General features: G+C 31.5%; 16 protein-coding genes and 1 long non-coding RNA gene across 41 annotated transcripts in view; 8 read left to right on the forward strand and 9 right to left on the reverse strand.

Moving 5' to 3' along the window:
• The first annotated feature begins 13,888 nt into the window (after positions 1-13,888).
• Positions 13,889-34,131, forward strand: LOC122529529 (putative mediator of RNA polymerase II transcription subunit 12). 5 transcript variants are annotated; one of them, XM_043655749.1, is made up of 3 exons: positions 23,636-24,357; positions 28,401-28,771; positions 28,832-34,131. In XM_043655749.1, the coding sequence occupies exons 1-3, from the start codon at positions 24,273-24,275 to the stop codon at positions 29,774-29,776; spliced, it is 1,401 nt and encodes a 466-aa protein (XP_043511684.1). In that variant the 5' UTR covers positions 23,636-24,272; the 3' UTR covers positions 29,777-34,131. The 5 variants fall into 5 exon arrangements, with proteins under 5 accessions (XP_043511685.1, XP_043511686.1, XP_043511687.1 ...); XM_043655750.1 differs by lacking the exon at positions 23,636-24,357 and adding an exon at positions 13,889-14,780 and having other exon boundaries at positions 28,401-34,131; XM_043655751.1 differs by lacking the exon at positions 23,636-24,357 and adding an exon at positions 17,005-17,328 and having other exon boundaries at positions 28,401-34,131.
• LOC122529527 (ubiquitin carboxyl-terminal hydrolase calypso) lies at positions 33,261-39,155 on the reverse strand. 5 transcript variants are annotated; one of them, XM_043655744.1, is made up of 8 exons: positions 38,978-39,155; positions 38,397-38,611; positions 37,538-38,298; positions 37,313-37,446; positions 35,543-35,647; positions 35,126-35,442; positions 34,898-35,046; positions 33,261-34,833 (listed from the first exon to the last, which is right to left on the reverse strand). In XM_043655744.1, the coding sequence occupies exons 1-8, from the start codon at positions 39,033-39,035 to the stop codon at positions 34,755-34,757; spliced, it is 1,818 nt and encodes a 605-aa protein (XP_043511679.1). In that variant the 5' UTR covers positions 39,036-39,155; the 3' UTR covers positions 33,261-34,754. The 5 variants fall into 5 exon arrangements, with proteins under 5 accessions (XP_043511679.1, XP_043511678.1, XP_043511682.1 ...); XM_043655743.1 differs by having other exon boundaries at positions 35,126-35,445; XM_043655747.1 differs by having other exon boundaries at positions 35,126-35,445; positions 38,956-39,072.
• Positions 39,156-39,535: 380 nt separating this feature from the next.
• LOC122529531 (chitinase domain-containing protein 1) lies at positions 39,536-41,549 on the forward strand. The gene is made up of 7 exons (XM_043655753.1): positions 39,536-39,749; positions 39,835-39,981; positions 40,181-40,361; positions 40,438-40,547; positions 40,631-40,785; positions 40,922-41,251; positions 41,333-41,549. The coding sequence occupies exons 1-7, from the start codon at positions 39,633-39,635 to the stop codon at positions 41,472-41,474; spliced, it is 1,182 nt and encodes a 393-aa protein (XP_043511688.1). The 5' UTR covers positions 39,536-39,632; the 3' UTR covers positions 41,475-41,549.
• Positions 41,550-41,604: 55 nt separating this feature from the next.
• On the reverse strand, positions 41,605-46,860 carry LOC122529533 (estradiol 17-beta-dehydrogenase 11). 5 transcript variants are annotated; one of them, XM_043655762.1, is made up of 8 exons: positions 46,842-46,860; positions 43,043-43,287; positions 42,813-42,937; positions 42,438-42,548; positions 42,214-42,375; positions 42,046-42,128; positions 41,856-41,972; positions 41,605-41,782 (listed from the first exon to the last, which is right to left on the reverse strand). In XM_043655762.1, the coding sequence occupies exons 2-8, from the start codon at positions 43,278-43,280 to the stop codon at positions 41,635-41,637; spliced, it is 984 nt and encodes a 327-aa protein (XP_043511697.1). In that variant the 5' UTR covers positions 43,281-43,287; positions 46,842-46,860; the 3' UTR covers positions 41,605-41,634. The 5 variants fall into 5 exon arrangements, with proteins under 5 accessions (XP_043511697.1, XP_043511694.1, XP_043511696.1 ...); XM_043655759.1 differs by lacking the exon at positions 46,842-46,860 and adding an exon at positions 46,703-46,835; XM_043655761.1 differs by lacking the exon at positions 46,842-46,860 and adding an exon at positions 44,623-44,847.
• Positions 46,861-52,608: 5,748 nt separating this feature from the next.
• On the forward strand, positions 52,609-68,493 carry LOC122529532 (estradiol 17-beta-dehydrogenase 11-like). 3 transcript variants are annotated; one of them, XM_043655757.1, is made up of 8 exons: positions 52,609-52,736; positions 56,393-56,802; positions 63,152-63,276; positions 64,052-64,162; positions 66,512-66,673; positions 66,738-66,820; positions 66,937-67,053; positions 67,415-68,493. In XM_043655757.1, exons 2-8 carry the CDS (start codon positions 56,574-56,576, stop codon positions 67,626-67,628), a joined length of 1,041 nt encoding a protein of 346 aa, XP_043511692.1. In that variant the 5' UTR covers positions 52,609-52,736; positions 56,393-56,573; the 3' UTR covers positions 67,629-68,493. The 3 variants fall into 3 exon arrangements, with proteins under 3 accessions (XP_043511692.1, XP_043511689.1, XP_043511691.1); XM_043655754.1 differs by having other exon boundaries at positions 52,634-52,856; XM_043655756.1 differs by having other exon boundaries at positions 52,634-52,846.
• A 92-nt stretch (positions 68,494-68,585) lies between these two features.
• LOC122529526 (integrin beta-nu) lies at positions 68,586-75,850 on the forward strand. Of its 3 annotated transcripts, none has more exons than XM_043655739.1 (12): positions 68,586-70,053; positions 70,149-70,390; positions 71,126-71,411; positions 71,472-71,636; positions 72,017-72,475; positions 73,298-73,460; positions 73,519-73,685; positions 74,030-74,202; positions 74,432-74,631; positions 74,695-74,807; positions 75,294-75,385; positions 75,474-75,850. In XM_043655739.1, exons 1-12 carry the CDS (start codon positions 69,895-69,897, stop codon positions 75,616-75,618), a joined length of 2,364 nt encoding a protein of 787 aa, XP_043511674.1. In that variant the 5' UTR covers positions 68,586-69,894; the 3' UTR covers positions 75,619-75,850. The 3 variants fall into 3 exon arrangements, with proteins under 3 accessions (XP_043511674.1, XP_043511675.1, XP_043511677.1); XM_043655740.1 differs by having other exon boundaries at positions 75,319-75,385; positions 75,474-75,616; XM_043655742.1 differs by lacking the exons at positions 74,695-74,807; positions 75,294-75,385; positions 75,474-75,850 and having other exon boundaries at positions 74,030-74,206.
• LOC122529534 (phosphatidylinositol 4-phosphate 5-kinase 6-like) lies at positions 75,407-76,898 on the reverse strand. Its single transcript, XM_043655763.1, has 4 exons — positions 76,479-76,898; positions 76,326-76,413; positions 76,081-76,267; positions 75,407-75,746 (listed from the first exon to the last, which is right to left on the reverse strand). Exons 1-4 carry the CDS (start codon positions 76,642-76,644, stop codon positions 75,654-75,656), a joined length of 534 nt encoding a protein of 177 aa, XP_043511698.1. The 5' UTR covers positions 76,645-76,898; the 3' UTR covers positions 75,407-75,653.
• Positions 76,899-77,013: 115 nt separating this feature from the next.
• LOC122529535 lies at positions 77,014-78,027 on the reverse strand. Its single transcript, XR_006306820.1, has 2 exons — positions 77,570-78,027; positions 77,014-77,284 (listed from the first exon to the last, which is right to left on the reverse strand). It is a non-coding gene; the product is annotated as an uncharacterized LOC122529535 (long non-coding RNA).
• A 279-nt stretch (positions 78,028-78,306) lies between these two features.
• On the forward strand, positions 78,307-84,543 carry LOC122529523 (transducin beta-like protein 3). Of its 3 annotated transcripts, none has more exons than XM_043655733.1 (16): positions 78,307-78,481; positions 78,784-78,911; positions 79,034-79,085; positions 79,201-79,408; positions 79,483-79,657; positions 80,149-80,319; positions 80,400-80,578; positions 80,758-80,957; positions 81,039-81,242; positions 81,650-81,839; positions 81,915-82,033; positions 82,457-82,612; positions 82,710-82,875; positions 82,988-83,212; positions 83,807-83,931; positions 84,039-84,543. In XM_043655733.1, exons 2-16 carry the CDS (start codon positions 78,889-78,891, stop codon positions 84,231-84,233), a joined length of 2,388 nt encoding a protein of 795 aa, XP_043511668.1. In that variant the 5' UTR covers positions 78,307-78,481; positions 78,784-78,888; the 3' UTR covers positions 84,234-84,543. The 3 variants fall into 3 exon arrangements, with proteins under 3 accessions (XP_043511668.1, XP_043511670.1, XP_043511669.1); XM_043655735.1 differs by having other exon boundaries at positions 78,307-78,450; XM_043655734.1 differs by lacking the exon at positions 78,307-78,481 and having other exon boundaries at positions 78,719-78,911.
• A 167-nt stretch (positions 84,544-84,710) lies between these two features.
• On the forward strand, positions 84,711-90,115 carry LOC122529522 (pH-sensitive chloride channel 2-like). Of its 2 annotated transcripts, none has more exons than XM_043655731.1 (9): positions 84,711-84,990; positions 87,028-87,220; positions 87,369-87,598; positions 88,563-88,645; positions 88,733-88,888; positions 88,964-89,119; positions 89,203-89,368; positions 89,440-89,626; positions 89,690-90,115. In XM_043655731.1, the coding sequence occupies exons 1-9, from the start codon at positions 84,914-84,916 to the stop codon at positions 89,948-89,950; spliced, it is 1,509 nt and encodes a 502-aa protein (XP_043511666.1). In that variant the 5' UTR covers positions 84,711-84,913; the 3' UTR covers positions 89,951-90,115. The 2 variants fall into 2 exon arrangements, with proteins under 2 accessions (XP_043511666.1, XP_043511667.1); XM_043655732.1 differs by having other exon boundaries at positions 87,028-87,217; positions 89,690-90,113.
• A 1,289-nt stretch (positions 90,116-91,404) lies between these two features.
• LOC122529537 (mitochondrial dicarboxylate carrier) lies at positions 91,405-97,663 on the reverse strand. Of its 3 annotated transcripts, XM_043655767.1 has the most exons (9): positions 97,597-97,663; positions 97,409-97,482; positions 95,573-95,745; positions 93,977-94,132; positions 93,657-93,823; positions 93,382-93,589; positions 92,926-93,006; positions 92,798-92,854; positions 91,405-91,896 (listed from the first exon to the last, which is right to left on the reverse strand). In XM_043655767.1, exons 2-9 carry the CDS (start codon positions 97,410-97,412, stop codon positions 91,783-91,785), a joined length of 960 nt encoding a protein of 319 aa, XP_043511702.1. In that variant the 5' UTR covers positions 97,413-97,482; positions 97,597-97,663; the 3' UTR covers positions 91,405-91,782. The 3 variants fall into 3 exon arrangements, with proteins under 3 accessions (XP_043511702.1, XP_043511703.1, XP_043511704.1); XM_043655768.1 differs by lacking the exons at positions 97,409-97,482; positions 97,597-97,663 and adding an exon at positions 94,346-94,458 and having other exon boundaries at positions 91,411-91,896; positions 95,573-95,698; XM_043655769.1 differs by lacking the exons at positions 97,409-97,482; positions 97,597-97,663 and adding an exon at positions 94,346-94,446 and having other exon boundaries at positions 91,411-91,896; positions 95,573-95,660.
• On the forward strand, positions 96,446-97,699 carry LOC122529539. Its single transcript, XM_043655772.1, has one exon. The coding sequence runs from the start codon at positions 96,861-96,863 to the stop codon at positions 97,620-97,622; it is 762 nt and encodes a 253-aa protein (XP_043511707.1). The 5' UTR covers positions 96,446-96,860; the 3' UTR covers positions 97,623-97,699.
• A 4,327-nt stretch (positions 97,700-102,026) lies between these two features.
• On the reverse strand, positions 102,027-119,990 carry LOC122529540 (dnaJ homolog subfamily C member 5). Of its 2 annotated transcripts, XM_043655774.1 has the most exons (7): positions 119,797-119,989; positions 118,805-118,943; positions 117,103-117,255; positions 116,873-117,004; positions 112,321-112,377; positions 107,453-107,627; positions 102,027-102,800 (listed from the first exon to the last, which is right to left on the reverse strand). In XM_043655774.1, exons 1-7 carry the CDS (start codon positions 119,814-119,816, stop codon positions 102,733-102,735), a joined length of 744 nt encoding a protein of 247 aa, XP_043511709.1. In that variant the 5' UTR covers positions 119,817-119,989; the 3' UTR covers positions 102,027-102,732. The 2 variants fall into 2 exon arrangements, with proteins under 2 accessions (XP_043511709.1, XP_043511710.1); XM_043655775.1 differs by lacking the exon at positions 112,321-112,377 and having other exon boundaries at positions 119,797-119,990.
• A 1,367-nt stretch (positions 119,991-121,357) lies between these two features.
• Positions 121,358-131,179, reverse strand: LOC122529536. Of its 2 annotated transcripts, none has more exons than XM_043655765.1 (10): positions 131,062-131,179; positions 128,503-128,608; positions 127,626-127,972; positions 127,068-127,272; positions 126,090-126,238; positions 125,205-125,558; positions 124,342-124,496; positions 123,713-123,996; positions 122,542-122,795; positions 121,358-121,603 (listed from the first exon to the last, which is right to left on the reverse strand). In XM_043655765.1, the coding sequence occupies exons 2-10, from the start codon at positions 128,576-128,578 to the stop codon at positions 121,442-121,444; spliced, it is 1,986 nt and encodes a 661-aa protein (XP_043511700.1). In that variant the 5' UTR covers positions 128,579-128,608; positions 131,062-131,179; the 3' UTR covers positions 121,358-121,441. The 2 variants fall into 2 exon arrangements, with proteins under 2 accessions (XP_043511700.1, XP_043511701.1); XM_043655766.1 differs by lacking the exon at positions 131,062-131,179 and adding an exon at positions 129,409-129,429.
• An 85-nt stretch (positions 131,180-131,264) lies between these two features.
• LOC122529538 lies at positions 131,265-136,465 on the reverse strand. 2 transcript variants are annotated; one of them, XM_043655770.1, is made up of 5 exons: positions 135,845-136,465; positions 135,162-135,744; positions 135,001-135,089; positions 134,339-134,893; positions 131,265-131,282 (listed from the first exon to the last, which is right to left on the reverse strand). In XM_043655770.1, exons 2-4 carry the CDS (start codon positions 135,397-135,399, stop codon positions 134,354-134,356), a joined length of 867 nt encoding a protein of 288 aa, XP_043511705.1. In that variant the 5' UTR covers positions 135,400-135,744; positions 135,845-136,465; the 3' UTR covers positions 131,265-131,282; positions 134,339-134,353. The 2 variants fall into 2 exon arrangements, with proteins under 2 accessions (XP_043511705.1, XP_043511706.1); XM_043655771.1 differs by lacking the exon at positions 131,265-131,282 and having other exon boundaries at positions 134,270-134,893; positions 136,002-136,464.
• Positions 136,466-136,731: 266 nt separating this feature from the next.
• On the reverse strand, positions 136,732-141,893 carry LOC122529515 (signal recognition particle 54 kDa protein). The gene is made up of 9 exons (XM_043655720.1): positions 141,513-141,893; positions 140,534-140,710; positions 139,848-140,077; positions 139,365-139,515; positions 139,014-139,162; positions 138,317-138,578; positions 138,010-138,118; positions 137,499-137,765; positions 136,732-137,282 (listed from the first exon to the last, which is right to left on the reverse strand). Exons 1-9 carry the CDS (start codon positions 141,588-141,590, stop codon positions 137,185-137,187), a joined length of 1,521 nt encoding a protein of 506 aa, XP_043511655.1. The 5' UTR covers positions 141,591-141,893; the 3' UTR covers positions 136,732-137,184.
• A 728-nt stretch (positions 141,894-142,621) lies between these two features.
• LOC122529514 (eIF-2-alpha kinase GCN2) overlaps positions 142,622-143,379 on the forward strand; it is a 12,342-nt gene continuing 11,584 nt past the window's right edge. The window contains exon 1 of the mRNA XM_043655717.1: positions 142,622-142,929. Within this exon, the coding sequence (XP_043511652.1) occupies positions 142,876-142,929 (54 nt within the window). The 5' untranslated portion in view covers positions 142,622-142,875. The remainder of the gene's footprint in view (positions 142,930-143,379) is intronic.

Genomic DNA, 143,379 nt, shown 5'->3' on the forward strand with positions numbered 1-143,379 from the left:
CTGGAAATGGTCTCGATTCAGAATCCTTAAATTTAACGAGTTAGATAATTGAAGAAGAAAAAAAAAATAATGAAAAAATAGCAGAGATAGCGATGCCGCTGCATTCTAGAATAAATATTGAAAAAGAACGTCGAAGAAAGTTGAAGAAAAAGAGAATCGAGTAAGGCGAGAGGGTTAAACGTCCTTCCTTTCTTGTTCATGACCGCGTGGTGCCGGGAGGCATTATCTAGACGAAACTGCAAGAGTTATCGCCGTACTGACCCATGCCAAATGAAATAACTCTCCTCCCTGGTTACGATAATTCGGTATCCAAGCCCGATAGCCGCTTATCGCCAGGCTCGCTCCAATGTTACAACAATTTAGTAATTACAAACCGACAGTATGGAGATATAACATCCCCTCGGAGTTCGCTGCTGCTAATCTGTTGCGTTTCAAAATGTTTACAGTGCCACGGCGGCGAAACGTGTTCGTGCACCGAACGTTCGTGCATCCTATCGCGAACATCTCAAAAGAGGATCCCTGTAGACCAGTGACGGCGAACCTTTTTGAGAAGTAGGTCAAATTTTGTTCATTATTGTTTTTAATACTAGCTCGTGGATCGCTAAGTCAGTGGCGTCACTTGGAAAGGGGGAGGGGAGGATGGTTAAAAATTACTTTTCTTTGGTTCTCACTTTTATAATCCTCTAAAAAGTTTACGTTTCCATTTTTGTTTGACAACTTTTACTTTTGCAAGTGACAGAGCAAAGAATAAATGTCTGCGTCGAAAAATTGATATAAAAGGGGTGACGTCATGCCCAGTCACCCCTGCACTATACATTAGATATATGTATACTTTATTTCTTAATATTTTCTATTGTCTGTTCTCTCTTTTATTATAGAAAAAGCTAGCAAAGCTACCCATTCTGAGAATGGGTTTTTTTAGTGTTTATTACATTTGTTTAATCGTAAGCGCTATATAAAATTTTTTGGACACAAGTAAGACTTAAAATACCTATGTGTATACATAACCAAGTCATAAATCCTCCATAAAACACAATTATGCATTTATTTCTCACTTTTAAGCTCTAGCCGAACACTTGTAATTTTCTTAACATTTTTTTGAAAAGAGGGGTTCGAAAAATAATTAAAATTTTTTTATATATGTGATGATAAGTTTATAAAAATCAACGCGTGGGTCATTTAAAAAGCCTGCGCGGGTCATAGGTTCACCATCATTGCTGTAGACTATAGACTGTAGAAGATTCGAAGATACCTCTGATCCTTAGTTCCAACTTTAACCAAAATGAGGCGAAAAGCGTCGAACTTGATTTTTCTACCTTTTTTTTAGTTATGCATTAACTCTTGATAAAGAAAAAAAAAAAAAAACACTGAGAAGTGTCGGATAAGAAGTTAATAACATTCAAAATAAACGAACTTCTGTTTAACTTTGTGAGTTATCGGATTTCTTCTTTTCTTTGTTGAAACGAACGTAAACAAATGATGTATTGAAATATTTAATCTTCTGTAACGTTGTGCAACTTGAAAGTTACACACGTCGTAAATTTCATATGTTTTGAAAATAATTATCACTTTGTTACTGCATCTCGTCGATATGATTATTAATTAAAATACAGAGTAATTTATTTATGACAATTATCAATCTCCAGAAATTTGAATTGAAAGAAGTTCGTGTATTAATATTTAATTATTAATAACAGACTTCATATATTTTTTAGAAAAGACTGAACGCGAACTTTCGTTTAATACTAGAAGTTGTTAGGTATCTTTTGTTCCTTGCTTATTTTAATCGAATTTGTTACCGAAACAAACGAAAATTATTAGTCAATCGCGCCTTCATTTCACACAATCAACCTTTCATTTTAAAAGTCTGACATATTAATAAAAATACAATAATAACAAAGCAATGCGTATTTCCAAAAAAATGTGGACACGCGAATACGTAACTTTCGAGTTATGCCAAATGTTGGTTGGGAATCGTCGAAAGAAGAAAACCAATGCGAGATGTCAGAACAAAAATAAATAAGAATGGCAAAAACAATATAGAATCCTTCTTAAAAGTCAATTTGCTGTGGCTAACTTCGTCCTTTCGAATGAAAGTCCGTCACGATTATTCATTTCCCGTTGGAAACGAGACAAAGCAAGCGAGGACAAAGTAAGATTGCAACGAAGGAAAGTTCGTTTTCTAAAAGTGTGACGAGGCGAGTGGAGGGGAGTTAACGAGTCGTTAAAGAGAAATGGCAAGATCGGAAACGAACAGCACACGAGGACGAAAGCGAGGAATTACGTGTCGTGAGTTATGTAAGGAAAGTTCACGAGGACTGGTTACACTACGAAAAAAAAAAAAAGAAGAAAAAGAAAAGAATGGCCGAGCACCGTTGACCTTAGTCACTAAAATCAAGGGCCGTGCACTGTGAGTACGTTCGTTCCTCTTTCTTCTGGCATAATCGGCCCCATCCTTCCCTCTCTCTCTCTCTCCACCCTCACTCTCTGCTCTCCTTCCCTCTCTTTCTCCTTTCTTTCTTTCCCTTCTTTCTTGCTTTTACACGCAACGTTCTTCAAATGGGTCGGCCAGCACACATGCACGTAACGGCTTCGTCTTTTTATCGTACATTTCACCTTTCTACTTTGCAATCAAGCACTTTCATATTGCTTTCACTTGGTCGATGAAAGTACCGTCCGCGAGCCAAGTAGGCCCCCGTCCTTTATACAGGGTGACCAGGGAAAAAGCATAGGGAAATTACCGATCGTTTCAACGATCTGAACCGTCGAGATTTAATGGCCAAAGTGAGAAGCTCGTAATTTTTATATCACTTTGCGAAATTTTTATGGGTTTGCAAATGGTGGACTTTTGGGTACTCGAAGTTGTTTGGGAATCGTCGGCTCGAGAGACTTTCATAAGTTTACAGTGTCATAAATTTACAATTTTGTATACTTTATACAAATTTGTATACTTATTGTAGACCTGTTCCTCGTACCTTAGCTTCCTCCGAAACTAAGTTTCATGCTCAGGTATATGCTTTCATGCTTTATTGCACTGTATCACAAACTTTATCCCATTCGCTTGGTTTTTTAGAAAGTTTATATACTTTTCTAGAAATTTTGTAACTTAAAAGTGACTAAATGTTTCATAAGTAATTTCTCATAGAAATTTCATGGATTTGCAATCTGCGACAGCGGGTTATTTTTGATACTTATCGTAAAATATATAAATTAAAGCTTGCGCGCTTCATTATGTTATAAACTTTATCCTATTACATTGCACGTTGCAATCTCTCTGGGACAAATCTTATCTGTCTGCACAAAATTCTAAGAGAATTTATCTAATAAAACACTATCTGAAATCCGGCTGTAATACTATCTCAAATCCGGTGGTATATTTTAAATTGAGAGGCTCAATGAAATCGTTCTTACACTCCGATAATGTTACGCTTCACGATTATTTTATTCCCGTGTTATCTTCGTGCGTCATTTCATTAGACGCAGTGAAGAAAAAAAAAAATCGCGCAAGCTTGTAACTTACATATATCTACATACGTATACATACGAAATGCGCATTAGAGACACGTAATATGAAAAACGTGATAAATAAACGGAGCCGTTCATGATCATAGAACGTAACAAGCGATTAACGGTTGCAATTATATCCATTATGATGTCAACTCGTTTGAATAAATGCAATGATATAGACGCGCATGATTTTCTTTCATACCCATCAAAATATATTTCATTGCGACAGTTTCAACGATTAGGGAACACATTTTGTTAATACGTTGACTACCATCGGATAATTGGCACTTTTATTTCTATAAATATTTTAGAATCATTAAAATAACGCGAATCATCACTGACGAGGAATTTACTTTTTAAGTGTTCAATATGTTTAATATTTATATATTAAATATATTATTTCATCAATTTCCCTACTTTTTTTACTTCGTGGAGTCAATCAATTTGGCTCACACAATAATGATACTATTTCATTTAATTATAATACACGAATAACATAAATAAAATGATATACCTTCTTCTATGTCCTCCAAATGTACTTCTATCGTAACATAGTATTTCACAAAAATTAAATATTCCCGAAAAATACATACAACTCCACGTACGAGCTAAAAGTTCTCTTACTTTTACATAGGAGTATCATATACGAATTCTTATTTTCAATGTACCCGGTACAAATGAAAACCACGTGCGCCGTGAATGGAACCGTGAGATGAACCGTTTCTCGTCTTTGAAATTTGGAATTCAGGGTCGATGAACTCGCTGGAGGATCTGACTATGTACGTATGTGCCTCTAGCGTGATTCCTCTAACGTTCATTAGATCGTGTAACAGTTCGTGTCCTCTGTTCGATGGTGAAACTCCGTGTTAGTAATAAACAGCAGATAAGAGGAAATTAGGAGGTGTATCACGGTCGACATGTTTGGTTTATCGATCCAATGTACTGGCAATTAGATTACTAATCCCGGTGCAACGATGTTTCTCGATGAACATACACTTCTTTGTATTAATAACGTGGCAGTTTATTTAAAAAGAGTCGTAGATAGTGCCGATAATATTCTTAAGTTCCCGGTTTTTTTTGTTTTTTTTTTTTTTTTTTGATAAAAATAAAGATGAAGGAACGAAGAAAGAGGATGATCACATTTGATAATTTTCTTCGTAATTCTTTTCTTATCTTTTTAACGATAGATAAATTGAGGATTTTTAAGCATTTGTGGAAAATTCGAAGACACTTCGAAGAAGAAGTATGAACTTGTTACATTTATTAAACGTACAAACATTATTCCGATTTTTATTTTCGAAAATCTTCTAAAACAGATATCCCTCTGGAATTATTACACGCTGGTGTTTTTTCACTTATGTTTATATTTAACTAAAGTGAAAGGAATACTTTAAGATTTTATTAAGATAGTTGCAGTTTCACCTAATTTTAAATTAATATCCTTATGATTATATCCTCTATCGTTTCATTCATGTTTCTCATTCTACAAAAAGGAAATTTATCTTTATTTACGAATTAAACACATTCTCCAACTATTAAACTAAAGTTTGACTGAAAGCCGACGGCTTAAGTGTTCGTCAAAAATCGAAAAGCAATACTGCGAGAGCCAAATACGAAGAAAATATTTAAAAAAATCGTTGTCGATACGTCCGATAAATTGCAATGATCTTTTCAAAACATTGTAAAAGTTTCTCTTTTTTCCCCGATCGAATTAATCATTCGAGAACAGTAGCAGGATGATTAATTACAATGCTATTCGATTTCCATTAAAACGACGGTATCCGTATTATATGCGTTTCGGTTACGCGCAGCGTCGACAGCGTTGCACATTTAATTTAATAACAATGACACCACGTAGAGCCAGTTAATCAACGGAACGTCGTTAATGAAAGAATACCGTTGAAATTGGCTCGATGGTCGAGTTAAACGTCCTCGTGATTGACTTCTTCGTTCGTACTTTCACGAAAGCTCTCGTTAAAATGGTCTCGACGAGCAGATTCTAAATCACAACTATTACCCGATTCAGGGTAAACGCGTGGCAACACGTGCACGTTTCCGTACGGTGGAAAACACGTATCTCGTCAACGTGTTACGAGTGGCGCGACGTTATCAACGACGTTATAACGCGTCAAATATTCTCACCGATGCAAATACCGCGTTATCTGCAATTCGGAACAGCACGTTAGCACGAATAGCGTTAGAGCTACTTTGCTATTAATAATCCGTCGTGGCTGATTCACGTAGTGACGCAAATGTCACTAATCGCTGGTCGCTCGCCTATTAGTTACGGCTCGCTCGCAAAGAACTATCGCCGACACTGTCCGTCGTTATCCTTTTTCTTTACCACGGATCTTTAATTCACAATTAAAAAGAAAAGATCACCTTCGCGGATAACAAATGTTATATTTTCTTTGCAGATCTTACTGATAAAAATGAGTGCGACCTCGTCCTGCTTGAATTAACAATAAATGCCAAATGCAGAAGTTTAATGAGAGATTGAATTTCTTTCGTGTGGAATTTTCGAATCTCGTGTGATTCGAGTTCAAGTCGGATCGATTTCTATCTGTAAAATAAAATTAAATCATTTGAACGAAAGGGTTCTAATCCATCGGAGTCAAATTGGTTTCTATCAATAATAACACATATGATTTATTTGGAATATTATCTACACGACAATTGGAACAATTAACCTCCTTTCTGTCTTTCTTCATCTTTCTAGCCTCGTTATCTCGGAGGAAAGTGTCTACGAGTCGACGTGTCTACCTTTATCTCTGAATGTCGAAATAAAAAGAGAAGAAGAAAAGAAAGAATCGCGGTGAAAAATTTCTCTCCCCGGTATCTGTCATCTGCGAAGAAAGTACGCTCGCGCGTCCATGCATATTCATGCACCTGAAAAATTTCTATTCGGGATGATTTAATTAACGTGGCACATACTGGCGGCCACGTGCATGTGTGTGTGTGTGTGTGCGTGTGTGTCCCGGCATCGGAGTTTAGAAGGAATCGAAACGCAGACACGCTATCTGAAACGTTCGCACGCGCAATCCGGATTACACCTGCATCGTCACTATTACTTGAACAGTTACACTTTCTCCTTAACTAACCTCTCTCCACTCCAACCGGAGAAAGAGGGAAACAACAGGAGGCGAGAGCCATCGGTCCACGTGTAGGGGGGGGGGGGGGGGGGAATTGTTATAGTCAGACGAATCGTTCTTACCATAGTTCGTTCGAAATTTAAATTTCTCTCTCCCTCTTTCTTTCGTCGAACGACGACGCAATATTCTTTGATAATACGGCACCGTTCTTTCCAAAGCGCGAACGACGGGAAAGCACATTACGAAAGCAGCCGAGTGCAGAAATGATCGGTTCAATTATCATTTATTAATCATTCCACGACTGAACCGAAGCGAATCGAGACCGACGCCGCGAACCGATTTCCCACGTTCGACTTCGTCCACATGGAAACCATCGGGTTGGCCAAAAGATAATTGCACTTGTTTCTTTCCGACAGAAATCTTTCCCTGCTCAAAATTCTTAGAACAAACATTGTACTTGTATAATAAAAGATGAAAGAAACAGAATATTTGCAATATAAACTACACAATACAAAAGTATCAATTGTATGCGCAATATACAGTATAAATTGTATGTATTTGTAAATACAATACAATAGAGTCAAATGTTTTGTACAATATAGACAATGTGTCAAATGCGTTAATGTATTATATTGTAAAATACGTATAATCCACGATAAATATTGAATAACGAAAATAAAAGTGTCCTAAGACTTTTGAGCGGGAGTGCATCTTGAAATAACCGGCTTTATATTTAATCCTAAATTCACATCGATTTTTCAAACTTGTTTCAAGCTAGTTTTAGATTACAAAATGGAAAGTCGAACAGTAACATTTTCGTCTTATTTTGCTGTAATCGCCGAGAAAGGGAGGGGATCGCTCGTAAATTACCTGACATACATGGTGAAGAACTCAAACTACGGCAGAACTGATTTGCCAAATTTCACTGCTTACGAGTTCTTACATGAATCAGTTCTTGGAACTGTTTTTGGAGAAGATGAGAACTTCTTTTAATCATGGAGGATTCGCGAGGTTGTTTAAAAAAAACGACTGAATTATCGAAGTTATCTAAAAATGGTCTGGAAATGCAAAGCTTTTGTTTCGCGTGAAAAGTATCACCTTTCATTTGCAAACGAAAGAACTTTCGACGGTTGTTATTAAGCAAGGATCGAAGGGGGTACGAAGAGGATTGGAAACGAGTGGTGCGCAAGGTGCGCTGTTAAAGTATGTTGCCTAATCCGATAGCTATCATCGAGGAAACAAGGTATATATCGGCTATTCCGCAATTGATCGACGGCTGTTGCTCCTATCTGAGGAGATAAAATGGCGAAATTGCTGGTGCAATGACGCGCGCGAATACGATGCATAATGCATCGGGCCGCTTTCTTTAATTCGCTGCAGCTCGTGAGGTAAGATAACCGACGCACGTACGTATTACATCCAATTATGAATCACTCTGTGTTTGTTTCGCGTGCCACGCGCACTTTCGTTACACCAATCTTTGTTTCCATATAAACGTAGAGAATTCAACGAACAATATACTATTTATTTAACTTTCTATCTTTCTCATTTCTGTTTCTATCCATTCAACATTATTCAAATCGTGTAGGAAATCTTCTAATGCGTAGAAAATATCGACAGAGTATGGCGAAAATCAAAGGCGGAAGCGTGGATCGCCTGCTTTCGGCGATCTATAGAAAACTTTTCGATCTCTCAACCTTCGAGCGCGAAACTGCACTTTCAACGACAATTTACCGTGATTATTGTAATCACGTTATCCGTGAAACTTTATCAATACAATTACTTTAACACGAGACGATCGTTTGGACCTCTTTCTTTTTTCATCATTTTCCGTTTCCCTTCGCCGTTTTCTCTTCCACTATGTACGACATCTTTCTTTTCTGTTTTCTCTTCTATTACAGACGACTTTCAACGATAACTCACTGCAATCATTGTAACAGTGTTGTTCACTTGCCTTTGGTAACTAGTGGCTGTTCTGTTTTCTTTTTCGTCGTTGTTACTTCTTTTCCTTACCCTTTTTCCTGTATAAAATATTTCACTCCTGTTTATATTCTCCTACCATACTGATTTATAAATTAGCTTTTACAGCCTTACTCGTAATTTTGTAAATTTCACCATTTCTATCGTAATTTGTTTAAATTTGTTCCTTTCTTTTTTTTTCTTTGTTTTCTGTACAGATTGAATATCTGTACATGATTAAATTAATTATTAAATTCTATTTAGACTTGTTATCATCAGATTAGATTAAATTTATTATTGATTCATTGTTATTAAATTAAATTAAGTTAAATTTGAAATTATTATTAAATTGACAACCAACACCTCATTTCATTTTTTTCTCCTTCTTTCACGTTATTTAATTTTATACAATGCCAAATAGTTTAACATATTTAATCAAATCATCTAGTAAATCAGTCTAATGATTAATTTGTAAAAAAAAAAAACTTGAATTATATCGACTTTCTCTTTCTCTCTGAATGTGTTACGAGTACCATACAATTTATTTGTAACAGAAATAAAATGAAAAAGATGGGAGACCCATAAGTAAATCAACGATCGTGTCCAAGAAATTGGGAACCTGTCTGACGAGTTAATCCATCCCCCTCAATTAGCAGGTTAATAAAACAGATAAACAAACAAACAGATAAATAACTTGACAAATGATTCACGATTGTCTCGATTGGACTCGAATCGACGATTTTCACAGTGATTCCCGTTAATTGGAAGCCGATCTGATCTGGTATCTGACCATAACGACGACGCAAGAGACTGCGTAGGAAACCGGTGCGCCACGATTTCGAAACGTCGAAGAAATCTCGGCTTAATCGAGATATCGAGGTCCGTCCGTGGCCTTGCACGTTGCACGGTGTGATAAACAAGGTGATTGGCCGAGGAGATCGCGACTCTTGGACTTTCTTTTTAAACCCTTTATGAAACAGTACTGCGGGGCAATCGGAAGAAAATTGAAATACGAAATATGAAAACCTCCACTCCTCTCGAGTTTCAATATGATGACTTTTCAAACATTTTGTAACATTCTTTTAATATTACGTGTCTGTTAGTAAGTATGCTTGTTAGAAATCGTTTGCTGAACTTCAATGCCTACAATGATCTCTGGTGAAATGTGAAAGTACACGCTACATTTTGTATACAGACAAAAATAATAGGAACAATTATAAAGTTTGTATTTCAGTGAAAAAATATTTATATATATTTTTAATTTTAAAATATATATATATATATATTTTTATATTTTAAAATATGTATATATATATTTTTAATGACAGTAATTTTCATTTATCTATCATTTTCTTCAATATCTTCGAGCAAACGAAAACCGATTTCGCGAACACGTGCGAAAAATAAAGCGGAAATTTTCTCCAACACTTCTTCGAACACGGATCGCCATTGTTTCGCCTAGGCGATTGTCCCCTTTGAGCACATGATACTGAAAGATGGGAGAGTAGAGAAAGGAGCAGGATTAATTATAACGAGCTTTTTTTCCACGCGTAAGATCGCCTCGACGGCCGATGCAATATAAACGTCGCGGATTATGCCGTTGATAAAAGTCGAGAGAAACGTGCCCGATACGCAACGCTAGGAGACTATCTCGCTTATATTGCTTAATTAATCGCTTTTGGCGCTGTTGGCGTAGAAATATATCAATGTATCATGGAACTGGCAGTGTATCTGGCCATTTCTGTGAAAGATTCAAAGAATCGATGATGTTAGAGGGTTCCTCAACAAGAGACATCATTCAATTCAATTGATGATGGAATTACATAAAAGTTTCAATGTGAAGAGCACAGGGGTAGAACGTGATAAGTTACATTTTTCAATACAACTGTTAATTAATATCAATGCCAGTGATTAGACTAATTTTCGAATAAGTTCAAAATCTGCCTATTACAAAATACAAATCAATTTTTCCAATAAAGTTTAACGTAAATTCGCCTGACTTTTCACTATGTGTAATAGCTAATATCAATGGCATGCAAAAAGATTTTCATTCAATGTTCCATTCAAAAACGTACGTCAATCTGAATTAATGCAAATCAAATATCGTCGTTCGTTGTATGGTTATTTTAACTGCTTTAATCGAATAATGGCGATGCGCCACTGATCTTTTTTTATCACTCAGCTCAATTACTTAAACACTTGCAAACTGGTATCTCGCTTCAGATCTTTGTCTGGCTGCACTTCATTGTTTTATTTGCAAATTACTGTTACTCATACACGTGCTCGCACATCTTGCTTCTACTAAATGGATCTTTTCCCGTGTAATAACTAAATAAATTATACCTATATATAAACAAAAATGTATTCTTAAGATTGAGTAACTGAAAAATTTAATTTTAATTTGGAATTAAATGGTCATAACGTTAATTTTGTATATTTGTATACCTAATACGTTATATATGTATTTTTATACCTAACAGATTGTTAGCTTTTCCTAACAGATTGTGTCATATAAATTTCCTTTTCATTGTCAAGTAACAAAGAAATTAAAAAATCAAAACAAACTTAACATATCATTCTCATATAATCTTTATATGAGTCAGAGGAATATATTACAAAGTTCATAACAATGTCTATTATAGATTTGCCGCGTCCTTCTTCGTAACAAATCAGAAAACACTTACGTAGACAAGAACATATCACGTAGCGTGACTGCATGTCGACATTTCGCGATTCAAAATACTTTTTAACGAAGATAAGCTTGTTGTATTGTAATTATAAAAATATTTTAGCAGATAAAGTCACCTGAGACTTGCTAATTGGCTCTCACAAGAGCATAACTCTTTTATACTACCATTTCGAATCATATTAAAAGTCCATCCGCAATTCAAATCGTCAATTCTATTGAATAGTCACCTCCCTTGTGTAAACTATCTTTCAAGTTTCATTTTCCGACCCTGGATTTCAACCCAGAATTTTCAACCCGAGTACGGTTACTCCGTACTCGATGCCAACGATATATTTAGATCATAACCCTCTGATGTTACCTATTTCCGGAAGGGCTTGCAGAAGATTACCCTGAATAATGCAAAGAGGCATAAACGTAGCGTGAATGCGTGGCTGAGAATAACTGAAAGTTATCTCGCCCACTTGAATGATTTAGAAATTCCCACGACTCCAATCGGACTCCGAAAGGACGAACGAAATTCAGCGAGTGGGTACGAACGTTGCATAATCCGACGAAACGACGCCTCTATATCCGTTATTCGAACGGAATCTTTTGCGAGGTCTTGCATATTCAACAGGCACGTACACGCGGTACGTCGCGTTGCAATTGTCCCATAAGACGAACTGAAATAAACATCATTCACCCTGAACTTTATCCACTCTCTATAACTTCACGGGGGAGGGGGGAGCGGCGCACGTGTGTCCAAGACGACCGAGAAGACGGAGAAGATCTCCCGTTTAGAAATAGTTACTGCGCAGAGTAACAGCGTGAAACGCTGTACGCAATCATAAATTTGTGACGCGGTCGCGCAATAGAAACAAACGGTTGTATTTAGGGAGTAGACTGATGCATTGGGAAACGCGTGAACGATGGACATTCGGCGGAGGGCGAAAGCCGCGAAACGCTGTGTTCTCTTCTTTGTCGTCTAACAAAGAATTCCCGGTGGAATCGTCGACGGCCCATTACTTTCGCGACTGGCATCGACCCAATCGATCGCCGGTGGCGAGCACAGTTTTTATTTTTATCGGCGCCACCGCGCCGACTCGCGCGATGAGAAAAACCCGCGAGAAGCACGAGGGAACTGCAGCACGGAGACGCTGCGGAGAGCAACACGCGCCAGATACCGAGGCAGCGCACGTACCGACGCGTCCTTGAAATTCCAAATTCGCCCGCCATAAGCACGCGCGCTCGCGCGATATCGTTATGCGTGCAAGCGATCTATGCAAATCGGACTGTCGAATTCGCGGCGGGAAAGCGGCGAACGCGACCGACGAACATCAAGGGTGATTTATAGCACGTGTTTTCGCACGCTCTTGCAACAACAACGATGCGTTCTGTGCATCATTCGCGTTACAGCGAAAATGTATAATAATAGAACGATTGGCGCTAGTCTGTATTCGTGCCGGTCGTTCTAGTTTCACTCATCAATTTCGGGTTGCTAACAATAATGATGCACGTGACGTTCGTGGCGGATCTCACCATAAGAAATAACCTCGACGTTTAGGACATCGGGAAGATCTAAGACGAGCCTAAATGACAACTTTCGAAAATTCACTTCAATCATTCTCCGCAACTGGTCCACTTGAATTTTGAGTTTCTTTTTTTTTTTTTATATATATATATATATATAAACGTGATTCCATAAGGCAACTACTTGAAAATAAATATTGAAAATACGAGGAAAGATTTCTTCGTTCAAAGTCGTATCGTCTCGGTTAATTCCCAGACAAACGAGACTGGAGAGGTGATTACGTTGCAACGCAAATTTCCGTATCGATCCTGAGTCAGGAGGCACGAGGATTCGTTCAACCGGCGAGGCCGGGTGAGAACGAACTTACATAAAAAGTGAAGGTGACCGGGCGGTGATTCATGGGGGCTGATGCCCTCGTTGTCTGGCATTCGGTTTATAGAGGACGAAGGTGAAGCAAGAGGCGGAGGGTCCTTGCAACAGACTCGGCCAAGTGGCGCTCGCTCGACTCGACAACCCGTTCAGCTCTTTGTTTTTCGTGGGGCGAAATCACGGCCTCCGCCACGGTATTCGCGTCTCGCAATCCTATGGAAATCAAACTTTTCTCCTCCGCAGGACGTCGCAAAGTTTCGAAGACTACCAGCCCCTCCCCACCAAACGAGATCGAAAAATAGAAAACCAATTACTTTTTTTACGACCAAGAGGGCCACAAAATCGAGATCGTAGATTCTTTGAATTCTCGAAAACGAAGGGAGAACGAAAGAAAGAGGGGAAAAAAAAAAGGAGAGGCGCGTTACGACGTCCGAGACGAAACATCAGACGCGAGGCGCTCAGCATCGCTGCGCGATGCAATCTAATCGCGCGTACGGCGAAATCGGTGCGTGGTCTCGGTACGGCCGACACGGCCGAAAGATCTGACGTAGTGCACCTAACCAGCGTGGCCGGCGAGTGGGGGCGAGCACAACACGGCGCGGAGGGGAACGATCGCGGCACTCTGACGCAGAACCGCCTGGCACTGTGTGTGCGGCACACAGCCGATGGTGGGGAGTGCACATAAACCGAGCATAACCCAGGCATAAACTTCCCCCGGCGGGTGGACTTGCGTTTCCCCCCCCACCAAAAAGCTCGTCACTACTACGATCGAAGCTCAACGCCAGCAGACACGATCACGTATACACCGACACACGTGACCGCGTCAGCCTTCTCGCATCAAACTCGAAGCCAGACGACATTGGGGCCAAGACAGCAGTCGCAAGTCTCACGCAGCGTGCAGCCAGTTTGCAGACCGACACCGTAGCGAACGGACGTGTGTTTCTCTCTTACGCGGAATCACACATCGGCTCTATCTCGACTCGAGTTAATAACTCGGACGATCGGCGAAAAACGGAGCTGACACGAGCCCGCCCTGTCACCTGCTCGCCGACTGTTCAAGTTCATCGTGTTCACTGCTGAGGAAGATCGCGTTGGATCTCGCGTCTTTGGATACCGAGTCCGCGCTTTCACACGCGAACAAAACACTCAGCTCAGTGCTTCTCGTTGGTTTCTCGACGTGTGCCTCCGTTCTATTCTCTCCATCGGCGAGAAAGAAGGAAACTGTACGATTTGAGGAGAGATATACGTATCGGAGTTTACCGCATCGTGGACACGATTCTTCTTTTTTTTTTTTTTTTTTTTGTTTGTTTTTTTCAATTCTTTCGAACACTCCGCATCTCCGTTTTGTGTGACACGACACTCTCGAGGGACTCGCTTGGATTTACCCGTGGAAGAGGGGAAACGTCGAAGGATTTTGATCGCCGGCCGCGACAACAGGCGTTATTATGACGGTGGCTCTCGTTACGTTGGTTCGACGAACGGGATACCTCACGCTCGGCCAGTGACTGCCTCCGTGTCTCGCGGACAAACTGTACACAACCGTTTCAAATCGACGAGTGCGCCGCACCGTCTCTGTTTTCATCAATTGAGAGACGAGGCAAAGTGGATCGCTGTTCCGTCGTTCGATCGTGCTCGACAGAATCTTTCAAAATTGGTGAGTACTCGCAAATGCAACGTTTACGAGACCTTGGTCGCGAGTTTCGATCGAGAACGATTCCTCGAGGAATCGCCGCCGTTTGTTCTTGTCCCCTCGAAAAAACCGGAAACAAATACTCGCGACTATGCGCGGAGTGGCCTTGTAATAATTTGTAGAGCGTTATCTGCTGGTAACTTGTCACGCGGCAAGGACTTTGAACTAAAGCCCCCAAGTCGAAAGCAACTATCGCGGGTACGTGCTCGGATCGAGCTACGACCGGCCGATTTCCCGCCGGACTTTGAGAACACGAAGCTTCGCCCTTCGAATTACGCGCATACCACCGAGCGATAAAAATCCTGCCGAGTCGAAAGTGAACTTTCGACGGGTTACGTCAGACGGACATGTACTTGTGCACGCTCGGCGAATCGATCGGAGATCGCGATCGTCGATATTCGTGAAACGACCCTGAACGCCCCGGGGACTCTGACCTTCGATCGACGCAACGTCGTACGTTGCAGTTCGCGGGCGCGTTAAACTCGCGCGCGCGCTCATTGTTTTCGTTCCAATCGATTCGGCGTATCTTATCGCGTTATCAGCCGAGCCTGAATCACCGAATCGTCGTTTCTCGAACATCGGTCACATTTTATTCAACGAGAGCAACAGAGACAGAGAAAGAAAGAGAGAGAGAGAGAGAGAGAGAGAAAGAATCACGCGTTTGGTCTGCTCCAAAATCAGAGGACGAGAGAATATGAAAAATATCGTCTTGTTGTGACGGGTTGGGGAACGTTTCGATCGGCGAGGCAACGAACGGCGAGCGGAGTGAGGAAACGCCGCGCTTACGAAAGTCTCGTGCAACGCGTGAGCAACGCGGCAGTTGCGTCATTCGTGACGAAGCGAAGAAGACTCTGATCCTTATCTGTGGGGGAACACGGTAACCTACGGGGACGGTATCACGTCGTTTTCCAAATCGAATCACTGACAGGATCACGCGTCCTGAAAGGACACTCCAGTTTAAAACGCGCGACACGTTTCCCGACAGCCAAATCGAAATGGAAGGAATTTAAGGCGAGACGAAGTTGCCGTTTCTCGTGAGTTTTTCTATTTTTCTTTTTTCGTTCGTTGCTTCGAAGACTGCTCGATCGATCGCGATCCTCGCTCGAAACGGGAACTGTTCGGCCGAGCCCCCCTTCTTGTTCGTGTTTCGCGCTCTGTATATCCCACCATCCTCTCGATCGATCCCACTACTACTCTCCTCTTGTTGCCACTGCCACCGCCGCCGCCGCCACCTTCTCTCTATCGCGGCCGAAGTGGGCCACGGCCTAATTTGCAGAACTCTCAACCTCGTCGTAGCGTAAAGCGTGTGTGCAATAAGCTTCACGGACTTGAAGCGAAGGGCACGCACGTGTACCAAGATACACGTTGGCTGGCTTCTGCGAATACGAAAACGAGCGACAAAAGGGCGACAATCGACAACGAAATGTTCGCTCGTTTGTCGAAAATTCTCCGCGTTCACGTAGGTTCTCTGAAATCTAGGACCGGAATAATTACGCCGCGAAATCCGAAAATTACAGTCGCGAACGATTTGTAATTTTCGGTGCTGCGCGCGGTTGTCGGTGAGCATCGGTAATGCAGGTTAGCAATGTTATCGCGGTGACAAACAGTGATAAAACGGGGATTACCTCAAAATAGAAATTGCAAAATACGATCGACTAGGTAAACGTGCGTTTGGACACGTAAACGGAGGTAAAATCGAGTCGATTGCGACCTTTGTTGCAACCGATCGCGCGATTATCGATTGCAAATCAAAAGCGTGCCCGTTGCATCCTGTTTTTACACATACACGGCGTTATCGATGTTGGCAAACGTCACCGGCGATATTAGCAACGTCGAATTATCTACCAATGATTTATCTGTCCGCCATTGTCATCGGCACTTCGTGTTCGTTTATCGCGTATCAGCTCGCAAGGTGACGCAATCGGACAGAATCCAGAGGTCATTACCATCTATAGGTATATATACGGGCGATTCGGTTCTTCGTCCTTCCAACCTCTTTTTACCGCGTGAAATTTCCAAAGTTGCGCAACATGACGCGACGATATCGAGTGATATCGAAACTCGAAGTCCAAGTTCGTGGCGGGAGGGGGTGGGGAGTAAAGAACCTGATGGATTCGCATTGTACGCGGCTCGTTATCTCGAGCGGCCGATCTAGATTGTTTGGTGTCACATCAATCCGGATTAGCGGTATCTACGGTTCGCGGAAATGCATGACGCGAGGGTATTATATTCGCGTACAAAGAGGCGCGCGAACGCAGTACCACGGTATGCATAGCCGGCGACGAATCGTCAAATACTATCCTCCCGTCGATACGGTTTCTTCGGTGTACGTGTAGAACACGATACATCGACTTTCGCGTGTGTCGAGTACTCGCCGTCTCAGATATTGTGCATTGCGTCATCGTTCATCGATCACATCGAGTTTGAAAAGAAGACAAGAAAAAAACATTTTATCATATCACGTGCACCGTGATAACCGCTTCTGAGTTTTTGTATCCGATTTAACAGGCAGGTAATGGCACTTCATATTCACCTGTGGAACACGTCGTGAAAACCGCGAATCAAGGATCGATCGACGCGCAAAATATGAAACGTTCTCGCGTGTTAATCTTGGCGTTTGTCTAGAATCGGTACATACCACGTAATATTATACTCTTACGGTTTTCAACCTTAATCACTGATTAATTTCACACGATCTCGGCACAGTTCGCGCAACGTTACGAAAAAATCGAAAAACGCGTTCACCGATGCCCGTACAAGGGGAAAAATCGCAGCAAGAGATGGTTGGAACGGCCGCGATCGAGCCGTGGTTGACCGATCGGCGTGATCGAGCCCGCGATTTATCAATCATATTAAGAAATATCAAGCTCCGTTGTTCCCGATGACCTTTTCGCGTTTCTATTATGCAACGAAGGTGAACGGTCTAGCATAACACGGCGTGCACGTGTAGGAGTCACGTGGCGGGAGAGCACAGCAGCGGCAATAGATAGAAAAGGCACGCGCGCGCGCGCGATCTTGCACGCGAATTGCTCGAGCATTTCTATGCTTGCTGCAGTGCAGTTGCATCACGCACCGCGTGTTATTTCTTAAGCCGGTCTCGCATTGTTTATCAGACGAAACGCCCACTCGACCCATTCTCCTATCGCCTCGACCAGTTCCCCAGTCGAGATCGATCTCTCGGCAAGAGATGGGGCACCCCCATGGTGGTGTTTTATCGTCGACGATCCGCGGAAAATTTACGACGTGCACGGAAATCTCTACCAACGAGTATAGTCGTCTCGTTCGTCGTTGGTATCCGTTCCACGTGTTCCGTTACGTAACAACGCGCTGGCTGCGTTCGGTAGGGAAAACGTATATTCGCGGACGAGGCAACACGTTACCTCAGGTCACGTGTCGACGGCCGAGAAACGCGACCGACAGATCGCCGATGGCTCACGTGGAACGCGCGCGAATTCAGATAAGCCTGGCAATTACGACAGATGACAAGAACTAATTGCGCATTGCGCTTTGTCGTTTCTTTTTTTTTCCTTTTTTTTTTTTTGCGCGCTGTCTATTTTTATCGTTATCGCCAATTCCCTGGACGAGATAACGAGGAGAACCGTCGTGGTTTTGCACGTGTGTCACGAAACTAATCGGGATAGTTGGGCAGATCCAAGATTGGAACGTGTCGTCGAAAGCGAAGTGGAAACAACAATCGGCGAAGTAAGACCGTACTAGGCGGTCCAATTAAGTGATTTCATCCTATAAGTCGAGATGATTTCACGAGAAGGAGAAATGCCCAATTCCTCCCTGTCGCGCGCTGGGATACGCGTTACGTAAGTTCGAAGCGGAGTCTGGTTCAGGAACAAAACGAGTCGACTCATTGAATCGATCAATCGTCTAACGACAACTCCAACTTTCAGTTCGTTGCACGTTTATCTGACTATTGTACAATTTCTCAGACTTGTGTTACGTCACGTTGCATACGCTAACGTCCTGAGATTTCAAGATCACCGTACGGTAGTACCTACACTTCGCCCTCCCCACCCTCCACCCGCCCACCCACCCACCCACCTTCTCCCCGTGTCACGTACGTGAAACGCTGCTGCGTAACCGTTTCGTTTAACTGTACTCGACTACAAAAATCGAACAGGATACGCAAAATAACGTATCGAGGCGTGAACAACGAGTGAAACGACAAAGATAGATGAAGAAAGAAAGAAAGAGAGAGAAAGCGAGAGAGAAGACAGGGTGTCGATGCGTGTCGCGCGCGTTCCCCCGTATTTCTTTGTTTTTCAGTTGGCGGTCGCGTTATCGCGGACCAATTGCATAATGAGCGGGAAACGAAATCGGAGACCGGTTCGAAATGCCTGTGTCGGTCCGATAACGGTATCAACGGTCGGCTGTTACGTGAGCGGCTGACCGCAATCGTAACACGCATGGCCGAGCCGTATCGAGTGGCTGGCATTGTGCACGTGCCTTTATGTACTGTACTTAAAGTTCGACGTACTCCGAGAACTATTTCAGGCCCGCGCGCGTTTCTATCCTCGCATTTTTGGAACGCTCGCTCTCCTCCTCCGTATCGTGCCTCCCCCTCTGTGTGCCTCTCTGTGTGTGTGTTTCTTGTTTAAATACCACCCAGCCCCTCTCCTAGCCCCGTTAAAAATGCCTCGCGAAAAAGAAATTCTCGCGAAACCATCCTTCTCAAACGAGCAACAACAACAAGCCGCGTAACACCTCGCGCGTGCGTGCCAATTGCTCGCGTAAATATCTCAAACACGGATTCCAGCAGAATCGTCCGAAATTGAGACTTTCTTCAGTACGTTGTCGTGTGTAACAGTACGAGCAGATTCTCGCCGGTCGATGGACTGGCGCTACGACTGAATGAACCGACATCAAACACGCCTCTGGCTCGTGCGTTACGTAACTGTCCTGTACATGGGGCGAACCGTGTCCGCGGCTGTAAATCGGCTGGTAAATCTGTCACGATCAAGAAAAAAACGCTTTTGATGGCAGGCGGAGGAATGACGTTCACGAGAAACGTGGCAGTCGACACACATCGCTGTCGTTGAACGCGAAGAATTTGATAACTCGCGTGTCCAGTTTCAGGGTAATGGGACGGATAACGGTCGTGTCCTTAAGACACGTTGATAAGAGAGGTGGGCAACGGATCGTGGCGGGGGAGGGAGAGGGGGAGGGGACTTGAAAATCCAAGAACGAACGAGAAAGAAAGGTGAGGACGGTGCGAGGAGTAGGAAGGACGAAGTTATAGCTTCAGCATATGATACATTACGCGTCGTCACTGCGATACTAGGAACAGCGTGCCTCGTTCGTTACATAACTGTGCGTCATACGGCCGAGTTGAGACAATTTGGAACAAGCAGAAGAAAAGGCCGCGGTCACGCGGGAATAATACACGTACATCGCCGAAGATTTTACACATCACCCTTTGTAAACCTTTTGCACGCTGCTCGAGTGTATCTCTCAACGGTTCGTTGATTATGCAATACAGAGAACGATCTTGTAAGCATCAACGCGCTAATGTTAATGACAGTAAAGTGACGGCCAAAGTAATGACGAATAAACGTCGTCGTTAACACCGTGTCTATTATTTCAAGTCTTTCATTAAACGTATGTTTTTGCTGATTCACGTGGGCCAGGCCGTGTTCGTTTTTGGCGAAAAAGTAATCCGCATAAGAAAGGGAGGGGGAGAGAGAAATATGGCACGAATAAATTTCTACGAAGAGCCAAGGGGCGATCGTTCGTATCCGTTCATTGCAGTGCTCTCCTCGGTGTTCCTCGAAAAGCTGGCGTCGAAAGAAAAACAAATGCCTGGTTAACGTCGTGTCAACGGATTCGTCCTCGTCACCGCGGAATTTACTGTTCGATCGTGCGTGATTATTAACGTGATCGAGCACGCCAACGCCGTATAAGCATCCCAGGGGAGTCGCGCGATCCAATTGGATCGATTTAAATTTTCTCCTTCCCCGTTCCTCTCTACGAAAGATATTCCACGCGGTGTAAAAATCAATGTATCAACGATCGAGGATATCGGTTTGTGCAATCGTCGAATACGAGCGAGTTCAATGAACGGAGCGTGTGAAAACCGAGGGGGGGGAGGGGGGAAGAACAACGAGAATAATAATTGGAATAATAGGAAAAAAATTCAGAGAAGTGGAATCGACATTTCCTCGCGTTTGATACGAATCCCGAGAGAAACAGCAAACGTCAACAGCGTGTGCACTTGCTCGGAAAAACCGAGACCGATGTTCGACAGCCACGTGCGCCGTCCGCCATCATTGCGTAACTATTGTGACGATTCTACACGTGCACGCGTGACAACGAAACTCGTGTCTCCCAACGCGCATGATCTTTCCTCCACTTCGGTGGAATTAGTCAGATAGTCTTGCGATTGTCGCGTAACCAGCTTTCCTGGCCAGAACCGCAAGTTCGATAATTTTGCAAACTCGCCTGACGAGATCGTTCTCGTGTTTTCCTCGTGTAGAGGATCTATAAACAGCTAATTGATAAACGACTTGATCATGTTAGTTGCCCGACGTCGATTTCTTTTTTCTTCTCTATTTATAACGTTATCAGTGGTTAGTTAGTGCACAGTTAGTGTATCTGGTGGAACTGGACTTAATCTTCAGTGACTAATAAAAACACGACGCGCTGCCTTCGCGATATTTCGCCCATGCTCATCGATTAAACATAAGATGTTTGCAAATCAGGGGGAAATAAGCAGGGAATTATGTAACCGTGTCGTTGTATCACTCATCGCGGCTGTTCGACCGAGTCATCGTGCGTTATTAATAGCGCTATAAATAGCGCATACTGCGTGTTCAGAAATTTTTCCGATAATCTTGAGATCTCGCTTAAATCGAATTCACAGTGAATTCTTTTTTCCTGGTTTCGTAAATATTTCCTCGTAAAGAGACTGGCGTTTATGCACACATATCATTGTACCAGTATTTCTATGTACGTATGCTCGCGTTTATATATATTGTTGTCATTTAAATTGCGTCACTACTTACTGGCCTGAGCGTCACGTTGCGCAACCAAACTACAGTCAGTTGATGTCTCGATTTGTACGCGAAATGTACGCAGATCGATCGTTAAATTGCGATTCGTTCAATTTAGAAAACGTGCTGCAAATTTCGACGTGTCATTTTCACGTCGTGCGACACACGACTGGTTAACGCGTGTTCGACGATGCTTCGAAACTTGGCGCGACGCGCGCAACACGTGCGCATCGTTCCAGTCACGTGGTACGTTCGTCGCGTCTGCGTATCGATTCTCGATTCGCCGGTTCCGATCTTTTAGGAGGCTATATCGTGACATTTAGCACATGTGAAAAGCGCACGCCAATTATATAGCGTCGCCAACAGGAATCTCTGCGGATGGTGGTAGAACTAACGTCGTATAGGTCAACGTTGCTTCGTCGCTTTGTGAGCGTCCCAATAACAATGTTATTGTTCCGTGGAAAACGTGATTGCCGGGAAAAACGTGAGCTCGAAGAGAGGGGGAGTAACAGTTCAACGCAACTCAGCCAGATCAATTTCAACGCTTGCTCAATGCTACGTAATTATTTCGCGTGTGCGTGACGCGCGCCAAGGGTTTCGCTATTATTATCTCCATGGAGAAATATTGACCCCGAGGACAGAACGGAAAGCTGCTCGCACGATCCTAAGTCTATCGATACGATCGCCGCGGCTCTAAGACGCGTTTGCGCAACTGCGAATGCTAATTTCGCTAATATCATCTTTATCGATCGTTCGAAAAGAGAATTATCCGGATCGCGGCTCGTTCGATTATTTTACGTTCGTTTACGGAATAGAGGCCCCGTGCGTCTATTACGGCTCTAACGAATCGTTCATCAGCGTTTACGAGGGAGTCGTAAAAGTTTTAGGGCAGCCAGCACGCCGCGCGTGTCCGTTACTCCCGATAAATTTTCCAACTTTCACGGGAAAGGGGCGACAACCTCGGCTCTCGGAGCTACGTTCCTGGTATATGCGCGCACGTGCGCTCTCTCGTCTGTATCTCCATGTACACGACCGCGTCGCGCGTGTGTACACGGACGCTTTTCGGGCTCCCGTTAGTGCATGCTAATATATACATAAAGAAACATGTAATGGCTAAATATGACTCACCGAGAACGTATAGCCGCGAGTCGTCGATCCGAGCCGAATGATTCGGTTCCTCGAACCACTTCCACAGCCAAACTGTATGGTCGATCTGAAAAGGAAAAGTAATTGAAAAATCAGACACATTTTCATTGGAAAGTTACATAATGGAAACATTCGATCGCGGAATTGAACGATATGAAAAAGACACGTCAAGCGGAAGCGCGCGCGGGCTCGGTTTCAAAACAACGCGGCAACGCGCTCCGTGCGCTCGTGTTTTACGTAGACGGGAAATTCGGTGATTCGATTCGGTGAGAGCTATTTGTAATCGCTTCGAGAAATTGCACGTACAACGAGAGGGAACGGGGCACGTAGGTTGACACGCGTCGTGCCTATACGCGTTTCGTCACAGGAAATTTCGCGTGGGCGGTGTTTTCTACTCTAGCGAAAATCATCGAATCGATAGGGCTAAGTACGACGACGTGAGTCACGCGAGCACCCGTCTATACGTGTAAGTTCGCGAGCGAAATTCCAGGTGATTGCTCAATTTCGTGCGGGCTTCGTGTCACGGTTAGTACACCTCTTGGCGTTGCAACGAAAATTAAGAACCTATTCACCGGGTCTCGACACACTTCCCTCGTCGTTTTACAGGAGCAGCGCCAAGATTTCAATTATTATACTTTATCACGCGCCGAGTGCCGTATTTTATTTTATTTTTCTTTTTTCATTTCGTTTCAAATCACGTACCGACTCGCGTTAATCGCGAATGGAAAAATCAAACGATACGTTTCTTTATCGCGAATTCAACAAGGATATATTGTATTCTTCGATAACGCTATTCTTATTAAAGAACGGGGGACTTGAATGCAAAGTTACGCATCACTATGCTATTCTAGGCTGAGTCACTCATCAGGATTCGTGGAAGGAATCGTCGCGAGTATACTTCGCGGTTCGCGATTGAATCAGCGATTATTAATTTTTGGCAGAATCATTTCCTGTTTTTTCCTGTTACGTCTGTGAATAGTACCCGGTTACTGTTAACATCTCGATAGTGGGAAATAACATCACGTCGCACCGCGTTCTATTACGAACGCTGGGAACGGAGGTAGCTGAGATTTCGAGAAATATTCGCATTCGGATTTTCAAGGAATTCCGCCACGAATGAGCGGAACAGGAATTTAATGGCACGAGCTCCGACAATAATAAGAAAATCATTACGAAGATATAAATAAGAATCCCGCTAACGGGGATGTTTAAGTAAAACGAAGTTGAACTGCAAAGTTGTCGATGCGAAAATGTAACGCGATACGCGCGAACCATAGACGACCGACTTACGCGTGACCGCTATAATTGCATGGAAGTCTGCAACGCGTTTTCCAGTAGAAACCGCGTTTGTCACCGCCCTCTGGCGGGGAGCGTGAAAAGATTGTCCACAAATGGTAAGCGCGAAACTTCCAATTACCTTACCCCCTGCCGTTACTAGCCAGTGCGTTTCCCAGAAGCATCGAGCGAGTCAGTTTCTAACTAATCGTAAACGCGATGTGCTCGACGAAGAGATAATTTAAGGTGTAAGTATGTACGCGTACTCGTAATCGATAAATTGAAGGATACGCGGCAGCCCCGACTGACTGTAAAACAGTTACCGTGCGAGGTCATGGAGGCACGTTTCTCATGGAGGCCAGAAGTATGTGATTAGAAGAGATTCATGTACATATTTATCGGGGATAGTAAAGGGGCTTCCGCGATATAAGCGGCTGACATTCACTTCTAACAAGCGTGCATAGCACGTGGATGAAGGAAACGCACGCGTACACGATGCAACGAGACCCTTACGTAACTTTCTGCCCGCGTGCTTCGACGGTTAATTCACAAGCTTGCCGTTTCGGTTTCTCTCTTACTCTTTTCCGAGCTCGCGGTCGCGCCATTTCCCCCCCCCCCCCCCCTCTACCGTCTCGTTTCAAGTTCGATACCCTAGCCTACTCGAGACGCGTATTTCGCTTCCTATTGAGGTTAAACCAATATAACGTATTAATAAAAACCCTTTAAGAGATTAATCATACAGAGGGAGAGATATGTACGTCTATATTGATGCATCTGCGAAGCTAAGACTTTGTATACCTTATATGCTTTCGACATGAGTTGTGAAGCTCATTATACCTTACATGTCATTATTTCTTTATGAGATGCCAATCGTCCTTAACTGATCATAAAAGAGTTTAGAAAAACAAAGAAAGCGTGATAATTGAAAAATGACACGTACCTATTCGCTTGCACCTAGTCATGGTTGACAGAGGAAATGTATGCTTGTTCTATGTTTCTATATTCCACGCAATAAACACGCACACGGTAAATTGAACTTCACTCGCGGTACTTCCCGTACGCGAAATATAAATATCTCGAACGATTGGGTACATCTTTTCCGACTCTTTTTCTCGGAGAATCACCGTACCACGACCACCGTTAGAAATTGCCCGAAAAGAACTGACGCTTCTTCGATTATCGAAATTTTTCCTGCGTGATGCGTTCAAATTTCGACTATCGAAGCTGCGCGCGCAGATTGCAGGTACGCGTACACCGGACGCCATGACCGCGAAATTTCAAACCCTTTCTTTTGAAAACAAACTAATTCGTCAATACCGAACATAAATATTTAAACTCAACGAACATTTATATTCGCTAATATATGCAAATATTCGAAATTTATATTATATGTAAGTATTCGTAATAAATTCGTAGAAATAGAATCTAACCCTACTTCACGTCGAATGACATCCGATGCGCGTTCTCGAGAGGCATAATAATTCGAGGAAGGGAATTTATGTTGTATTTCCGTTTAACTAGCACGTTGTCTAATCCAAACATAGTTTTCGTATACAGATGCTGAAGGTTGAGTAAATAAGTGTTTCCACGATTCAATCCGTAAACGGCCGATAGCATTGCAGCACGTGGCACGGTTTCGCACGGGTACACGTGCTTCCTTACATAACTACAACTTGAATTAAATAGTCACGCGTTTTTCAGCGACAAACAGGCGCGACACGATAACGACATGAGCGTTTTAACGAGCGCATATAAAAACATATTAATTTCAATTACCCCGAAGCATATGCCGAATTGTGTTTAAACATGTGTAATTGTGTGAATTGTTTGTTAATGTGCAAAGATTGCAAATGATCAACGATTGGATAGATTCGATTGCTGTTTGTAGGTCGTGGATTATCACGGAAGCCACAGTTTTATTTTCCTCCGAACGAAGATTACGACAAAGTTACTAAATCAAATGTTATCGGTCTCCGGACGTTTATCACGCCCAATTAACACATTACGCGAGAATCGCGTAATACTCGAGCACATGATGATCTGCGGAAATGATCACATGCATGCTTACATAATCGAGCCCAGGGCGAAGCTCAAGTACATACATGTCATCATTACATCATGAACGTTCCAGTATCATAAATTGTTGCAAGAATTTCGTCACTTATTACGACAGTATCATCATATTCAACAGTATCATCTGCAAATTTAGAAAAAAAAAAGAAATCATATACGTACGTAAATCGTAAATATGAAATCGACATACAGATACACGATTGCGATGTTAAATAAAAGTTAAATCAAAGTATATTCGCGCGAGCGCCGAAATTTTGGAAATTAGTTTCAAATTATTGAAACTTGAGATTGTACTTTCAATAATTTGAAGCTAATTTCCCAAAAGGGAGGGACAAGTTTGTGTGGAATCACTGGCAACGTCGTCGAGTTCACTGACATCTTCGACCTTGGGTAACAGCCCGACCTTACCCAAGGCTATTTTGCGACTTGCGCACGGCATTGCGGCCGGACCGGTATTGTTGGCAGTACGAGCACGTCCTTCGATCTTTCGGAATTCTTCACCTTTGGCCGGTCCGTGCTACTCTTTCGTATAACGGTCATGAAACTCTACGGAGACGGATTTACTCTCCCTGTTGTTGAGCATGATCTCCTGTCGCCACGCCCACGCCTGCTCGATAAAACGATCGTCCTCGAGGGCCCGAAATACACAGGGCGTATCTGCTGCACACCGCTGGCAATCGTTGTATAAACGATTTAACACGCTCACCAGGCGTTAAGGCAATGATCTTCGACACACGCTCACCGAATACAAATGGATTCTTGATGTACACAGAGTGTACACCTTGAACGTACACTTAATGGCGCGTGACTATGCTACTTGGCAACCGTTCTCTAACCTTCAGAATTTTTTTTTTTTTTTCATGCTATTTGCTTCTGTAGATAAGAAGCAGTAGAGATCAGAACTGCAACACTCTAGATCTACTTTGTAATAGATTGAGATCGTTCGAGTTGGTCAGTAATCGAGCTAACTATATTTTTATTTAAATTAACTGATACAACGCTAATTAGCCCGAGCGAGAACAAGTCACGTTGGCTATACGTTCAGACCCAGCCGCGTGATATAGGTGATTAGCTAAATGAATGAACAATCGTTCCAGGAAATTATTATCGAAGCACTTTGTTTCTAGTTGTATCAACTGTGACGATCGATTTTCATAAGTGTGCGTCATCGAATTAGCCAGGATGGTTTGATTACAGTTCTAACGTGGATTCTGTTATAGTTATTACTCGCTGTGTCACGAGAAAGGAATGATTACATTGAGTCACGTCGCGGATCGCGGTCGATCGAATCGAAGAAGTTCCTCCGGAAAGGTAGGCGGCGATCGGTATGGGTCGTAATCTGAAACACCGTGTGTAATCAACGATCAACGGCAGAGAAAGAAAAAAAAGAACGACGGCATAGGAGGTCAACTATCGATAGAAATCTCTCGAGATTGTTTTCCTTCTTCCTGATTCCGTATCGCGCGACCTTCTTTCGTAATGTTCCGTCACTCGACTGTTGCGTGACAGTACCGCACAAGGACTACATTTCGTACGTGGTTAGGATTGCAAATGCGTTACCCAGGCCACTTTGCGCTTTGCGTCACTCTGGATTGATAAACGTTCCAGTGGAAAACTGGAAGGACCTTGTGTCCAAAAGAGTAGAACGCGTTCGCGGCTGCAACTTATTTACCATTTTCGGAACATTTCCGTTCCACGAGTGATGAAAAAAAAAAAGTCAAATATGAGAAGCGCTGAATCACGAAACAATCATTAAATACACTCGCATTCTGATCTATCCACATTTTACGTGTCTAGGCTGTCATGCCACTAAGCTACCGTTCTTCGTCATCGCGATCGTTTGGCACGTAGCGCTACTTTCATCACCGCCGTTAATAAACTCGTTCCGTGTGTTGACTCGAGAATCGTTCTCCTTGCTATTTGACACTTTAACCACCGACGTAATATATGATCTTATTAATTCCGCGAGATTAGCTCGCGCGCGTTCCACATCAAATTGCATTCACATTGTTGCAAACACGCAACGGTAGTCCTGCACCGGTTTTTGCCAGTCTACTCGGCTAATTTCCATTTGTTTTTCCATTTGCAGATGTACTAAGAAGACAAATTATGGTGGCAGAAATTGTCGCCCGTCAGAGTGGATCGCCTATCAATGGTGAGACCGCGTGTTTGAACAGCAACATGCCGGCCACCCACACAATGGCGCACGCCGGTCACGGTGCTCACGGTGGCCACGACGCCCATGGACCGTTGCCACCATTGACCCATCCGGCGCACCACGGTGCCCCGCTGACTTTGCAGCAGCAACAGCAACACCAGCATCAGCCTCAACATCAGCCGCCGCCGCCGCAGCAGCAACCGCCGCAACATCACCACCACCATCAGCCGCAGCAGCAACAGACGCAGCAGCAGCAACAGCAGCAGCAGCAGCAACAGCATCACCATCACGACGCTCAACAGGTGACACACCCAGAAAATTTCCCCCCGAACTTCGACATCAGAAAAGAGCTATTTTCTCAGCGCAAGCAACGGGAGTTCATTCCGGACAACAAGAAGGACGACAGCTACTGGGACCGCAGGAGACGCAACAACGAGGCAGCCAAACGGTCGCGAGAGAAAAGGCGTTTCAACGACATGGTGCTCGAGCAACGAGTCATGGAGTTGAGCAAGGAGAACCACATCCTGAAGGCGCAACTCGAGGCGATTAGGGATAAGTTCGGTATATGCGGCGAGTCCGTAATCAGCACGGAACACGTGCTTGCGGCCCTACCCGCTGACCCGCCTATCGTGAAAAGGGCGAAACTCCCACCCTCGGCGGCTCTCCTCTACGCAAGAACACCGAGTCCTGTGCACACCTCGGTGATCCACCAGCCAGTCAGTGGTGCACGATCGCCCAGGTCGCCGGCGCAGCTGTACGTCGCCGAAACGACCTCGTATCCTGAGGCGGAAAGCTTCCAGTATCCTTATCCTCATCCGGCGATGCATCTCGACACGACGAGCGCCCTGAACTTATCTCGTGGTCGACGCGCTCAGTCACCGTTTGAACTGTCATCCGGAAGCGGTGACGAAGGGCCGCAGTTGGTGGTCAGCTCGCAAAATCCAGCGGCTAACAACAGTCTTCCTCACAAGCTGAGGCACAAGTCGCGCATCGGCGACAAAGACGCGGCCAGCGCGCTACTCGCGCTTCAGGGTATCAAGCAAGAGCCTGGACCAAGGGCGTCACCGCCGTGGGACAACGAAGGTTCCAGCGACGAGCGTGACTCGGGCATTTCCCTGGGTGCCGAATGGACAGGCCCGAGCGTGTCCACCGTTCCTGAGAGCGAGAGGGAAGTGAAATCCAGGTTGGATCGTCTCGCATCGGAAGTTGCCTCCCTGCAGTCGATACTACGCATCGGCAAGCCGACGGAGACCAATCTGGTTACGGGACACTCGTTGTCAACGAACGCCAGTATCAACGGCCCGTGAAAAGAGACCATCCACCCCTTGTCTTGGCTTTTTCGGAACTTCTACTCTTCAACACTTTACTCCTCGAGCTGTATCAGGTTAAACGCGACGGTGATCAACGCGACGATTTCTCACCGTGGCGCATCGTGTACGGGGCAGGCAAGAAATAGAAAGACCCCTCGATGGCTGATCACGCGCGCGAACGTTCCAACGATTGTGACGATGGTTGTTAGTTGGTAGAAGGAAATAGCTGTCGGGTGATCGTCGCTTGATTTCGTTCTTTCGTAATAAATTGGCAAAGAGTGAGAGCGAAGGCTGGTTACGAACAGAGGGACGTGTACGTTTGAGTAGAAACGGGACTACGACCGACTTTGCAGTATTGGATCCGCGCATATTGTACTCTGGTATCGACCAACGAAACGCGCGAAACAAATCACACACGGTTTTTTCAGACAACGGCTAGAGAGATCGACTAGATGAAACGTGTAGAAAGATGAACTGCTTTGATTCGGGAGACGAAGGTTATTTGATTTTAGTCGATCGAGTGCGAGAATCGGTCGAATCGGGTGCGTCTTTTTCTGTTTCTTTTCTTTTCTTTTCTTCTTTTGTTCTTGGGGTGCCCCGTTTGCCAAAATGGGACTCCTTTCAAATGTCCCGCGGTCATCGTAACGATGAGTTAGACGATAAGAAAGATGCGACATCATCTCTAGGTTGTAAGTAATTTATACTGTAAGACTTTCTTAGGCTACTTTCGTTTAATTATTATTATCATTGTTGTCGCTAGTGAACTCATTTGCTGATTCGAAAGGTCATGCAGCGGCTAATCCGGCCGAGCGTTTGTTTGCTGCTGAACTCGAGCAACGATTCGAATAACTTGGAGACTCGATATTCGATTCGTATCGTCCTTAACGGGCGAAAGAAACGATCTCGTTAATTCGAAGACCTTCAGACTCGTTTATTTATTCTCGTCGAATGAAAATTCAAATTACATTATATACATATATACATGTACATAAAGTGAAGAGTGGTAAAATGAAAAAGAAATCACAATAACAAATGACTTTGAAGATCTTCCGATTGGGCGAGAGTCGCGTCAATTTTTCTCTTGATAAAAACGAAACAACAAATTTATTTTCCGATTGATAATTGGTCGCGCAACCGGCTATCTCACTACCGCCACAGTCATCCTTAACGATTTAACTCTCCTTATGTCGTTATCGAGCGAAAGCAATAACACCCATGTATTATCGATTCGCGATCTCTTCTCTCTTTCCCAAGAATCGTTCATCACGTTCGTGCCGATCCATGTTTGCGCGGCGCAACATTGGCACGAATCCGCGGCAGATTCCTAGGAGCGAGGCAAAGTGTTTATTAGTGTTCGAACGCGTGGCTTCGATTCCAGGTTTATTTGCCTATCCGACGATTCTTCTGTCGTCCTCGTCCAACGTCTCGCAACGAACGCGTTACTTAATGCCCTCTCCTTGAGACTCAACCTTGCCACTCGATCCGCAAATAACGCCAGTTCCCAATTCGTGCAAGTCAATTGCGCCTCGGAAACATTGATCGTTTTTCTTTTTTCTTTTTTTTCCGAAACATTACAGACAGCCTTTTTCATTTATCGATCACGTTCACCTCATTGTCAATGTTCTTCTCGCGTCTCCTCTAAAATCATTTCACATTTTCTTCTTTCTTTAGCCTTTTTTTTTTTTTTTTATATACGTTTGTTATTAGCGATTAACGTGACCAGACGTGTATATATGTACGTATAAACGTGAAAGAGAGTGCGTGTGTGTACGTTTCGGATGTTTGCTGTTCGCTGGTGCTTCGTGCAATCGTTAGGAGCAACCGGCACGAGAAACGAGAAGTCGAGCAGGAAACGGGAGGGGCCGACTAGCCTTTCTTTCTTATATTTTTTCTTCTCTCTAATCATCGGGAGCGAATGATGGAGCATACCGGGATTCGTCGGGTACCGGGAACTGCGCGGTATCCAAAGTATTAAGCGAGCCTATAAGTGTTACATAATGTATACATAGTGCACATACCTAAGGAATATACATATATACATATACGTATATACATATATATATATATTTTTTTTCAAATTAACGTATTTTTCGATATCGTGAGAGTATAAGACGAACGATCTGTGTGTGTGTGTGTGTGTGTGTGTCTGTTTATTCGCGCGCATGCACGCGTGCGCAACGCTTTTGGCGTCGTAGACGATGAAAGGGCAGGAACACGATTCTTTATTTGATCGATTACCGCACCGAGGAAATCGAATTTCGCCAGAAAGGAGAGAAAGCTGTTGAGAGCGCGCGCTAATTGAAGGGATTTCTCTTTTCGAAATTTCTGGTAAACTGGCCGGAAGCGTCGACCGAACGCGCGCCTTCGATCGCTCTGCGATTCGACGACAAAGACGATAACGATCGAAAACCAAAGCGACGGATTGCCTCGATTGATCGCGGCCGATTCTTTGTCACGAATGTTTTTTTTTATTAATATTTATTGAAGTGGGGAAGGTTAATCTCGAATCGTTCGAAATGCGCGTTCGTTCGACGCCTCCCGCGCCACAGTACGACGATAAGTCACGGCAACATTAATCTGAAGCTATTATATATTTGTAAAACATTATTTATTATTAATCGTTCGTACGCGAAACCACGTAAGAATCAGTGTTTCGACTAGAAAAAGGCAAACCTTAGTATTAACGGATCACGATACGTAATTTTTACTTAAATACTGGTTCTTTTTTCTTTTACGTGGTTTCGTATATATATCGCGGGAAACAACTGCGCCAACGATAAATCAATCGAGACGAATGAACGATATAGCGTGTTATTTAAATATTGGACGCGGCGATCGCACTACTTTCTGTGGCGTTCACAATGTCGGAGAAATTATCATGGATTGGAGGCTCAGAATGACAATAGCTCCGATTATAATTCGAACACATCTCTGAGCAGATCGAAATCAATGTTTACGGATCTGCGGCATACGCGTGTTTCTTAAGATTTTTAAGACACATCACAAGACTGTATTAATCGTGATCGGCGTTATTCGTGGAAGGATCTCGTATCTATTTCCCTTCATCCTCCCCACGTTTCTATACGCCTTCCCTTTTTCCCTTACTTTTCCCTTTTTCACTTGTTTGTATTTTTTACGTTATTTTCCTCGCGTGAATTTTCTATATTTTATACGGCATGTTTGTACGATTATTGTTGATAATTTTCTGCGAAAAATCGCCGACAACGATGTTCAATGAATATTAGTTTTTCTTTTCTTCCTTTTTTTTGTTTTTTTTTTTTTTTTTTTACTGCCGCCATTCAAACGTTTCGCAGTTTTGCTCAGAGTGAAAGAGAGTCATTATGAAAATCACACGTCGAGTAGTGAGACCGAAGTGTGTACGATTTTAATATATCTCTTTTATTACTTGTCGGGCGAGCGTGCTCATTTATATCGTATCAATGTAAATATAATTTCTTTTTCTCTTCTTCTCTTTTTTTTCTGTTTCTTCTTAATTCACTACTACGCAAACTTGGAACACACAAGTACCAACGGCTCGATAGTCACACACGATGTATACCGTTCTGCAGTTGATCTACTGTAACATACCACGAGTGCCTATAATAACGAAGCTGTACGTTCTATCCCGCAGCCCTCTGTGAAATTGCAAATTTTTCAACAGCTCGACGTGGAAAGCACGTTTATTGAGAGAAAGAAAAAGAGACGAAACAATATTTCAAGAAAGAGAGGAACCCGTGTACTTTGTAAATATCGAATGTGTTAATTCGCGATCGGTCACGTTAGTGATTGCAGAGAGGATGCCACGCGAATCATGCGTTCACAAATGTGGTGATCGTCGCAAGGTCGTTCTTACTCGCAAATTCCAAATAATCTTTTATCTCACGATTACTTGCCCACGAGAATGTTACCTTCGAATACGGCGACCATGAATCGATATATTTGTACATAATTGCACCTTTCTTATCTTTTTTTTTTTTCTTCTTTTGCCAAAAAGCACGCTACTCGTGCCGATGAAACTATGGCGCAAATATCGAAGGCGTTAACGAGCATCGGCCGGAGAAGGAACTAATAACAATTTTATTAAACTACCGTTATCTCCTCTTGTACACTTGCACCCTTGAAATAGCTTCTTTGAGGACGTTTCGAATACAGTTCCTATACAGTATGGTAAAGCGACTTAGAGACACGGTCGGCCGTTGTCCACGATTAAACATGATTCCAAGACGAGTTTTGATCCTTCTTTCTCCGGCTGTACGGAGATATAAGTATTTAGATCTAAGGGACATATCCACAGCGTGTAGTGTACTTGTATATGAATACCGAAATAAATATTTTCAATGTTTTTGACAATACTCGTGACTTTTCTCTTCGTCATCGTTCCTAATCCTCTCACTAAAACAGCAATTTAAGACGAGTATAATTCATGGCGCGAAATAAAGAACAGTGTATCTATGAAACCATATATTTCATATATGAAACAATAAATGTAGAGATAAAATATACTCAAAATATACTCAAAAAAGTACATGATAGATTCATAGTATCTATGAATATAACATAACGATAAAAACCACACATTAATATGAAAAAAATACATCATAAAGTTAATTTGTACAATTGTAAAGCATAACTTCTAAATCATGCAGAGATAAATTTTAAATAACAAAAGGATAAAAATTGTAGCCAGCACTGCTGACTGCTACAAATTTACGATTGTCTACAAGACATTTACGTAAGAAAGTAAAAGAAGTACCACAAAGTACGAATAGTTCGGCGCTGTCGATTCTGCGTAGATAAATGTTGTAAAGAGTGATACAACCCACGCTGCATTTTGTTTCAACAATCGTATAATTACATTACACGCTTGTTGTCGTCCTGAAATTGGGCGCCCCCGACGATTCCAAAACTTTTTAATTAGCATTTCAATAGATCCGGCAACAGCTTCATTATTATCATTTCAATTCAATTATGAAGATTATTTTCGTTTTTTACACTTGGTTCTACCGCGACGTCTGCGCGATGAGTTTGGACGAGTGTCAGTCTTCTTTGACGATCTATAAATAATTCCTTAATCAAACGATCCATCACATTAATTGAAATTGTAATAAAATTCCTTACCTATGAACTCTGTTCACTGACACGGAAGTGTGTTTCTTTAAGGTCAAGTGTTGTTGGACCAATTCCGCTAATTTGCCTTGTTGAGCAAGCATCGAAAGGAAAGTACAGATAAACTCGTCGTAGTTATGCGTTCTACGACAATCGTCAATCTGAAACGAAGAACAAAATGGTCTTATACTATCTCTGTGTTCAACTTTAATATAAATAAGTATTCCGAAGTATATTTACCTTGTACTTGTTTCTTTTGTCGTTTTCATCTTTCAAGCTAGTCTCGCAGATACTAATTTCGTGTTCTAAATTCTTCAACAATGCTAGAAGATCTTTGGGTGCAAACGTATGAGGTTCGAATAATTCCGGATATTTCGAACATAATTTTGGATCGATTTTTTCGACTTTCTTCTCTTCGGTAACGGTGTCCCCGTTACTAGTCTTTACTCTGGCGTGAGGTATTCTAACTTCTCCCGACAAACAAACTTTCTTATGTAAGTGTCCGCTGTCGGACACTAATCTTTTCCCATTTATATTAATGTTCCCAAGAGAACGACCTACTTATGGACATAGATTTTATGTATTGCTATCATTCGGTATAAGAAGTTCTCTTTCTACACTAAGAAAACATAAAGAAACAATAGGCTATACACGTACTTAAACCAGCTTCGTTCTTTTCATCCCCGGACACTCTAATTACGACGAACTTTTTGAAATCTTTCGTCGATGTTGGACTGCTTTGCCCAGAATTCCATCCCCATGCTACAAACCAAGAAATTTATTTGTTACAAAAGAACCGTATTCCATCACTGATCGCGATCGTAAAACAGGAAACATTGCGAAAATGTTCAGGAAGGATAGGTCAAATAACTGTACCTCAAAGGTGTCAAAGCAGACGAAATACGGGGGAATGTGCGAAAGTCACATAATACCAGCAACCGAACTACAAGAATTTTAGTCTGCCATATAACAGCACGCGCGACGCTACAACGAAATGAAACAGCTAATTTTTGTTTTCTGTTCCATTCTGATTACGATCGAATCATCCAAGTGTCCGGAATCAAGGAAACCTCATTCTACTAGTTGCACTATATTTTATAATTGCGTGAATTTGCCCGGTGGCGGTTACGTTTGGGTACCCAGTAAATGTACCGAAGGCCTGGTAAGATCATTATTGTGCTAACATAGTTAGCAGACACGTGGCTATGATTTTCAGAAATTTAGAACATATTTCTATTGTTAGATATTCCAACCGTACTTAAGAATATGTGTTCTTCCTGGTGATTCTTGGGAATGCGACACGCTATCGACAGAATCGTCTATTATAACGAACAAATACGATGTTCCTGAATTGATCAATCCAAATGAAACTAGTTACATGGGATTAACGGAAGATCCATGGAATCTTTCCGAATTTGTTGATTCATCATATACTACTGACAACATTCCTGATTATCAGGAAACGGCGACACCATATCCTTTGATTGAAATTGCAGAAACAATGGAACATAAGTATAATTTAAACGCTTCTGAAATTATTAAAGATAATGATTATCTGCAAACGCAAAGTGATAATAAAAAATACTATTCAATGTTGAATCAATTAATACACCATCTATTGCTTTACAAAAAAATTACTATTCCATTGGAATTTTTAGCATCATCATCATTATCCACATCTCCTGGCCTTGTTACAAATTTACCATTAGCCAATTATCTTGTACAGAACTACATTCAACAAAACAATAATTTACAAAATACCATTATAACCGATGTGAAATTACAAAATACCTCTGAAAATAATGTAAAAGATGATATTATTGAACCAGTATCAAATAAAAATTCAAAAAACTCCTCGGTATTTGATAACATGGGAGATAAAAACAATATAATTCTAATTACCGATCATGTTGGAAACAGACAGTACTTGACTATTGAAAGGTATAAATCATTGGGTTATCGACTGGATTCACAATATATTCAACTTATTCCATGTATAAAAAGTACTCGGATGCCAAATATTACTGATTGTACTAGGTATTATATATGCGAACCTGTAATAGCTTCTGTAATAGAATATTCATGTCCATTGTTCACAGCATTTAACAGATTTGCAAGAACATGTGATGCAGAAAGTTATAATAAGTGTATAGAAAACAAAAATAATGCAAACGCAAATTCACTCGGAAGTATAGACAATATATTTGAAACAAATGTGTCAAATGAAAATATATGTATGGAACATGGAAAAACGAAAGATCCTACATCTGAATCGCGTTACTATATTTGTCATTCTTCTCCAGATAATTCACAAATCAAATCCATAAGAATGACATGTCCAAATGGTTTAATATTTTGTCAAGTTAAGAAAGTTTGTACAACAAAACGTCTTTGCAACAAACTAATATAAAATCGCCTTTTACTTACCTTGTGTTGGAGAATTAAATGCAGATCCAATTTCGGAAGATGTGTCAGTACTAGACGAGCTATGTGCTGGTGAAGTTTGAATTCTAAGAGGAGTAGCATAATCTAGTGCACACATTACTACTTTCTCCATACCACTGAAACATTTATATACAATATTATATCATTTCGCTTGAAAAATAAAATGAAGTTAAATACGAATGTTATCTAATTACTAACTTTACCTACTTTGATTCCGTCTTTCCAGAAGTTATACTCGAAGCTGGTTCCTCGGTATCTGTGGTAGAATCACTGTTTCTTTCAACTGTAATAGCTGGTACTGATGAAGATTCATCAATTTCTGATTTGCTAGACAAGACATTTTCCTCCTCAGTTTTGGTTTTCTTTTCAGAGGACTTATCTGATTTCTCCGAATCATTTGAATTTTTCTCTGTTCCATCTTGATGACTTAGTTTAACAAGTTGTTGCAATGCCTCTAACACTATTTGTCTATTAGTTTTTAACATAGTTAATTTATGTGATATAGCAAGTCTTCGATCAGGAACAACAGCCATTAAATTAAATCTTATATCTTGCAATTGCTCTCCTGTTGCCATCCCTAAACGATCTGTTATTACTCTTCTAAATTGTTCAGTCCACTCTTCGTGTTCTTTCCACGGACCATGATCCATAGGGTATGGTTTCAAACCATCCAATTCAAATAGTCTGCCATTAATTGGTACATAACTAACAAAATGAAAGGCTTCTCCAGTAAACCTACCAGTTGAAACTCCAGTATTTTTATCTTGTCGTCTTTTGGCTTGAGGCATTGCATGAGAATTATGAGCGCAAGCCAGTTCAGGTGTATTACCAATTGCCCATCCTTTATTTTCTGGACACATACCAGATGTATGCATTTTCAATCTGGATAAAGTTGTTCCCAGATGAATATTTGGACAATTAAGTAATACAGAGAGCAGCGCATGTGTTGCGCAACTGTTGGGCACAACCTACAAAATAATAGGTTAGTCAGAAACAAATTCTCGAATGTGAATATTGTATGTGTATGCAAAATATGTGCAAAGTATATGTATGAAAGTTATTGTACCTGTTGTGCAAAAAATATATTGTTAACAATTTCCTCATCTTTCACAAAACTTTCATCTTGTTCGACAACTTTACGTCTAGATCTCCTTTCCTCTATCCAACGGAACAGGAATATAAAACCATACACTGGACCCTCCAATGATTTTTGCAAATCGTATATTTCTTCTACTTGTACGCCTTTTACTCCAAAATCCTCCAGTAGCAACGTAAATAGACCTAACAATATAAAATACTTATCAATATAAATATGTTTTCTAACAATATAAATATGTTATTACCTAACAATATAAATAGGTTTTCTAACCTAAATGTCTAACGAAATAGCAAAAATATGTTTTCATTAATTGTGATAAAGTTAAAATACATTATACATATATTGACTGTATACAAATATAACAAAATGATGAAATGATATTTCAACCAAAATTATATTGTACATACAATTTTATATTTATATCATGAATTACAGTACCACGTCAAAACAAACTACTGTAATCTGATAATGCATACACGCAAATAATATAATGTTAATAGTTATTAAAACTAACATACTGACATACTGTTGTGGCTATTATTTTATACCTGGGTCACTTTCCAATTCTAGCCAACCTTCCGTTAATCGATTTATATCTACTGGCATTCTGTGTTGAGTTTCAAGTTCTACATTTAAAATAAAGGTAACATCCTTCTAGAAATTTTATTGCGCTGTGATAGTTAAAGGCGCCATATTACATCAAAACATATATCATGTGACCTAATCACGTGGTAAAATACAGCTTAAAAAAAATAATTAAAAAAGTATCAAAGCAATTTCCAATTATTTTTATTTTTATTTCTTTCTATTTGTTATACATTGAACAATCATTCCATGGAAACCTATTCTTATTTAATAAAAAAAAGTAACTGTTACTATCTTAGTTTAAAAAAGTCTTATATCAAAACTCATAAAATAAATATAAAGTTTAACAATTGATAAAAATTTGATATCAATACATGAATCTATCTATTTATCAAAGGATTCTCTATCATATATACGTGTAATATTTATTATATAATTTTATTCAAATTATTTCACAAGCCGTGTATGTGCATATATACATGTGATATGTGCGGTAGATCGACAGCAGCGCATTCTATTAACGACATCAATAAAATCCTTTAAATGATACCATACGTATCATTCATATTTGATTGATTTGTGCATTCGATAAGTTCGTACTAAAAATAGTTAATTATTATGAATATTTGTATATTAATAATTAGTGCATTGTTATTCATTCAGCTATCAGAATGTACCCTGTCACCACCCAAAGACAGAAACAATAAGAAAACTAAAGGAAAGATTGAAATCAAGGTAGAAACAATTGTATCATAAATTTGTTTACGATTACATAGTATATGTATTTAAGTTTATTTTCATACATGTTGCGATTATGTAGAAAGGTCCCGTAGAACAAGATGTTTTTAGCAGAATGTTGGTGGTAAAAAATCCTAAGACACATGATATTATTCGAGAATCAAGATTTTATTTCTTTAATACAACTCGTAAACGGTTTACAGGAGACGTGCTAGGATATATCACACCGGTAAATTTGTTACTTTTTATGATACATGTATGTTTACTACTTATGTTTGTACTTATTACTATGATATGGTATACTTTATGGCACTTTATATAGTATGTTTATTTTAATAAATACAGTATACTTTACATATATGCATAAATCTTGGAATAAGACAGAATGACAAAGTGATACAGAAATAATGATAAAATACTTCTTTCAGTGGAATAGCAATGGACTTGAAATTTCTAAAATATTTCATGGAAAATTTACAATGGTATCGCCAGTATGGTTGGCATTTCCAGAAAGCAATGCATCAACATACAAACTGTCAACTCATGATGTTCAGAAAAAATGGTTAAAGGAAATGAGAACAGCAAATAATGAGAACCATAGTGTAAAAAGTATGTTAATTTTCCAATGTAATATTGATTGTTTCTTGTGAGTAAATTTATATAAATATGTATTTATCACTTGTAGTTTTACCAAGAGTGTTATTTGAACATTGGTCAATCAATGATATTGTTGGATTATATGATGATACAGATAAACAAATTGCGCTGATTTCAGCACTTGTAGATACTGCAAAGGTACTCATAAATATGTAATAGGTACTCAAATATATGTAATACATTAAACAATATTGTGTAACAATTGTGGTACAATGTTTCAGAATTTTCATTTTGATGGATATGTATTGGAAATATGGAATCAGTTTGTATTAACAGGTGTGGATACACAAATTGTTGTGTCATTGATTCAACTTATTGCTCAGCAATTGAAGAACAACAACTTGGATATAATTTTAGCAGTGCCACCTTCAAGAGGGTAAGTCCTGTCTTATTATCTTTAACTAGATTGGAAGATATTTAAGTCCCAAAGACACAAGGAATCATAAGAAGGAATATGAAGAAAGTTATTTATTTAGTAAATAACATATGTTATTTCTTCTTCAACTTTTCAGCCCAAATGTTCAATTATTTAACAGAGATCAATTTGATCAATTATCGTCATATATAAAAGCATTTTCTTTAATGACTTATGACTATTCGAGCATTCAAAGACCTGGTCCTAATAGTCCACTTGATTGGGCAAAAGAATGTGTAGAATTATTAGTACCTGAGAAAAGTCCTAAAAGGGCTCAAATATTGTTAGGTCTTAATTTTTATGGGTATAATTACACACCTGAAGGTGGTGGAGCCATCTTAGGTTCAGATTATTTGAAAATTCTTGAATCCTTCAAAGGAAAAATTCAGTGGGATGATAATAGCAAAGAACATTTTTTTGAATCAAAGTAAGATACAGGATGATAAGAGAATTTATAGTTTAAGTGAAACTGTTTTAGTCTAGAATGAAATTTGAGGATGTATTTCAGGTCATCAGGGGGCAGTGGAATTGTCTTTTATCCCACGTTATATTCTATTTTACATAGATTAGATCTTGCAGCAGAGTTGGGTACAGGTATATCTATTTGGGAACTTGGTCAGGGATTACATTACTTTTACGATTTATTGTGAAATTTTTCACATATATTATCATATATGTGATGTTAAAAGAATAAAAGAAGTTACCAAAAATAATTTACAAATAAATACATTCATACTTAATATGAATTTATGAATAATGTTAATATCGCACCTATCTTTACTTAATCAAACATTATCGAATTACTACATATTAATGTACAGTTCCTTTGGGTGTTATTGTTACGTTATTGTTATTCTTTAGTGCTTGTTCTTCCCCTCTTCCTTTAAACATCATCATAGATTGAGGTCCTTGTATGATATGATACATCAATGCCCAGCATAATTTTGCTGGTAACAAGCTGTTAAAAATAAAACATTATAGATTATTTGTTTCACAAATTTAAGTATATAAAAAAAAATCATATAATTTACCATTTCAATGGTAGAAGATATCTAACTGATCCAGGCAGTACAACAATTACTTGATTTACTAATATACCAGATACAATTTCTTGTGCAACATACTCAGGTTCTAACATTGGCATTAATCTATAAATCATACATTTGTTATACATTTCTAAATCACTCTGAAGATTAAGATTTTATAGAGGCTATTACGTACCTTGGTTTTACTCCATGAAACATACCGGTATTGATAAAATAGGGGCAAACTAAAGTGGCGTGAATTCCATTGTAATTGTGAGCCTAGGAATATTGCAAAAGTTTCATATATTTCTATATCGTTGTAAAAACACAATTAATAAAAAAATTGTAAGATAATTTTTCCTACTTTAAGTTCGGTGAATAGACTTTCGTGGTAACCGATAGCCGCAAATTTAGTCGCCGAATAATCAGTACAATTGTAAGTGCCTAGCAATCCAGCCACACTTGCCACAGTTACAATATGACCGTGATTATTTTTCATCATATCCCTCATAAATGCTTTGGTAATCTATTAAATGTAAAATACTGGTTAAATTAATATTATTTTCTCATTCAGCATTATTCACTTACCCAATAGTGGGATAAAATGTTCACTCTATAAGTACGCACGATCTCGTCATCCGGTAATTCCCAAAGCGTTTTTCCATACACATAACCAGCATTATTTACCAACAGCGTTACCTAAATCATAGTAGATCAGTTGTAGTTTATTGTTTATTATCTATTATTAGTAGAACTATCGACAATTGATATATTGTACAAAACTTTTATTAGAAAAATTAAACTGCATGGAATAGAAAAAAATCTTTGAGAACACAAAGATTTCTCTTTCTTTAAAAATTCATCATTGTAAATCTATAAAATTTCTATACAAAAATTACGATTCTAATTGGTTATTCTCTCCTTGGTTAGTTCTAGTGTTATTTATTTAAAAATTTTGCTTACCGATCCAACTTCAATCTGAACTATCTTTGCTATTTTGTAAATTTCTTCCCTGTTGGTGATGTCGCAATAGTAACCCCAACATTTTCCTCCATTGCGTCTAATCTCTTGCACTGTGTCATTTAACCCTGAAAGTTCACGAAGACGTGAATAATTAATCTTTTCTTTTTTTGTTTTAATATTACAGTATTTCACATATTTAACATTACAGTATATTACAATATTTTACTTGCCAATCTTATTAATATCCCAGATAACAACGTGTGCTCCAAGATTCGCCAATTTAATCGCAATCAATCGTCCAATTCCTCCCGCACCTCCCGTTATTAAGGCAATTTCACCTTTTATAGACTTCGAGCGATAACGTCGCGGAATAAATGTCAAAATAATAGCTTCGCTTATGTAAATAAGCGTCATCCCCGTAAAAATTAGAAGATCGTATATTATGGTGACCCATTCTGGTAAATGCATTTATATCCTTGAAAGACAAAAGATTGTTTTTAATTTAAAACTCCTGCAATTTCTGAATTTTTATTTTCATGTTTATATCATAGTCTTGTTTTAGCGAAAAGACATGTAATATCTCGGAAAATGTCTAAAAGAAAATTAACAACAATTGATTATTTTGAAGTTATTTTACGAAAGTAGTTGCAGTTATTTTACAAAAATCAATCAAAATCAAGCGATTTTTTTCAAACGTGCTATAAGTTTATAATTAATTACTATTCATAGTAAAACTTTTGCACTTTTCAGTTTGGAACCTTACATTCTCTTCCAATAAATAAATACAATTTAACACAATTTAAATTGTCTCTTTGCTTTTCATTTATTAACGACAGCAAAATATAGACTAAGATACAAATTAAAATCATTTAAGAATCTGTTTGTCTAAATATTTAGTCCAAACTGTTGCAAAAAATAATGATAGCACACAAACATTCACGAAAAAGTTACGAAAAGTTATGGCTGGCTTGAAAAACACAACAGAATAAAGTCTATTATAAGAAACGAATTAAAATTATTGAAGGACCTGTCTTTCCGAATATGTAGACCACACTGTTGTAAAAAATAATAACATTATAGAAACTAAACGTTCATCAAAAGAGTCATGACATGGAATATACAATATTTTTTTATTCTACTGGTTTAATTAGTTTTTCTAACATTTAACATTAAATGCACTTTACGCAACATATTCAAAAATATTGTAAAATCATAATGACTGACTAAAAAAAAAATACTAAAATTAAATCCATCTAAGAAAAAAATGATAATTATTTGAAAAACTGTTCTTGTCAATAATTTCCAAACAACGTAAAAAATAATGATACGACACAAACTGGACAATTACAAAAGAACTACGACAGGAAGTATGTAACATTTCTTCATTTCTCGAATTTAATCCTTTCAACATTAATTGCACTTTATGCTATAATTATGTCGAAAAGTCACGACTATAATTTAAAGCTAAAATCCACTCTAAGAGACAAAAGTTACTTAAGAATCTTTCCCACCAAGTTAAAATTTTTTGAGAATCTGTTCTTCCAAATATTTAACCCGCAAACGTGAATAACATTATGCAAACTGGACATTCATCGACGGAGTTATGACACGATGTGTGCAATATTCCTTCATTCGCCAGATTTAATTGGCAGTGTGCAATAATTTCTTCACTTCCCGGATTTATTTGATTCTTTTGATACCAACTGCACTTTACAGTTACATATTGCAAACTACAATTAGATCGGAAAGATCACACGCCAGAATTGAACTCACCGTTGAGTTGAAAAACAAATTAAAATTGTTTAAAAACCTGTTCCTCCAATCAGCCCAAAATGTTGCAAACGATGATGACACTACACACAATCTTCATCACCGGTGTTACGAGACAGAGTGTACAATGTTTCTTCATTCGCCAGATTTAATTGGGTCTTTCAACACTAACTGCACTTTGCGCTACATATTCAAACACATTCCCCATTTCCTAAACACTCGTACACGTTCCGTTGTAATCATTGCTGCACGCACTGGACCGGTTCTTTTGCTCTCTCTTTCTTTTTTTCCTTTTTTTTTTTCCACTAATCATGTGAGAAATAGAAATCGGTGGCCTAGCGAGATCCAACTAGCGATGGACAGAAATTACGCGTATTACGGTATTCGTACGTGAGTAGTGGAGCCACCGGTCTACAGGCCGATTTGCGGTTGTTGCTGGTGTTGTTAACTCCGGTCAATGCACCAAGCGTTCGCGCGCAAGCAGTTCCTTAATGGGGACCAAGCAAGGATGTATCATTTATACGATTTATTCTATGATCGTCGGACACTTCTGGTTGAATATTTATCGGATTGATTATTCGCGGGCAAGGGAAGGCATCGCATGAACGTCGCGAACGTAAAAGGATCCAACAGGGACACTGGGATTCCTTCATTTCCTCTTAATTTCTTTCTTCCTCTAATGAATTCTAATCTGAACTTAAATTGAAATTGAAATGCGGGTATTTTTTATATATAGTAAATAATCTCTGTTTGTGCGAATTTTTTTACACGCGTGGTCAAAAAAGTCAAAATATTTTTCTCTCTGTAATCTTCATTGAATTTATTACATATTAGGTAAGATGCAAATTCTTACTCAACTGTATATACGAATCGCGTCATTCTGTTTTTTTTTTTTTTTTTTTTGGTTTGTAATGAACGTATTTAAACTTGATTAAGCAATAGTAAATACTGCAAATTATTAGATATCGTTATTAGTTACCTCTTTGCGAAGTAAATACTTTTACAACCGATTTTTATCTTTTACAACCGTTTATTTCGATTTACAGTATTTTATTCTATATATTATATATCATGTACATACAGAAATAGAAACACATCTTTCCACAATTATGAAAAATACACCAAGTATTTTTTAATCGTTTAATATCATATATTATATATCATATTTATTAAGATATATAAAAAGCATTCATTAGTAATGAGTATTTTGTTCAAATAGAAATGTTCGAATTAGAGTGTTTAAATAATGGGATATGAAGAGTTCTACTTATACTGCTGTATAAGTTTGGATAATTTCAATGAAAGAAAGCACAGTTTCGACTGTTATCGTTAGTTTAGATAAAGGTAAGAACATTTCGTGAAGCGGAGTTTGAAAGCGTTTCTACTTGATAAAATCTACGGTTGACTGGTTAGGAAAAAGCTAGCTTGACCAATATGGAAAGTTACGTGTAACAAATGTTAGGCAACATTAAAAAAAAAAGGAGAACATGCAACTTTGGGGTTTCGGGATTTTGGTCCAAATTGTAGCGAGCGTAAAATTCTTACAAATCATTCTAAAGCAATTTGATTTTACATCATAAAATAAGAAAAAATTTAAATTATACTAGAGATATTATAAATTGCCATGCATTAAAAATAATGTATTAGAAATTGTTAGTCTGTGTACACATGTATTATTTAGTCACGTGAAAGTTTTCAATTTTATATTTTTCTTTCCCAATACTTTTGACTGAAATTTTATTACAGAAACAGTTTTTCTATCTATTTTACTATAAATTGCTAAGCTAATTAAAAGTTATTGTTAAATTTCAATCTATTACTTTTTAATTTTTTACTTTTCCATTACTTTATATTCGTTATATTCGCGATTCGTTTAATCCTGTTACGTTTCTTCGATTATTTTCGACCCAACTGCTACTGTTTCAACGATAATAAATATCTTTTGTTGGAACAAAATACGAAAGAAATGTTATTGATATGCACGACTTATGTTTCAAGTTTTCCAAAAACTTGCTTCTTGTTTACTAAGATCTGAACAAGATTGAAATATGAAAATTGAAGGATCGTAACAGGGTTAATTGGAAATAACGCGCGAAACTGACTTTTGAAACGGATGTTACCTCTTTGCTTTTTGATTAAGCTTCCTGAGGTTGCTGCTCGTCGCAAGTTCGAGGAACGATCGAGATTTAAAAAATGATATTTTGCTCTATGTATCCTTCTTTGTGTCAATTGATCGGCTAGTGTTGAGTGACTACGTACCTCTCAGTGCGCCCGAATTGCAAGACCCGCGATGGTTCGCGTGACTTTAAACTCAGTGCACAGTCGCGTAGTCAGAAACCCTCTTGGAAGGTATTGTAAGAGTGTTTCTTTATTCCCCACCTACATTGCACTGTCCTCGTATCGTACCATTGTATCTAAATTACTGATTTCATTACTGATTCATAGTTTTATATTAAAAAAAAAAAAAAAACACTTTTTGAATTTTTTCTTTTTCTTATGCATTTCTTAATCGATTACGAATCAAGCAATAATTTATCACAATATCATAAATACTTCAATTTCTTTAAATTTCATAGAATTATAGAATCTAAGTGACGCAATGATGAAAATATATTAACCAAATTCTTGGAATTTTTTTAACCACAATGTTAAAAATAGAATTTGATAATATAAATTAGTCGTGAAGAATCGCAAATAAATTACCACAATATTGGTCTTTAAAATAGTAAAGTTAATAAACTATAATAAAATAATAGTTGGAAAATATGTGTGAAATGTGATGATAGTAAAGGAAACAATAAATAATTGAACTAAACATTGAAATTAAAGTTGAAGATGAAGATGATAGCGCCAGAAGAACCCACTTCCCATACACTACTGGATTTACTATAGTATGATATCCCACAGCATGAATATAGATTCCTAATACCGTAGAAAAAAACCTGCACTCGTTTTATGGTGAAAGTTTCTCTCCCTTCCTTGAAGTCTTTTTGCCTGTTCTATCATTTTATGCCCTGCTAAAACACGATTGACATAAGTGGATTGGCTGTATATGAAGCGCGAAGAGCATGGGAAGAGGATCGATGAACATAAGGCAAGGAATTTGCTGACTGTCGCATAGTTTTAATTCAATTGTAATACTATGTTTCTTGCTAGTGTTGCAATTGATTTTAAGATTTAAAATGTAGTGATTCTACTGGAAATAAGAAGATCCAAAGACATTAAAGGATTAAGTCTAAATCGAAACTTTAGTAATTCTATTAGAAAAAAGAAGATCCAAGGAAAATAGTTATATATGGGTAAAAAAACGTGAAGAATTCCAAACATCTCATATTCTAGAAATTGAAAAAAATGGTAGACAGATCATTTTAACTCTTCTTTAATGTTTTCCATGCTTTTTTCTCGTGCTGAAGTAGCAGAAAGATAATGTTCATGGTCATTTATTTGCAATCCATCGGATTGTGTTATTTCTCTTCGGATAGGAAACTTACAAGATCTAAGCGAATCTTCGAATTACGTGCTTGCAATACAGATAATATTTCAGCTTGCACAATCTATTGTTGAAAATGGAAATTTATTTCGTTCTTCGACCACACACGTATGCGTGTTCTCGAGGATAATTTGAGTATATGTACACGTGATTGTAATTCGAATTACAAGGAGAATTCAATTTGCGCGAATGAATTTCGCAGCCATAACCGTACGAAGATGGTAGAACTTATCGAATACCAGGTGAAAGGATGACATTCAAGATTTAGGTCAGTAGTACTCCTTTCCTACAAAAGGCGAGAAAAGTAGAGAGAAATGGAAACGTTGTCATTACACCAATAACTATTGTTTAGTGTGTATCTATAGAGCAAAAAAAAAAAGAGACAAAATTATATTTGGCGGAGCTTCCGACATCTGGAATATTTTTATATCTTCTGATGTCTGGAATATTTTAATAGCTGAGCATTCTATCATTCGAATATCATTCAATCATAATAAATGTCTTTTTCTGAATTGCTTTTGACGTGTGTTTTTCTTATGATATGCAAAAACACTGCAAGTTGACAACAAGATTTTATAGAATATATTAAGAGATTAAAAAGATATTGACACATGAGGGATTTTCCTTGCAACCATATCATGCATTTGAACAGAATATGAAATACATATTTTTAATGGTTTAAAGACGAGCGTCCTTTCCTAATGAAGGCGAGATCATTGCGATAACATTCCAGTGATAACACTACAAAAGGATATTTTGTATTTTCTCTAATATTAATCTCTTTCTCTAATATTAATCCCTCCATCAAATGCAGATTAGATTGATTGTATGTAGCGAACCATTTATGGATCCACTTGTTTCCATAAAGATATCAGAAGTATCCAAAAAGCAAGGTGTGCCAATACTTTCCTGGCCAATTGTAAATGGAATTGTTAATTGATCGGTCACGTTGCATCGTGGTTTCGTGTAGGACATATTCAAATTTTATATTATCAATTTGCATAAAACCCGCAGTCTAGTTATCATTTTTAACGCGCGTCACGTTCATCGCTATTGTCATTTCGTTCGGTTGTTAAAATTTTGTTCTTTGAATAGAAATTTTTATCAGAAGACCTTCGCCTCGTTCGATCGTAATAAGGGGTGAATCATGTATTACAGACAAGTAAGCGTGAAACAATGACAAGTCGACGCTTCATTATCCATGCAACCTGTTGATCTTCGTTATGAACCGTACATGGATTAATGAATAAATAACACAGTACTATGAGCTATTATACATTTTTATTGCGTCCTTTGAAGCAGGCACAGGACATACTAACTTTTCTTTTATCGTTTACTCCGTTCAGGGATCGACGCACGTACGATGAAATCATGAATGCCTCCTGATCTTGTCGGCTGCGTTTCACAGCACGAAATATGACATTGAGACAACTTGTAAAAAAAAAAAAGAAAGAGAAATAATATTTTTAATATTTTTTGGAAAGATATTTTGGTAATTAATTATAGTTGTAATTCGTAAAATTTAAACTTCATTGCAAATTAAATCTATCGATTATTTCAACACAGAAATGCCATCTATTGGTGAGGTATCTCTATCTCAAATGTACCGACACAGACTAGGTAATAAAATATACAAATAATTAATTTCGTCTTCTACACCGTTTATTTTTTAAACTTACGCACACAATAAAAATTTCGTAATCGCCGAGCTAGGAAAAAAATTAACTTCTTTTGGGGTCATTTCAATTTTTGAATTGAAAATACATGTGATGTTTATGTAAATGGAAGAATCTGTTTTTATAATCTGTAAAATTGAACGTATATAAAACTGTACATAGATAAAAGTGATTCTAAAATAATATTTGTATGTCCTTGCGTTTGCATATTTAATAATTACCTAAAACAGCTTAAACGATGGTTATCAGCATACTTAAATATTATGTACCTTGAACTCTGACTGACGATTTCACTACCCACCATTCTCTTTTTGTAGAAAATTACAGCACAAAGTGCCTTTTTCTTTACTTAAAGTGTGAAAACTTAAAGAATAGAGCTTATAAAATAAGGACAAAAAAAAACATATTGAAAATTAAATTGTGACGCTTTAATTCAACTATTTATTTATTTGTACAAAAGTACAGAATAAATTGAATGATAAATTTTTTATCATATCCTTATTTTCTATAATCGTTTCTTTACTTGACAAAATTACAAAGTAAAATTCATTATCAGAATTGTAAAATGAAATATTCCCTTGATAGAGGAAATTGTTTTATGTACCAAGTATTGTAAAAGATACATGTTTATTCATTACATGCATCGTCTGAAATTTTTCATTTTAAAATTTCCTACTAATGCATAAAGGTCCACAGTTTATTTATTATTTTTGTTTTCTATAACGAACGTTTCTTTGCTTAAAGAAACAACAAAATACGCATAATTTATCATGCATAGAATTTAAAAAAAACAATTATAAGACAATTTGATTGAAAAATAGATTTGTGGTTTGCTTTGACTGATTCGTATCATTCAGTCAAATGTTTCAAGGAGTTCAAACAGACGAGATAACAATCAGGAAGCTAATTGGCTGATTTTCAAATTAACGTGTTCAAAATAATGTCAGATAATGAAAATGGGAATAACATGGCAGGATCATTAACATGACGGTGTTCGTTTTTCTTGGAATGATTGTTACGAGAACTCGGCACTAACGATTTTTTTACTTAAACGTCACGAAAATTCATCATACGATCAACATCGTTAGCAACTAATTAAGATTTAATACGGAATGCTCAGTCGGGAACTGTTGAATTACCAGAAACCGGTCACTTTCACTTGTTGCTGCTGCTCTGGAAAGCCGCGACTGAGTTTCCTGAAGCAGCCTGTAGCTTTGCTAAGTCACCAGGAGAAAGATTTCTCGTGTTTCAAGTTCAACGGTTATACGATGGAATGTAACTTTCCATTTCGTCGATATTTTAATACAAAATAACTAGGCAGCTGTCTATTTGAGCTTTTCAACTTCAAGTTGCCCGCAATGTCTTGCAATTTTTGACGAAATTTTTAAACAAGTCGGTTTTATCGTACGAAATAAAAATTGAAAACAAACCTGTTTATTCGGCCACGGTGATTAATCTCTTTTGTTAAAACGCGTATTACATTTTATATCATATGTTTACACGAAATGAAACATCAATGGTCAACTGATAAGTTGAAATTCTATTCGATATCAAGGAGAATGAAATAAAAATATTGCCGGCAAACAAAAAATAATTCTCGTAAGAGAATAATATTTTTACTACTAACACTACATAGCCATATAAATAAAATCCTTCACTATTGTTAGCATACGCACTGTTCAATTACACTCGGCACTTTTTCTCGATTGGTTTCGTTTCTTGGATACAAACTGAATATTCTTGAAACAACAAATTGTTACTTTGATATTTTTACAAACTAGCAATAACGAAATCGAACAACAAATGTTATGGACTTCGCAAAAGTTATTTTTAATTTTTTTCAAATGTCATTTGTCACACATGTGGCCTACATTTTATGTAAATTATTTATTATCAATAATTATATATATTATCCGTATCTGAACAGTAAGTAGTAGTTCAATGGTTGTAACTTTTATGAATTATTTTCTTTTAGATATATGGCAATGGCAGTAATATCTATAAATTGTTTTATATTTTAATAAAATAATTTATATTCCGTTATGAACATAAGTTTCTCAAACGAAAATTTTATGCCTGTTGCGTGATAGCTTACGTACTTTTAGCTTTTAGCGTTTCTTTTAGTTTCTATGGTAAAGAGAGTAATTCGAGCAAGGCTAACGAGTTTTCACGATAGAAGGACAGCAAAAAGTGGAGTAACAAGTTATGCACCTTTATGTATCTTATTTATCAATTAATAACAACGTGCAATATGAAAAGTACATTCATATAAAAAGGTTTTAAAGTAACCAATACAAGTAGTTTCATTTACAACTAAGATCGACTCTACTTAATTTTTCCTTCTACTACATTTTATGTTCGTGCCTAGTAATTTATATATACATATGTATATATAATTTAACTAGTTTTTGAACGAAGAAATAGACTACTTTCAACAATAAAATATAAAATAGAATATTTTAAATAAAGTATTCTAGTAACCTATATATCTAATTAAATGAAATACTTTCAATAAAGCAATAGAATGCTCCTTTCTTAATATTTTATCTCTCTCCTGAATATTCATGCGCGTTCCTAACAATACACCATACATACTGTCTATGTAATAAACTGAGCACTCTATCAGTTCACTCGATACGACAACAAACGACAGTTTAATCATCCCAAAATTATGTCACAATTCTATAAAGAAGAAAAGAAACATCAGTTGTGTTAAAAAAAAATCTTTTTAAAATCGGCGATGTTTAATCCAACTTACGATCAAAGGGAAGAAGAATAATACACAAGGGATAATTGATTGATGTACGTGCAATTACCTCGCTCATATTAATGCTTGTTGCTTATGTGCCTCGGCTGATGCGCGTAGTCCGTTGTTGGAGATCGTCGAGAGGGTAAAGGCGTACCGGAGCCGCCGTTTTATTCAGTACAGCGACGACCGTAGTGCCGGTGAGACGAGTGTCTTTCGTTCCGTGGGTGACTTTCGCATAAGTACGCAGTTTCGTGCACCTCGCTGGCTCCTTCCATCCGTATCCCGCCTATTTTCGTTTAGGAACGCGAGTCATTCTGCAACGGGAACGCCGGAACAGGCTCGCACGAGTGTAAGATAGTGTAAGATCGTTTTTTTTTTTTTTTTTTTTTTTTCATTCCGATCTCACCGATCGTGTCTACTTTGTAAATTGTACATACAAGAGGATTCTCGTCTGGGATACTCCGTTTTTCATTCTGTGTCCTTCGTTAAGATTGTACAGTGACAAAAGAAAGTTTGAAATTGGCATTTGTCCACGTTACGTTGCATTATATATCGTATTGTTAGACTCTTACCACTAAACCATTAGCAACAGTCATCTGTTCTACAGGGTGTGTCGATTTTTTAATCTACAGATGCGAGTTGGCGGTAAACCAGCCGTTTTATGAAGAAATGGTTTAGATAGGAAGCGATTTTAAAGGAGTCTGGTGTAAATTAGTTTTTCTAAGAAGTGAACGCGTAGAGATTGTATGAGTTATGTACGATTTTCGAAATAGAATCATGTGATCTCTAACGCGCTGATCGATTCGTTTCCTAATCGATTTGCATTAACTTATTCATGTCGAAAAATCGCTAAACAGTAAGAAAAAGAATGAAGACTATGAACGCAAGAATATTACCCCTTGTCTTTCTTTGTTTTCAGTATCAGAGCATAATAAATGCCCAAGTACAATGGAATACTTATCTTAAATCAGATTATAGTTATGAGTAAATTTTACAAAAATTGACTTACTAAGCAAATTAATTACACTTAGTTCGTGTTAAAATATTGTACAGATACTCTTATAATCAAAAATGAAATAATTGGTTTGCCTATTGGACGCCAACATATGATTGAAGATATTGAATACATTATCAAAAGCTATAAATTTCACGACAGTGCATTCCTAATATGCTCTTCAATCAATATAAAACTTTTAGAGACTTTTAATAATTTTAAACATCTAAAAAATAAAATTAACAATTTCATGTATATATAAATCCAAAAAATTATACAATTCTACTTTATATAATTTTTACGTGTCCGTCGATGAAAAAATAAATTACACCAGATTATGACCCCCTCAAACTCATTCACTTTCTATCTGAACCACTTTTTTTCACAACCGCGATAGTTTACCGCCAATTCACATTTATAGATTGAAACCCCCGGACACCCTCATATCTCAAATATATTTATAATAACAATTTCATTTTATACAGTCAAAGAATATTTGTACAAAACATTGTAAAATTGGGGAATTTCATTTTTCTTTTTCTTTTTTTTTTTTTCAAAAACGTTCTATGTGCCAGGAATAGTGTATGAATATTGTAAGTGGAATTTTTCTTTGTAAGTAGTTATCGATATGTGCTAAATATGACGTAAATATGACTTTTATTTTTAGACTAATATTTTTCTACTTCCTGGAAAGCTTGATTTGACATCTACAGTAATCTGTTTTTATAAATAGTTTTCAACTGGATTATCTGCTGCTATTTGCCTTTTAAACTCTTTCGTCTATATGTGTTGCAAGGAATTTCTTGGTATTGAATGAATTTTATATAACTATTCAAACGATAACGAAGACCTACAACATCCGCAAATCGAATTCATGCACCAAATGCTCGATGCTCGATAATTTCACGCGAAGCGAACGAACAGTTCTGAAAGTGTGTCCCTTCGATTTTTTGGAGTCGAGTTTCGATCATCACGGTCGTATCGTGCATTGCTTGTTTACGCTCATTTTCGATCGAGTGAAAGTAAATTTTGTTGTTACCTCTTTATTATTTTTATCTGAAGAGAACGTACGTACATACGTACATCCACAATGAACATATTTGTTTAGTATAAATTCATTAAAAGTTCAATTAATTAAAGAATTTTAATGAGTCGTTAATTGCATCGAAAATTAGATCGAATAAATTATTGAAGCAAATAAGATCGACGTAAAGAAACGAACTTCATGCTCACGATTATTATTATACGTATCTCGTTAACAGCCTGTTCTGATATAGAAATTCGCTAGTAATTTAAATCACGGTTTTTTATTAATTAGAACATTGTCAGCTTCGTTTAATATAAGTCAAGCGGTTATTATCTAATTTCATGTAATTCACATAAACTTCACATAAAATGGAGGGATTCAAAGTTATTTCAAGATCACCTTCACTTTCTTAGATGGAATAATATAATTTTTGCCCCATTAATCGATGCAGTTCGACATCTTTTATGAAAATTTTATCAATGAAAATTTATACATCTCGAGAAACTATTAGTTCAAAAATTGAAATATCTCTCGTCCTATCAATTATTGACAGAAATAGCTCAGTATCCTTTTATAGAGGATAAAAAAACTGTACCGATTGGTCTATAAAAAGATGTAGGATTCCATTTAGGAAAGTAAGAGTGACCTTGAGATCTCCGAGATTCCTCCAGCTATAAAAAACATTATTACTGCCGTATTATGATCTTCTCTGTACTGAACAATTTTTGTTAACAAAGTTTCTTCATATCTTCAAAAACAACGGAGATATTCAGTCACGTGGTTCACCCTGTAAATTTTTGAAGATTATAGAAAAATATGATAAATTGACCAATAACTAATAAATATTAATTAATTGATGATAAACGTTAATAATAAATAGTAATTAATAAATTAACAATATATTAATAATAACACGTTTACAATTTATAATTTAAAAATATTATTCTGCACGATAAATTATATTTATCAAAGATCAATTCTTATTTTACATTTTTCTAGCACTTTATCACGTACGAAGTGTATAAAGTTTGTAATTTCAAAGATTGCATAAAAATGATGTCTACTAAGAATTAATAAATATTAATTAATCAAATGTTGTATTAACGATACAACGTATCGATTCATAGTTTAAAAAAAAAATTATATCGTGCACATTGTATTCAGTTCATCACGTACAGATGTATGTTATATTATTTTTCTCTTATCAATTCTAAGAAGTGACTTAAACTTACTGTCGCTAGTCCGCTCGTTTCTCATTGATTTAAAATACAATACCGTTTGTGATCTTCGTTTTCACTCGTTGTGCACGCGAAAATTCATTTTATTCACGTTGGTTTCGGTAACTGAAAGTAACCGAAAAAATTACGAGCTTTCCGTGAGTGGAATACACGGCTGAAAAAATCGAAAGTGAATTTCGCGTCTCATTAGAAAGCGATATTCGTGATTCGTCGTAACATCAACTACCGGAAAAATCGTGAATTGCGTAGGTAGAAGTTGTAATAGAAGTTGTAAGAGGAAAGTGAACAGGGTTCGAATAGCGGTTCCAAATCTTCGCGCGGTTCTTCTCGCCTCTTTGGACGTTCTCTTCCCTACCGGGAGAGCAAAAAGAAAGTAATACGAAATTTCGGTGAAAGCGTAAACTAGTTTTTGTACCACTGAAGTACTTACATAGTCAACTATGAGCCAGACAAGATGAATTTGCAAACATCCTGATATTTGTCTTTCGTTTCTCCGTTAATCAGAGCCTATCTTATCAATATAATATAATACAACATGTAATAAAATCGTTGTGTCTTATCAATCTACCTATTTCATAATATTGATGTATTTATTTTATGTTATGTTCATTAATAATGTATACTTGTCTTTTTCAGATCCAAAGCACCAGACGTCGATTCACACCGACATCGTTCAGTTTTTCGTCGTAGTCACAGCAACGCTCTTTCACCGGGAAGCCCTAATAAATAACACTCTTCGTGCCGCTTCGAGCTCTTCGAATCGCAGAGGAGTCGAGCAACGATTTAAAGATTCGACGAAGAAAGACGCGACTTAATTATGTCTTTCCTCGAAGATACCATAAACGTGATCGGTTTCCTAATCCTCACGGTTGGATTCATCATCAAGAATACCATCAGAGCACTGATCCCGGAAAAGTACAAGGCGAAGAATATCGCTGGGAACATTGCCTTGGTCACTGGAGGTGGTGGCGTGTTGGGAAGGCTCATCGCCCTCAGGCTAGCCAAGCTAGGCGTAATCGTTGTCGTCTGGGACGTTAATAAGGCCGGTAAGCACCTGTCTCTATCCCGAGATTAATAAATTTAATTAGTAGATCAATACCTCAGATGAAGCTTAAGTTATAGCACTAAGGGTTTATAACATTGAATGAAACTTAATTAAAGTTTTTAATAATCAAAGAACCAAAAAGAAGAAATATTCTCTGGTAGATCATGTTTCTTCGAGCATAATTGTTCGAAATAAAAAAAGACTTATATAAATTTGATGTCATTAAAAGTAACGTGATAAATCCTTCTTTTAATAATGAATTGAAAGACGTCGCTTTTTCTTAAAAGACGTCTGTGAATTTTTCTAACATACTGATGATATTCGTTATCAATTGAGTATACACAGGCATTTTTAACGCGGTCGCGTATATGGCTTTAGCCGAGCTCGCCCTATTTTCGTTCATATACATTCTAAACAAAAATAATTCTATCGTGTGATAGACAAGAACGATACTATTGTTGAAAGTTAAAGGTTGAAAAAGTTATGAAGTTAAAGTGCCTCCTAAATCGTTAATTTTTTTATATTAATTAAAAATGTCGATTAATACATTAAAAAAGTGTGTCGATTCATTGACACCTAAGAATTACGCAGAAAAAATAAAACTAAAAGCGACAATATAAAAATACAAAAACAACTGCCGAGTTGAAACTAGTTGAAACATTCTCATTCAGGTTTTAGTGAGTTTCAAGGTTGATTTAATTAAGAATAGTTATCAAGAAAACAGAATTTACTGTTGAAATTTCAAATTGAAGAGATACATATATACATATGGTTCTCAGCTAGTGATGAGACAAATTGTGCAACACTCCTAAAAATAGACAGAGGCATAAGAGAACTATCTAACTACACTAATGCGTTTAAGACACAGTTCTCAACTAGCTATCGCCTTCCAGTGCAAGACTATAATTTAAAGCGACAGCCGGTTCTTCAGTGTCTGTTAGGCCTTACTGAACACAATGGGGATGAAATTCGTACCGCCAAGAACAAACTCATCGAGCCAGGCAAAGCAATTTTCTAATTTCTAATTTTCTTGACGGCAGGGATCTCCCTTGACCGTACTTCATGGTTTTCCCTTACTTTTATTTCATTGTTGTAATCATGCCCAACTCTTAATTCTAAGGGTCGGTAAATGTCTTTATTGCAACTTTTGTAAGACATCCATAAATCCAAAATATATTGCGAGGGACACATCCTGGGACCATTAGAAAGTGCAAATACTACTTTCTGGGATCAACCTCGCTCACATCTGAAAGCAATTAGCACCTCCCTAATCCCGTAACCATATAATCCACAGCTATATAAGACCAACGCACAAGGAAAATAGACAATTAATGTTCTTTAATAAACGTACGACAATTCACGATTCGACTATCAAACTCACTCAAATCTTATCATTTTACGAATTCAAGCTCTCTCTATATTCCTCAGTCATACCAATCCAACCCCAAAACAACTCTCCCTTGAACCAGCTAACTTTCATTAACGTTGAAAGACAACAAGCCACCGATCTGCTCAACGCTCCTTATACGTCGAGGTCAGATCTGCACGCGGCAGTGTCTGCCGCAATTTTAACATATCGTGGATTCTTGATAACGTATTATTCGAGGCCCATAAGCGCAGAATATTAATTCTCGGCTACGATCAATCAATCAACTTATTATTTCAAATGAAATTTTCCCTGCACAAACTTCCGCAACATAAATTTTTTTTTACTGTAATTAAAAACACGTATTGCTTCTAATTTCCATATTAAACAGATGTACTTCAAGTGTATCAATTAAGATTATCTCGGAAAAATTAATCTGTCATGTTCGATTATTGCTTCTATTAATTATTAAATTATTATCTATTATATTAATTAAAAGTAAGGAAAACTAGGAAAAAATGTTATAGAGTCGTAAATACATTATTACAAAGTTATAACAAAACTTATGTAAATGATGATTAATTTTAGAATGTTTGTGTGTTTGTAATAACTTAGAATTATTCAAGTACTTATGCATGACAGTATATATGTCCCATTGGGATTGAAACGATTGGTTTTTATCGTAACAAAAATTAGGGAATAAAGCGGAAGCCACGGAAATTAAAATCAACGACATTCGATTCACGATCAAATTAGCCATGAAGGCGCTTGACTCTTGACTAGAATACGAAGGACATTCTCTGTCGATACCGATGAGACAATTAGAGTCATTGTACGAATTTTGCTTATCCCTTGATGAACTTACATATTTCAAGACCGTTCGAAACGTGTTTAGACTTTCAACGCGAATCGTTGGGGCCAAACACGGTGCATTTAATTATCAAATGTCACGTCGCGTCCTTGCTTCATCCCGGTTGGAATATAAAAATCATGGAAAGCCATCGGTTTTGTCTCCCTCGTCTATTTTTCTGATAATGAAGAATTCATTCGTTGTTCAATTATTACGGATTTTTATGCATTTATATACACAATTTTCAAGTATTTTATTTATTTTTGCGCGTGAAACGATTCCTCCCCCCTAGTTTAAATTTATACTAAATGAATTCAGGCGAACTTGATAAATTTTCAATCTCTATTTCCTCGAAAATAAATGCGTACATCATGCCAGTGTCTTTGCCGCAATTAAGTATAATTATATATGTGGTACTATCATTATGTGAAACGTTCGATAGGTGTTCAAGCAGAAAAACTCGTATTATAATGACTGATTGCGTATAGTCAGTGACAAAAGTCTGTATTTGTCAAATTCCGAGTATTTAAAAAAGTTTCGATATTACGGATTTTGTAATTAATTTTTTCAGTTAAAAATTTCTAAAATATTGCTTTTGAGAATACATATATAAATGAATCGGAAGCATGCATTTGTAGGAAATTTAAAAAATATGTATACAATATATAAAAATATATGTATAAAAACAAAAACAGAGTAGATACTTTGTATGGTATTTATTAGCAGAAAGAAATCTCTAGTTACTTTTAAATTAATTCCTTCAATTGTTCATAAACTATGACATTGTACAAAAATCCGCAGTAGTACAAAATAACTAATAAATAAATGCTAATACTAATAAATATTAATATATTAATATTAAGTACATTATTTATTAATAAGTATATTAATATTAATAAATAAATATTGATACTAATATTAATATATCAAACCTTGGTTTTCTTTAAATATTTGAAATATGACAGACATATGTATGTACATGTACGAACATTCCTAACTAACTGTAAATAGAATCGACCACTATGTATATTTGTTGAATCCTCTCCAGAGTTTTCCACATATACACGTCTCCACAGTATTCTACTTTAATAGAAGCGAAACAGAATGCATTGATAAATTGCTAAAACCTTTGAGCTGTAATATTGAACTACACTTGTGGCAAGAATTATGATTTCGTTTTAAAAGAAAAAGCAAATTTCAGTTCTGTGTAACATAACGCTTTCAATGTTTTGTTATATCTGACACGACGTATTGTAACTACGTATTGTAAAAACGTATTGTAATGTTTGTTGAAGACTGAGAAGAAAATCGTTAGGCAAGAGATTAAAGTCCATTTTCGTAATACGTAATTAAAAGTTGGATTTTATACGTATAATTTCCTAAAATCCTTTCTCGAAAAAAAAAAAAATGACACTCTACACAAATTTATAAATAGTAAAATAATAACATTATCGATATAAACGGAATGAACAAATATGAAATATAAATTGACGTAAATTAATAAAAAAATAAAATAGCAACGTAATAATGCAAATTTATAGAGTAAAAAAATGAAGTAAAAGAAGGTGTTTCCTTTTAACACCGTTTTCTAAAATATATATACAAGTCCTTGAGACGTAATGCGAATAAAGAAAAATAGTCGAATAAATCCACCAGAAATAAAAAGAAAAAGAAGCGTTGCAACGTAACGTCCAAGGTCTCGGTGAACTGGTTGATCAATTGGGAGGAAAGAAAAAAATATGGAACTTCGAGTAATCAGTACATGGTATACGTCCATATATGTATGTAGATTCTGTTGACCGTGTCGTTTTGATTTCGTTTGCCCGTTCACGATTTCCACATGCTCACTTTTCCCCAATAGATCCCGCGATTTGGCAATTCCAGCGAGCCTCTGATTCGACCGAACGTGATCTCTGTCCGCGAACAACCTGAGTGCTGACCGGTTTCTCGGGCTGGTACAGTCTGATATAAAACGATAGAACACTCGTGGATTTCTGTATTTTTCAAAAACAACGTACAATGTACAAAGATTTTGACGCATATTTGTCTGTGAAAATTAGCAGTAATACGTGATAAAACAAGTTGTTGCTCTAGTTGTCTTCCTAAAATTTACAAAGAAGCATTAGCAAGTACCTAGTTTCCTTGCAATATCTTTGTGAAAACAAAATCTGTTTCCATAAATACTATATCGATTGTTCGAACTGTTGAATGTCTTGATTGGTCTTGAATCTTGAAAGTCTTGTTTGGTCTTGAGTCTTGGTCAAGCCTCACAAGTCTTGTAGACTTCGGTGACAGGAATCAGAGACACTTGAAAATCTCTTTGAATCTTTGTAGTGTGTTTGACGATGACAAATGATTCGTGATCCCATCGAACGTCCATAGCCTTTAGTAAACCTCCACCGAGAGAACAGAAGAATCAGCGAGATATGCAACATCGCTAGAAACAGGATATTCCTTGTATTGCAATTATATTTTTCATATTCTACGTGAGCACCGAGCACGCGTACCACTTAATCAAGAAGCGAAACAAACCGCCTCTCCACGCGTTTCGACTTTCTACCCGCGAAAAGCTGCTCTTTCGATTAAACAGTCCATTATTATATCCAGATTCTTTAGGCTCGTCGAACGAAAGTTAAATTACGCCGGGGCAATCATAAGATGCTGGAACACCTGCCGAAGTTTATGATTGGGTCGCGAAATTTTATGCACCGATTTGTAGGAAATTAAAAAGCAAAAAAAAAAGAAAAAGAAAATTGCGTGTAATATGAAAACGTATATATCTACGATATTCAAAATGTTTCTACAAATGTTTCTACAATACTTGGCACACAAGTAATAATATGTATATATACATATATATAAATATGTTATACATAAATATAATTCTTTTTATACATAAATAAATAAATGTATATATATATATATATATATAAATATTATACATTTATATAATTATATATTTGCATAAAAATCCACAATCTATTAATTATTTTTTTATGTAATAAATCTGCTATTTCATTCGAATATCATATGGAGAACTGAGAATCATATTGAAAGAAAACTAGATGTGAATTATAAATACTTTTTCACTGCCAAAGATTGTATCCAACACAAACATGTTTACATTTGTTATCATTAAAAATGTTGAAAACGTGGCGTATGTAAATTAGTAGTTTTGATATACAACAGTAATATGGTCTTATTCTGACAAATTGATAAACGAATCTTTCATAACAAAATGTATCGTGTTAATCATCGAATTGCGCAACATGTGTCAGAATAGTAGTGCAACGAGAGGCGTCTGCGAAAGATACTAGTACTGAAATTATCGAGATGCTTCCATAACATGCATTTAACGACTATTTTTATTTACGACTACATGCATTTGACGACTATTTTTAGTAACAACAAAAACAGCATGCATACCAGAAGCATACGAAATGCACGTGATCAGTTCAGTTTCGAAAGATGTCAATTGAAGTAATTCCAAATTAAATGATCGACATAGTTAATGACGTCGATGAATTTGTTTCTTTGTATTTTATAATTATAAACAAAAAGTATAAGGTACCATTTTAAAAAAAAGTAAGAAAGAGTAGGAAAATCTCGAAAGATTCATACAATCATTGGTCATAATGTATGTACGTACAGATCCAAATATTTTATCTCTTTACCATTCTTTTCGCATTATTGTTAATAACCGAGATATATCGCATTGTAATACAGTTACAATGAGTTGAGATATATTGGGTCGAGTCGAGATATATTACAATGAATTGTTGTATAATTGATCAGGGAAACACGTATATTTGTTCTGCAGAATTCAAGAAGAAAAGCATTTTATAAGCATCACTTATAAATAAATTCTGAGAAAATAACGATGTTTGTTTCTTACTGGAAATCGGGAATAGATTAGAGCAAAAGATCACGATACTATACAGAAATCTTGCTACGATTTTTTTCTACTTTTTATATATTTTAATATTAATGATAAGAGGAAAGAATTTATACAAAGTGATTTGCACTTCACTCAGTATAGCCTCATTAAATGATTACGAAGGAAATCAGCCTTTTCAGAAAAATTTACCCTTGCCCATTTTGTGATTTGTGAACGTGAAGTTCCTTCTGTTTCAGGTATCGAGGAAACTGTCAAACTGGTGAAATCCTCAGGTGGTATCTGTTATGGTTACGTTTGCGATCTATGCAATCGGGAGGATATTTACAGGAAAGCGGCGCAAGTCAGGAAAGAGGTTGGAAATGTAAGATGATTGCGCAATCAATTAAATAATTGAAAATCAATAACAACATATTATTCAATCTGAAAACACATTCGAAGAGTTTGTGAATGACCTTTAAGAACACTGACTACATAGAATATTAATAAGCGTTAACTATTATACACTACATAACTAACATTTTAAAAAGTTGTGTAGATGTATATTGAGCTGAGTGGACAGACACTGTTAAAACATGGAAAACGAATTAACTTGAAGATTCTGCAATCTTTTCGATATAATAATAATTTGAATAACAATTATGAAATTAAAATCGATTCCCATCTGAGAACAAAGTTCATTTGATGATGTTAGGTCGTCGCGTAGAAATTGTGGTCGATGATTTTCGCATATAAAATATTCTTTTGTAATTCTTTATTTCTCACATTGACTATTCCATCCTAATTTTGTAAAACTCTCATTACAAACGTTTCATTGCTTTAAACGTAACTTGTTAGATAATTTGATATCAATTTTGTTAATTTTAAATTCGTAATTATAAAAATTTTCAAAACCAGGTCTGTGAATCTATAATAATATACCTTTCTCGGTAAATTTTCAGCTGAAATTAGAAATCTTAGAAAATAAATAGAAATGAAATTTTCCCTAAAGTTTCATTTAATAATTAATGTTAAGTGTAAAGTCAACTATTCCGCATACATTAGAAATTCAAACGTATCGGAGAAAAATCCTTTCCTCAATTTTTCAACCTAATCCTGATCAAGAGATCAATAATTACTCACACGTATGACTCTTACAGGTAACCATTTTGATAAACAACGCGGGCATAGGATCTAGCTACAAATTTCTGAACACGCCAGACAAACTCATTATCCAAACAATGGAGGTGAACGTGTTGAGCCACTTTTGGGTACGTCAAATCTTTAAGTCTCTATCTTTATTATCTATCTCACGTATCATCCGATTATAACAAAGTTTCTTCATCCTTGGAGAAAGAATCTCAGACTCTGATGAAGCTACAGTGATCAAGCTACGATGTATACGGAACCGGTATTTTCAGTTCACGTTATGCGCGTGTTTCGTGGTACAAACGTCTTTTCGCTTTTCACCGCATGCGAGCCAAATACGGGCGGATTTCGCAAAGTCGGATACAGATTCGTATCCGATCGTTTCGAACTCGAACGAAAAACAATTCTCTCCCCTTCGCGGCGTGAACAACTCGAGTGAGAGGCATTCCTGTGCACGGTATTCTCTCCGTTTGGGACTGTTGCCGTCGGCCAAGTGAGAAAACCGGTCAGATACGATAGATGCAGCCAGTGGGTCGTGCAGTCGCAGTAGTATGCTCGTGCAATTGCGACACGCGAGGGGCACGCTTACCAAACACCATAGGCATTGGCTTCTTCAATCGTAATTGACGCAATACTCGAACACACTCTGTCGAAAAAGCAATTATACCTACCACAGTCTCGTTCGACTGTGAACACGATCCCACCGAATCATAAACACTCGACAATACTTTCAACACGTACCATGACGACTTTATATTATAGTATATTATAATACTATAATACCCAGACATTGTCTCTAGCAATGTTGGGCATTAATCGATCGATTGATGTTTACGATTAATAAAATCTTTGACCCTCGTGTAAACATTTTAAAGGAAATTAATTCGTTGAAAAATCGATCGACAGTGTCAAACATCAATTTGTTAGTTATCGCGTCGAATGTTATAATTCCATTTAAATCAAAGATATTGACCTTGAAATTGTGATAAAGCATGTCGACGCTTTAGGATTATATCATAAATACTTCGATTTCTTTAAATATTGTAAAAATTATAGAATCCGAATTTTTCACGACGATGGAAAAATATCAAGACGTAGGGATTTCCTCTCGAAGCTCCGTTATTGACAAAAACAAAATAGAACAGAGATGATACAAAGTAAAAATATACAAAAAAATAAAATGAAGTGAGATGAAACGAAGTAGAAATGTAAATCCAGTGAAAATAATTACAGACAGATGTGCACAATGTATTGGCATTTGCGATAATGAGAAAGAACTCGCGTACAAAACCTGCGGTCACTGACAATGAGTCACTATAGTAGTTCAGTTACGCTCTTCGCGGTGTTTTCGCGAATCGCAATCGGGAGATTGGCCGGCGTGTAACGGGATACGGAGTGAAAGTACAGGATACCATCTGCGCGGGGACATCATCGACTTACATTAGGTCGATAGAGAGGAGAGCTAGCCGATTCGGGGCACGGAGGATGAAAATTACAGCGCGTCCGGCCGAGGAATACCGATTTCGCGGCCCGTGTTTCGTCATCAACAGCGTATCATATGATGATGATGATAATAATAATAATAATAATAATAAAGAAGAAAAGGAAAACAAGACGGACAAGGTCTGTGTCGATCTCGTCGCTCGAAACACTTCGGACATTTTTTTTTTTTTTTCCTTCGACTCTCCCGGGTGTAATTACATATCTTTCGCCTCGATGGCAAAATTTCGACGCGCAATTGCGCCTGGAGTTGCCACACACCTCGGAGTTTCGTCGATTCACTGACGTAACGAAATATTTCCCTAGACGAGGCAAAGAGAAAATTCCACACGAATTCCGCGTATACGTGAACTTTCAAAAACGTGACCAGTCATTCTTGTCGCTATTGTAATCGTCGTTTCTCGTCGTTTTTGAGCTCTGTTGCGCGCGGATTACGCGCCGTTTTGCTTTCGAAAGTGAGAACAGACGAATGAAAATAGACCGGCTATTGTTCGAGAAAAGTAGGTTCGAGAAAACCAGTGGATTTTTGTTGCATCCGATCATGGTGATGTCAGTAAAGCAAAAACAATTTAACTAGTGCTTTTCAAATTGCCAGTTTCGTCGTTGGTAATTCAACACCGGCTCTATAATACATCTTTTCTCTTCTTTTACGAAACAGAATGTACTTACAAATTTGCCTTGCTAATATTATCGAAAATAATGAAGTGCCTGTACAATTTATATTTATTAATTTTCTTTAACGACAAAACGATCTTTTCTCTTCAACGACAACGAAAACATTCTTGCCTTCGATGATGAAAGATAATGAAGGTCACGTTTATATTTATCGCTTCTTTCATGAAGTAGAATGTATCTACGATTTATCCTACGATTATATTTCGTACCGTTGATATTTGTTTTAAATGTTCGTACAAATGTAATTTTGGGAATTAAAAATGATAATCTTCTTTTTTTTTTTTTCCCTCCTAAAGACAACAAAAGCGTTCTTACCTTCGATGATGGAGCATAACTATGGCCATATTGTAAGCATCGCGAGTCTGGCTGGGCACATAGGAGTGCCGCACCTGATCAACTATTGCACATCGAAATTTGCGGCAGTTGGATTCGAGGAAGCTCTTCATATGGAGTTAGCTGTAAGTTCACTAATTTTTACATCGTTGTCTTCAAGTATTCTACTATCATTTTTCTTTCTCTTAGGCTGAGGGATATAAGATCAATAGCACGGTGGTATGCCCATTCTTTATTCAAAGTACCGGCATGTTCAATAAGGTTTCACCAAGGTAGGAAAAAGTTTGTTTCTCTCCACTTAATAAAGTAAAAATATATAAATGAAATATTCGTCTTGATACATATACATATACATATATATATATATATTTGTCCTCACATTCTTTAGATATTTGCCAAGGCTCACTCCAAATGATGTAGCTGATCGTGTTGTGTCCGCTATAAGGTGCAACGAGAAGGTCGTCATAGTACCTGGTTACCTTTACATTTTTCTCATTTTGAAATGGTAAATAATTCAGTAAATATACAAAGCTAATATATACTTTAAAAGAATATGCTAAGCTTAACAGATAAATGATAAAAAAACAAAACGAATATAAATATTATATAGAAATATATAAAATATAAATACAACAAATATAATATATATATGAAATAAAATATAAATTAATGTATATACAGTACATTATTATATACATATATATGTATGGTAATGTATTGTTTATGTATTACTATTATTATATTTGTTGCAGTTATATTATAATTATAATTATGATAACGTAATATTAATAAGCGAATATAAATATTAATAGATAAATATTTAACATGCAATATGTGTTGTATATTAATTTTTGTTTCGGTTCTAGGGCTTTTCCATGGGAATGTGCAGGCATGTTCATACGAGGTATGCTTTTAAATCAGGTTCACCCCTCGGACGCTCCCTCGAAAGAAGAAGAAGAAGAAAAAGAAAAAGAAAAAGGGGAAGAGATCATTCCTACTGTGTTCTCCAAGGATCCAGATACTACTGTTATTCAGCAACAATTAACCAGACGTATCTCCTGTTCTGAGAGAAAACCATAATTGTTTCGTCATAAACAAGTTTTATTTCGAAAGAATAAATGTGGCGTATGTGGGAGTCATGGAACATTCTAACGACCATACGATAACGATAGAAACTCGTTCGCTAATGTACACCAATGCAGCTTGTTTCTATGACGAGTTGTTGCGTAAAATTAAGATATAAGTTTCGCAGAACGAGAACTATTGTAGAATGTTGTAGAAAGTTCTAGAATGACCATTTCTCAAAGCACGGCCTAGAATCTCGTAAAATAATGAATATGAATGGAAACGAGATTTTCTAAGATATACACCTGAACTTTTATGAATCTTTTTTATTTATAATTGTAAAATGTCGTAGTGTGTTGTATGCTGCTGCACAATATCAATACAGAGTTTTGTTGAGAATCGTCGCTGTTAAGAATTGATGTTTCGTACGGTAATGAGATTCTATAGTACGATGATAAAGTTTATAACCTTATGTTATAACCTAATAAGATTTACGATAAGGTTTAGGGTTTTTATTAAGTAAGAACGATAGACACGACATGGAATTTTTAATGGTTGGTTTCGTGTGATCAACAATTGTACTTGTGTAAGAATATTCACGGCTACGAATGCAACGAAAAAATGTGTGTATTTATCAACCGTATGTAACAAATTGTTACGAAACAATTCGCAGGAGAAATAAAATTGTAGAAGTTGTGTCATTTGTAAGTACTTACACATTAGCCCATTTGAATTACCGACTTGCGAGATGAAACTTGTTGAATCGATTATAACTATATCATACAAACAAAGTGTCGTTTAAAAACAAAGTGCCATATATCTATCCTATACAAATGATTGTTTTATAGATGAAAATTGTAATAAAACTACATTTTCTACTCTTCAGCATTATTTATAAATATCAAATAATGTTCGAGTAATATTACAAACCGGAGAATTCCGAGAGTTGTTTGTTTTCAGCAACTTAACGATCCTAGAAATGCAAAATGACCGATTTTCACTAGGATTTCACTTTGCTCTTAGAATTCCTAAATTTGTTTTATATGGAAATAGACATGTTAACAAAGATATCGGCGAACTAAAGACAATCAAATGCACCATCTGGAAAATCAATTTCACGCTTGTGTCAACAATTGATAACGCAACAGTTTCATGGGTGAAACTCTATGCACGATGGTTTGTTTTATTCCAATATAATTAATTTAATAATTTTATAGTCAATTTTATTTTTCTACAGACTAATATTGAATAAGAAAATGGAAAATTAAAAAGAAACTTTCATTATTTTGTAACAATAAAAGATAATGAAATTCCTCATTTTTCCTAATTTCGGTAATTCCTAGAGACAATAATATCTACACAGACACAGCCTCTACATACGTCTACATTTGCCATGAATATGTAAACAGTGAAACAGAAGATGAACGATTTTTCTCAAGATTGGTTTCATTGAATTCTTTTATCATGATTTCATCACGTTGAAAAATAACCAACGAATACCATTAAGTTAAAAAAGAAGAAAAATAGAGAAACATAGAAGTTATGTAAGCCGCTCGTGGCAGAATTCCGATTCGCTATGAAATAATCGGCTTTCTTTTCGGTACGAACGAGAAACACGTTTAACTGTTTTTGAGAAAGTAGATCGTAGAACAAGGTGAATTGCAACTATTCAATTCCTTGCTTCCTGTACATATGCATGATTGTCAATATCAACAGCATATGTATATAATGGTCAAAGTTAAGTTACAACAAGGACTGTGTGTTTTTATAGCGAAATAGTTCTCGGCCTCGATGTCAACTTTATCCTACATCCAATCTATATGCGTTTCTGTTTCTCACAACAGTTCACCACGAGCGATACATCGTGAAACAAAAATCACGAGATCAATGAATCAATATTAGCTGATCTTACGATACCTGTTGTTGATCACCAGCAATGGGCATGGATTTATCAGCAAGATAAAGCGAATTACTACTGCGAAGCGATATCGAATTGACGTAATTTTTACCTCCTCTTTTTTTTCTCTCTCTTTCTCTATCCAGTGATGCCGCACTTCGTTATCATAGTGCAAATAACTCACATTGAGGCCCTAGTCGTGTCGATTACGCGAACTACCTCTACCATTCGCTCCTATCATTGCGAAAATCATACCCAGGAAGAAATAAGGGAACGCTTTCAGTGAGCATGAACCGACGGTTTCTTCGAGAAAAAAAAAGGTAGAGATCGTTCATTTTTGTTGGATGTTGGTATCCTTAATTTGGTATCCTGTCGTCGCCGGTAATGATGAGAATCCACGGGTTGCTGTTCGTGATCTTCCTGTGCCGCGAATGGAGGAGGGCTGATACTCTAGAAGCGAAAATTTTGAGATCGTGCATCTCTCAGAACACTTGTGAAACTTGCCTGCAAGCTGGTCCTTCTTGTGCCTGGTGTAGTGACTGGGTAATTGTCTCAAGATGCCATTCATCTTCGATCGAGTCGCAGTGAAGTTTTGTTTATTCAGATACCAAATTTGAGTTTCCTATTAACGCTTTCAGTCTTATTCGAATTTGACGGTCGGGAGACCGCGGTGCAACTCGCCGGAGAGACTGAAACAGTTCGGTTGTCCACCGAGAGAAATTCGCACTGCTTCACCGTGGTCGATGAAGTTCCTGGAGGATTCGAATTTTCAAGACATGGAACCGGAACGAGTACCGATACAACTGCGGCCGCAAAGAGTAGCAGTGAAGATTCCGCCAAATTTCGAGATAACAATTCCGATTCGTTATCGACTGGCCAAGTACGTTCGTTTCACCGATAACCCGAACAAAGTGACTTAAAATAATTAACAAGCATTAATCTCATTGTAATTAGGTATATAGGTAGGAAGACCTGTCTATTGAATGAATTTTTAAGTCGCACAGTACGTTAGAATTAGTTATTTAATTTTCTGAATTATTACTAATTAAATTATTCCATTAATCCATTTTGTTCTATTATGTATGTGAAATGAGCTATTTATAATGTCATACATTCCGGAACATATATTTAACAACTGAAGTGTTTGCAGCACCAATTTTTACATTCTTTGTCACACATCCTGTTTCATTGAAAAAAAAAAATGTAATCTTCCACTTTGCGTAAAAAGTTAGAAAAACTTCAAGCAAAGGTTCATTAATGTGAATGTTGGGTGACTATTTAAGTTTCCACGTTATTGTTTGACGCAATATCAGATTTTTAATTGCTTCTTTGTTGTACTAAAATTACTTAAGATTTACCTTGAATTTACGGAACATAACGAGGACAACTGTTGAATAAATATAATGTAATACCGTACAGGTTCCACGTGCGAGAAGGAGAACGTTTTTGTAATAAAAGTTTTAGAACTACCACATAAATTTCCAACGTGAGAGGACAGCGTGATATTTCGTACGATATGAGCAACATTCATTCACTGGACAGGACTTGATTTACCGAGCAGAATTTACAAGCGACACGTTCGAGATTAAATCTAACGAGATTCAAAATGATTTAGAAATTACCCGTTAGATTTGTATTATCTGATGGACTTGACCTGGTCGATGAAGGACGACAAGGAGACTTTGGTCAGTTTAGGATGGAACATGAGTCAAACGTTCGGCAGCATCACCAGTCACTTTCGCCTGGGTTTCGGTAGCTACGCTGACAAACCTGTGATGCCGTACGTCTTCCCAGGACACGAGGAGAATCCTTGCAAGAGTGAGCACGCCGAATGCTCTCCTATTTATGCATACTGGCATCGCTTGAAGCTAACTAACGACGTTCGACGATTCATCGTACAAGTACGAGATTTATCTGGAAGAAAATTTGAAGCAGAACGGATTAAATGGATTGATTTTCAGGTGAATAATAGCCAAGTGACCGGGAACGTCGACAATTTGGAAGGAGCGTTGGACGGGCTGGTGCAAACGATCGTTTGCACCAAAGATATCGACTGGCAGCATCAGGCACGAAAAATTATTCTAGTGGCCACCGATGGACATTTACATTTTGCCGGCGATGGGAAGGTAGTACAAAGTGATCATTTAGCGAACAGAAATTCTGGGAATTATACAGAAAAGACCACGTCTCGACATTTTGATTGATGTCGATGTGTTTTGTCAAACTCAACAATTAGATTTAATCTTAACTTAAATAAACTTTTTAGATTTATATTGAATTATTTGATTAAATGTTAAAAAAAAATAATTACAATTTATATGAAATTCTATAACACCAACATTAATTGGAATTACATGTATTAACCACAATATTAAAAAGAAGCAATTTACATAATTTATAGATATATTCATATTTAACGTTTATGAAATCGACGAATCGTGCCCTTTTTTGTATAATTACCTAAATTTTAAGATGCCTTATACGAGTGCCTTCGTGTTGCAATTAGCTAGGCGGTGCTGTAAAGCGTCAAGACTTCAAGTGTCATCTTAATGAACGTGGACAATACTCTTTAGCTACGGAATTTGATTATTCCTCGTTGGCAGAATTGTCAAGGTTACTGCAGGAGCATAAAATTAATTTAATATTCGCCGTCACGGAAGATCGTCGTAACGAATACGAAGAGACAACGAAATTGCTCAAAGAAAAGGCAATGGTCGCAACCTTGAGCAACGACAGCTCGAATATTTTAGAGATCATTGAGAGTGCTTATCATCGAATTACCTCGAAAGTGATCTTGCGCGACAATTCATCCAGCCCGTTAGAAATAAAGTATTTTTCCAACTGCAATGAGAAAAACATTTCAGAATGGAATACCTCGGAATGCGATGATATAAAGCAAGGAAAGGAATATGATTTCAAGGCCGTTCTATCTTTCAATAAATGTCCGAAGGATAAGGAGTTACGGGTACATACATCTAAACCATAAATATTAACGTAAATAAAACTCGTAATACGTGAAACTAAATTCCTAACGCAAATGAAGTTAGAAACATTCTGTGGTTCAGTGTAGGCCTAATATAATCATGATAGTCATTTCTCATTATTAAATTGTGAATTTTTATGCAAATTTATGTATAATACTTGTAAACGAAATTACAAAAATTGAATACAGAGATTTGCTTTACCCGCTAAATTTTATAATGGGTAATGTATTTTGAGTATTCTGTGTATTGTTAAAACTCTGCATACATGTATTATTGGATTTTTAAGTGCATAAAAATCCGCAGTCTACTCATTACTACGAAATTCTAATATGTCTGACATATTAGAATATATATAAACTGTTTAATGTAAAAGTGATGTAAGTCAAAAATTTCTGGATAATGAGCGATGAAATAAAAAAGTTTAAAAAAATAAAAAAGTTCTGTAAAATGTAATAACACCAAAGAATGTCTCTTTGCAAGTCATTGTGAAGTTGCATAACTTTGTATCACAGAACAAAATGAGGATGAAACTTTTAAAACATGATGTTGAACCAAATAGGCAAAATATTGACTTGTATCACTTAAATGGCTCATATAATACCAAAGCTCTTTTTATATGAATATTTAAACACTTTCGCGAGTCTGATTGTACCAACTAAGTTTTCAAACTATGTATTTTCTAAAAGAATGTTCTAATGCAAATTTGTTAGTCTCAGTTTTCACTCGACGTTAAGTCACAGAATCTTTCTGACTTCGCTTGTCGACCATCACAAATTTAGTCTCTAACTTTATACTTTTGTCAGAAACAAACAGTTGTGATCGAGGATGCACTGGCTTCTCAACTATCAAATGTAATAATCGACGTTGAGTTGCTATGTGGTTGCAACTGCAAAGATACCGAAAATTTTCATTGTAAGCACGGGACGAACGAGTGCGGTTTATGCAAATGCGACTTCGGTTGGTCCGGTAAGCCTTCGTTTTTCCTCCGCAATGCAACTATTTAATATTGACAACGCATTCGCAGGCGAAACATGCGACTGCGACGAAAGTTCACGGATAAATAACGTACAACAGTGTATCCAAGATAGCTCGACGAAAATTTGCTCCGATAGAGGTGACTGTGTTTGCGGGGAGTGTTTCTGCGACGATGGATACAACGGAGCATTTTGTGAATGCTCTGCCTGCGACAAGGTACTACTTTTTGTACTTTGGACGAAATAAATTTCTTCGTACATTTTTCTGAAAGATAGAAATATTCTAACTTTGAGTTTAAATATTATTATAAAAAAAAAACAAAATATTAATGTAATCTTAACATACTCCAAATTTTTGAGTGTAAGTATTTTCTTATTATTATATACCTTTATATATATATATATATATGTATATGTATATTGTATATACACTTTTTACTCTTGAGAAGCATATTCATCTTTCTTGTTTCTTTCCATTAGCTTGATAAAACAGCAGTGTAATCTATTTGAATTAGAATAGAAAAAAACCAGAAAGACCTTGAATTAATCTTCTTCTTATAGATAGATGGAATTGAATGTTCAAATAAGGGTACTTGTCAATGTGGTGTTTGCCAATGTATAGAAGGTTGGGAAGGAAACGCTTGTCAATGTCCATCAACCAATGAGCTGTGCATCGCACCAGGAAGTCAAGAAATTTGCGCTGGTCATGGGTATTGCGACTGTGGAGAATGTCGGTTCGTATGTATTATTTGCAAAGAATATTGTTTCTTATATTCTAAATATTGAATATCGTTTCAAAATATTCTATATGTTTAAATAATTTAAATAACTCAAACGTTCAATACTTTATATACCTACAGAATATTAAATATGATGGTATTTTTCAAAATATTTAAATTAATCGATAGCATGAATATTAAAATATTCCATTCTACGTGAACGTATATCGAATATTATTCACAGATGCAATGTTACCGCACCAGATGGATTCTATTATCGAGGTACTTATTGCGAATCGTCGATAAGCGGTGGTGGCAGTGGCCTCTGCGTTCTTTACGATCGTTGTGTCAACGCCACTGTTGAGAATCCGAACGAGGCAGACGAATTTTGTCAAACAAACGTTACCACTTATGATATTGAAAAAGTGGAATCTGTTGATATAGGTAAACTGAGAGAGCGCAAGTTAAATGATACGATTATGCCAACGAGGTATATATTTATTTTAGAAAACAAGCACTACTGTTTCGTGAAGACGGTGAAGGAAAGAACGACCTGTTTCATACATTACGTATACGAGTTTCAGAAAAATAATGTAGTCACTTTGAAAATTGGTAACAAGGTAATCACAACATCCATATTCGAAAGTGTTGCTACTACACTGTGGATATTCATTAAATTTTTTTAAATTTGCTTATTAAATGCTACGAAGAATACTACATTTTGGATATTTCATATATCAAGTCGTCCTACAAGTAAAGTAATCGTAGATTTTCGTATATTACATGAAAATAAAAAATTATCTTTTGAGACAATCAGTGATAATTCTTCTTGTATTTTTTAATAAGTTTTTCTTCATTCATTTTCTACTCTTTTCTTTTTCAATTTTATAAAATTCTGACAGTAACAATCAGTTACTATATGATAGTTTTTAACTCAATTCCGAGAAAAATCACATTATTTATGACTCGATATCTTTATATATCCTGTGTACATATTCTGTGCATTTTTGCGTCTTTAAATATTAATATAAATGTATATAAATGTCTATAGTCTAAATAAGTTATTATAACTCTTTTTTAAATCTGTTTCAATGTAATGTATTTAGAAGTGCTATACTTCCATACACGCAGCGGTCGTTCCAACTGCAATTATCCTCGGAATAGTATGTCTCGGAGTTGTTTGTTTACTAATTTGGAAGTAAGTACAATAAAATAGAAATTAATTGAATTAGAATTTATTGGGAACAGATATTAATATGATTTATGCGGATTATATGCGGATGCAGGTGTTGGACATCCATAAAAGATAAGAGAGAATATGAGAAGTTCATGAGAGAACAGCAGAAAACTGTGTTCAGCTTAAACCAAAATCCTCTGTTTAAATCACCGATAAGTCGGTACACGGTTCCTCCGATGTACAAAGAGGACTGAAAAATTAAACTCTTAAGAAACTAAATTAATTCATTTCAATTCGACCGATAAGATTTGGAAGAAGGCATGGTACTATCATCGAACATCATATCGTTCCAAAAATGATTCCCAGCGGAAAACGTGATGAACTGTAACATATGAAATTTGTTAATTTAAATTTAAATCTTTTAATTCCCGAAGTATATATCTTTTTAATCTTTCCCAATTAAAAATTGAAGAGCACATAAGAAAACAGTGAAAGTAAGAATTTCAATTGATTATCAGAATTAGCGACTAAAATAATTTTATGATTTTTTAGAAGTGTAAACGTTCTCAAAACAAATAAATCTATATAGTCTTGTAAACAATCAAAGTTATATCTAATGTTAACTTATATTTTTAATAAAACTTTCAAAACGCTCGTCGTATTTCTGCTCGATGACACTTCAATTTATACACTTGATTTAAAGAGAAACTTCCTACATCTGTTGATACATCTTCGACCATCCATGCAAATCCAAGAGGTTCTCTATAAATAATATTTGTGAATGGCTGATTATCGCGCCATATGGCTTCAATCGAAGATCCATCGGGAAATATGTATGTTCCTAAACCGTTCATCACTCCGTTTGAATCTATTCGACCTCGATACTGAGCGTCGTTATTATACCTTAAATAAATTGTACATGAATTGACATCATCATAGATTGTGAAATTGTTTTTATTACTTAATATGAATATCGCTGCTAGGAAATGTGTCATCGTTCCATTCTCCGTGATAAACATCAAAATTATCAGTAACGTATGTTCCTTTCCCTAAATAAACAATGTAATTAACAGAATTTCAATAGTAGGTAATGTTATTTTAGGTAAAATGTTACCTTGCTTCACTAAAAGATAAGTATCATAATTTATTTCATACTCTCCAACATAAACATCACCGTTCCAAAATGTAAATTTTCCGGCCTTGGGTTGTACATTTTGATTTACAACAGTATCATCTATCTTCGTTATTTTACAAACATCTTTTTCAACTTGTCTTTTCATTTTAAAAACAATTTTCTTGTAACTTTAAATTCTCTAAATTTCTAACTTTCCGTGCGTTTTTTTAAAAGCATAAAAGAGTGTAAAAAAAAATATCAAACTCCTCCAACTGCCGCCAATATCATTAAAACTTTTTAAAAGTGAATTAAACTATACTACTTAATCAAACTACTTGTTTTACGTTATCAATGACACAGTTGATTATAAAATCTTGACAGAAATTTTTATTTCCTTTTAAACGAACAAATTGTTTGTTTTGCATCATAGTTCATGTTTTACTTTCTTTTTTTTCATAATCTATAATTTGTAAAAAATATTATATTGTTTTTCTCTGGTTTTGTGATACTAATTATTTATAAAAATACTTATTTCTGCATTTTACGATTCAAATGGGGTATGAAAAGGAAGCTAAGGGTCTAATTAGGGTAATACAATCACAAAAGTTCACAATTCATTTCACTAAATTAGTTCTTTTCGCAAATCAAAATTTGTCTGTTTTAGCGGGTATGAAACACTAGCGCCGCCTTATGGCAGAACAATGGAACTAAAATCGCATGTCCTTTGTCACTGTTGGCCTCCTTGTCTACCGCGCGTATATGCCTGTCCTTGTCGCATATAGGGTGCGACAAGGACATCCTCCGATCTATTGAAAAAAAAATTCAACTTTTTACACACATATTTTTCTAGAACAAAACACACATAGAAAGAAAGCGGGGAGCCTAATTTTACGGAAGCATATAAAAAAGTTCGCAAATTATTCCTCTTAATTAAGTTTTTTCATAATTAGTGCGAACTGTCACAAAATGGACATGGTGGCGCCATCTAGCGGTAACTCAGTGGTACTAACTATTTACAAAAATACTTATTTCTTCATTTTACGGGTCAAATAGAGTATGAAAAGAAAGCTAAGGTCTAATTAGGGTAATACCAGCGTCAAAGTTCACAATTCATCTCGCTAAATTAGTTTTTTTCGCAAATGAAAATTTCTCTGTTTTACGGGGTAAGAAAAACACTAGCGCCGCGTTGTGGCAGACCGGTGGAACTAAATGCTCCATAACCATATAAGCGTAATAATTAATTTTAACTTTTCACGCTACTAATTTGCACTCCACGAGCACATATTTCAAAGATAATGCCATCAGTTACGTTGGCAAATAAATCTGAATCTAATATTCACTATAGTTTGCGCGAAATTATGCACTCACTACAGGCACTACTAACGTAATTGAAACACTCTCTATATACATAAACTATACTTAAAACAAAAACCAAGCTTAGGGTCTCTAAAATCGATGATGCAACCATAAAAGTTCACAAATGATTCCTCTTAATTAATATCTTCTCGTAATTTGTGGAAATACTGTCAACTGTCAATGTTTAAAAGCAATGGTGGCGCCATCTATTGATAACTCGGTGGTACTAAAAACAGAATTTTCTACTTTTAGTGCCACCGAGTTGTCAATAGATGGCGCCACTGGTGCCTCTGAACATTGACAGGTGACAGTTTTTCCACAAGTTACGAGAAGAAATTAATTAAGAGGAATAATTTGCGAACTTTTTTATATGTCTCCTTAAAATTAGACTTCCCACTTTCTTTCTATGTGTGTTTTGTCCTAGAAAAATGCGTGTGTAAAAAGTTGAATTTTTTTTTCAATAGATCGACGGGTGTCCTTGTCGCACCCTATTGCTTTCCTTGTCTAGCGTCATTAAACAAGGAGAGCAACAGCGTGCGACAAGGACATATACGTGCGGTAGACAAAGAGAGCAACAGTGGCAGACGAGAACAGATTTATACGTGCGTGCGACAAGGTTAGACACATTTGTGCGGCTGATAAAGAGGGTAATAGAGTGTGACAAACATCCATATAATACACATACATGAAATATATATAAATAGTTTGTCTTTTTTATTTAAAAAATTGCAGTTTACCCTTTTTATGATATAAAAAAAGTCAATTATATTATTTGATAAAATTTATTTTGATATATAGAAAATTAACTGTAATATTAAAAATTTTGATAAAAGTGCAGTTTTATAACTTAAATTATGAAATTGAGTAACCTGTGAATAAACCATGACTATTAATTCATAATCGTTTTCACGATGGTATTGTGCTATTCTAAAATGTATTTATGTTTAAGGGAATTATACACGTGTTACTGACGAATGCGAACATAACCTAAGTTATGAAAATAAAAGTACACTATTCATAAAATATAATTAAGTTTTTGTAATAATTTATAAAAATGAATAACGTCCTAAAAGAAGCGTAAGTAATTTCAAGTAATTTCTTTAAAATGACACTGTTGAATTTATTTTATAGGTAATAAGCATTAAATAATTTTTATGCCTTTAAATAAATTGTAGCTATTTCTTTTTTATAAATTCCAGATTCGAAGTTGAATCCAAATATGGTGCATTTTATACAGGAGGAAATGTACAAGTATGTTAACTAAGAATTATATATTATTAACTAAGTATTATATATAACTAAGAATTACATATGTTTATTTTCCTTTATTTTATTGTATAATTGTTATTTTATTCTTTTATTATAGTGGAGTACAGATGGGAAATATATCTTCTGCCAAAAGTATGGTACAGTGTCCATATTATCAGTCGAGAATGGCTTAATAATATCTTATTTGGGAGAAAGGAATAACAGTGAAGAGGAAGATCCAATCAACACATTTATTGCAAGTGACAATGACTTAAACATTATCACATATCACAAAAGTGGTCTTTTTAAATTATGGAACTGGAAAGGTAATATATAATGTTATTTAATTTAATTATGACAAATTAATTAAAATATAATAATGTATGTATTGTTATTACAGTTAATAAATTAATTAAATTATGGAAATCAATTCATAAGGGTCCTGTCGTTCATATTGTTCATTCTGTTGAAAGAAATTTAATGGCTTCTGGAGGTACTGATGGTAGTGTCAGATTATGGGATTTACAACATCATTCTTGTACTCATAATCTAAAAGAAATTCAGGGAGTTATAAGGTATTTATTTTACATTTTAAATAAAATATTTTCATTTGTAAAAATTATTAGAGACATATTTTATAATAGAATATGAAATTATCTATTTTATGATAATTTTTAAAAAATCAATTGAGAAATTATTGTTTGTTTTTAATAAATTGTATATAATTGTATATGCACTGAATATATACTGTTATAAATAATTTAAAATTCTATAATATTGAGGAAAGTGATCAGATAATCATTAATTTGGGTTCTTTATATATATGTACATCACAATAAATGTCACCAAAAATAAAGAAAACATCGTATATATATATAAAAAGAAACTTCTTTTATAGATGAAATTCTTTATTTATAGTGAAGCTTCTAAAACGAAAATACAAAAGTAATATTTTATGGGAATTTTATACTTATTTATTTCTTTTGCTATTTATTTTTAATTATATCACAAAATATATTATTTACAGTATAATCATTTTTATAAAATTTGTAAATTATAATTTTAGTGTTTTAGCCTTTCATCCAAATATTGAAAAAGGGCTCATCTTTGCTGCTGGTGATGATATCAAAATTCATGGGTGGAATATTGAAACTGGAAAAAAAGAAATTACTCTTTCTGGACATTTCAGTAAAGTTACTTCTTTATCCTTTCTCAAAGATGAGAATTATTTAGTCAGGTAATATATTGAAACTATATGCTTTATTTTTTATATGAATGTAAAATTTATGATATATATAATGCATATTGATCTTATAGTTCAGGAAGAGATAGAGTTCTCATTTTATGGAATCTTTCTTCTGCGTCGTCAATGCGAATTTTGCCAGTTTACGAAGAAATAGAAGATACATTTATTATTCCTAAAAATGCGTTACTCCCTGTACCTTTTTATGATAAAGATAAAAATGCTGTACACGTCGCTGCTGCAGGAGAAAAAGGTTCAATCATAAATTATTGATTATATTATAAAAAATATTTACATAAAATTAATTAATGTTGATTAATTTCTCATCTGGCTATTTCAAAATTCTATTTTTTATTAAATTTTCACATTTTATAGAATTATATAAATTTATAAATAATAATTATATTTATTCTGTAATTCAACTTTTTTTAGGAGTTGTAAAAATTTGGGAGATGAAAACTGGGAAAGAAGTGTATGTACAAGAAAATTCCATTGTATCAACTGCAAAAGAACCTGGAATTTTGTCAATTATACATTTACTTTATAATGCTGCTAGTAACAACTTTGCTGTAGTTACAGTTGATCATAATATAATTATTCATTCATTAAAAACATTTGATTATGTGAAACAGGTAAATTTGTTTTTTAGAATAATGAAATTTATATTTTAATAAATAATTTTATGTAATAAATATAATTTTTTAATGTCATAGTTCATAGGTTACACTGATGAGATTTTAGATATTGTATATCTTGGAGATAATGGAAGTCATATGGCAATTGCTACTAATAGTAATGATATAAAGTTGTACAATATTTTAACTATGGATTGCGAATTACTACGTGGCCATACAGATATTGTATTATCTCTTTCTACTACACCAGTCAATGTCTACTTACTTATATCTTCAGGAAAGGTATATACATTTCATAAATTATGTTAATTCTCTACAAGAAAATAATTTTGTAGAAAAAAGCAATCATTACCAACATTTATAGTTGGTAAAAATTTCATAGAATTAGTTTCATTATATATTCAATTAATTTTTACACCATAAAAATCATTTAATTTACTTGAAAAGATTATATTTCAACCATATTTTTCTCATAACAGAATAAGATAATATATCCTGTTACCAACATAATATAAAATTTTCAGATAAATATTAATTTTAAAAAGAATTTTGTAACTATCTTTAAATTTGGTAAAATGAATAAATATTAATAAATACCGATAATAATAAATATCAATTTACGAATGCTTTAATATAAAAAAATTTATGAAGTATCTATGAAATTTTTAATAATGTTTCATAATTTATAGGACAATAATATTCGGGTATGGCTTATGGATAAAGAAACATGTAAAGTATCTTGCATTGCATCTGCTATTAGACATACTGCTCCTATTGGTTCTGTAGAAATTTCTCAAAAATCTGTAAAATTTTTTGCTACTGTTAGTCAAGATTCATGTCTTAAATTATGGAGTTTGCCCGATAATATCAATTTTAAAGGTAAACAAAATTTTGTTTATATCATTATTCCTAATACTTATTGTTAATATCATTTTGTATGTTTAATAATTGCAGACACATGCTCTTTAAATGTTATTCATACAACATTAGCTCATCAGAAAGACATTAATAGTGTTACTATTTCACCAAATGATAAATTAATTGCTACTGGATCCCAAGATAAAACAGCTAAGGTATAATGCATTAAATTTTTCAAACATTATATATACGATATTTCTTTTAAACGAGAACGGTAAAATATTTAGTAAGTTAAACATATTTTTACAAAAATTAGAGTATTGATAGTATAAAATGAACATTATAGTATAAAGAATAATATTATATGGTAGGTAAAATTTGTTACATACTTTCATATTATTTATTATTTATTTTTAAGACAAAAATTGAACAAATATTTTAAATATCTTCATAAACATTTTATATTTGTAAAATATATTCATTCTGATAATTATTTAATTTCAGTATTAAATTTTTTTTTAATATTAACTATTAGCATTTCAAATTATATATCATTATCTTCAACATATTCCCACACAAATTTAATATGGATCTACTTAAAGGATTTTTTTTAGAAATATTTATTCTGAATGTTATAGTTATGGTCGGATGATCTACAATTACTTGGTGTATTTCGTGGTCATCGTAGAGGAGTTTGGTGCGTTCGATTTTCACCTGTAGATCAAGTACTTCTGACGACATCGGCAGATTGTACATTAAAAATTTGGTCACTCACAGAACTTCAATGTTTAAAAGTAATTTTAACATTAAAGACCTATAGATATATCTATAATATAATATCATTATTAAGATGTACATTTATTATTATTAATAATTGTATTTATATGATAGACATTTGAAGGCCATGAATCATCAGTATTAAAAGCAGAATTTTTGTCACGGGGGATGCAAATAATTAGTGCAAGTGGAGATGGTCTTTTGAAACTTTGGAATATTAAAACATCGGAATGTATATGTACTTTAGAACAGCATGAAAGTCGCGTATGGGCACTTGCAGGTAAACATTATTTTAATGTTTTTTAATTAATATGTTATATTTATTTTACATTTAATTAATATTTTTTTACATTTATTTTATATTTTTTATTTATTATATATTTTAATTATAGTTAGTAGAAATGAGAAGAATATTATCAGTGGTGGAAGTGACTCATTGCTAGTTATTTGGAAAGATGTAACTGAGGAAAAGAAAATAAAAGCTGCAATGGAGTTAGAACAACTTGCACTGGAAGAACAAAAATTGGCAAATTTACTAAAAGCAGATAAATTAACTTCTGCATTAAAAATAGCTTTAAAGTTGGAACGTCCTTTCCAAGTTCTTAAAATTATAGAAAGTAAGTTGCAATTACAAATTACTAACTTGTATCATTTGATATAATTTCTGAAATAATTATGTATAAGTTGATTTATTTAAACTTAAAAAAATTCTTAAATATACGAACTCTTGTTTTACGTGAGCCAATATCAATATTTTATAAACAAAAATATTTTAAAAAGCAAAGATAATTTTCTAGAACATCATATTTTTAAATTTCTGATATGTACACGTTTTATTGTATTTAAATCAATAATTGCTCTTAATTTAAAGACTCAGAATAATAAAGTAATCAAGCTCTTTTCAAAAAAATTTTGAAAATTATACAAATAAATTTTGTATGTTAATATACATATTTAAAAAGAAAAATAGAAATTTATAATTAAGTTCTGAAAATAAGATAAATAAAAATTTTACATACTGTTATCTTATTTTTGAAAACTCTGAGTTAAGGTAAACGTTGTCAATTATTTTACTGTTGTAAAAGATATGTTTTATATATATCATCTTGTAAGTGTAAGATAAAATGAATGATTCTATACAAACTAATAATTGAAAAAAATATAACTATTTTCCCATTTTTCTTACAATTTTTATTTTTCAATTTTATCAGCCATATTAAAGAAAAATGTCTCCATTGAAGAAACAATTAATAAATTAAAACCAATGTATAAAGAAGAGCTACTGAAGTGTGCTATTACGTGGAACGTCAATAGTAAAAATTGTCAAGTTGCTCAGGTAAGTTCTCATATATAATTGAGTATGTTATTTCTTCAAGTGAGAAAGTTAATTCTATATATTTTTAGTTTAATTCTATATATTTTTGTAATATTTACGATTAACAGGTAGTCATAAACGCATTAATGATGGAAATGGAAACTTTGGAATTTCAAACAAAATTAACTTCCACATTGGAATCTGTGATACCATATACTGAACGTCATTATATAAGAATGACAAAATTGTTACAAAATCTCCATTTATTTACTTATACTCTCAATCGTATGAAACCACATATGACATCCGTAGAAATGAACTAAGCATATATCTAACGAATAAGTTCCGAAAATTTTTATATTTTTTAAACTGGATCTTTATATTTTCTATATAAAAATCTTATATAAATCATATATAAGCTTTGAATAGTTTATATAAACTGTTTTACAAGAATAAATTGTACAAAAAAGTAACATTTAATATTGTAAAATCTGTAATACTTATTACATAGTAAATAATGACATCAATTCATATATAAACGTATTTTATATATAAGACATGTAAATAAGTTAAACATATTTAATTTGAAAATCTTATAATTATTTAAAGAATAAGTATAATTATAAAGACTGAAAATTATATAATACATGTGAATGCTTATTTTTATAGATAGGAGTATAAATCACTGTAAATTATTTAATATGTAAGCAGTACGTAGTAATCAAAAAATATATAAATTTCAAAGTTTTTATTTTTTTTATTAAAATTTATATATATTTAAGTATTTCAGCTTATTTCACGGTTTTGACACACTACATAATATCAACTTATAGTGTTATATACAAGCACCTAAGTTCACTTTATAAAAGAATACTCTTAGTGGGAGGAATGGTTGAGTAATGTTTGGTTTCCAGCAAATTTACTCAAAGACCATACATGTATGTTCAAGAAAGAATCAGTCCAAGTTTATTAGTGAAGCAGATAAGTCATCAGGAAACTAAAGATGGCTTTAAGGAGAATTTATTCTTTCGTGTTTTTTATTCATCTACTACAAACTTTTCATTTAAATACATCTACTATGTAAGTTACTACTATCCATTTTAAATTTTTATTAAATTTAATGATAACTAATATTCTTCTTTCGTAATTAAAAATGTGTCATGTGTCATATGTATTATCAAGTATTAGTACAAATGCAATTATAAAAAATTTGTGTCACTTTTATGTTTATATAAAGAAGCTTATTTAACTAAAATTTGAACCTATATATTAATCTCATTTTCTATAATTTTGAACAAATACAATTACAAAAAAATATCACTTCCAGTCTAATATAGATACATTCATCAAATAAACATCATTCTAATCAAAAAATGTTCAAAACACTATAAGACTGTAATACGTGCATAATATAAATTTTGCATATAAAGGATACATGTATAATACAATTTTTTTTACAAAAATCTTTAGAGTATTAAATAAATAATAGAAAAAAGAAATTTTGGTTGAATGAAAGTTTCAATAAAAATTATAATCAAAAATACATTTTATAAAAAATATCTATAATTGCTATCTATTTCTACATATTTCATATCTAAATAAGTACATTTTCAGGCACTTATATAAAACATTAATGAGTATACATATGATTATATAATTAAACTTAATGATTATAACAAAGTCGATTATACTAATCTAATTATTGCAATTATATATTGAACAACTTTATGCTATTCTATTGTATTTTAATTATTACATTATTAAACAGCATAACTGAGATAATTTTCATATAAAAATAAATTAAGAAAAATATTTCTTTATTTTTATGATTTATCTATATTTATTATGACACCAATCATTAAATAATTTTCTAACTTTTATCACTTTTATGTAAGTAAGATTTATAAAATATATAAAATAACAATATCAATTTTTGAAAAATTGAAATTGAAAGAGAAAATTTTATATATTAATATTATATTTGATATATTTCATACTTCAAATTGTTTGCATATGTATGCACTCATTTATACATCAAATAAAAAAGAAAAGGACTCTATTCTGAATCATGATATGCAATTTTATGAAGAAAAATACTGATAACTTACATAAACAGTTGAATGTTTGATACCATAAATTAACATGCTCATGTGGTAGATAAGACTTTATTGTTGAAATTGGTATTAAAGTTCTAATTAGAGTATCAAAATTTTGTTTCAATTAATAAATAATTTTTTTTATTTTTGCACTAATAAACATAATAACATTATAAATAAAATGTAATGTAAATAAAATATATTAAGTACTAAATTTTAAAAAATTTTCTAATTTTGTGAGGTTTCTATTTATTTTATCTAATAAATTAGAATTTTTTTGTTATATACATTCATAAAGTATCTTAGATTTATTCATACTAACAGTGGAACTACCAGAGAGATCAAAATGTATAATGCGAATACAAAATTTATAATTTTTCATAAAAATTTTATAAATATACAATAATACAATTTCAGAAATTGGATTAATTTTTTGTAAATTATATATAGATAAAAGCTTGCGTCCCTAATTATATTATAAGTTTTTATCTATCCTTTAATTTCTCTAATGTTTATCTGTCCTTTAATTTCTCTATGTTTTATACTCTAGCTGATAGTTCTAATGCTTATTTCATAAAATAATTACATAAAGCAATTACATATCAATAGTAAATGCATTATATATCTATAGCAAATGCTTTTCAGAAATATTCCAACTTCTAATAACAAAGAAATTCTTTTTCTAATGTAGAGTCACATGCATTGCATTATGTCATCAGCATTGGTGGTACAAAGCAACAATGAACTATTCTTACTACTTAGAAACGTCTGGAATTTTAATTCAAGGACTTTCTTTTAGAGCAGCTTTATCTTTTTATATATTGAAACTAAATATCACTAATAAAAATATATTATTGATAATATTAACCAAAATGGATTTTCCTTCAATATCATGTATTTTCTTATAAATTTTCTACAACATTTTCTTATATTAATACATTTTATTATTAAACATTAGAAAATTACCAAGATTTTGGAAATTACTTATTTATATATATAAAATTACAAACATTTCTTACAGATTAGAAAGTTGTCCAATGTTAAACATTAACAACTCTATGACACAAACTGAACTTTTACAAGAATTAACAAATAATTGTCGCTATGACAAGATGATTAGACCACCAGGAGAAACTAATTCTACAGATCCAATTCACGTATATACCAGGGCTTACATTTACACAATTAAATCAAATATGGCAAAAACACTGGTAGCTTGTATTATACTTATATCTTATAATTTATATAAATTTTAATATACATTCTTTGCACATATTCATATTCATTCTTTGTACATTTTACAAAATAATGATATTATTTTATATGTTTTATAAATATATAAATATCAAAATATTTTTGCAGCAATTTGATGTACATATAATGTTGCAATTTAGATATTTGGATAATAGGCTAAAATTTTCAAATATTGCTCCATACTTGACTCAAATACATGGTGGAAAATTTGCACATGATTTAATTTGGACACCTACCGTATATGTTTCTAACGAGCCCAGTTCAGCTATAATGGGAAGTGGTGTGAAAGATATACTTGTTTCAATAGATCCATCAGGCATGGTCATACTGAACACTAGGTTTGTAAATAAAACATTAGATTTTTTAATATATTAAAAATATATCACATTATCAAATGCAATATTGATGAACATTTTTATTCATTCAGAATAATTTATAATAATTTAAATATAATATAAAAAATAGCGTAGATGTAAAGTAATAAAAAAACTGAAAAAAGAACAAATAATATAAATTTGTTTTTTTAAAATAATTTTTTGATATGTTACTTATGTTATTTTAATTTTTTAATATATTTTATAATTATATATAATATTTTCAAATTATTCTAATTGGTGAGATATTATTGAATAAAAGTTTAATCAAAGTTGGAATACATATAAAATAATTTATTTCTGTAACTAGATAATTATATTGCAGAAAAATTAGAAGAAATTAAATAAGCATTTTAACGAATTGTTGATTATTATGACTAACTATTGTGACTAAATATCATCTATTGTTCAATTATTCAGAAGTTAAAATTAAATTATTAGATTTCGTGGGACGTTATTTTTCTTACATAGGTACATACATACATGTTTAACTCTCAAATTAAGTCATTTGCATTCGGAACGCAGACATGCATTCAATTTTCCTGGTTGTTAACATTGAAATGCATAAGTATGTACATCTATGTCCTTGCTCTTCAGTTTGCTGATATGGGAAAAGAAACTTCAAGATTAAGAAAAAGCCAACGGCTGTTTTAGATTATGAGTAAACACATAAATGAAAGTTATCTTCTTGACGTGGTCTTTTTAAATAATTAAATTATTATGTATCAAATAATGATCTATATTTTACATAATATATGCAGCATTCATCGAAAAAATGAATGTTGCGAATGTGCGCGATCGTAAATTAAGTTTGGGTCAGAACGGATGATTGGAGTACCTAGACGCATAACTATTAACATAACATATTAACATATTAACATAATTTGAAATAACTCATATAATAAAAGTAGCATATAAACTATTACAGGTTGCAAGCAACTCTTAATTGCGGGCTCCGTTTGGAGAAGTTTCCATTTGATGTACAAGAATGTCCACTTATTTTTGAAAGCTGTAGGATGTTATAGTTTTTGTACTACTACAAAGTCAGCTATTTTATTCAACTGTGCTCCTTGGAATGAATGGAATTTTTACCTACAGGGACATACAATGTGGTCGATATGGTGTTGTATTGGGACCAAGATCCAATCATACTTGCAGATGAATTACATTTAACTGAATATAAGCTGATTGAGAAATGGGTTAACACATCAGAAGTATATTATACTACATCACAGCAACATTATGGTCATTTTGGCATGTATTTTTGTTACATGTAATAAATAGTGTTTTAAAACTTTATTTTAATTTAACAATTTCTCGTATTTACAGCTGGTAATTTCAGTTCACTTAGTATAACATTTAAATTAGCACGTGAGATGGGATTTTTTATGATGGATTACTATATTCCATCTATACTAATAGTAGTTATTTCTTGGGTGTCTTTTTGGTTGCATATGGATGCAAGTCCCCCACGAATAGTTTTAGGTGATATATTTAAGAAATGTATAACTTAGTCTGTAGATATTGATGCTAATAAACAAAGAATTAATTAAAATTTCTATATTTAGGAACAAACACTATCTTGACATTTATGACTCTTGCATCCAAAGTAGAAAATTCCCTGCCAAAAGTTTCTTATATAAAAGCCAGTGAAATATGGTTTTTAGGTTGTACAATATTTTTATTTGCAGCAATGGTTGAATTTGCTTTTGTTAATACAATTTATAGACGGAAGTATGTATATATTATGTATGGACATGAAATCTTATATTTATATTACATATTAATTTTATAAACATGTTTAGAAAAAATGTTCCCTTAAAAAAGGTAAATAGTAAATACATATTAAAATCAACGTTAACGCCAAAACTGGCACGAAAACAATTTCAAAAAAATACTACGGGGTTGGAGCGGTCACGATCTTGGTCTTCACTTGATAACGCAAACTCCAGTGAACAAGATTTTTCAAGTCAAAATTATCTTACTGTACACGTAAGTAAAAAAAATTAAATATTCAAAGGATACAATTTGTAGTCAACTGTACTTTTATTACAGAGTTTTCCAAGTACACTTAACATTCCTTCTGTTAAAATTGAAGAAGATAAAGATCAAAAATGTTCTATTGAAAGCATTATGACTGTTAATAGCACATCACCGAAACCTTTGCAACGAAGAGCAACTCTTGCACAATTGCATAATTTTACAACAATGACTCCACAAGAAATTGCTCAGTGGATTGATAGACGTAGCAGGATTGTATTTCCTGTAGCTTTTATTATATTTAATATCTTTTATTGGTCTTTTATTTGGATATAAAATTGTCATAAATATATAAATTAAATACATAAAAATAACTTTTTCTTACTAAATTAAAATCTCTAGCAGTATCAGTTGCATTTATACAATTTAGCTGTATAAAATTTTAAATGGAAAATATGTTTTTCCATAGCATATATGTTATTGTAGTGATTGTTTATTTATTTTATATATAAATTGTTCCTAAATGTAGAAAATAAATTATAAATAAATAAATTATAGTAATTTAAATGCTCTTCATTTCGATATAAAATCTTTTAATTAACAAGTCCGTAGCACATTCATCTGATGAGGCAGAAGCGAAAAATAATAAATACAAACAATGAAGAAATTCTCAGATACTATTAATCATAAGTAGTATAGTTAGTATATAATATTATAGCTAACGATAGAAGGCGGAAAGCTAAAAGGTTCATTCAGTATTTTTACGAAGTTTGTATAAATAGTTGTAAAAACTAGACAATCCGAAAATAAAAGATAAGTTTTAATGAAGATATATTTGTTCTTTCCAATGAATCACATACATTATTATTAATAAATATTAATTATTTGAAATTTATAAAATGATAAATATGATCATACAGTTACTTAAATTTATTTTAGAGATTTTCATATATATTATTTTTATTTTTAAATAATTTAAAATAATTTACATGATAAATTGGCATATGTACATACATTCTCATATTATCATACAAATTGAAAAAATATTTGTTTTTCATAGTTTGTACATTAATAATTATAAAACAATATCTTTGTAAGCAAAATACATTACTGTAAATATAAATATTATGTAATGAAATATATTTATATAAAAATCTGTGTATACATAATTATAATAGTATTTTTGTGGAATGTATATTTTAGAATGTTAGAAGGTTTTGTACTCAATTTGAAATAAGATTGTAGTCATTTTGATAGTTATAGTTATTTAAAAGAATAATACAATTACAATATTACTGATTATATGAACATTTAATTGTTTTAAATATGTGTTACAAATACACATACATTTATAGAACAAGTTTACTTGTTTCTGGAAACAAAAATTATGAAATTAAAAATATGAAAATTAAAATCGATAAGAATTCATTAGCAAAAAATTATTGTCAATTAAAATATATTTATTTTATATTAAAATAATCCCATTAGTAATATTTTCATTGAAAATAAGTAATATATAAACAAAATAATACATAATTGATCAAACATTAAAACACTATAAACATTTTAAAAAATTAATGATTTCTTAAAATTATAACATAAAATCAATGCATAATCAAGGATTTAAAATTTTATAAGTATTTATAAAATAATTTAAATTTATTTTTGAAATAAAAGATTTTATCATAAAAGTGTATAGTTATAAAATTCATATTTAGTATCATTTAATCAGGAAATATTGTATTTGCATTAATAAAATGCTAATTGAAAATATCAATAACAATACCACCCAATATTTGTAAAAATATAGTTCATACAATATTGAAAAAGAAGTATGAAATACTTACCAAAGATATTTCATAAAACTTGGGCATAAATTTAACAGTAAATTTAACATACAAAAATAATATTTGTCCTATTTGAATTTCCTTTTCTTTATTATAAAATTTTATAAAAATTTGCTGTTGATACAACATAAAAAATGAAAAAAGAAGATGAAAAACTTATGTAATCAGGTAAAATTTTATATATGCTATAAAATAGTTGCAATTGGACAACTTCAAACAGGACAAATATTTGCATAAATTTTTTTTTAGTGTCACATGCTAATTTTTTTCCTCTATGGAACATTTCAGATGAATGTTATGTGCAAGATAGTTAATTAAATTTTATGATACTTGAATATTAGAAGGATAGAATCCAAAATTAGTTCTTAATTGTTCTAAAAAGACAAAAGTAAGGATAGTCTGTGGAGCTAATCTGATAAATGCAGGTACGTAACCCTAAAATAAAATAATCAAAATACTTTTAAAATCATATTCTTAAAATTTTATTTTATAAGAATACATTATTAGGAAGAGTATTATTTGAATAAACACATTTTGATACGATCGATTGAAATAAAATCAATATAAATTAATTGAAATAAAAGATTTAATTAGAAAAATTATAATTAAAATTATAATTAAATATAAATATCTTACAATATAAAGTAGATTAAAAAATTTAGAGCTTAAAATATACAATTTTCTTTCTTAAGTAGATATGTAGATAATTTATTTCTTTATAAAATTAAATATACTTACAAATTGTTTCTGTTTATATTTCTATAAAAATAAATCTCTTATAAATAAATAATTACTTTTTATATATACCATTATTCAGTACATGCAGAAATAAAAATTAAATATAATCAGATACAAGATATTCTACCATTTTTAATATATATAATTGAATCATGACTATATTTTCAATAATATAATACTATCATTACACTATCTAAAACATTTACAATTAATTTCTTCTATCTATATATTTGATCAACGTACGTGCAAAATATATATAAATAACAAAAAATATATAAATAAAAAAAAGAATTTTATTTCTAACAAAAAATAAAATTGAATATGTTGTAATTATGTGGTATATATTATACTAAACACAATATAGCTACACATTAACTATCTTCTCTAAAATATTTAACTCCGAATATTTGGTGATTAAAGAATTAAGTTTAATTAAACTTCAACTAAATTATCTAAACTAATTACAAAATTCCATAAAATTGCTAATTTTAATCTATTTCAAATGTGTTTACCCAGATTATAGCCTTCCCATTATTAGAATATAATAATATAATAATAATTAGAAAAAATTAGTGCAGTACAATAAAAAAAAACTTACTTTGAAAAATGCGAATGGCCCAAGCTTAGCAGTATACAAAAATAGATCCATTAAATTCTACAAAATATTACATAAATGAATCTTTAGTACATAAATATTAGTGCATTCAAGTTTATTATTACAATTACCTTGAATTCTCCCGGTTTAGCATTCATTGCACGTGTTTTTAAAACATCCAATGGTTGTGTAAGAGTTGTAGCCACAGCGCCCTTGTAAAAAATAAAACATTGTAAACAACTGTGAATGTGAAATGATAGTAATAATCATGTTTGTAAATTTTATATTGTGAAAATTTATATAAGAAAAAAAGAATTATTGTTTAATTTATACGATATACATAATATTATTCTTTTTTAAATTCATTTCTTAAAATCATATATTTTTTAAATATTTGATTAAATATAGTTTCCTTTTTTTCAATATATAACAGTTATTTACAACCATATATAACATAATATTCATATTATTTTAATGAATAAAGTAAGTATATAACATTATGGTATATTATAACAAATATGACATAAAATACTTTAAAAAATATTTTTTGTACATATATTAGAAATATATTATTTAGATGTACTTACTGCAAATACACTTGATACTGTATGAGTTACAGGATTATCTTTAAAGTAACCAGTTTGTAACAACATAATTTTAACTTGATCATAAAAACTTAATTGTCCAATAGTCATTAATGCAGCTCTTAATGTTGCTGTAGAGCATCCATTAAACAAATGACGTACCCCTTCTTGTTGAATTACACGTATTATTCCATCTAAAGCATGCTTATAACTATAATGAAATTTAGTATCAAATAACAAAAGCAAAAATCAATTAAAATAGTAACTTATATTCTCACTTTCGTCTTAGTTCTGGTGGAAGTTTTATATCATTTTGCATGCGTACATTAATTACATCTCCTGGTGTTCCAAAAATACCACCAGCTGCACCAGATAATCCAGCCAATAATAACTTTTGGTAAAATAATAGTGATTGTCCAGATGTTTCAAATGTTTGTTTACCTACCTACATATATATCCAAATGGAAAATGTAGTCTAATATTTTAAATAATAACAACAAATAGAAAAGTTAAACATACAGTATAATTACAAACAAATTAATAAAGTATATATTAATTAATAAAGTAATTATACTACATATAATATAAATAAATTTACTTCATATGCTCCAAATCTAATTGTTGAATATGTCAGTTGACGAAGCAAAGAAGCACTTAATCCATTATACAAAGCTAGAATTCCCTGATTCCGTATTATAGATGTGGTTAATCTTGTTATAGATATATTGCCTTCTTGTTGTGTTTGTAAATGAACCTATAAATGTGGTATGTGTAAATGAAATGCTATTGCATTCAGTACATCACAAAATTTTTTTTATAAAGCTCACTATTCGCTTAACACTCAGTATTTAAAACTCAAAGTATGATTAATATATTTAACTGTTATTTATCTTAACTATAATCTTGGAAAAAAAAGGAGTTACAACTTTTATGTTATGTTCATTTAAAAATTTAAGAATAAAAATACCTTTAATAAATCTAAGGGATGGGTAACACAAGCAGCACCTGCAGAGGAAAGCCCACCAAAATACCACCGCGACAATTTTTTTGTTTTATCTGTCATGTTTTCTACGTTTCGTGTTTTCATAAAACAAGTAAAAAAGACATATTTGGTAAATAATTAATAAATTAAATTTAAAATAAAATTTGATTAATATTTTTACTTATTTTTTTGTATTACATAATGATTCAGAATTACATATACATATATAAATAAAAATGTACACACATATATGTAGGTACATAAATTAAAAAAGCTAATAAATAAAATAATAAAATAAATTAATAATTATTTAAAAAATATTATTTATTAAAATAAATTATCAATAATTATTTTAAAATATTAATTATTAATATATATACAATATAACAGTACATAATAAATTAATTATTATAGATGTTAAAATATAATATATATATAGTAATGTGTGTGTGTGTGTGTGTGTGTGATGCGCGCGTGATATGTCTGTATTCTTTAGTCACTTATGTATTCATATGTATATATGAATGCATACGTATACTTATAAAAAAGAAACTGATTTAAATTTTAATATGCTTTAAACAATAAGTTCAATTAAATACATAATTACTAATTGATAAATTATTTTAAAAATTTATTTAAAAAATAGCAACCTTTGTGTAGGATAACTTTTTGTTACGAAATTCACATATAATTATGAAAAAAATTATACAAACAACAAATTTTATAATTAAATAAATTATATACTAGTACATAATATAACATAAAAAAATCGTCATAAAGAAATCGATGAATTTATTTAATTGATATTCTTTGAAGTATATTGTAAAAATTTCAAACAATAGTTTACTTTAAACGTTATCACGAATCACGATATGAATTATAATTTTACCGCACATACATGCACGTCAAGTACAGTTTAAACATAATGTGATAATTAACTCTATTAACGATGTGTAAGTAAAATTAATATTATTTTTATACGTTCAATTTTGTCACAAATATATGGTGTTTTTCGCAAATTGAAAATAAAAAAGATTTTAATTATATAGATTATTATTTTTTATCAATTTAAATGACAAAAACTAAACAATAATGAAGTGAACTTTCATTGATTAATAAATCAAAATAATAAAATAAAAAAAAACAGATGAGTTGAACACAGGAGATAAATAAAAAGACGTAATGAAGTGCAATATAAAAAAATTAACTTACTATAAATGGTATCATTAATAGAACTTTTAAGCCTTGGTTAATAACTATCCCCGCAATATCTAAACTGTGACTGATGTAATGTCCAAAATCAGTTAGAACTGGAAAGTTGGTGAACGCGCACGCATCAGCTGATAGCCACGTGTTGTACCACCTCCTTTCAAAACTGGAACTCCCTTTTATCGATATGGTTACTTTTACAAGTAGTTTTATTTTTTTTTTTTTTTTTTTCAATAAAACTGATTATTCTTAAATAAATATTTGAGCATTGGAAGATATATAAATTTTTTTACATATGACTGCGTATTACGTATGATTATGCAAAATGTAAAAAGAAGAGATTAATATAAATCAAATATTTATACATTATAATTATTTTTTGAAGAAAATGTATTCCAAGCAGCTGCATCTTATATGTTATATAAACTTAATTTAGTAGTTCTTAATAAATTATTATATATAATTTATTAGTTCTTAATCCTTTTTTTCTATTCTAATATTGTTTAGTCATTAACGTTTGAATATATTTGTGCGATTGAAATTTTTAAATATATTTCTTTATTTATATCAATCTTTAACAATTTTTATGAATTTTTACAGCAAATTAGTGTATGTAAACTATAGATTCAGTACATGATGCGTAGAGATATATTTGAACAAAATTCATTTATTATTGAAAGAAGACTATGCAAATAGATGTATTGTTACGATATTTTCTTTTTCTACAATTCTAGCAAACATATTGGAATATCATTAGTTAATTTTTAATTTATGTACATTGATTATAAAATATAAAATGAAATCCTTAAGATCTCTAATAAGGTATGTTAAATATTAAAATTTACATTTTTTTTATATTGAAATTATAATTCAAAGTGTGATCTATTAAAATTTTCTTAAAAATTCGCGCCGTTGGTCGTAACAGTTCAGTAATTTGCATCTGAATCTAACCTTAGATTTAATTAACTTATTTAAGACTAATAAAAGTATGTATTCCATGTTATCATAGAGTACGTATATCACTCTAACAAGATATGAAAATTATGTTCTGTTATATATAATTAATTATTAATTGCTGGATAAATTAAGATGAAAAATTTATCCTGTTTGATAGTGTTTAAATGCAACATACATAACCAATAATTGCTGTGTGTCTGAAATCTAAAAGATGAAATATAATTGTATAAAAAATAATTTAAATTGAAAATATAATAACATCAATTTATAAGTAATTCATAAATCCATTAAAAATAAAATTCTCCTATTATTTTTAATGTGAATTGCTAATATAATGGATTCAGTATCGAATGTACTTGGTATTGATAAAGTGAATATGGATGGAAAATTAATTTGTATAGAAGAGCAACATGATACTAATGCAAATTTTGTATTGAGTTCTATTATATCTAATGCATTAAAAAGGAATTATGAAATATGTTTTGTATTATTTCATAATACAATGAATCATTATCATAACATGGGCACGAAATTTGGTTATAATCTTACATTACTGAAAGAAAAAGGTAAAGTCACAATTATAGAACCAATGAAGATTATTGCATTTAACATGGAATATATATACGAACAAACAGCAAACAATATAGTCCATGATATATTTGTAATTATTAAAAGTGAACTTGATAAAATAATACAAAGCAATGAACATGTTGTTATTATAATTGACGACTTAAGTCATATTTATAATTTTGGATGCAATTTGAAAGAATCTATGTATTATATAAGATATTTAAGATCACTTATTGAATATTATAATGTGTCTCAACTTTGCGTTGTAATGCATACCTATAAAGATGAAAATTCTTTTTCCAATATACTTACACATGGACTGAAATACATAGCACACTTATTTATTAAGACCGAGCCACTTGAAACAGGATATTCCAGTAATGCATCTGGAAATATAACAATTAATTGGAAAATAGATGATGTTAGAATAAAATATAATTGGCCTGAGGTAATGAAATATATATATAAGTTATCAGATCGTCAAGTACAAATTTACTCACCCGGTACATCGGCTTTATTAGCGTAAAACGAATCTCTTGGAAATTTATAATTTTATATGACAAGTATGTGTATGAAAAAATAATAAACCATTTTATAAATTTACTACATATATTTTTATTTATTTATTTTATCCCTGTAATTTGAGGAAAAATGATAACATGGTTGTGCTGTCATTAAATTCTTAATATCATATATAATTTTTAAAGTTAATAAATGATACACATAATTTTAAAAAATTAAATAATGCACAACTTTATATAAAGTTTGTCATATATGTACTAAATATACTTATATCTTACTACAAACAATTGTGTTCTTTGACTATATGAATATTTTAACATGTTAATTTGATGGTAAACTGTTTTGTAATGTAGATGGACAGTGACCAGTCCACGAGTCCAATAATAAAACGCTTCGAGATTTCGCAATTGGTAGTCACACGCTTGTTAACCATTCATTTAATAATTCTTTTGTTAATATTCCAGATATAAGTGTTACTATACGAGTATCAGTTAAAGATTGTCGTGTATGTACGTGGATCAAAATCATTGTGTTCTTTTAGAATTTGCGATTACAAATACTGGAGAAAATAATTTCGAAAAATCTGATAGTATGGAGAATAGAGCTAGATAGAATATAGCGAACTAACAAAGACTGTAAAACTACTGTAATTTACTGTTTTTACCGTATTAAATATTACAAGAAATTGATACATAGCGAGCAGGTCGTTAATTATTCGGCTGATTGAAAGTGAAAATAAAAAAGTAATATTACAGCGAAGTGGACCGTGAACTGATTAGTCGCCTGCCGCTCTATGTGCTATCATATTTGTTTTAATTGGTTTGTTTTCTCAGTCAACTAACTAATTAGCTACACCATGACCACGACCTGTTCCGTGCCTGCACCCTAACTTATGTAAGCCATTTATGTCTACTTTACCAGTGCCAGTGTAGTGCCACAGAAGGTCTTATTTAATATTATAATTTTCGCATTAATAAAACATCGTAATATCGGGAATGTCTTTTCCACAAATACAAAATGATTTTAAGATTTCGTTCATTTATTCGGAGAAATTAATAATAAAGACGAACTTAAAATAAAATATTTATTAAAAAATAATGAGAAATAAAATATTAATTTTCCTCCCTTCTTTTTACGTAGAGAGAACTACTTTTCTTTTGATTGAGGTTCATAAACTTCATCAGAATATTTCTTTTTGGAAATGGCTTCTAGGGCACTTAATTTTTCCGCTCACTAACGTAGAGAAAATCTAACACTTGTCTTCCTCACATTTTTCATTAAATGTGTGAATATTTTCGTTTTTTTTTAAGAATTTCTCAGGAATTTTGTATATTTGATTTAGATCAGAATTTCTTATTTTTTATTCCAAATTATCATTACGGGAAGCGCGCGATTACAGCGCCAACGGTAAAATACACAATATACACAATATACTTCTTACGATTCTCGAACATAATCGATATTTCTCAGGATCGATTTTTAAGTGGGAAGGATTACGAAAGGAAGCTCGCTTCATCTGTAAAGAAGAACAAGTTATCTAAAAGAAACATACAAAAGTTCTCAGATAAAAATATACAATAGTTGTGGTTTTGTGAAATAACCATACTCGCGAACTTTAAAACATTTCAACTTGTATCAGAATTTATTTCATTTATTTCACAGGATAAATACAAATAATAAGGAACAATTGAACGAAATAACATAAAAGAATAATTTAATTTTTTTTTTTCTGAAATTTTCTATAAACCAATTCTTTGTTCTCCGATTATGATAGACTTAAATGCAAATGGTCAAGGATGCACTATCCAAGTTATGAATAAATGTATATTAATACATATGCGTAATTAACAGATTATATTCGCACAAAATTTATTCTACAACTTGTTCAACAACGAATTATATGTATATATGTATGCATGCATATACCTATGCACAGAGTGCGGAATTTCATCATATAATTTAATGTATATATATTATATATATATAATGTATATATATTATATATATATAATTTAATGTATATATTGTGTGTGTGTGTGTGCGTGCGCGCGCGCGCGCGCGCGTGTGTGTGTATATAGCATCACTGCTATTATTGATACAATAAAATACTTTAGGAAAATGTATATAATGCAGTTACATTTCAGAATCTAGTTCAATCCTGAAATAAACAGTTCACTCTGTATACATACACATATATATGTGCATACGTACAAACATATTACAGATGAAGTATTGTACTACACATACATAATACATACAGATGTAGACATTTAAAACAAGTCATCAAAATAATTTGAAGAAAAAGAGTTTCTAATGAAATTTGTTTGATATGGAATATGAGGTTCAGAAATAAATTTTTTTTTATAAATGCTAGGAGATTGTAATCACTTTTACAATCACTTTTACATAGTGAGATGTACGTCGAGACAAGTACATAGTTACTAGCCATAGGATATCAATTGAAAGTACAACAAATTACTTTTTACTTAGACCCTGTAATCGACTGAACTGAAACATTATATGTATGAAATATTACATTATTATACACACAATTTCACGTTTTGAAACGATATTGTAGTCTATAGCTACATACAGTATAAATATGAAAATATGCTATTTTATTACAAGTTTATGATAGATTCGCTTTCGAATTGATAATTTATTAAGCATAGAGAAATCAGTTTGGTACTTCTATACTGAATGAAATTTAAATATTAATTCACATTTATAAACTAGAATATAAATTATTGAAAAAAATAATAATATTCTTTTTCATTTTTTTTAACTGAAGATTTTTCAGTTGTAATTTATGTGTTTCAATAACCAAGAATATTTCGACAGAAAAATTTGAAAACTGAAACTTTGTAGAATTTGAATAATTATTAAATGAAAATTCCCCTCTAATACAAGAAAAACTCGTTTTATAATAACAAAATGATGATTCTTATTGGAATAATCCCAATAAATTTATTTATTTATTTTAATTTATCAAAAAAAAAAAAAAAATTGAATTAATTTACACCTAATGATAATAATGTCAACTAGTTCTAATCTCCATATCAAACAACTTTAATGATTATCTGCCTACGTGTTCGAAATCTATACATTTCGATGATCTGTTTTAATTGCCTTAACTGTATGACATAAGTTTTTTATAATCTATTTCGTAATATGTTGCATAAATATTTACAGATACAATATGATTCTCGGAATAGCAGAGCAGAATACTTTTAATTTTCAAAACAAAACTAAACCTCAACGATTGTGTTGCATTTTCCTGTTAGTTAGCATGTAGCATTAGGGTGTTGTAAAATTAATGCAACCTGTATATTGTTAATTGTACAATTATATATGTATATGTATATATATATTATATATATCAATAGAAAATAACTTTTTAGTTAGTACATTTTTTTCAGGAATACATCAATATCTTTCATAAGAATAAGTACATCATTCTTTTTTTCCACGCTTAATAGTAAATATTAACAATTTCTTACATAGAAAAATCGTTAAAAATTACAACTAACATACATAGGTCTCTATTTTACACTTATGAAACAAGAATCGAGAGGATAAATACACTAAATGCAAAAATGAATTTATTCTATAAAAGCTAAAATGAGCTTCTTCATGTAATAATATTGTTATCTTTACCTCGTATGGAATAGTTTATACATGACAACAAGATAGTAAAAATTACTAAAATATCTGTTTATATTTTTATGCAGGTATACATGTTGTAAAAATAACAACACATAAAATGCGTATGTTTAATACATCTTAATATATTAATATACACTGAAATATTAATGCTGATATCATTGAGTGTTATTTATTTTCATTTAATTTTATATATTCATTTTCATATTCAAAAGAAAGAAAAAACAAACCTTACTATTAATTAAGAAATACAAATTATGATATATATCTTTTGAATTGATTGCAAAATCGAATTCGTTGCATTTTATTACAAGTGTTTAACATTATAATTTGTTTGAACGTTATTTTGTCGTAAATCATTCTGGTCAAGTGCATTTACTTAATAAAAATATAGGGAGACTTTCTTCGATCGATTAACTGAAACTGACACGGGATTTTTTTGTATTGTGCATTAATTTCACATCATCCTAATAAGGATTGAAAGTTCCACCTCCAAAAAGAATCCACTCTCGGTATATACATACGCATTGTGTTCCGCAGGATATAATTGTTATTTATTAGAAATAAATATACTGGAATAAGAAGCAGCTGGATGAACAACTTATTGTCATACTAATTACAATATATAATAATACGATTAATTAACAGAGAAAAGAAGTTTTCTAGTAACTTTAAGCCATTTTTATTTACGCGCACGTGTATAATTTCTTACATATTTCCATGCATTAACAAAACGTGACTTTTATCGTTAAATATTCATTTCAATTATCATTATTTTTTTTTCTTTTTGAGAATAATTGAGAATCCGTGTACGAGATATTCATTTATATATCGAGGTCCTTTATTCGTCATTCTTCGTCTCGTCTATTCGCCAACTCGGGGTGGATTTACATATGAATGCTAATATCACTTTTCATTTCCCGTATTTCTTGCTGAATAATTTGCTAAAGAAAATCTCGCTTATTTTAATTGTACGTGTTAGTTGAAAAATTCAGGAGAAATGATTATCATTTGCTTCTAATATTTATTTTATTTCATTCCCTTTTAATTGTACCATTTTTCTTCTTCTTTTAAATAGTAGAATACATTACTTATATGGTATAGGATTTATTTTCTAAGTTATATATATATATCGTTGATTTAATTATCTAAAAATGTCAAGGATAATTGAATTGTACATCATTTTATTATCATGTTATCAATTAATATTAAAGCATCCATCATATAGGATTTATGATAAATCCAAATATTTGAATTATGTGGTAAAAAAAATTCTTTTATAACTTAATTACAATCAAGTTTCCTCCAAGAATACGCTTTGCAAGAAGCATTTCCGATTACTTCTTCGTATCTAGCGCTATTCTGTCTACACGTCGAAATCCACCCCGTGTGAAGTTATGTAACAAATCTTTTAATGTTTATACGTTTACCGTGTTTTTATCGTTCGGTGACTACCACTTTGTTGCAGTCGTGCTAGTTGTACCAACGTTTGCTCCAATGAAGGGGTTCGTAGAGGCGGCTATATCCAACAGATAAATATTATTATTTAATATTTATAAAAATATTAAATAAACTTCAACCGAGGTGTACCAATTTTTGAGTTTGTGTCGTGGAGTACATAATATTTAACAGGAGAGAAATAAAAATGCACTAGAACAAATAAAAAACAATATATTTACATAAAACGTCAACAGCAAAAAGCAAAAGATTAAGAAGTTTCGTAATTTCTTTTCGTTCTCTAACGAATAAAATTTTTCACCTGGATATATGGATATATAGATAACAAAAGAAAAATATTTAACAGTAACTACCATGTAACTACTTACGTATATTAAGCTAGTATATATCTATCTAATAAAGAGAAAAGTACTACAGCGATTATTTACATCAAATTGTCCTTAAATTTACGCATAGGCCACTTTTCAATGCACACAGGCGCATACATATGAATACAGTGATAATATACACTTTTACATGGCATTATAGTGCTAATACTTATTTAAAGTGCACATGCTTGCATCAAACTATATTAATATTAAGTGTAGAAGAAAATTTTATGCTATTGGTTGCATATTATATCATATCAAAATTACTGAGAATTTCCTCAATAATAATAAATATAGAAATATTAATATAAATATAAATATTATAATAAATAATATAAAATATAAATATAAATTTTTATACGTATATTTAATGAATACATATGATGACTGTTAAAAATTTCAAAAAAAGAAACGAATTTAATATTGTAATTAAGTAAGTTTGAAAATACTTGGAAGATCATATTTTTCTCATGAAAGCACAAAATTCTTTTCTACACTTAATAACTACCTACATTAAATAAAATGAAATATCTTGATATTAAAGAAATAATTTATAGGACAAATAAAATTATTATTGCCAAATAAAAATGCATTATATTTCGTGCAAGCACATAAATTTTTTTATATTTTTAAAATACCGCGAAACTGACATTGGTAATACTGACACGAAGGATTGTGAAAATAAGAAAACTCATTGCATTAATCTGATGGATATGAAAAATAAAATTTATATTATAGAACAAGAGACATGATTTGAGATAAAGTGCTTTTAAATTTGCACGTAGAATAATAATTTTCAGTCAATTACTTACACTTGTTCAGCTAACAAAATGCAATTATATTTGATAAATCGACTGACTCGAAAATAAAATTTTAAATAAAAAAAAGTTTTTCTTTTCAATATATTTTTACACGTAGAATCATACAATCCGTTGTATCACGATTTTGGGAATACTCTGTATATTAAATATTGCATCCAAATAACGACGTTTAAATCTAATATTACAGACCTTGAGGATGCCAATATACTCGAGGCTTATTTTATTTAACTCCCAGAAAACCGTGCTAGGTGTATTGAATATTTTTTTATTTATTTATATTCATTGAAGAAATTGTTTGAGATAGAAAATATTAATTATTACAAAGAAAAATAATAAAAGAAAGATATGTATGAGTCAATTATGACCTGTCAGGGAGTTGTACAGGATCGCTAAACTATCTTGTCGATATTCGGAGAGTTAAACAATTATTTCCCTTTATTTAACAGAGAAGTAAAATAAATATGTAGTAATGACTTTTGGTCTCATAATTTCGTTCAAAACAACTTCATATTTTTGAAAATTATTTCATTGAGTAAATAAGTTCATTGACATAGTTATTCTTATTAATTATCTAAATATTATCACTTTCATACAAAATTTAATCAGAGAGTAATTTAATCTACTTTTTTATAAATACATATATATTTTTCATCAAGAAATTATGAAATAAATAATGAAGAATAAAAATAATTCCATTTAAAGATTAAAACTGGACACCGTGTATATGCAATGCACGAGACAGTGATTATGTTAAATAACTTCTAGCTCAAATTGTCATTGGTCACTTATAAGCTCAAGGATATCAATTGAATATTAACATCATGTACAGATCAATTGAATAAAGAGAATAGACTAGAAATATCAGACACCAAAGATTTTGATCTGTATTCATGATTTTTGAAAATTTTAGCAGTTTGACAACAACGAAATTTTTTCTGATACAAGTTTTATTACACCAACTCGGAATACAATTTCTTTGAAAGCGAGCAATTTGCATCTGAAAATATTAGAGTATCAATTAGCAACGTCACATAGTTCTTCTGACGTCAGTCCAATACTAATTGCAAGCTAATTCTCATAATTATGCATATTCATATTATTCCTGTGCAAATAATTTCAAAAATAAATTCATATTAATATAATTCTACAATTGTATAATATAATTGTGATTAATATAATTAATGCATTATAATTAATATAATTAATATAACATTAATTAAAAATATAAAAATTAATTAAAAACTGTTTGTGTACTGAATATTACTTTGTATATTTTATACATTTTTTTTATACATATTATGCACGTTTTGTGCAATTTTGCATTTTTAAATTTTCTGTAGTACATAATAATCCATAGTCTAGTCATGAAACAAGAATCACTTGAATATTTATTCAAACCCACCTCAATATTCGTACATTGTACGAACTCGTGTACACGTTTAATCTTCATAGAAGCATCTTTGTCAATGTCAGCCATTAATGTAGGATATCATTCGTTCTCATTTGTGGGTCAGTAACCCAATTAATTTAACTGATAACAAAATATCTATCACTTGGACATTACATGTCAGTATTATTGGGAATTATTCAAATATAGTATATTCTAAAAATAATGAGTTCTCCGTAGATTAAGTTGAAATATTAAAATTAAGGTCCGTCTACAGATATTAGTAAACTTTTACTTCTCAGTATGAAACGAAATTGTAGAATTTGTTAGAGAAATTATTTCATATTTCAATATTTTAATAAAGAAAATCTTTCTCTTTGAATATATTGGTAAAGAATCTCTTCCATATAAAAAATGCGTTCTAATAGAAAATAAATGCTGATTTGTAGGCGATAACAGGATAATATAAAACAGAATGTATATTATAATGAAGGACATATTTAAAAAATGCATGTTTTCCATGAAAATGTATCTAACAGATTCACGGCCGATAGTTTCACAGAAATCCACAGTACAAAACTATAAATTTTTGCAATTAATACAGCAACAAGAATTTAAAGAATTTATTTTTAAACATCGTATTTAAATAAATAAATAAAAGATGTAGAATAAAATTTTGTTAATATGTATAATAAATTAATATAACGTAAGTTTTTACATAATATATATTAATTAATGTTATTATATATTAATTATTATTATAATATAATATAATATTATAATAATAAAAATTCATTAAATTCATTGTTACTTATATTTGGTTTCAAGTTGTATTAATATTTTTTTACATCCACAAAAGAAAATTCGGATTATAGATTAATGATGATCAAAAATGATTTATACGAAATTTATAGTTATTGGTTCAGTTATGCTCTTCGCTGTGAATGCGCGTTAATAATTGCTTCGTTTATTTAATTAATAAAATTATCTTAAATAACAAAACAATTAACAAAAATAATTTAAAATAGTTTAAAAATTGTTTGTCGCTCCTTCTAAAAAACATCTTTTCTAGTTCTGTTCACTTTCGTTATAACTGAGTAATATGTAACATGCATATTGAAATAAGTGATCAATCTTGAGAAATGTATTTTTTCTACTTGTGTTATATGTATAATAAATTAAAATCTGCGTTACTAAAAGATCTATATAAATATAAATGCGAAAATTCTTGTTTCTTAATTAAAATATACACAGTAATGGATTGTCACATTTTTACATAATCTTCTTTAATTTATTATAATTAATATATTTTTCAAGATCGGTCATCCATTTCAGTCACGCTAAATTTTTTATATCTAAAAAATAACTTTCACTATTCGTTTGACTCAAGTTCCAAAAATTACATAAATAGAATAAAATTGACATCAAAAATCCACTTGTTTGATATTTTTTAACTCTTGTGGAGGATACTATCACAATTAATTATCAGACCAAAAGTCAACATCCACAGTAAAAGTTGGAATGGAAAATTCACTTCACAGACAATATAATTGTATATATGAAAATTCGTAACAAGTAAAATATCTTCATTCAATCGAATTTTAAGATTTTAATTTTCGATATCAGTTTCGTGGTTTAGTCAAAGTTCTTTTTTTTATAGTACTTCGGTAATTATATCATCAATCTACGAAGTTTTATGAATTTTGAGATTTTATTAACAATTAACACGAGGTACAATTCCACGTTCGTTTAAAATCGTATATAAGGATCGTTTCATGGTTAAAAATATCTAACTTTATTATTATATTAAATATTCCCGTTTCAATTTTAAATTGCGTGAATAATAGCCTACAATTTTTGCATATCAAAAGAATATCCAAAACATAAATTCATAATTCACAAGCGGCTAAAAGATTCGCAGCAATATAAAAGGTTCGTGCGAAATTGCACGGCGATTTAACCGTGAATCAAAAGCGATATTTCATAAAATATCAGATTATATGTAACAACACGCTTCGCTGAAAGCGTGAAAATAAGAAAACAAAAGGCAAAAAAAGAAAAAAAGGCTAAAACTGAATGAGAAAACATTGCGACCTGAAGGGTATAACGTGCATTAATATTTAAGTACTCGTAATACCAGTTGTGTAAATAACTCTTTCAGCACCACTGTTCAAATTTGTGTTCTCATCGACGGTGGCCGATTGACTCATGGCTGGTGGAGGCATGGCGAAAATAGGCTGTTGGCTCGAGGAATTGTTTTGCGGACCACCCTGTGGTTGTGCCGTAATCGCATCTTCGTCGCTCTCCTCCTCCTGTAAAATACACAACAATCAGTCCTATTTATTTCCTACCTTGTAGCAATTATAATTCCCACGAACAGACATGTACAGTGAAGAGCATAACCGTACCGATGACAATGAGAAATTGTCGATAATTTAAACTAATATAACTTCGTAAAAAAAGTAATCAAAACTCTCAAAGTAGAAAATTCACGTGTTACAATGAGATCAAGCGAACTGTTAAATTATTTTATTTTACAAAGTTATATTGCTTTAAATCATGGACGATTTTTCATTGTCATTGGTACAGTTATGTTCTTCAGTGTATATGTACACAGGATATCTCCAAGATATCTCAACCAAATGTTGTCAATAGGTATATAATATATAATATAATATATTCTATTCTATTTTGATCTATAGAATGTACTGACAATATTTAACGGGAAAAAATTGAGATTTAAAGACATTACAAGTAAGTAATTTAACAATCAATGTAATCAGTTTAACAAATAATAATATTAATTACTATGTTAATTATGTTTTTAATATTAATTATTTTTATTAGCTCTTTTTGCTTCTCCTAATATTCCACTCTTCTCTATCTAATCTAATATTTTAGTACTGAAGTCATCATCTATATAATAGTCCTACCATAATTTTTCATATTTTTTATTCTCTGCTTTCTTCTTTACATGCTTCATATTTCTTCCGATAATAGTAAGATGATCATAAATTAAATACTTGATAAGATAATTCAACTTTCTTGGTAAAACATATCATTAAATGCGCACTTATCTCTTATCTGAAACGCTGTTTATACGTCTGATTTTTGAGCTGTAAAAAGAGTTTAAGAGCCCATCTTAATATTTTTTAAAACGATAATCCACTTGATTTGCCGTAAGGAATTCTTTAACTTTCGTACATTGTAATTTATTTGCGACTATTTTATTCTTTGAAATATTCTAAAAAAGAAAATTTATAGACATTGATGATCGTCGTGATATGCTTTTAATCTCAAGGAGAGAAGAGAAGGAATTAATGAATGACATCATGTCAGAAACAGCCAAGAGTTGACAATTTTAAATAGTATTAAGATTCGAATTCAGAAATGTTTGGCATGCGACAACTTTTAAATATATTTTATAAGAAATATTTAAAATTATGTATATCCGACTATATATCCGAAGAATTATATAATACTATTTTTTTAAAAATTAATAAAATTTTATTTTATAAAAATATCAATAATTTTATATATATATATATTTTTTTTTTACATATTGATGTATATAAAAGTAACGTGAAAGTGTAACCTTCTAAGCATTTTTGTAAAGCTATAGTTCTACGAATCATTTCCTAGAGGAAATGATCGAAAATTATATCAAATAATACACTGAGATCTAAAAGATTTAAACAACTAACACCAATTACCAATAGCTTCTATACTATTTATATAAATATTGAATTATTCATTATTTCCAAGTGCGTAAATCACGATGAAAATTTGTAATTATAATTAATACAACAGTTATATCATCAATATTGCAACAAAAACGTAATGGTTGAGAATCTACAAAGTAACTTGATATCACTTTTTATTTTGAGATGGTTGTAATTTATTTATTTACCGTTATAATTCCACATAAAGTTTAGCATTCTCGGCACATTCTTCAAAATGGCACATTCGCTACTGTAAAATGTTTTTTGGAACATTTTTTATCACAATAGAGATTGTTCCTTTTATTAAGTACATTTCATACAATCAAGATTGTATTATTTAAATTTAAAGTTTGCAAAGTTAGGACAACGTTTAATTTTTATGAAAAAAGATTTACATTGATTCTGAGCTCGAAGATTGAAGTTCTGAGCTCTCCACTTATGATATAATGTTATATAATTGTAAGAAAGCGAATCCTCCTTTTACTGCTCTACCGTTTTCTGAACAACGAATAGTATTATGTAGAACTGATGAATTGGCACACTTGATGGCACAAAGATGAGAGAAGTACTTTCTTTTGTTCATCGTCTTATAACTTAATGTTATAAGACTTCATAAGTAAATTTGAAATTCTCGACCAACATATTTTTACAATTACACTAGAATCTCGATTATAAGAACACCTATTATACGAACGTTCTATCACAATAAAATGTGAAATTATTAAGAAGTTGAAGAATGGGAGAATGTGCAATAAACGTAGCTCGAAAATAGTCTATTAGAAAATAATCGATGGTATAAAAAATAAAAAATAATTGAAAAATAGTTGAAAATTATCTACATAACGACAACGACGATGTGTCTCCTGATTGTAAAGCATTTGCAGCTTTCGAAAAAGAGGTGAGAAATACAAAAAGCATGCAACGTCAAGCAATTACTTACGCTGAAAAATTTATGTGACATAGCGGCTAAAAAATTATGGAATCCTTTATCTAAAATTTATGTCTAAAGCTATTCTATTATCCAAACACATTTGTCTTTCAATTAATTCCGATAATCGAGATTCTATTATATATCACATTCATCGAAAGTAACCAGTCAGACTTGTATTCCTTTAATATAATATATCAAAATTAATAAGAACTTACAAGATAATCTAATTAATCTATAAACTACGTGCTGCTGTCTAAAGTAAATATTGATGTAGAATATCTATAAGATTCTCGTAAAATTAGATTCTTTGTCGCGAATACACGAAATCATAAATAAACCATAGCTTGAATTATTTTTTCATCAAAATTATCTCACTAATTTTGTAAGCTACAGATATATATATATATATATTAATAATATTATTTTCCTGACCATAGAAAAAGAACGAAATTTTTAACTTATAGCTGCCCATTTTTAAGTTACAGAGAAAGTAAGAGATAATCAATGAAATCTTTCTTCTGATCATCAAATATTTAATACAAATTTAGTACATCGTGTACAAGTCACTCAATGATTAATAAATAAAATATTTATGATTATTTCAAATAAAAGAAACAGTTAATAAAAACGAAGACGTAGTTTCAAAGGATACGATTGTGTCGTAGTTCTTTCTAAACAAAAATAGTTGAATGTAACAATGATTTATTTATATTTAATCCTGCTGCATTTTTTCGGTTATTTCCAATCCATTTATATTTCTCTAAAATTAAAAAATATTTCAAATTAAAAAAAAAATAAAAAAAAATTTATTAGTATGCATGATTTTTCAATTAACTCTTACGTAAAATATCTTCATAAGACATTATAAATTTTTTACTTACTAAACAGAGTGTAAGTTTGAAGTATAAAAAATTGAAGGTTTATTAAATTAAATTCATAGCAGGGTTAACATTGCTAGAAAACATTGATATAATTGACCCTTTACATCTGAAATTAAGTTACCTATGATATTTTTATTAAATTCTTGTGTTACTAAATGACTTCTAATATATTTTATGCAGAGGAAGGAAGAAAAGAAATTTTCGAATAATTTAACGTATGGTAGAGCTTCTCTTGTGTAGCAGTATTACACAAAACAAAAAAGGAAAAACATTTTCATGCCATCTTCCAAACGTTCATTTTCCATGTTTTTTTGAAATTACCATGAGAAATTTTTGTTATATTGAAGAAGACTGCGGATTCTTATGCATTTATAGAAAATTTGAAGATAAACGTATATAATGCAGTATATGTAAAAACATATAAAACATTGAAAATATAATATCTGTTGTAATATATAATCTACCTAGATTCTATTTCTTAAATTATTTTCACAGAAACGAATTTTATTAAAAAAAAATCTGCAGTCTAGGTATAAACGTTTATATAAAGCGGTATTCTTAAATGTTAATATCTTAATTACCAAGATATAATTATATAATTATAAGAAAACATAATTGCAAGAGTATTAAATTTCATCTATTATGATATTATGGTGAATTATTGAAGTGTATTATTCAAAACCAGTTTTTAAAAGGAAATGTCTGATATTTTAGGATTTCTCTGTTCATATATTAATTTATATTTTGAAATAGATCCAAATCAAAAAGCACTCATATCAGTCGTGAATTTCGTTTGTCAAACTCGGAACATCGTGTTTCTCCTTAGTCAACGTATACAAACCTGTAATTCTCGTTCTGTATATTCCGTCATGAAGACCAGAAAAGAAATAAAAAAAGAATGATGAAAGAGGAAACGAAAATGTTCAAGAAGCTGGTATGAAAATGATCGAGAAACGAACAATATGTATATATACTCTATATGTATGTCTGTCTCAATGGTTCTCATTTCCTCTTCTGTTTTATATAAATAACATATATAAAATATATTCTCTTTTCACGACATAGTTTTATCACGATTTTGTAATTCCTAGTGTAAATCACTAGAAATGAAAAATTCTTATGAAATCACATCAATATAAACGAAATTGCGAGTATTACGTATGAGTATTTTACAAAAAATTCACGATTTTAAAATTTCACGGATTAAAAATCTAAAAAAATAATATATATAAAATGAAAAACATACAATTCCAAGTACAATTTGCACGACTGAAACTAATGAAAAAAGAAAAAAAACATTTAACAAGCACAGATTATATCATTGGCAAAATCTTAAAAACCTAGTAAAAACAATTTTTAAAAATAATTTTTCAGAAACATTTACCACAATGAAAACAAAACTTCAGTCGCATTCAGTTTTAACAAAAGAAATTAGAGGACTAAGAACCACTGATACTGGAGAAAAACTTACCTTAGCCAGGCCTCTGGGCTGATTCGTCACGACATTTGCCTCTGGGTTCTGGTCCCGCTACAATACAACAACAACGTAAACAAAACCGCTAATCTATCGTATTCTAAAAAAAAAAGAAAAAAAAGGCAGACGCAAAAAATGCATGCTAGGCTAAATCAGAAAAGATTTCACAAATTACAGATCGATGATGTATGGCAAATATGAGATATGACTGATCAAGGAAACAATCAATTGCGTTGAATGTGCACTGAATTGTCGAGAAATAAAGAAAAAAAAGGAAACATTACGTTCCTTGTCCTCGTAAATCTGTAAAATCAACGTTAACAAAAAGGTGCAATTTATTGTTCGAGCGCAGGAGTTCTGCAGCACAGTTTCTTAATTTACAAGAGAAGAATAAAACAATATTCTGCCTCGGACATAATAGAACTTTCTGTCTTATTATGCAGTTCCTATACTCTTCATAAAATACAAAGTGTGTAATTAATTAATGTAACAATTGTGTACATATTTACAAAATAGCTTTGATCTTCTTTTTATCTCAGAAGAAGCGATACGGAGATTTATTCAAAAATATATCGGGATATCGGGAAAATTTATCACTGTCATCGAGAAACACTCACAAGAATAAATCACCACCTTGGGTTGTGACGAGTGTTTTTTGAATACGGCTAATATACATACTTAAATTATATAAGTAATTGACTATTCTTATAAAATGCAGTTTGATATTTACAGTTTAACTTTTGCAACATGTTACAAAAGTTAAATGATTAAATTTAGTGATTTAATGATATTAGAACATGTTCAACAACATATATATAATTAATCTGAAGATATTATATTTATTAATCTATAGATATTAATTATGATAATTATGTACGTCAAAAATTGTTCTACTATTAATGAACAATCAATGACAATTTCTAAATGTTAAATCGTTTTATAAGTAATGTCGTTTTTTTTTGTTCAAAATGATACATAGTTTACTAAAATATGACAAAAATAATACTAAAAATATTTTTACTTAACACAAAAAATTGATTGAAAGCATTTGATCTCGTGCAGAAAATTCATGCAAAAATTTCCTCTAAAATCTGCTACCGAAACAATAAATATATTTCAACAGAGAATATAAAATGAAATTGAATTGTAATTAATGCTAATAATTAGGTAAATTACATGCAATTTTGCTGGAATCATTGCCAAAATCAATTATCAAAAAGTCCTTTCTAGAATATCTATTCTTCCCACCTGATATCAGTTTTCATATTACAAATTTTCTTATTTGACAAAAACTTTACTAGCAAAAACAATATACAATCATCCTTTCCGAAAACATAATAAATTATACAAGGATGACGACTGTTTCATAAGAAAGGAACCATTTTAAAAAACGACATTACTTATAATACGTGTAATATTATTTACAATACGTGTAATACAATAATATTGAATATAATAAATCTGCCTTCATAATTTTTAAAAATGTTTCATATATTACATTTTTATAAATATGTCCACGAAAACATTTAAAATGAATTTCACATAAATTATGTAAATTAAATAAATTGTTTAAAATTTATAAAAGTTATTTAACGTTTAAAGTAAATTTTAAATAAACTATTCGAACAAAATTAAAAATATTTTTTGATATTAAGTTAAATAGAATAATCTTATCTCTTTAAGTTATATTACTATCCTTATATTATTAGAAAAGAAATAGAAATATTTAATCAATTTTTTAATTTATAAGGCAAAATCATTCAATGTCAATATATGTCAATATATATTACATATATTGACATTTGAATATATGTCACATATATATTACATATATTGACATGTAAATATATGTCACATATATATTTATAATATCTTATAATACCAATAAGCTGATCAAAGCTTGTCTGGATTCACATTGCACTGTATTATTAAAATCCATACTTACATATTTTATTACTTTTTAATTGATTGCAAAATATGTTATTGCACAATTATAATGTTGTACCAATACAATGTAAAACTCACTGTTTTAATTTTTTATTTAGTGTCAATAGATTTAACAGTTTTAAACATAATTATAATTTTAATAATTTTAATATTTAAAAATATAAGATTATATTATTTTTAAAAATATATTATGTTAATTAAACTAAATAATTAATTAATTACATTAAATTATTTATGACTTCTCTTCTAGTATCATTTATTTATACTATTTTTTATCATAAAATAATATGATTTCTTCTTCTTTCTCTGTATACCAAATTCTATGAAAAATAATTTTAGTTTTAAAAATATTTCCATCGAATTCATATACGTTTAATATTCAATTATTTGATCCATAAAATAGTCAGTTAGGTATTAATAGATAAATTATCGTTCAAACATATATAGTTGGTACATTATTGAATTCCTTTTGTAAAATTTAACAAATTGGCAATAATAGAAATAGATATCAATTTGTAAAGATTTTTATGCTGGCACTGAAATTTCTATAATTAGGAAAAAATATTGTTTTACAGTAGACAATTTTTATACTTAGTAGATAGTTTATAGAATTTCTTTTGGAATAGAATATTGATCGATATAGAACATTATAATTTAATAGAAAAGACACTCCAGAAGAATTATGGAATTTAAAATTATGAAAAGCATTTTGAAAGAAAAAGATAATAATTGACATATTATTAATTCTTACAATACTATCATAAATAACAAAGTTGACAATTATGGTAAACTATGGTAATCTAATCGACCAACCGACAATAAGGAAAAGGAAAGGAAAATGTAAAAACATGTTCTATCATATATTAGATATATGTTAGTTTAGAATTCATTTATTTTATATTTAAAAAAATAATGAGCAGAAAAGAGTTTCTACAAAAAAATTGGAAAATACCAAACACCAAATAAAAATATAGGACATCCTAGTAGTGAACCTGAATCTTTAAGATTAATAGAAAAACATGTTCTAAATTTTGTGCCACCAAAATATATATATATATATATATATATATATATTACTGGATTTCTCTTCTAAACGAGATGCGAAGTCAAAAAAAGGGAACGAGATATATGTGCAATTGCAACATAGGACTGTGTATTGTGCCTTATTTTAAAATATATCATATACAATGCATTTTTAATTACCTTTTTAAGAATAAGAAACAGAATAATCTTCTACTTTTTTATTTCTATCTCAGCAAAAATACTTCTTAAACCACTGAACACATGTTAAAATAACTTCAGGAAATGAATTTATGTAAAGAAAAAAAGTATTCGTTCATTTCTAACTGGAGAAATTTAACTGTTAAAGAATTCCTCCTATAAAGTCAAACAACTTTCATATGAAACATTTTTTAATATTTCTAATGATTAAGGATATAGTAGCACATATGCGGATAAATAGGACATACTGTAGATGTATTATAAACTAATATTTCAAAATACTATCAATTCACTTTTTTTGTAAATTAAATGGAAAAATTAGCATTTGCTATATAATAGATATGTAAAAAAATTTTCTCATTATATTTAATAACATTTATCTGAAGTTCTTTTCATTATAGTTGAAGAATGTTGACAAAACATTAGATTCAATTAAACATGTTCAATTAAATATTTCAAACTATGAGCATTTTGACTTTAGTTACAAATATATTTTAATTATTTGCTTTGAATATGATTCATTCTGATATATTTTATCAACATTCCATCATCATGTAATTTATCACTGAGTTACAGTTTTATCTAAATTTGTCATTTTCTAAACAAGAACTTATATTTAAGATTTATATTTAGAATGTCAGATTAAAGAAGAAATGCGATCAATAAAAATTAATTTTTTTTAGAATATTTGATCATAGTAACAAGATAATTCTATTTATATGTTGTCATTATTTTTTTAATTGACATATACAATTTATATTCTTATATTTTATATAATTTAATAATTTAAATATTTTAAATAAATTTTTATATAAATATTTACAAAATAAATTGTGTAATTTTATTGCAAATCATTAAAACATAAAAAATTGAAAATAATGTGTAATGTAATTATTATTATTATTATTAAAATATTGAAAATATTTAATATTTTTATGTGTATAATAGAATATATGTTTTTATATAACTTTTTTTAAATTAAAGCATGTTAAAAATGTTTTAATTAAAAAATTATCGATTAATTTAGTTCTTCACGTAATTTATTACGTTACGTATTAAAATTTCAAGTAATTTATGAACTTCAATTTTAAATAATAAAAAATCGGTATAACACAAAGTATATAAGCATATTATAAAATATATTAAAATATTTTCCTCGATTTATTAAAAACTTTGATTATATTAGAAATATTTAAAAAATTTCTTTTCTTTTCTTGAATTTTATCATATATTCCTAGTAAATGTATAATAATATAAATTATAAATAATAGTTAATAATTAGTTGGATTTAACTGAATTTCGTTTTAAATAAACAATATATATAATCGTTCTTACCATAAAATATTTTATATTTTAATAGATAATGGAAAAAAAATGTTACCTGTAAATTGTGATATGCCCCACTATCTTCTGGCGGTGTTGGCTTAAATTTGCCACAGCAAAAGTTGCAACAACAACAGCAGCAACAACAGCAATAACATGCAGTTATCAAACTACAAAATATGAAGAGTGCCTGCAAACAAAAATTTGTTGTATTAAATGTACTAAAACCAATATTAAAATAATATTTAATTTATAAAAAAAAATTTGGAAATTACAACAAAAACTTACCTTGCACCAACCAGAAGTGACTACAAAGTATGCATTAACATTTTCTTCGCCAAATTGCTCAGCTACATACAATCCAAGTGATCCATAATTGTCATATATATTTCTCTTAGTCAGATCTGTTAATATGGCATGTGCTCTATTTATTTCTTTAAACTGAAACAATTATGTTCAAATAGATGAATTTTATAAAATTTTATAAAATTTTATAAAATTTTATAAAATTTTATAAAATTTTATAAAATTTTATAAAATTACATTAAGTTGCATCAAATTAATAATTTAAATTCTTTCTTTCTGATTTATAAGATTTATCTGAATATGCATACATGGTTAGAATCATGACATGGTTAAACTATGACAAAAACATAGTTAAACTGAAGTAAGTAATAAAGTTAAAATGTTAAAAATAAAACATTAAACATTGCACATAAAGGTATTTCTTCTTAAAACAAACATAATATTTAAAGTAATAAATTCAAATTATTAATAACCAAATCATTAATCATCAATAAGGATTTCATTGTGCATTTTCCATTTTAAAATCATTCAAAAGTGAAACTAAATATTCATTATCATTAAGGACTTATTTTAATATTAATAATTGGCATATTAAGAAATTAATAAAAATAAAATTTAAAGTAAATATAGTTATACATATACAATAATAGATACAGTATCTAAATGAACATCTAATTAAAATTAAAAAAGATATAATTAGGTTATTAGAACAATTTGCACAAAATTATAGAAATATATTATTTGAATGAAAACTATTTAATTTTCTACATCCTTATTAACAGTGAAATTTATATTACTATAACTAAAAATTTAATTATTTGTAGTTCTTTCCAAATTTGAAAAATAAATGTATACACGTTTTACATACGTCTGAATCACGATGAGATTATATATTTCACGTTTCAATCCATAAATACAAAGAATAGAAAAGAAATACAACTCAGCTCAGCTATTCGACAATATTCAATAAATGACAAACTTTCTGAACCGATAAGTCAACTTGATCTTGAACATGAAGCTAGTCGGTCGTCTTACGACAGCGGATGTTATGTTAAGGTATAATTAAGAACTTATACTTTACAATTTCGCAGAATATTTATTAGAGCAAGACAAAACTTTGCATTTGGTAACTTTTTGATGTAAAAATGATGTAATTCTGCTTGTGGGCTTTTTTCATTGCGCTTATATATTTTTTTTCCGATTTGTCCTTGACCGAATCTTAAAACGATTACATGAGGAATTCCTAACACTGAATTAAAATTTTGAAACTTATTTGATTAGCTTGATCAGATTTTATCAGCAACAATAAATCCAACGAAAGATCTTATCCTTCTATAAGAATGGAAATGCGAGGCAAATTTATTACGTCACGAACTTATAATATAATCATGCTCTTAGACAAACCTAACCCACACGTAAGTATTCCATATCAATATTTTGAAAATTAAAACCGAGCGGTTATATATATAGAAAAAAAAGTTCAAAATATTGGTTCCTACAACATATCCAAAAATCATTGAAATCAACGATTTTTCACCGTCATCTTTATAATTAACAAAATTACTTTCATGCATGTATAAAAAGATTAATTCACTAGCAAACTAAATTAAAATAAATATCAAATAGATACTTATTGTTAAAATAAACAGAATATAATTAATATTGACCTTTGCTAATATGTTACCTTTTCTGCTGCTTCTGGATTATTTGGATTTTTATCAGGATGATACTTTAATGCTAACTTTCTATAAGTCCTTTTAATTTCTTCAGGAGTGGCGGTTTTTGAAATTTCTAATATTTGATACAGGGAATCCCCTGCTGTCCTAAAACAAAGAAAATGTTAATAAATCAATTAATTATTAATTCTTGTTATGTACCTACATTGAAAAGTATTTAAGTTAGATAGATAAATTTTTGTACTTATAAAATATTTCCAATTATATAATAAAAATTTAATTTTAATAAAAGTAATGTTAAACAAAGAAATATAAATTGGATTAATTAATCTAATTGTTTACAAAGATTCATTAATATTAATTAAGCTAGACATAAGTCATTATAGTTTATTTTAAAATATAAGTAACTGTTTTCAATAGTATAAGACTTTTTTCAATGAGTTAAAATTTTTATTACATTGATTTTTACAACTACGCAAGAAATATTTTGCAAATTTAACAATTACAGTTGACATTCAACTTTCGTATTAAAATTTAAATAAATCAATTTAATTCATTAAATATGAATGAATTAAATATGTTTTTGAAGAAATAAACAATAAATTAATCTTAATGACAATCATTTTTAAACTCATGTATATACATACGTACATTAAGACAGTATGTACAAATCAACAAATTAACCTAGTAGAAAGTATATTTTTATTTTAAAAAAACAAACTGTCAGGTAACAGAATAATGATTCCTTGATTTTTCCTCCTAAAATAAACTAAAATATAAATTAAATAAGAAAGAAAGATTAAAACGTATAAAAGTGAATAAGAGAATAACCTAGAATTTTTCTAAATTTTGTACAGTTTTTTTAAATATCTGAGGTATACTCACAGATTTCAATTAAAAAATTTTATATTGAATACTGTTGAAATAAAATAACGTGATTTTCAAAGTAAGGAAATAGTTTAAAGTGCAAATGTTTAAGCAAGGGTGGTAAAGTACTCACGACATTTTTCTTTTATCCATGTTTAATAGATGTAGCGTTACTTGACGATACGAAAAGTAGAATTAATTCCGTACTAAGATACTTCGAACTTTTATCGCCTTGTACTACAGGTACATGATTTTCGTCATTAAATGAACGTATCTTTTTGAATAGATGTTGTGTCGGATGATAGCAGGGGAAAGGATTCAATATTTTAGTACCAAAAGTGGACACAGTTGCACCAAACTGGCGCCACTGAAAATATAAATCTGAGAAGTATAAGTGAAGTTTGAAACTATTGGTGTATATTATTTCAAGTAAATACACGGTAAATTGCACATTTTATAAAAATTGCTTATTTATTTATAAACATAATTGTTGGAAAATTTTATTTTTATACGTGTGATACAAATTTCTGAATCTGTAAAAAATTATAAAGGAATAAAATATTACTAGGGTAAGAAAATCAAGATTTTCTAATAAAAGAATTTTGAATTAATAAATTATAAAATCAATATATGTACAATAATAAATTACCGTTGCTTATGTAGTATATAGATGTATAGATATTATTTAAATCATGTATATACATTATACATTGATTTATATGATATATTGATAAGAAAGAATGACGAATCGCTACCTTATGTTAACCTTTATTGTAGGAGCAATCTAAATCTTAAACGTACTTAAAACGTACTTATAGTTATGTTAAAATTGATTTTTCATTTATTATGTCATACAATCATATAATTATATTGAGTGATATATATAAATCTCTAAATTCATAATATAAATGTGTATGTAAATATACATATTATAAATTAAAAGTTGAAGTAACATTGAAGCTTAAAATATTTGTAGTTGTTTAAAATATTAAAAAAAAAAATAAAAAAGTCCTTTATAAAAACTATTGAATTAAAATTGCTTATGTGTACTTTATTAAATGCAAATCTAATAAAAATATTAGTTTCACATTAGTTTTATTTCATTGTTTTAAAATGTACATGATAGTCTTATAACAATTATTATCTATAAGAAACTTGCAATCAATAAAATTGAAAAAAACAGCATAAAGTATCTTGGCATACATCTAGATAAAAGGTTGTATAAAAAAATCATATGCAAGCAAAAGAGAAACAAATATGAAGATGAGAAAATTATATTGGATTCTAAAATATAAATCCTCTTTATCTTTATAAAACAAGTTAGTATCATACAAAGTTGCAATTATTCCAATATGGACATATAATATCCAACTTTGAATCTGTGCTAATGAAAAGAGTTTGAATACAAAGATTCCAAAATAGAATCTTAAGAACAATAACAGCCATTCCATAACAAAGATTTAGAAATAATGTATGTATTTAAAAGAACAGATTCACAAATTTGCAATAACACAATAATAAATTAGGGATACATTCTAATGAATTGACTAGGAATCTGACATAGACTTTAAGAGCTAAAAGTCTGAAGAGATTGAAACAACAAGGTTTTTATTTTCTTTTTGAATCTAAATGAATAACAAATACAATTATACATAAAATGAAATAAGATATAATTGTAAATTCTTATGTTAAGATATTTCATTATAGTTTTTTTAATAATTATTATATAATACAAAAACATATATTAAATATTAAAGACAAAGATATTCAATAAATTTTTAATTTGGAGGTAGATATTGATTATCTGTGTCCAAAGTACTCTTTCTATAATCATTTGAAGATATATATGGTTTATTATTTACGTTGTGACTTTCCTCAAGTGTAATGTTGGACATAATATTCTTCAGCCATCCTAAATCTAATGGAGCGAACATAGCAACCTGAAACATAAAATATAGAGTAGCATATAATATAATATTATAGTTAATTTCTATGAGTAACATATGAATAATTTCAACAATACTAGAACTACCAGAGTGATCAAAACCAATTTGTAAAAAATTTAATAATCGTTTTTAGAGACTTGAATAATTCTTATTCGAAAAATAACCTTCATTCAGAAACGTGACCTTTATTCAGGAGGATGAAAGTCAAGGTCATCAGAAATTGGTCCCCCTAAACGCAATATTTACCATCGATAGTTCTAGTATATAATTATAGTATTAATATGGCAAGTATAAATAGCAATGTATGATTTAGTAATAGGATCGATATCGATATTACTAACGATGTTCAATTAATTCAGTATCAAAATATTCAATTAGAAATATCGATATATATCGAAGTTTTGAAGTTGAATCGATACCAAATGGAAAAAAATTATAGCAAATTAATACCCACGTGATACGTTATGAAAATATCGATACCTGTATGATATCGATATTTGCTCTGCTAATGTATCTCGATACACGTATTGATATTTCAGCAAACTTATTTCAACTCAGTGAATAAATATAAACATAAACAAAGGGAATTATATTTTATCAATTGAACAGTGACATTGATAATTACGATATAGGTAGACATTAAATTATGTGTATTTAATAAGTATTTAATATAAATATTAAGGAAAGGAATATTTTGTTAATTAAACACAATGACATTAATGGTTAATACCCTCTATAATATACTATATTATCATAAAGTATTAAACCTAAATCGATACTTTCATAGAAATATCAAATGGGTATTAATATTTTTGATGCCTATCTTAATAGTATCTGTATAATATTTGATACTGTGTCATAATTTGTACAGTATAATTCTGATTTCGTATAGTATTGATTCGATAGTAATCTGATTATTACGTATCTCTTACTTGATTTGATGGATAGCATCCTGTATCCTGACTATAAATTCCAGCTAATTCATAAGAACCGTCTTCATTTTGACAAGCAAGAGGTCCACCAATATCCGTGTCGCAAATATTATTTTTCTCTTCTTTAGGTGTAGCACATAGAATTCTATCTGCAATGTCAACTCCAAAATTCGTGTTTAGTAGTAATTCCTTGCAACGTTCCGTTGATAGTATGTCCATGCTAATAGCGTGCATGATTGCACCAGCGTAATGCGCTGAAACAGAAATATTTATGTAATTAATTAATCATTTAATTTGATTTTTTTGTTCTTAATGTTGCTGATATCTTTATTTTAATCTTCAACTTCTGACTTACTTTGATTACCATATAATATATAATCATAGTAATGTGGATATAATATATAATTATTATATACATATATATAAAGATAATAAAATTTTTATCTAGAGAGACAGAATCAGTATTTAGAAAATAACATTATTGTAATAAACAATATTTAAATTTTAATATACGTTTTCTATATATTTGTATTATTTTTTTAAATTTTATTTTATTTATATATCTTTAACCTCTTGACTGGGTATGACGAAATATTTCGTCATTGTGAAAGGAGTTATCCTTACACAAAATGTATTCCTCTTAAAAGGTAAACTTTACTTTTGATATTAAGAGAAATATTAGAATTTATGTTTATAACATGATGATAAATAATTTAAAATGATATTCTCTGCCTTTTATAATACTATATATATTCATAATTTATTACAAGTCAAATTCAAGTCAAATTTGATAGAATTTGGTACTATATTCCGATAATAAATTACAAATAAAATATAGCGTTAATAAAATGTTGATTTTCTATGGATTAGAAATAAATCTATATAAATTTAACGAAAAGAAATTTTTATCTATAAAAATTGATTAAATATATCTAAAAAATTCTAAAAAAAAAGATTTTTCTGTCATTGAAACAATATTATGTATCTAGTATTTTTATTATTTTAATATTATGAAATATAAAAATACTAGTATATTTGGTAAATGTTTAGTTTTTTCCTAATTATGACTTTTATAAATATTATTGTATATATTCACAATTTAATAATTAATTAGATACAGATGGTTGAAGAAATTTTTTCTTTCTCTTTTTTATAATTATTTTTTAATTACCTTGAAGAATGGATTTCCCCCAACCAGTGGTAATGCACAGTTTATTCTTTTGAAGTAAATGCTTTGACTTAGGCAAACATAAAGGATTTATATGAAGATCGAAAGTAATAGGATTCTCAAGATGTAACATTGCAAGATCATAGTCTCCAGATTTTCCCTTGTAATTAGGATGTAAACTGATGGATGATACATTGATGATTTGGAAAGTTAATGGTTCTTCGTGTCTCAATTCGTATCCTAATTTCCATTCCCCTAATTTTACCGAAATGTCCATCGGTGACAGGCTTCATTAATAAAATAATTAAAAAAATAAAATAAAAAATTATATTAATCATATACTGAAGTTAGAATTAGATAATAGATTTCAATCAATTTTTTAAATTATTTGATTATTCAAATTTTAGAGAGATAGTTAATTTATGAAGAAATTTACTTATATTTAATTGACATTTTATTCTGTAATACAGATCTCTTACTAAATTGTAGAAATTTAGCAATAAATTAAGAGTTTATTTGAAATTGAACAGTAAATTGAGATTATTCTCAAATTTCTGATATTTGATTTTTTCAGATCAGTAAATTCAATTTCTGCAATTAACTGCCTTACTATTCATACTTAACATGCTTACTTATCGACGCAATTAGCCGCTGTTAATACATTTTCAGGTCCAAGTAGAACACCAGAACAGAGAATTTTTCTTTCCTTTAAATGCAAGACCATCGCTTGCCACGGAATTTCGGCAAAAATTGTTTTAGTGTCTTCTACTTCAGATTGTTGCAATACCTAATTAACAAACACTAGTTTCTTAAAAATATATTCATTTATTCATATTCAGAATATTAATAATTCTGATACTTATGTTAATAGATATCACAGTCGTGACATATTAGACTATTTTAATTTTTTTTGTACTTTCTATTGTACTCATTATTGTTCATCTTATAGAGTCATATCACACGCATCATGTCCTCATTTATGGTTTTCAAAAAAGGAAGTTAAATGTGAAGCATGCAATTACTTACGCGACAGCGGCTAAAAAATTATGGGATCTTTAATATTTTATGTCTAAAATATATGAAATTTAGTATAAAAAAAACTGCTTTTCTGTTATCCGAATGTTCTCAACGACAATCGATGTTTTACTGTAGTTGATAATACAGCGAAAAAAAGACAGTGACATCATTTTTTACAATTATCATAAAGACCTAGCGATCTAATTGTGAGCTAATTAACATCATATATCATTCATTTCACAGACTATGCTGATTATCATTATATAATAAACTATTATAGTACAAACGCAGTTTATGTAATAAAAAAAGATAATATAGTTTATATGGTTTTTACATGTTACAGTTTTATCACTTTGCATGCAAATGTTACATGACATATAGTTAGTATATTGTAAAACAATATATAGCATTATTAGTAGTACAATATTAGCAAGCTTTTAAAATTCATGTTTATTTACATGCATTTGAAGACACTTACTTTGTTTCTAATACCACATTTTAATTTCAGTTCTGGAGCATTAGAAGCACCTTTTTCATCTCCGCCTGTTGTTGGAGGCACCAAATATATTTTTTTCGAAGAAATATCAGAATTTCCTCCTATCAACACCGGTTCAATTTCCTTGGTGATCTCTTCATTTACAGGAGTTTTTACAGGTACTTTGGTAGTTTTTACAGGTAATTTCACTTTAACAATATTCATAAACGTTGGAAATCCTTGTTCGTCAAATCCACCGGAATAATTTGCTGGGAGATTCCCTGTTGGCCAAGGATCTACGTAGTTTGGATCCCGGCAACACTTGCCAATTATTCCATTATCAGGATTTTTACAACTCTATAGAAAATACAACAATGTTTCATAAAAGTCAATAAAAATCCGATAGATATATATTTTCAAGTATCTCATGCCTAAGTTAATAATTTAAAGATTTATTAACGTGTTACATACAATAGAACCTCCTTTATCCGAACACACGAATATATTATTGTAATAGAACTCCATTTATATGATTTTCTATTATTGTCTGAATACAATAAAACTCTGTTTACATAAATTTGTCAGGGGACAAATACTTTATACAACTGAAGTTAAAATAATGTGAAGCTTCCATTATCCGTATTATCTGAATATTCGAATATTCTATTATTAATAAAACTATAATAATTATGATTTAAAAATATCTTTTTATTATGAAACGCGTTCTGACATTTATAATGACATATTGATGCTAAAAATATAAAATATCGATACTAGAAACGAAAAAATGGAAAAATTTATTTCTCCAAGACATGAGAATTTATCTCTAATATGTTAATAACAAACTAATTTTTTGAGTTTGTTGTTGAATTTATTATTTTTACTTACGCTCATTGGCACACGTCGAAGAAGTTGCTTTTCTGTCAATACAACAGGCTCTGGACTAATCATTCCGTCTATGGTGCAAAATTTCTCTTCAACACATAGCAGTGCTGCTGCACATCCAATCTGTATATGGGTTGGGATTGCAAGACCGCCTGATTTTGAAATTTCAATGAAAAAATGTTATAAAATTGTTGTTGATATAAGATATTCCTTAGTACTACTATGCTGTCCCATGCATTGCGTTAAAAGCCGATATTAATGGCAACAATTATTTCGTTTAGCAATCGGCAAATTAAAAAATTGAATAATTCATACGATTTGCTAAAGCATATTCTTCGGTTACATAACACTTAGAAGATCTTGAATATGTATGGAATAAACGTGTTACAGGTTGCTTCCCCGAGAAATTAATAATGAGAATCCTAAGTCAAAACGATTTCGAAATAGAAACGAAACACATCGGTTAGAAATCTCTTCAGTTAGAAACCTCTTTTAAAATATCTGACATCCTGTTTAGAAAAAATATAAACACGTTGTTCATAACACAATAAGAAAAGAATATATGTATGCCTTGAAATCATAAAAATTGTCTAATATTTTATATAAATTTTTCGTTACGTTGCAATCCAGAAACTGCAATTGAAAATTAATTATCTTGGCGCGTTTTGTAGCAATCACTTTTGTATTGTGCTATAAGCTGTTATTGCTATTTTTATTATTACGTACAGAAATTAATTTGATGCTTTTACCACTTGAATTTGAAAATTGAAAATTCAAAGAACTTGAATAATTATGTTAAATGAAAATTTCTCTCGGGTTGTTTTACAACTTTGAATAACTAAAAAATTAATTTCCTATCGGAATGATCCAAGAGTATAGACAAATTTATCTAAAGAAGGCATTGAATTAATCTTTATACGTAATAATTACATGTTGTTAACTATGCATATATTATAAAAGTGAGAAATTAAATTAATGTACTTTGTATAGAAAATCCAAAAATATTTGGCTCATCTTCCCCTTTATTTAGTTTAGCAACCTGGTTATAATTTGTGTTTGTTTGTCCAGTTTGATAATTTATATTATTGAAATTATTTTTTACATTTTTCTCAAATGTTTTCAATTCCCCTTCAAGTTCCTTTGCAATCGTGCAACAAACTTGATCATGAATTCTGCATTGCTGTGCCTATTAAGAGAAATATATAAGACAATGGTAATTTTATATTCAATAAAAATTAAATTTCTCATACTTTTGAAATGAAAGACGAAAGAAAGATCTATCACATCGTTATTACGATTAAGATCACGGAATAACATTTTGAAAAAGCATGCACAGGCTGTTTCAACTTATTCTACTGCGTTAACGAAATTCTTATACACAGAGTGCATCATGCTACTCTAACGAACAAAGTTATAAGACATCATGTTCTTTGATTTATGTCACTTTTTTCGCAAGGTGCGATATACATATAAAGTGTTTTATAATTTTGTCTGCCAGAGATAATCATAATATTTTAAAAACACACGAATAGTATTTACCTTGATGGACGAAGGATAAATGGCACTTTTACCAAGATGAACGTAACCGTTTACACAATCCTTTTTGCTAGTACAAATTCTATTCAATCCAGTACAGCTAACTGTAAAGTCATTATCCTGTTCCGCGATTTGCGAACCATCGGGAGCAAAATCATCGGTGTTTTGTTTAGGACTTTCAAATATCACCCCTTGCTGAGAATTTTGAAATAAAACACCGTGTTGTTCTGGTTGAAATATTACCTCTTGTTCAGGAGGTTGAAGCACACGTTGTTGCTCTGGAAGTTGAAATATTATTTGCTGTTCCGGAATTTGAAATGTGGCTCCCTGTTGTTCAGAATTTTGATATGCTACATGAAGAAAAAGATAATTTATAACATCAGTGATACGAACAGCTTGAACTTCATTTCATATGAAATCTTCTACTTAATGTATAGAAAAGATTTAACACGAGAGAATACAAAAATTCACTATACGTTGAAAATTTATTAGTAATGGATTTATTATTATAGATAAGATATATATTAGATATTAGATACTATAGAAAATTTTAATAAATTATTAATCGTTACGATAATTTTTGAAGTGATATTGAATGTATAAAATAATATAAAATTACTTGTAAGCATTTTTTTATATGAAAAATGATGAAATTTCATGGTGGTGAAAAAACGTGAAAAATTAATTATTACATTGTACGATTCTTTTGATATCATACAACCTTTGTTTGAAACATTTTTCTATATAAAAAATGAATTTTGAATAGGAATAAAATATCTAGGAATAAAAAATCTATCTTTCATTTTAAAATAGATTACAATAGAATTTAATAGATTATTTATAAATATTATTTATAAATATTAATATCAAATATACAAACCTGTGTCGGTTTGTGGCGAATAAGATAATCCATTTGTTGAAAAGATAGCAATTAATATTAATGAGCTGACAAGCATTTCTTTTTTGCTTCTTCTGTCTTGGTACGTCTGCAAAGATGATAAAACGACTGATATAAAAAATTATAGCCTTTCATGAAAATTTCAAAGTCATAAATTTGAAGTAGACTACGACTGAGCACTACGACCTTTTATGAACATAATTAAATAGCAACTTGTTTTATTAAATATTATAATAATTCTACTTTGGGTGTTTTGTATAGTATTTTTGCACATTATATATTGTGTGCATTTTTGCAACTTTCAGTTTCTCATAAATGTATAAAAATCGATAGTCTAATTATAAAAAAATGAAATAAATAGTAATGAAAAACATTATATCTGTGAATTATTTTGTGTTGATGAATGTAAAAAATAATCTGTTGCACATAATGTACCTAATATACAAGAACATATTATTAATTATTAACAAAATTTATCAAACAAAAATCAGCATGTTATCTCAATTTTACATACATATAACAAAAACGTAAATTATACTGAATGAATGTACTGTACATATGTAAGTGTAACAAATGTATTATACATGAAAGAATAAAAAATAAAACAAGATAAAAGAGGTAAAAGGAAAATTGAAAGTAAATATAAACGACTGATATGTTTCGTGACTAAAGACGAAGAAAGTGTTGCATATAATGCTGCTGACGTTTGAGCAAAGTGGTGAAAAGCATTAATTTTAATTTATGGAAAAAGGAAGACCCATCACCCGGAAATAGCTGATCCAGGCCACATCGCCTCGATCGAAAGAGAAAGGAATACACACATACAGAGATTCTCGATTTTTACTTTTCTAATGTCCTACATTCCAAGAATGATATTTTGGAGCTCACGTCATTCTTTCGTCGACCTCGAGAGTGTTTCACTTTGCCTCTCTATCTCCCTTTCTCCCTTCCACGCTGTTATTTCTTCGTTTATTTTAATAGCAATATATACATCTGTATATATATATATATATTATGGACATACCTTTAAAGCTATTATAACTATGTATTTTTATTAAAATTCATCTTTTTATAAATATAATATAAATATAAATAAAAAAATAGAGTCTCGACAGAAAATATTCTAAAAAATATTAATAACTCTGGTTTTGTATATGTTCTTTTCGCATTATATGCAATTTTTTTTTATAAATGCATAAAAATCTTTCCTGTTTTTTCAGCCGAAAATTTATTCTTGTTATCCGATAATTTATTACTAACAATAAAATTTAAATAAATTTAAATTTAACGCGCTGATTCTAGCTGTTTAATTTGATGAGGTCAGCATTTTACTTTTTATGAATATTGGGAAGTTTTGCTAATGTTTTCTGAGATTCACAAGCATAGTGTGACATAACTTATGTAAAGACGAATGATTTTTTCTGAGAAATTAATTAATTTTCTAAAACTTTTCTTCGTTTAAAGTTATTTTATAAAATGAACTCTCTTAGTAGTTTGTAATCTTTAACATGTCACATATTTATTTTTATAAATCTAATTATTTAATAATTTTCATAAAATTGGGAATTTTATTCCTGTAATCACACTCAACTTTTAAAATTTAAAATTTAAAATTCTTAAAATTCTTAAAATTTTTAAAATTGTTAAAATTAAAAATTTTAAGATTTGATCTAAAATTCTCATATTTATCACTTTTTAAAAAATATGTCAACTTAAAACTTTCATTTTATGCATATTCATTGCTAATTATAAATTTATATTTTTCAGTTTTATTTTATATTCCACAATCAGTTATGAAAGTAAAATTAAAAGATATACTTCACGCGATTTTTTTTTCAGCTTACAATTTTTGATATATAGTAAAAATAAACAATTCATTTAAATAATTTTGATTTAAAAAAATGTATACCAGTTTTCTGAAAAAATATTATGCATTACGATAATGTAATAAAAACATTTATTCAATCTCTATAAGATCTTTTCGTTTAAAGGAGTAAATAAAAAAATTTTATTTTATTAAAAAATGGTTGAAATAATTAGATATAACAAATACATTGAGTTAGAATATTATCTATTAATTTATAAAAATAGAATGATATTTTATGAAGAGAAAAATAAGAGATTGTATAAAATAATAAAAATCTTGTGAAGATACTGCATATATAAAATAAATATTACAAGGAAAAATGATAATAACAAATAAGAAAATTACACAATAAAAATAAAAATGAATAATTAACTTAAAATTAAAGAAGATAAACTTTATTTTAAACTTTTAATTTTAAATTTAATAATTCAGAAATTTCAGGATTCAGAATTTTTGTTACTTGTTACTGTGAAAAATTGACAAGCATTATTATTTTATAGTAAATAATTGCATTATAATTTTTATAAATTTCTTTGATGAAGGTGAATGAAACGTATTGTACAAACAACTTTGGTAAAAGTTTGAATATTAGTTTAATTTTTGTAATTTTATGTTTATTCATGCGCATGAACAAAACTGAAGATTCGAAGGTCAAGATTAGAAATAATGGTTACCTGTTTGATAGATCCGAAGGTGATGAGTACGATTCACTAAATGGAATTTACTTTTCCACGTGATACCCAAAAGAAAGTTAATAAAACTGGCGCTGCTTTAGTATTCGTTCTTCTTTTATATCGATTCGCCAATCTTCGATATCTCCCTACCATCCCAATCGCAATTGCAACCTTGTAGCCACATTCTTGGACCGAGATCTTCTTCGAAAATTTTCTTAAATCTGGCAACATAATTTTTCTAATTCGTTTACTAATCAAATATATAATGTACTTATATTTTAAAGAATGTTATAAATATAAATAAATATAAATATATATGAATAAAATAATTATAAAATATAATTCATACAATTATGTAAAATAAATAATAAAATATATAATAAATATAATTTATATATTATAAATAAATATAAATATAAAAATTATATACAGGTATTTTCGTTGATTAAAAATAACTGTTATATATATATATCAAATTTTTTTATAAACATATAGCATACTAAAATTATGCTAAATTATTTACTATGATTTAAAATTTTAACATCACCAGTTTTATGCATTTTAAGAATCCATTTCCAAATAAATAATTCTTTTATTATTATTGAGAATTTTAAATGTTGACTCATTTTGATGTACATTTTTTGTTATACATATGTGTGTGTGTGTGTGTTATATGGAGAATCGAACGTTTCTTGGCATTGAGTTTTAAAATATGTGAATTTTTATGAAGATCATCCTCCACAATCTTGCTTGACTATTCTTATTTTACGTCTTTGTTATTACTCACTCTACGCTTTTTTTATTTATCAGTTTACCTTTTTATCTTGTTTTAAGGATATTGCACATATCTTCTGTATTCTATAAAATTCTTGCAGAAAGCTTTTGTTACTCTTAATTTGAATACTCATTTATTAAATTAATTTTTAAGTAAAAAAGTAAAGCTATCTGAATCTAAGTGAAAGTATTTGAATGTAAATAATCTTATATGACATTACATTACACAAACAAAAAGTGTAAAATGAAATTTTTTTATCTGAGCATTCCATTTTACTATACTATATAAAAGTCTACATTTAAACGAATGTATCGTGCGAAATTATACAGTAATATATTATTGATACATTGATATATTATTGACACATTAATATATTATTAAAATTACAAATTTTATCAGCCGATCACATCAATGAAAATTGTGTCGCAACTTTTTCAATATTAGATATCTATGTTGAAACTTCTGAATTTTAGAATATAAGGTGACCCACGCAACTAAACAAAACTATCAAATGATTTGACAAACCATCCTATAATATTGCATCGGAATTTTATTTATTTTTTTATTATTAGCTTTTATTTTATCTAGAGATTAATTTCTAATAAAAAGTTTATTTTAATTTTTTTTCTCTTCCTTAAATTGCGAATATAATAATTTATTTATGAATATGATAATCTATGTAACACTAGTATAACACTTAACACGATTAAACATTAATATACCAGCAATATCTATATTTTTTTATTTATGCAAAAAATATTACTAGGAATATTTTGCTTATTTTTTTATGAAGTATGAACAAAAATGCATCGATAGAAATTTTTGTGTGAAAGTCATAAAAATTTCCTCCTCTAAAAAAAGTGTCGTGTTATTTATTACATTTATAATATAGTTTGTAATCCATCATGATGACAAGATTTACATATTTAATATAACATATTATATTATATAACTTTATTTATAACTCCTACGTAGTTCCTATAGGAATATGGAATTTCTATGCTCTTAATCGAAATCTGTTCAAACCTACAAACAACGCGAGTTATATTGTAGTAAAACTCCTTTAAGTTCTTGAAAGAGAATCATTTTAGTGATATGAATATTAAAGATTTGCTATTGGTAGAAGCAAATTTGGATGAACTAATTAGTTAACTTAAATCAATTTAGGAAATGATGGTACAGATAGAAATTCTGAAGCTAAGAAGTTTCTGTTAAAAAAATATGCGAAGCAGACAGCAGACTCTGAAAATCAAAATCTCCAGAAAGACTTAGAAGCTAATAAAGAAGAAAATTAGTTTTAAGCAAATTTTCTTTTAATTCTCACTCCTGGCGAAAAGTTTTCGATCAAACATAAACATTCGAAGGTATTACAAAATACTGAAATCTTTCTCGTCCATAAATTGAATTGGAATTACTAATTTTATTTTCTCATATATTGTAAACATATGCAATTGCGTTTTACAGTTCGAAGGCTTTCATGCTTTTAAATACCTTCGAATTATTTATGTTTGATCGAAAACTTTTTGACAGAGGTATATAACTTTTAATTTCTATTCCTAGTTGACAATCTAATGCTAGAAAGTAGGAATACTTTAAGGAATTTTCATTTCATTGATTTTAACTAATCGATTCTGATATATGAGTAATATAATATCGAATTTCTATCATTGAACCGATGTTCGCCTTGAAAGTAAAGGTCATGTTTTCGAGCGTGTATTAAAAATATGCATGTAGTGAATAATTGAATGATTGAATCTATGTTCGGAAACACGGATACGGGCACTAAATCAAGTTTTATTTTCTGTGATTATTAATGTATTCTAATAAGATATCTAAATACATAAAAACATTGTAGGCGACAATAAAAACCACTGATTTTTTTAGTGGTTTTTTAGCGCACTCTATGTTAAATAACGGTGAATTGGGGAATTACATCAAGTAAAAATATATGTCGGTATCTCAGAACTTGGTTTGCAATTCATATACCTCGTCTGTGCTTAAACTAAGAGAATCTATCTCTATCACTCTTTCATTTTATCAAGCTTACAATATTTACCATTGTAAGCTTGATATTTATCTTTTATCATTGTATTAATTTGACACCAAGGAATAAATTAAGTTGGAAAAACGAGGGATGAATGAGAATTGTTTTTGTCTCCACTTTGTTTCAACGTTTTGTCTGCCGACCTCCTATGAAAAATATGTATCGCCAATAATTGACGTGTTCGGATTACAGGAAAACAGTAGTTGATGCACAAACCGCTTTCACACGGAGATACGTGTATCGCAAATGGTAGATGGTAGATAGTGTATACGTAGACTGATGAACGCGTTCACACAACGATTCTTGTGTGATACAAAAACGAAGTATCGTGTTACATATATGATGAATACCGAATGCATATACACCAATCTTATAATAAATTAATATATTTATTATATCTGTAAAATTAATATATACATATAATTATTAAAAGGATCATTTACATGTATAATATATACCTTATAAATGAAATCTTAAATGGGAAAATCGTCAGACGTCGACGACGATTCATTTGGGGAAGACAGTGACGTTTGAATTTCTGGAGTATGAATATTTGAAGTTTGAGAACTGCAGAATGTGGCAGTTTCAGATGTGGTTGGATTATCTGGATGAGCGGTGGATGATCTTTGAAAAACGTAATTCGAGTGATTATTGAAATTACTGTAATAGCCTCGATTAGCTTTCGTAAATATCTCCATGATATCGCTTTGAATGATATGACGTATATTTTTGTCGTAGCTGCGCAATTTTGAAGCTACCAAATTTCCAAAATGATAACTTTCGTCGTTTAGTTGATGAGCCGAGGTCGTTAAAATTCTAAAGGCTTTATTGAGACGTTGGTCTACCGATGGATTCAGTCTTTTTTTGCATAGCTGAGAGCATTGTGACTGAGGGTATTGTAAATTATCCGTGCCGGGATCAGGGCTTTTATTCTGTAATTTTGCGACAGAAGAATTTATTTTTTCACCCTTTACTAAAATTTCGGTTGATTCATCCGCTTGTTCGTTTGTAGCCTGTATTTCAAAGAAAAAGTTACCTCTTTTTTTTTATCGTGAATTATCAAATTAAAATATTACTGATAGACGAATAGAAATTAATTATTTGAACAAAGTACACATACCGTGCTCATTGTACGTCTAGGCTTTCTGTCCCATATGAATCTCATACTTTCGAAGGCAAACCAAGAACTTTTATAAACTTCCTGCGTTCCTAGACAGAAAAAAAAGAAGAAAATAAATAAAAGAAATCAAAATCATCCGAACCGAGTCGAATTTTATTCACCTTTCCCAGCACGGATGCTTTTCCTCATTTTCATTTTCTCCCTTCTGAGGGCTGCTAAAAGATATTCCATTTTCTTTTTGCATTGATGCACCGATTTTTTCATCTCCTGTGCAATCTCATGCCATGCATCTTCTTTCCGCATTTTATTATAGTGATTTGGATTTTTCAGATCCCAAAGCAAACTCTTTTTACGATACAGTTCTATAAACTCGAGTGTCTCTTTCTTACTAAACTCCATTTTATCGTGGAAGATAATCTTCAATTAGTAAAAGTTCCTACACGCACACTGTGTGCGAGCTTTTGTACTTGCAGAGGAGATCCGAACAATCGGGCGTCCACGGGAGAAATGAACGAGCAACGGTATAGTGAAACATGAAACATTTCCAATCTAAGGCCGATTTCACACAGAGATACGCGTATCGTGATACATATATCCCTGTGTGAAGTCAACCTATAGGCGAGTATCGACCTGTTACCTATACGCGTATCATATCACCATTATGTACTATCCAATGACACGGTACAACGTATCACTCTGTTAATTTTTATACGTAGATCGCCAATCAATGTATCTTTTTACTCTCTATAAAAGAAAATTAAAGCTTTATTAATAATCGAAAAAATGCTTAAATGCATGAAAAATATTTTATCCATATTCTTATAAAAGATAGGAATAAAGATACTGTAAGGATAAGCATAATGTAGTTTGCGTCTTATGTTTTTCTTGTCTTTCAATAGTAGAAATAAACGAACAACTGTATAATAAAACAAATTTTTCATTTAAACTAAATATCACATCATTTCTTTGATATACAGTAAAATAACTAATTAACAAATGACCAATTATTTTCATTGCGTATCTTTGTATCGAATTTTGACGCGCAACACGGACATCATATTGTAACACTGATACACAACGGTAATATGATACGCGTCCAACAGGTGGATACAGGTTTTTAATACCTAATCGACGGGTCAGTTACATATATGCGCGCTCTTTGCATAACACTTAGAAGAAAGGCCTTCAACTTACATTGAATGATTTAGAATTTAAATGATTCTTTTTTTACTTTTGCTCATCTTTTACTGGAGAATTCGTATATGTAAAGATATGGTAACAAAAATCACAACAGTTTTCAACAGAACTAAACGTATATTTTTATCACTTTTGTTACTTCATGAAAAAATGAAAAAAATCTTTAATAGTTTACCAATGAATAGTATTTTCAAAACAGGTATCCCTCTCAAGAGGAATAGCACATGATGTACATATCGAATTAATATAATAAAATATAAAATACGATACAAAATATTTTCTTGAATAAGCAATATTGCAATTTATTTTTTTTTAAACAGGGTTTTAATTAAAAAATTTTTATTCTATATTCTCGATTTATCTTTTTCCTAAAAAAAAAAAAAGATTTATTTAGCATAATGTCTGAAATAAATATAAATGTTTTTTTCTTATCATCAAAAACAAGCAAGATATTTAAAATATAAATTGTATAGGATATTCATACAATAGATAATTGTATGAAAGAAAGTTTTACACATAAAAAAAGTATACACATGATAACGAACATCATCTTTTTTATTTCTTTCGCGTTGAAAAAGATCTGTAAACATAAAATTCTTTCTAAAGATTCTTGAAAACTTTCAAAAGATCATCTTCGTAGAATAATAAGTTTCAAATTTTTTATTCTCTTTTCCATTTCCTCCACTTTCTTTCTCTGATGACTACGTAAATAATGTTTAACCTGTTAAACGGATCGTCCCTTAATTAGAAATCTTAATTATGAAATTCAAAGTTAATAGTGAAGACAAATCAATTTTAATTAGTCAAATTTAGTCCTTGCAAATATAAAATATAATATAATTTATTTATAATAAAAATGGAATTATGTGTAAAAAGGAATTTTTAGATAAAAAATTTATTATTCTAATGACGAATTGACTCGTCTTCCCCGATTAATAGGTTAACAAAGAATTATATCAGTCATTATATTGCCTAACAAATCATTTTTCACGATTTTCCACCAAAACCACCCATTAAATTTCCAAGTCCTCCTGCCGCACCCTGTTGAAGTTGTTTCATGATATTTTGTAATCCTGGCATGCCACCTGCGAAAAGAAAAATGGTAATATTTAAATAGAAGGAACATAAAGCTGATTCAAACTTATATAAATACTCATAATACACAAATTAGAAATATTCACATTTTTAAAAACAATGAATGGAAACAAACAAAAATTAAATCAATTAATTATATGTTTCTTAAAATTCTTTAATTTTATATCGAATTATAGTCAGTATTATTCAATAAAATCATTACATACCCATTTGATGTAAAACTCTGGGATCCATCATTTTTGCCATTTGATGATTTAACTTTGCCATTTGTATTGAATTTACATTTTTAGACATATCTCCTGCTTTGAATAATCCTTTAATACCACCCATTTTCTTGACAACTGCTGCGAATTTTGTATATTGTGTAATTACATCTTTGACTTCTTTTTCTGTTACTCCAGAACCTTGTGCTACTCTTACAATTCTGCCTGGTTGTTTACTAAATAATTTCGCACCATCTCTGTTGTCCAATTCTATAAATATTCGTTTACTTAATATTTTTTATTTTTTATTTAGAAATTATGAAACTATAAATTAAATATATATTTATTAATATACAAGCCTAATTATATGCTACAAACTGTTTTTTCGGTGATTACTTCAATGAATTTCTCCCTAGAATTTATAGATGTTAAAAAAATATAAATTTTTCTTGACATTTCTCACAGATTTCATATTGTTTGTTATAATTAAATATAATTAAAATAAAAAAGTAACCTGTATCATTCATACTGTCCATAATAGTCATTATACGTTTTAGTCTTGCCATAGACTCTTGTTCTGTACCTTTCGACATAAAGTCTTGACTAAAACCAGGTATCATTCCCTATTTAACAAAAAATCTCTTTTATTTTAACCAAAAAATATTTGGATATATATTTTATATAAATGTATATATAATATATAATATATATTTATAAGATATTTTAAGAATTATAAAGAGAAAATAAAAATGTAAATTACAAATAAAAATTTAAATCTCTTAAATGAATCCTTTAAAAAATATTAAAAATATAAAACTTACCATTAGTTGAGAAAATGGCCCCATTTTCATAACATTTTGAAACTGTTCATACATGTCCCTCAGAGTAAAATGTCCATGTTTGATTTTTTCAAGTAGCTCTTCGTTATCATCAAGATTTAATTCATTTACTTTGTCTATAAGTCCTTCAATATCGCCCATACCCAATAATTTACTAATAAAAGGTTTTGTTTTGAATGGTTCTAAATCATCTATATGCTCTCCTGTACCCACAAAGATTACTGGACTTTGTGTTGCGGCAACTCTATAGAAATATACTTACATATATAGTATCAAGAATCTCTAATTTTTACAAAATTAAATTTCTCCGATTTGGTTACAATGTAATGTAAATTAAATTTCGTTATATTACAATCAGGTGTCAATTAAAAATATATTCTTATATAAGTATTGTTTTATGAAAAATTTATAAGGAATATAAATATCACTTTGATAATTGCATTTTAGTGAATTATTGAGATTTATTACTAATATTACCATAGTCATTGTTACTATCTTTTAATATTATTTTTAGTCGAATTATTTCTTGTACTAATGTTTCATTAAACATTATTTTTACTTATAATATTATTTAAATATGAATATAATTTAAATACCATATTTTAAAAATTATAAGCATGTGAAAATATTTTATAAAAGTTTGAAGAATCTATTTTCAAAATATGAAATATATACTTACGCTGAAAGAGCACCTCCACCTTTTGCATGTCCATCCAGTTTTGTAATAATGATAGAACCGACATTAACACGTTCCTTGAAAGCTTTTGCTTGAGCTTCACAAGCCTGACCTATCGTTGCATCCATTACAAAAATTATATTATCTGGTTGCTAGAAATAATAAATTTTATTTATTAATGTTAAATTTTAATAAAGTTAATATAATTATAATTTAATAAGTTATATTTTTTAATTTATTGATAGAAAATAAAATTTTTTAATTATTAATAATATTATTAATAATATTCAGATATTATTGATTTCTGTTTATTAGACAGTACTTGGAATAGATAGAAGCTATTAAATTACTTACAACTGCATTTGCAACTTGAAGCATTTCCTCAAACAAAGACTCTTCCTGTTTGTGCCTACCACTAGTGTCAACGATAATAATTTCGTAACCTTCTTTTTTAAACATTTCCACGCCATCCTGTGCTATTGTAACGGGGTCAACTTCTGTGTAGCTAAATGATAAATTTGTTCAGTTTTATTATTTATTTCCTAATTATATTCACACGGAACCGCGCTGCGGTAAAATACTACAAACACTAGATTTATATTACTCTCGAATATTACAAATTAAAAAAATTTAAATTAATTAAAATCACTGAATTTCAAGCTTTAAAATATAAAATATATTTATATATAAAATATATTTTTTATAAATATCTCAGAAATTAAGACCGAACAGCGGTAATATTTGTAGGAAAAAGTTATTTAGGATAATAATCTTGACATATTTCAAATTCATTAAAATCAGAGCTGAATAAAAAATAATTTTTAAATTATTGCTCACCTTCCATAAAATGGAATTCTTGCTTTTGTTGCATTTTGTTTTATTTGATCATATGCACCAGCACGAAAAGTATCAGCACAAACTAAACAAGCCTTCCAATTTTTCTTTAAATAATGATAAGCAAGTTTTGTACAAGTAGTTGTTTTGCCTGAACCTTGTAAACCAACAAACATGATTACATTAGGACGTCCTTTGATTGGTTGATAAGCTTTTACTCCAGGATCAATGAGCTGCAACAAAATGATCATAAAATTTTCTCTTTATTTTAAAAGATTATTAGAAGAAATTCAAGACTAGATAATTATAATAGATCAAACAATATTAGTTGATTAATCTAACTATAATAGTATAAATAATTATAATAGTAAAACTAAGGAACAACATAAATATAATGATTAAGAATAAAATATTTAATAAAACAAATATGATTAAAAATTGATATTAGCTATATTGCAAAGAACTATGATAATAAACATTTAATATGATACAAGATACAAAGATCAAAATTATATATACACAAAGATCAAAATTATATATACACAAGATTACTACAAAAGTAATTGACAAATTTGTTAACATATTCAGTGCGATATTGTTACTTTTAAAACATTTATAACATATACATAACAAAATATTTATCTCTGTTAATATTTATTTTTAAATAATAAATAATTTATTTAACATACCTTTACAAGTTCTTTAAATACAGCACTCTGTATCATTCTCCTCTTATTAAGGCCACCAGCTATATCATTAATATCAATTACAAGACGTACATTTTCTCTCAGCTTTTTGACAAGCCTGATATTAACATCTGATTCAAGTAATGCCGCACATATTTCTTTTAGCATAGAATTTAAAACCTATCAAAAAAATATCAATATAAGAATATAGTAAATGTGCTTATATTACTTTAATTAATAAATACTATTCTAGTTATTCTAGCTATGAGAATATTAATTAAAGCAAATTACATTAATCTATGTGACTTACACTAATACACATTAATCCATATAACAATATAATTAAAAATTTAGATTATTTAAAATTTATTATTTTAAATTCATGAATTATATAACATATGTAAAATATTTATTGTCACATATTTTATCATATAGAATACTGTATGAAGTAAAAATAAAAATGTCATTTTAGAATGCAAATAAAGCTTAATTGATTTAATTTCTTTCAAAATGTTATCAATATAAAAATACTAGAAGTTTAGTAAAGGTTTAAGATTAATAATAAAGAAGTAAAGATTTATAATAAAGAAATCATGAACTTTTTATTGTATATTATAGTTCAATATTGTACTAACTACAAATTCTTGGATAATCATATATACATGTATCTACTTTAATATTTCATTTCTATACAATACATACATTTACATGTATATACATATACAAATATATGTAAATATAAAATGTTAAATATTTCTTTTGACATCAATATTTATATCAATAATTATTATTTTGACTTTTTAATAAATTGAATTATAGAAATTATGAAATTCATTAAATTAATTATACTGAAGAAATGAAAAACATCTGGAAAATATTTATAATCTAACATATATTAAATAACATATATCAACATATGTTACAATTTTAATTAGTTGTATCAACATGAATTTTAAGGTTATGTTACTGTAGGAATACTTACTTCCTCATTGATGACAGTTGCATTGCTAAGGGATCGTAGTGCAGATGTTATTTTACGACCTAAATCTGCGAGAACCATTTTGCTACTATTTAATTTCTACGTAAATTAAAAAGGAAAAACTATATCACAGACGAGGTACAGAACCTCGTTACGGAACAATCGTTATCCAAATTTTGCCAATGCACTATAGTGACACATTCGGGTTTTAATATAAAATTGAATACAATTTTTATATTTATTTATCAAAAGTTTTGGACTTTTTATTTTTGAGTGAACAGTCACAGGTTTGGGAGATTCTTGACATTAGAATATCTTTTCGTCACACTACATAAACCACAAAACGAGGGTGAAAAAGATAGGTTGTGTTATGTTAGGCTGGGTCATTGATAACTAATGTTGACTAGATTATTAACATCATGTTGTTGCAATCAGGCATTGTTTCCGTAAGTTTTATCATAATTAAAACTGTATATATGAATAATATATGAATGTAATATATGAATAATTTAAATCTGACAGAAACTTGAAGATATCATTTATTTGTATTTATCAGAATAATAATCAAATGAAAATTAATTTTTTCATTACGAATTATTGACGGCAGCACGAAGATAACTTATTAATAACATTGATTTGAAACATAGGAAAAATTCCCTGATTAATGCATAAAGCGAACACGTATAAGAAATTAATTTTTTATTGATTCTTATTTTGATAAATAAAAACTCTACTTTATCAAATAAAAAGTATTTTATTTGTTAATGGTACATGCATTACATTTAAACATGTTTTCTAATACCGTGATAAATTTACTTTTACAAATATTTAATTAAATGTGTACATAATACTACATTATATTATTCTATATCTTAAAATTCATAAGTGAATTATTGATATCAAAATTAATTGGAATATAAAAATAGGAATGATATTTTAAATTTCCCGCAATATCGAAATGGTAGTCACGTGCTTCATGTATATTCTACTGAGAAGCATAGTGATATATAAGTTGTGTGGTTCGTTGGTGAATAGTTGTGTTATATATTTTTGTTCGATATCTTAGACATTCTTTTGTAATTTAAACTACTTGTTTAACAATCAAAATATGAAATTATTAGTGAATTAACATCAATGTCTTTTTAAATTATGAAATAGTATAATAGTATATGTACATTATTTTCAAATTTTTAGTAAATAGTTTAAGTTTTTAGTGAATAATTTACTCATGTTAAAGTTCATTCAAATGCTGAGATTGAACTGCAGTGAATTTTAAGGTTAAATGCCGAACGATGAATTAAATCATTAATAATTTTTAACAAGTATTTAAAATTGAATAATGAAAATATAATAAATCGAAAGAAATATGTCCTCTGAGTCCTACAAAGTTCGGCAGGAGAATGAAATCGAGGTTTTGAAGGTACGTCATAATAAATAAATTGAATAAATAAATTGTTTATATTAATGCTGTACATTTTTTTTTTTACATCATAATCAAATATAGACACATTTATACAAAATTAATTAATGATTTTTTTGCGTAATTTAATTATAAATGAGGATTGAGATTCGTGTATACTATATCCATAAATTATTCGTAACGTATTCTTTTCAAAAATAGAAAAACTTTATAAAAAAAGTATATAATACATATAAATATGTATATGTATAATTCTTGTCACTGTATTATGTAAGTATATGTGACAATATCAATAAAATCCATTAAAATTAATATGATTACAAAGCAAATATGAAATCAAACTTTGATTTTAATAGTATGTACTACTCAAGTTTTGTTTATATTATTTTTATCATCCATGATCATTATTATTATTGTTAATGTTGTTATTATTATATAAAATATGACTTA

The sequence above is a fragment of the Frieseomelitta varia genome, unplaced genomic scaffold (genome assembly GCF_011392965.1).
Source record: "Frieseomelitta varia isolate USP_RPSP 00005682 unplaced genomic scaffold, Fvar_1.2 scaffold_291, whole genome shotgun sequence".
Classification (NCBI taxonomy): Eukaryota; Metazoa; Arthropoda; class Insecta; order Hymenoptera; family Apidae; genus Frieseomelitta; species Frieseomelitta varia.

Bases quoted from the DNA above. Each gene is read 5' to 3' on its own strand.
- LOC122529529 (XM_043655748.1), top strand. From the start codon at position 24,273: ATGGAAGTCTGCAACGCGTTTTCCAGTAGAAACCGCGTTTGTCACCGC. The intron at 24,358-28,400 runs GTAAGCGCGAAA...TTCCATTTGCAG, and splicing joins GAAAAGATTGTCCACAAATG to ATGTACTAAGAAGACAAATT.
- LOC122529527 (XM_043655743.1), bottom strand. From the start codon at position 39,035: ATGCCAGTAGATATAAATCGATTAACGGAAGGTTGGCTAGAATTGGAA. The intron at 35,648-37,312 runs GTAAGTAAAAGG...CTTGGTTTGTAG, and splicing joins ATTTAATTCTCCAACACAAG to CATGGGGATGGAATTCTGGG. The intron at 35,047-35,125 runs GTAAATATACTT...TCTTCGTTTCAG, and splicing joins ACAAAAGAAACAAGTACAAG to ATTGACGATTGTCGTAGAAC.
- LOC122529531 (XM_043655753.1), top strand. From the start codon at position 39,633: ATGAATATTTGTATATTAATAATTAGTGCATTGTTATTCATTCAGCTA. The intron at 39,750-39,834 runs GTAGAAACAATT...GCGATTATGTAG, and splicing joins AAGGAAAGATTGAAATCAAG to AAAGGTCCCGTAGAACAAGA. The intron at 40,548-40,630 runs GTACTCATAAAT...ACAATGTTTCAG, and splicing joins CACTTGTAGATACTGCAAAG to AATTTTCATTTTGATGGATA.
- LOC122529533 (XM_043655762.1), bottom strand. From the start codon at position 43,280: ATGCATTTACCAGAATGGGTCACCATAATATACGATCTTCTAATTTTT. The intron at 42,376-42,437 runs GTAAGTGAATAA...TACATTTAATAG, and splicing joins ACATTTTATCCCACTATTGG to ATTACCAAAGCATTTATGAG. The intron at 41,783-41,855 runs GTAAATTATATG...TATTTTTAACAG, and splicing joins TATCTTCTACCATTGAAATG to CTTGTTACCAGCAAAATTAT.
- LOC122529532 (XM_043655757.1), top strand. From the start codon at position 56,574: ATGTCTTTCCTCGAAGATACCATAAACGTGATCGGTTTCCTAATCCTC. The intron at 63,277-64,051 runs GTAAGATGATTG...TGACTCTTACAG, and splicing joins TCAGGAAAGAGGTTGGAAAT to GTAACCATTTTGATAAACAA. The intron at 66,821-66,936 runs GTAGGAAAAAGT...CACATTCTTTAG, and splicing joins TTCAATAAGGTTTCACCAAG to ATATTTGCCAAGGCTCACTC.
- LOC122529526 (XM_043655739.1), top strand. From the start codon at position 69,895: ATGATGAGAATCCACGGGTTGCTGTTCGTGATCTTCCTGTGCCGCGAA. The intron at 70,391-71,125 runs GTACGTTCGTTT...AAAATGATTTAG, and splicing joins ATTCGTTATCGACTGGCCAA to AAATTACCCGTTAGATTTGT. The intron at 73,461-73,518 runs GTAAGCCTTCGT...ACGCATTCGCAG, and splicing joins ATGCGACTTCGGTTGGTCCG to GCGAAACATGCGACTGCGAC.
- LOC122529534 (XM_043655763.1), bottom strand. From the start codon at position 76,644: ATGAAAAGACAAGTTGAAAAAGATGTTTGTAAAATAACGAAGATAGAT. The intron at 76,414-76,478 runs GTAACATTTTAC...TTGTTTATTTAG, and splicing joins TTATCTTTTAGTGAAGCAAG to GGAAAGGAACATACGTTACT. The intron at 75,747-76,080 runs GTAGGAAGTTTC...CATATGTTACAG, and splicing joins TCGAAGATGTATCAACAGAT to TTCATCACGTTTTCCGCTGG.
- LOC122529523 (XM_043655733.1), top strand. From the start codon at position 78,889: ATGAATAACGTCCTAAAAGAAGC. The intron at 78,912-79,033 runs GTAAGTAATTTC...TATAAATTCCAG, and splicing joins AATAACGTCCTAAAAGAAGC to ATTCGAAGTTGAATCCAAAT. The intron at 81,243-81,649 runs GTATATACATTT...CATAATTTATAG, and splicing joins TACTTATATCTTCAGGAAAG to GACAATAATATTCGGGTATG.
- LOC122529522 (XM_043655731.1), top strand. From the start codon at position 84,914: ATGGCTTTAAGGAGAATTTATTCTTTCGTGTTTTTTATTCATCTACTA. The intron at 84,991-87,027 runs GTAAGTTACTAC...CATTTCTTACAG, and splicing joins CATTTAAATACATCTACTAT to ATTAGAAAGTTGTCCAATGT. The intron at 88,646-88,732 runs GTAGGATGTTAT...TTTTACCTACAG, and splicing joins TCCACTTATTTTTGAAAGCT to GGACATACAATGTGGTCGAT.
- LOC122529539 (XM_043655772.1), top strand. From the start codon at position 96,861: ATGGATTCAGTATCGAATGTACTTGGTATTGATAAAGTGAATATGGAT.
- LOC122529537 (XM_043655767.1), bottom strand. The intron at 93,824-93,976 runs GTAAATTTATTT...ATATATATGTAG, and splicing joins TTAGATTTGGAGCATATGAA to GTAGGTAAACAAACATTTGA. The intron at 91,897-92,797 runs GTAAGTTTTTTT...ATTTTATTTTAG, and splicing joins GGCCATTCGCATTTTTCAAA to GGTTACGTACCTGCATTTAT.
- LOC122529540 (XM_043655774.1), bottom strand. From the start codon at position 119,816: ATGGATAAAAGAAAAATGTC. The intron at 117,005-117,102 runs GTAAGTTTTTGT...TTTTGTTTGCAG, and splicing joins TCACTTCTGGTTGGTGCAAG to GCACTCTTCATATTTTGTAG. The intron at 102,801-107,452 runs GTATTACGAGTA...TGTTGGATATAG, and splicing joins AAGAGTTATTTACACAACTG to CCGCCTCTACGAACCCCTTC.
- LOC122529536 (XM_043655765.1), bottom strand. From the start codon at position 128,578: ATGCTTGTCAGCTCATTAATATTAATTGCTATCTTTTCAACAAATGGA. The intron at 127,973-128,502 runs GTTTGTATATTT...TTCTTCATGTAG, and splicing joins TTCGCCACAAACCGACACAG to CATATCAAAATTCTGAACAA. The intron at 121,604-122,541 runs GTAAGAGATACG...TTTATGTTTCAG, and splicing joins GATGCTATCCATCAAATCAA to GTTGCTATGTTCGCTCCATT.
- LOC122529538 (XM_043655770.1), bottom strand. From the start codon at position 135,399: ATGGAGTTTAGTAAGAAAGAGACACTCGAGTTTATAGAACTGTATCGT. The intron at 135,090-135,161 runs GTGAATAAAATT...TTTTCTGTCTAG, and splicing joins AAGCATCCGTGCTGGGAAAG to GAACGCAGGAAGTTTATAAA. The intron at 134,894-135,000 runs GTATGTGTACTT...TTTGAAATACAG, and splicing joins CTAGACGTACAATGAGCACG to GCTACAAACGAACAAGCGGA.
- LOC122529515 (XM_043655720.1), bottom strand. From the start codon at position 141,590: ATGGTTCTCGCAGATTTAGGTCGTAAAATAACATCTGCACTACGATCC. The intron at 138,119-138,316 runs GTAAGTTTTATA...TTTGTTAAATAG, and splicing joins GGCCATTTTCTCAACTAATG to GGAATGATACCTGGTTTTAG. The intron at 137,766-138,009 runs GTTACTTTTTTA...GAATATTTATAG, and splicing joins GGACAGTATGAATGATACAG to AATTGGACAACAGAGATGGT.